Source organism: Melospiza georgiana, chromosome 14, assembly GCF_028018845.1.
Source record: "Melospiza georgiana isolate bMelGeo1 chromosome 14, bMelGeo1.pri, whole genome shotgun sequence".
Classification (NCBI taxonomy): domain Eukaryota; kingdom Metazoa; phylum Chordata; class Aves; order Passeriformes; family Passerellidae; genus Melospiza; species Melospiza georgiana.
In genome coordinates, this window is record NC_080443.1 from 1,757,521 (window position 1) to 1,897,263 (window position 139,743).

At 48.6% G+C, this 139,743-nt stretch overlaps 5 protein-coding genes and 1 long non-coding RNA gene across 6 annotated transcripts; 3 read left to right on the forward strand and 3 right to left on the reverse strand.

Moving 5' to 3' along the window:
- The first annotated feature begins 40 nt into the window (after positions 1-40).
- LOC131089610 (telomere repeats-binding bouquet formation protein 1-like) lies at positions 41-11,385 on the forward strand. The gene is given in 12 exon segments (XM_058034436.1): positions 41-726; positions 4,839-4,949; positions 5,126-5,254; positions 5,692-5,784; positions 5,787-5,819; positions 6,265-6,325; positions 6,421-6,536; positions 6,680-6,802; positions 7,325-7,477; positions 8,522-8,653; positions 10,047-10,172; positions 11,150-11,385. Coding segments are annotated over 12 exon segments (1,368 nt in total). The 5' UTR covers positions 41-671.
- A 5,204-nt stretch (positions 11,386-16,589) lies between these two features.
- On the forward strand, positions 16,590-21,796 carry LOC131089283 (uncharacterized). The gene is made up of 4 exons (XR_009115229.1): positions 16,590-16,748; positions 18,427-18,541; positions 19,612-19,731; positions 21,742-21,796. It is a non-coding gene; the product is annotated as an uncharacterized LOC131089283 (long non-coding RNA).
- A 35-nt stretch (positions 21,797-21,831) lies between these two features.
- On the forward strand, positions 21,832-86,843 carry LOC131089612 (hydrocephalus-inducing protein-like). Its single transcript, XM_058034437.1, has 63 exons — positions 21,832-21,861; positions 23,653-23,787; positions 25,192-25,391; positions 28,849-28,967; positions 30,273-30,477; positions 33,262-33,448; positions 34,454-34,553; positions 35,699-35,817; positions 36,937-37,160; positions 38,998-39,125; positions 40,947-41,179; positions 41,875-42,153; positions 42,473-42,507; positions 43,338-43,473; positions 43,922-44,086; positions 44,960-45,112; positions 46,821-47,059; positions 48,213-48,465; positions 49,091-49,234; positions 50,445-50,585; positions 51,075-51,391; positions 53,673-53,706; positions 54,410-54,619; positions 55,475-55,603; positions 58,392-58,569; positions 59,078-59,283; positions 60,001-60,134; positions 61,083-61,219; positions 61,855-61,976; positions 62,064-62,246; positions 62,609-62,761; positions 63,818-64,054; positions 64,305-64,416; positions 64,875-65,042; positions 66,591-66,700; positions 67,128-67,256; positions 67,553-67,757; positions 68,244-68,334; positions 69,278-69,935; positions 70,426-70,506; positions 71,004-71,200; positions 71,366-71,548; positions 71,768-71,887; positions 73,114-73,273; positions 73,378-73,550; positions 73,707-73,905; positions 74,603-74,702; positions 75,262-75,361; positions 75,831-75,999; positions 76,210-76,448; positions 76,767-76,868; positions 77,094-77,662; positions 78,067-78,293; positions 78,880-79,031; positions 79,978-80,170; positions 80,725-80,833; positions 81,423-81,671; positions 82,016-82,158; positions 82,512-82,733; positions 83,885-84,045; positions 84,544-84,635; positions 85,218-85,569; positions 86,317-86,843. The coding sequence occupies exons 1-63, from the start codon at positions 21,832-21,834 to the stop codon at positions 86,453-86,455; spliced, it is 11,169 nt and encodes a 3,722-aa protein (XP_057890420.1). The 3' UTR covers positions 86,456-86,843.
- Positions 86,844-90,394: 3,551 nt separating this feature from the next.
- Positions 90,395-99,735, reverse strand: LOC131089613 (hydrocephalus-inducing protein-like). Its single transcript, XM_058034438.1, has 7 exons — positions 99,658-99,735; positions 98,553-98,652; positions 97,288-97,406; positions 95,905-96,128; positions 93,942-94,009; positions 91,891-92,123; positions 90,395-91,072 (listed from the first exon to the last, which is right to left on the reverse strand). Exons 1-7 carry the CDS (start codon positions 99,733-99,735, stop codon positions 90,791-90,793), a joined length of 1,104 nt encoding a protein of 367 aa, XP_057890421.1. The 3' UTR covers positions 90,395-90,790.
- A 2,947-nt stretch (positions 99,736-102,682) lies between these two features.
- On the reverse strand, positions 102,683-116,605 carry LOC131089614 (hydrocephalus-inducing protein homolog). The gene is made up of 8 exons (XM_058034439.1): positions 116,447-116,605; positions 114,656-114,770; positions 113,475-113,594; positions 111,346-111,465; positions 109,421-109,555; positions 107,794-107,993; positions 104,201-104,319; positions 102,683-102,897 (listed from the first exon to the last, which is right to left on the reverse strand). Exons 2-8 carry the CDS (start codon positions 114,725-114,727, stop codon positions 102,683-102,685), a joined length of 981 nt encoding a protein of 326 aa, XP_057890422.1. The 5' UTR covers positions 114,728-114,770; positions 116,447-116,605.
- Positions 116,606-124,469: 7,864 nt separating this feature from the next.
- Positions 124,470-138,168, reverse strand: NAE1 (NEDD8 activating enzyme E1 subunit 1). The gene is made up of 20 exons (XM_058033911.1): positions 137,983-138,168; positions 136,052-136,155; positions 135,900-135,960; positions 134,982-135,012; positions 134,293-134,364; positions 133,916-133,995; positions 133,282-133,391; positions 132,855-132,964; positions 132,205-132,267; positions 131,908-131,971; positions 130,775-130,866; positions 129,483-129,542; positions 129,262-129,395; positions 129,020-129,095; positions 128,729-128,768; positions 127,282-127,368; positions 126,322-126,414; positions 125,793-125,907; positions 125,668-125,717; positions 124,470-124,706 (listed from the first exon to the last, which is right to left on the reverse strand). The coding sequence occupies exons 1-20, from the start codon at positions 138,036-138,038 to the stop codon at positions 124,597-124,599; spliced, it is 1,608 nt and encodes a 535-aa protein (XP_057889894.1). The 5' UTR covers positions 138,039-138,168; the 3' UTR covers positions 124,470-124,596.
- Between the last annotated feature and the right edge of the window lie 1,575 nt (positions 138,169-139,743).

Below are 139,743 nucleotides of genomic sequence, written 5' to 3' on the forward strand. Positions count from 1 at the left end.
CAATTAATTGTTAATAAACAATTGCTAATACATGGTTAACCGTCAGCTTCTCTTGGTTGGAAAGACAGGTGTCTGTGGGACCTCTCTGGAATGGAAAATGTGACCTCCTCCTCTCCAAATTATTATCACTTTGAAATTAAGGGGCTTTCAGGCAAAGATATGGGAGAAGTTCTTTGCCAGTATGTACAACAAGGCAAACAAACAACAACGCTGGCAGCAACAACAAACAGAAGCAGATACCCAAGCACAGCCTTCCTTCGGCTGCAGGCACTTTCCCTTTGGTGTAGTTCCAGTCACAGCTGGCAGGAAAGGGAGGCAAATAATGAATAAAGCAATTGCTACAGTAATTGAAATTAAGCTACACCAAGGAATGCACTGGAGAGCTCAAGCACTGTATGATCAATTCTGAAGAACTTATTGCTGTGAGGGAGTCTCTGCAGTAGCCAAATAGTGACTGGACAATGTTGAAGTTGTTCAAAGATAAAGAAGTGATGAGAAAACACCCTAGTGAGGGAAGAGCCCTAGCCCTTAAGACCCTTTCAAAATATGCAAATATATTAGACTGAGTTCCCCAAAATACAGAGATGGAAATATCTTCTTGGAACAGTTGATCACCTCACCCACTGGGAGCCTTTGCTATCTCAACTGCAACTACCTCCAAAGTGGCTAAGATGCTATTAGAACAAATCATTCCCAGATATGCAAGAACTGAAAGAATGGACTCAGGTAAGGGAACACACTTGAATTCAAAAATTTTACGTTCTGTGTGGTATTAGACATAAATTGCAAATTCCATACCCCGTGGCACCCTCAAAGCTCTGGATGTGTGGAGAGAATGAATGCTATCCTTAAGAACCATATTACCAAATTAATGATTGAAACCAGATCAGCATTATTATGGATCAGAACTGCTCCAAGAAAGGACATAGGAATTTCTCCCAATGAAATATTACTTGGGTTACCTAATCTGGGAAGGTAGAGCAGAAACTAATGACTTCCATCTCAGAAATTATTGCAGGCAATTACAGCTGGTGCTTTGAAGAGTTGTTTTTTCATATGAGGTTTACCAAAGGGTCTCTTCTTCATTAGCAGATGGTGTGACAAGGTGTTGATTAAAAGACCAATCAGGTCCACCTCTATCAGAATGGTGTATAAAAGAATGCATTTCCAATAAACTCAGATATTAGCTATGCACTAAGAACCAGAGGAAGTAGCCTCACATGGAGAGGAAATTCAGGTTAGATTTTAGAAAAAAAAATTTCACTGTTCAGGAGTTCAGGCCTGGGAACAGGTTGGCCAGAGAGGGGGTGGAGTTGCCATCCCTTGAGCTGTTAAAGAGGCCTCTGGATCTGACCCTGGGAAATGGTTTAGTGGTTTAGTGTTTGCAGTGTCAGTGCTGGCCTGACGTTGAACTGATGGTCTTAAAGATCTCTTTCACCCCTGCCGCTTCTACAACTGCAAGCGCTCCCCGCCCGGCTGAGGGGAAGGCTCAGGGCTGTCCCGAGTCCAGGGGCGGCCGCGCCTGAGGGGCTCGGGCGGCGCTGCGGCTGCGGCGGCTCCTGAGGGGCCGGGCCGGGCTCTGCCCTCAGCTCCGCCAGATCGCAGCCCTCAGGCCGGCGGGGCCTCCGCTGTCCTTCAGCCCGACGATCCCAGCCCATCCCATCCCTCAGTCCGGCGATCCTAGCCCGCAGATCCCATCCTCAGCCGGGCCGCGCTCGGCAGCGGGCACCCGCCTCGCCTCGGGGCTTGCCCGGAGCCACCCGCGCCACTGGACCACAGGTACTCGAGCCGTGCCCCATATTCCCCCTCGAGACTCCCTAACCTTCCCACACAAGAATGCAGCTGCTGTTTCATCAGTAGACTGTTGCCTTTCATCCCCCTCCCCTCTTTCTTATGTTCTTTCCCTTTTATATTTGGGCTGATCTGGAGTGCTTGCTAAGGCTTCAGAGTGGAGCTGTGATAATGAGCTGTAAATCACGCAGGGCTCATCTGAGGGAGGAGGGAGCTGAAATGGGCCAGGACAGCCCCAAGTCCTGTTCCACAGCGCAGCGTCCTCACGGCCTTTAGCTGCTCCTCTGGGCTTTGGTTTCCACAGGAGGCCAGCAAGGCGCACTTGTCCCCTCTGGGTTTGGTCCCTGGTTTCGAAGGAGAAGTCCTGCCCAGGCTGGCTGCTCTGCTGGCCATGCCAGCCGTGTGCTCTAGTGCTGCTGAGCACACGCCCTGACAGATCTGCGCTTCTCCAGGAGTGGTTTCTGAGGTTTGAAGCAATGTTACTGGGTTGTTTGCCATAACTGATGGAGAAGTTTCATATGCAACACTTGCCAGCTGTCTGTTGAGATAAATCTAGTTGCTTGTCTTTCCACCTTGCTCTGTGATGCAACAACTGAGGTGAGCTCTTTGCATCTAATTAATGCAGGCTGGCTTATAAACACTATTTTGTGTACCTTCTGTAGGTTGCAAAAGATCCAGGAAAAAGTCAAGATGTGTCCTTGTATACATACAGTTTTAAACCCCTTGTGCTTCCTACATCGTATAATTGTATAAACACGTATTAAATTAAACTCTTCTGAAAAGCAGTTAGCTCCAGAGTGAACTCATTTTTGCAGCCTTCCTTTTGTTTGGGTGGGTTTTGTTTTTTCTTAGGCTGGCAGGGTGGTGGCAGTAGGACAGAAAGAGATGAGGAAGGCTGGCAAGCTTTTCCTTGTTGTGGCAGGGTTGGATTTGTAGGAAAATGAAATGCGTGTCTGTTATCGCTTCTGAAAGGCTGCAGGGAATTGAAGTCTCTCAATTCTCACTCTCTAAGGGAAGCAGCAAAGGAATGGGGGCAATCAGTAACTCCCAAGAGAAAGCAGGGCTGACTGTCTTCATTAAGATGACAATGATTCTGCTTTGAGCCTTTGTCCACTCTCAAAAGCTGACAACCTGGTAGTTACAAAGGCAGGGCTATTATAAAATACTGTATTTTTCGCGAACGCGTGTGCGGCTCCCAGTCCGGCGAGCCAGAGGGGAACTGCCGGCGCCTCCGCTGCATCCGAGATCAGCCGCCCTTGGCGTCGCGGCCTCGGGCTGGGCCGGATCGCGGACCGGATTGTATGCGCTGGACGGGACCAGGAAAGGGAGTGAGCACTTGCTGGGGTTTAACGTCGGTTCATTGAAGGATGGCAGGTACCAACAGAGGAAGGCCACCGACCAGCAAAGAGGCCTGGAGCACGGGGAGAGGCGAGGTTTTAAAGGCAAGGGGCGGAGAAAGGAGGGAAACCCCGCTAGCAAATAGGAAAACATATAGGGAGATGCACAACATAACTGACATGCAAACATATCCAATAAACACAAGGTTAGAGAGGAGCCCCGGGACCCCAGCCAATTACATCCCCCAAAGGAAGAAGGTTCTCGAAAGCTCGGAGGAGTGGGGGGTGATTGACTGAGGCCAGGGAGGAGGAAAAGCTTACTTATATGGTAAAATAAGGGAGGGGAAGTTACATAACTTGAACGATTGACAACTGAAGGGGACAGGGGTAACCACAGTAACAGAACTGTCCGGAGAGCTGTGGCGGGAAAACTGGGGAGGGAAGAACCATCGTACAAGGACAAAAGGAGAATGACACATAGAATGGGGGAACGCAAGAGAAACTTAAAAACGCACTACAACATCATTTCCAAAGGAAAACTTTGCCATACAGGAATACATTAAACTGTGTGTGAGAGATGACAGAGTAAAAGCAGAAAATTGGGAAAAGTGCATTTTAGAAAAATGATGTAATTTATACTGCATATATTATAAACACTGCTAATCTGAACAGAACTGAAAACACTTTTTCCTTGCTGTTGTAGGACAAGAACAGAGATAAAACAAAAATGAACACTCAAAAGGTGCAGATAAGTCACTGTGGTAAGATATCGAATATAATTTGTCATTATAATCTGCATCAGTTTTACAAAGTTTTAGCAGACTTTAGTGATAGGCCTGTTGGGGGGTGGTGAGCAGTTGTGAAAATGTGCTTTTTCCTCGTTGCCAAATTTTGGATACTGTATTGGATATGCAAAGGGTACATCCAATGCCAAACCTACACACAGAGTAAAACACACCACCACAAAGTCACTTTTTTTTTTTTAATTTGCTAATATTATACACATTTTTATTTATTTTAACTTCTTTAAGAACCTTCAAACCTTGTAAGGGTTTACAGTAAACAATACCTTCTGTCACTGTTAGAAATAATTACCAAGTCAGTCTTTTAATGATAGCCCAAAGACTAAGAAGCAGATTTTCCAAGTCCGTTTTACCCACCCAGGGTTGTATGTAGGAGGCAGAGAATATTTTCTGTTACATCTCCAAGCACCTGACTGAGGGCTGTGCTGCTGTGCTGCATGGTTTCTGTCTCCTGTAACTCAGTACCACGCAGCAGCCTTGTGCTCTTGGGCTCTTTCCTTACTACTCCAGAGATTTTCAACTGCACTCTGAATTTTATTTGCCCTCTGAATACTTTAAGGGCTCTGTATTATTTACACTTAACGCACCTTGCAGTTGTGAATTTAATATTTAGTAGTTTACATCAGACTTACTAAGAATTACTAGTAATTAAAGGCCAGAAATATTACAAGGAGGCTGTTACTCTGCAAAGGAAATCATGCTCAGAGAACAAACTATGGACAGAAATATTTCTAGGTTTGTTGTTTGTGGCTGAATAGAAGTGGTGTGGCTCCATTTTGGCTCACTTTTCCCCCCTCTTTAAAATGCATGTACATACTACATTTTGGACAGGTTTATTCTAATACTGATTAGATTAATATCTAGAAAATATAACAATTTTACTGAAGTTTTTTGTGTTTGCTCCTAGATATGAAAACAGATCTGAACTTACTGCTTGAATGCCTTAAATATCAGATGGACTGCCCTCTGTCTCAGAAGGAGGCTTTGATCACTATCTATTCCATTTGCCAGCAAAACAGTAAGAAAGGCTTTTCCTTAGAACCAGTCATTTATGGTCACCAAATATGCCAAGAACTGGTGGGCACTGTAAAAATGTCTAGAGGACATAAGGCTTGAGGTGTTGGAGAACCTTAGAAGCCTTTCATTTTGCAGAGAAACAAAAGCAAAAGTTTCTGCTCTTTTTTCCTCTTGTAGGTGAAGCGAGCGAATACTTGCGAGAAATTGGTGGTTTGATGTTTATAAATGACCTTGCCAAGTCCAGTGCTCATTGCATCGTGAAGGAAGCAGCTTTATTTACACTGGGGATTATTATAGAGAGTAATGGTAATAAAAATAATCTTGTTTGTATTTCTGAGTGTGCTGTGGCTCCCTGTCATTACCTGTGCTCCTGCTTTGTCTCCATTTCCTTTTGGTCTCACAAAATGAAGCTAGAAGCTTGTCAGCTGGAGCAGGGGCAGTGAGGGTGCCCCAGTTGCCCTGTCCACGCCTGGGTTTGATCAGTGCCTTGCTCCCCTGTGCACACACAGTGTCTTTGAGTTTCCAGACACCTGCACTCCCCTCTCCCTCAGCAGCAAGTGTTCAATGGCTCCTGGATTGTTCCAAAGCTTGGTGTAGAACTCACTGCCAGGGGGAAGCCCTCGGGCACTTCACAGTCCTGCCCTGTCTCTGCTCCCCAAGTACTGGCCACAACTGAGACTTAACAATTTAGGATGATGAGTGGCTTACTTTAGCACTTAATGGTTTTCACTTTCTCTTTCCAGTGTATTGTCAACAGACTTTGTGTACTTCTGCCCTGTTTGAAGACCTCATTTTATTTTTAATTAAAAAGGATTCTGGTGTGAACTTGAAAAGAATGTCTATGTCATCTTAGCTCTGGTGTCAAATAATAGTAAGTAAAAAAATGGGTTTTTTTCCTCTGTGTTACAACAACACTCCTTTTCTATTTGCCAATCTGCAGTCCAAAATTTGGCACAGTCAATAAGCAATGTTTTGGTGAAGTTAATTTATAAAGATGAATGTTTACATGTAACTGAACCTGAATTGTCAAAGTATGTCATTGTTCACTGGGATTTTCTTAAACAGCAGAAGGTGGTTTAGTTCTAAAAATACAGTTTGCAAATGGAAAGCCATAGTTTCTGAGAGTGTCTAGAAAGAGAGACTAGAATAGAAGGAATAGAAAGGTTATTTACCAACATGTTGATATGATTTTGTATTTCCTTCTGGGGAGGATATGTGCTTGGGAAAGGGAATGTATGTATGTAAATTAAACTTGCTGTTAAGATTTTGTCTGCAATTGCATTTGTCTCTGGAGTCTTGTGTGTGTTCTCTTTTAGAAAATGGGCAAAGCTGTGTCAGAGACACAGGCTGCATCAGCCTGCTGCTGCAGTTGTTCAGGTAAACAGGGTTGCAATTCAAACAGACAGATAATGGACTGGTTAGCAGCTGTGTTTCCTTGACTATTTGGGACTTGCTTGCATTGTCTTGAACAGAACAACTCTCTGCATGTCTGAGAAGAATGTGTCAGATGAAAACTCTGATCCCTGCTATCAGCTCTGGTGCTCAGTGTGCAGCACTCTCTGTGCCTGTGTCAACAACCCCCAGAACGGTACGTGTTGCTCTGAAAATTGTGGAGCAAGTTCAGAGAGATTCTCCAAATCGGTAACTCTTTGGTTTCATTTTTACTGTTCAGCTGAAGTTGATTTCAATGATTGTGTTTTGATTGGGGGTAATTTGTTTTTACTTTTGCAGAAGATAATCAAAACATTTGCTGTTCAGTTTTTCCCCATGCCAAAGAGTGGCTGGAGAGTTGCACAGAGCCTGAGATAGTTCGTCCCATTTGTTCATTTCTTGGTCTCACAGTTGCAAATAACTGTAAGTGCAGCTCAAGCTTTACACAGTTTTGCATTTGATGAAAGGAAGTTTAATTAGAGAGCTAAATGATTTTTTCTTTCTTGTCAATTTATCTCTAACAAAGTCATTTGCTGTTTTTCCGACTTTGACCACTGTATTCCACATCTTTACTTACACTATGCTGTGCTCATGTCCACAGCTAGCCACAGTCTGGTGACATTTCCTAGGGTCAGTAAAACTGTTTGGAGCTGTTCTGATTAAAAGTGTGTCTAAATTAAAGTCCTTATTACATGACTGATTGGTAGAAGTCGGGCATGATGTCTGCCATTTGTGTGCACATACTAGGGTCATGTTTTCCTGTAACTATTTTATATGCAGTCACTGCATTTCTTTATGAGATTAATGTATATCCAGCTTCTGTTGTATAAGAAATGTAATGACTAACACATGCACAGAAAAACTCTAATGGACTTACTCAGTGAAATGCTAAAATAATTTGCAAACTCTGTCGCTTAAATCACATTTTTTGTTTTTTCCACCAAGCATATGTGCAGAAGTATTTTGCTTCTATTGGAGGATTGGATACATTAGCCAAAGTTCTCCTTGAGCTTATGCATGATTCTTGTTTGAGTCACTCCAGCGTGAAACTTGCCGTGGTAGTAGCAAAGACCCTGGATGCCTGTATTGCTAATAACTGTGAGTGGAAAGACATTTGTTATCTATGGTAATTTTAAAATGCAATTTTTAAAGTCTTGTGCTGGTGGTAAAGTTGCAGAAATGAATGCTTAAAGGCAGTTAAGTTATACACATCCCAGTGGATGTTGCAGTGTTTTTTAAAACTCAGAGGTGTAAGTGGGGAGTGATTCAGTTCATCTGAGGTGGATTACTGTCCCATTGTTGCTAAAATAAATACAGTGAAATTTAAACTCAACTGAAAATGAAAAATTGAAAATAAGATGCTACAGCCTGTGCTGGGTAAGTAAAGCTGAGCTCTGGGCCTGGGTTTGACCAGTCATGGATCCTGGAGTTAGGCCTGTGCCTGAATAATAAATTGTGTAGCTTAAGGAAGCTTTAATCATTCAGAGTTGGAGCTGAACCAATGTGGTGTTTCTGCACAGCACACTCTGCTCTGGTTTGCTGGCTGGGTACTGCTCTGCTGATGAGGTTTGGTGTTTTCCACAGAAGGTTTGCAGAAACCTGTGATGCTGATCAACCTGTGCTGTGGCCATGGTTGGTGTATCTCCCACTTCTGCCATAAGAGCTTCAAATGGAAGTTCCCAAAAGTTTAAAAGCATCATCCTGCACGAGTTGTGAGGGTAGTTTCAGCTCAGTTGGGTGTGACAGCACCAGGCCTCAGCGTGCATGGACCAGCAGGGGTGTTGCCAGTGCCAGGAAGGGCTTGCCCCCCTGCTCTTTTATGGCAGATACTCTGTTGTTTGATTCAACTCTCTCTGGCTCCATGCTGGAGCTGATAAAGGAGAAACTCAGCAGGGATCTGCAAAAGCTGCACAGTGCAAAGGCCTCATCCATCAGATCTTCTGCCTCACCTCCATGGAGCACAGGCTGGGAGGACGGGCAGGGCTGCATTTGGGAGCAGCACAGGAGGCATGGGGCAATCTGAGCAGTTCCAGGTGGAGCAGGGCAGGGCTGAGCAGCCCAAGGCTTTGAGGGGTTTGTAGAGTTCAATTCCTGCACACTCATGATCTCGTTTATTTTCCTTCCAATTGTTTTAACAAACAGCTGCCATGGGTGTTGTCTTGGCAAAGTATCACACTGTGTCAGAGCTGCTGAAGCTGCTGTCCAATGAGACACTGAGCACAGGAGAACAAATCAGTATTATTCTAACAATTGGACACTGCACTGAAGTTTGTGGTAAGATTTGCTTTTTTATTTCCCTCTCAGCTTCTCCTAAATTCTCATCCCCTGACTCCCCCACTGGTGTCACTTCATCAAGGCTGGGGCACGAGAGAGAGTTCTGTTAAATAATACAATGTCAGTATTTGGACAAAAAGTTTTCTATATCATTCCATTGTTAAATTTTAAAGCTTGTAAGCAGCAAGTGTCTTTAGTAGCTTTAAAAAAGTAGACTAAATATGCAAGAATTCAGAGCTGGGCTTAGGTGTCACAGGGAATAATTAATCCAGAGCTGGAAGCTACTACAATGCAGACACAGCAAATGAGTTCTCTTGAGCTCTCTTTTGCATGGTCCTTGGCACATACAGCTTCTGTCCACTGCTTACAAGGCCAGTGCTATTTGTAAAAGCCATGGAAGTGCATTGGTTTCAGGACACAGAAGCAGCAGGTAGCCCTGAAATGTTTTTGTCATGTTCCTCAGGGCTTGTCCAAGCATATCTGGTACAAATACAGCACTTCAGTTGGTGTTTTGTGGTAGTGCAAGCAAAGAGAAAGGGAAATTCATTTGTACTTCTTTTTTTTCTCATGGATGTTTAGATAAACAAGATGAAGGCCTTATGTTCAAAAATCCTAGTTGATTTTCATCCTCTGAGTGCCAATGACATGTTCAATAATTAGCTCAATCGGTCATAAATTTGTTTTAACAGACATTTTTTCATTAAGAATTAGTGAAACAAGACTTAATGGAAAATGTCTTTTGAATCGAAAAATTATTTAAAAATTATTGAACAATTGTTTTAACTGAAAGAAGGTTTTTCTTAAAATGTCAACACTGTCAAAATAAAAATGTTAAATTTTTTAATTTCTTTTTTTAATTGAGTTTAAAGAAGAAAGAACTATGTTTAGCAAGTTATCAATTACATGAATACATATGCGAATGAGATCACAATAAAACTTCAGCTAATTATATAATAAATGAGGAGGAACAGATTGGCTAGACCAGGATTAAACTACTAATTTGATTTTGCTCATTATAAATCTTGAGATTTTGATATTTCCTCATCTCAGGCCTCAAAAATGCTACATATGTACTCCAAGAGCAGGTAATGGAAGAGAAGAAATACAAGAGTCATTATTCAAATGTTTTAGGCCACAATTAAATGAGCTTGGAACTCCATGGTATAATTTGTCTCAGTCATCCTTCAGTTTTCTTACAGCAATCTGAGTTCTGGTCAAACATCCTGTGGGATGTTAACTCCTGCTGTCCCTGCAGCAGGCTCGGGTCTGGCATGCAAATCTCTCTTTCTACAGAAACTGGCAGAGAGCTGCCAGTATTGGCCCCTAAAATTATTGTAAGGTTAAGGTGTGTGGGGCTGAAACCAAAGCTTTCCTTTACCATGTCCTGTTCTAGAAGAGAACCAGTGTGAGCTGCTTCAGAACAATGGTCTGCCACTTATGATTCAGGTATTGACAGAATCTCAGGACGAGGAACTCATCAAAGCTGCTACTTTTGTGCTGCAGAACTGCAAACAAATGAGTAAGCTTGCTGTTACTGCTTTAAAAATGAGAGTGATTGTTTCCATCTCTGTGTTCTGCTGATTCCCCAAGTGATTTTAACTGCAGCAGCTTTGTAATTCTGTGTACTCCAAAAGATGTTTGTTTTCTGCACAGAAAGTTGCTTTTTTGTCATCAAGAACTGACTTAGGCAGAAAAAAGAGAAGTAAAAATTCCAACAGTGTTGCAAAAATGCATTTGTGAAACCTCTCCATGTAGGGCCAGTTCTTAAAGTTTTCCCATCTATAAATTGTGTGGAAAATACAAACATTGTCATTTAACACCCAGTGGATGCTCTCTTCCTGGGGACATACCACTAGAGGGAGAGAATAAACCAGGAGATAATCAAGCCCAAAATCACTGTGTCTACATTAATTTCTAATATTAAGAAAAATCTTGATTTTTTTTTTCTAAAATAGGATGTATTTTTAGGTCCCCCCTCTCAGTTTTTTTATTACTTATCTGTACAATCCCTCCCATGAAACAGGGAGACCTTGCCCTCTAATCTCCTGAGTGTGGAAGGTGTGCAGTTGCTAATTAGGAAAAAACAAACAGATATCTACATTTCTGTGCTGCAAGCACAACTGAGAGGTTTGTGTAAGATTGAGGAGGTGTGGAGATTTGTAGTGTCCATTAATATGGAATTGTTTTTTTTATAAAAGCAGAGACTCATACTGGTGAAGAAGCCAGAGTTAATTCAATGAAAAAGCTTTTTTTCTTTTTTTTCACAGCATCATTGTGAAAACTGTTTATAGGAGCTATAATTGCAAGTTCACCTCTTGTAACTGCAGTGTATATTTCAAGTGTGTTAACATTTATGTATAAATTTAAGTTTTATAAAAATTGTTATTTTGCATTAAATTATTGGGGCTGTCCCTCAGTGTACTAAATACAATAAATACTTTTAAAATGTTACTTGATAAAATTTTAAATATTAATCTTGCTTTATATTTTATAAAGCTGAACAGTTGTCTCTGAAATTATATGATAACTCATTAAATGTGAACAATGCAGAAGAATTGGATGTGCAAGTCAGAAATAGATGTCTGCAAGACTACTGGAAGAAAGCAAAAGAAATTTTACACAGAATAAACTCAATTGAAAAACAGCACAATGAGGTTGGTCTGTTTACCAAAATGTATAAAACTAATCACACCTTTCCAGAGTTTAAGGAGAAAGTGAAAGTAAATCCTTGAGATAATTTCCATGTGAGCAAAAAACCCAGGAAAAAACATTGGATTTGTGTGAAACTACAACCTGCAGCTTTTATCAGTATTGTAGATCAGACTGAGTTACAGGTGTGCAGAGAATGGAGGCATCTGTATTGTATGAAGTGCTCTTGTTTATTGTAACCCCAGATTTTCTATGAGATAGAAAAAGAAGTTGAATTAATTTTTAATTGCTGGACATTCAAACCTATAATTTTAATATTTGCATGCATTAAATGCTCAGGGTTGTATGGCTGTAGGAACTGATTGACAGATCTGCCCCAAAGGGTGGATATGATACATTCACTGGAATAACAGCATGACAAAGCCAGGGGCAGGGCTCAAACTCCCTCCTCTTGCAAAAAGCAAGAGCAGCACACCTTTCAGCTAAATACAGGATAACCCTTTTGGCCATGCTTCACATGGCTTCCATCTCTTCTTTCTCGTTCTGGAATGAGTCTTCTGAAAAAAAAAAAATCAGGGTTTTTTTGGAGAGGACCTGTCTGCACTAAATGGGAAGGCATGAATTAGCATCTTCAGCTTTTAAAGGGAAACAACTGTTCTTGTGTATTTTCCAGGAAATCCATCTTTATTAAGATTTTGATACTGCAGCCACTTAACACTGATTTAAATTGCTGGGCTTTGAAACAGTGAATAATTGCCACTGATCTCAATGGAAACTTGAAGTTATCAGTGATGACTGCTCCCAAAGATCCTATTCCCCATTTTATCCCAGAAATGAACCATATTAAACTGACTTATTCAGTGTGGCTCTAGAATACTAATGCTATACATAGAGAAATATGTGGACCTGACATAGGTGCCTTTATCACCATATTTTAAGCATTCATAAATATTTACAGAAAGACTCTTCAGAAAGCACCAAAGTCAGTAGTTCAAGCAACAATCTCCTTTGTAAATCTGCAATTTCCTTTAACTGAGGGTTTTAGTGTGCTTTTCTTGCCTGTGTAATTTGCTGCAAATTGCCATTTAAGTATTTTCCCTTTCCTTCAGAATGCTTTAGTAGTAGAGGTAGGTAATGACTGAAGGAGGTGTGGAATGACACAGATTTTTTTTTCTCCCTTCTCTTCAAAATAATAAATATTACATATAATAATTAAGGATGTTACTGTGCTGCCAGGTTGCTATGCTCTAATTTTATCCACTGGCAGTCTGGATTTCCTTTCAAACTTGAAGGATAATTTATTTTTTTATCTCTTTCAGGACATTATTGAGACTGGTAGAACAATGAAAGCTCTGCTTTCACAAATAAAAGACAAGAAACCAAGGATGGTAAAAGGTATATTCTTGTAAGGTGTAAGGATAAAGCCCCTAACTAACATACTCAAAACATTTGGGTGAATAGTCAGTGTATGCTGACAGGTGCTTGTTTTGCTTGAAGTTTGGAGTGGGAGGAAGCAAATGCAGGAAGTAATCCTTATCCAGCTGCTGAAAAATTAAGTGTTAAACTGGGAAATTTACCTGTGCACTACCATCTTCACTGCTCACATTATTAAAAAAATGTTTTATGGCTCTTTCCATGTAGTCCATAAAGTCTGATGCATTCCCTGTTTCTTACTTGATGTTTGAAGGAAATTCATCTCTTTCCATAGTTTTTCTAACACCACCTCAGTTGCCTCAATACTAGAATGACAACACTCTGAAGATTTCTTAATACCCCCAACCGTAGAGGTTTCCAGAATCTAAGAGTCTGTCAGCACTGGGAAGATGACTTCAAGTAGCATTCTAGATCTGCTTTTAGTAGATCTCTAAAGAAATTTTGTGGAATATCCCTGTGTGTGTCAGGTAATCACAATGCTTTACAATTACAGTTGCTTTAAGCATCGGTTATTCAGACAGTCCTTCTAGTGACTGTCCAGGAGGTTCTCAGTTTCTTCTGAAGTGCTCAGGCAAAGCAAGAATAGATGTAATTTTGCAGAAGAAATTTTCCTTTTCTCCCTCCCTCCCCACTCAAATCATTACCAGCCACTTGGACATGCTTTCCCCTCTGTGCTGTTTTATGTCCATTGCTGCATGGAAGGGCAAAGAGCTGAGACACAGGACTGAAAGGAACTGAATACAAAGTTGAGCCACTCAGACAGAAAGACCAGAGCCTTTGCTTCTCCCTGCACTACAAGGCTGAACACCACTTCTTTCTGTGCAATAATCTCACTGTTTTAATTTAAGTGCACAATTTGAGACGCTTATGGGAAGGTGTGGCAGAATGGGAATCTAGAGCTTAGAGCAAGGCATTTTAAAAACCAACCTTCCCTGCTCTGCCTTACAGCCTGCTCCTTCAAAGGACATGTCAGAGTCCAGGTAACAGACCAGACTGTAAGTATCATGTTTTTCTCGGGGTTTCTTTTCCTATATTTTCCAAAACAGTCCTGCAATTTCTCTTCAGGCAGCACATCTGACAACTGGCCCACAAGTTTCATGAAGGCCAAGAGAAATGGAGAGAAACTACATAAAAAGCTAATGACCAGCTATCCTGAGACCTCATGACCACCTTGTTCTTTTCCCCTGGTTGGCCTGAGTGCAGGTTTAGCTATTAGATATACAAATTTAACTATTTAGATAGCAAAACCAGATCAAACCTTAACAGTGTTTTGCTTTGCTTTGACCCTAGAGGACATTTGTTTTGACTCCACATTATTAAGCTTGTCTTGTTTCCAAACTGAAAAGTCCTGCTGAATCACAGTTCATCTACTTTCACTCAAGTAAAATCTCACTCCGTGTCTCCTCTCCCAGGACTAACTCATCACTAGGTTTTAAACAATTATTATGTTAATAAAAGTCATTCTCTTAACTCCTTAATTACATTACAGACATGGGAATGGTTTAGATTCTAACCTCTGTCATCAATTTACAGCTCAGATTCTTAAGAAAGCTCCCTGAAGGAGATGATGCCTATTCCTCTCAGCTCAAGTATGTGTTGAATCCCAACTGTGCATTTAAAAGCTACTTACACCACTGAAGTATGAAAAGAACTGTATTTTCTTACTGACCCAGGCTTTGAAACTCCAGGTAAATTTGTGGTTGGATATGTTCTTGACACTAAGGACTACTTCAGAGATTTAAATTGAGTTGGTAATGCAATATAGGTGCATAAGAAATGTTTGTGCTTCACTGTTTCATAATTCATAATTCCACTCCACAAGTCTCATGGCTCAGCCTTGCTGCAGGACATTCTGAACCCCCAGGATTGTTGAGCAGCATACAATCTGCGGCCCCATCTGAAAATAAAATAACTTGTAATTTGACTTTAATTGGATATTTGTCTGTCTTAGCTCAATCCTATGTTGCTCTTCTGTCACCAAGTCCTTAAAGTGGCCGTGCAGGCACTCTGTGGGAAGGTTTTCCACACACTTCTGGATAACGTGGCTGTAAGATCTCTCTTCCCTTATTCCATGACAGCTTCCTTAGGCTGCACAGAGTAGTTGACTTAGAAACATCATAAATTAATAGGGTTGGTCTTTTTTCCTGCCTTTGTTTTCAAAAGTACTTACTTAATTCTGGTTAACTCAGAAAGTTTTTCATTTCTAAGTCTTTATACTAAGACAAACCAGTTCTGCTGAAGACACAATCAATCTGTGCTATTGCTCAGTAGCATGAAGGTGTCTGCAGTAATTTAACAAACCTAAGTTCTTTAGAATATATAAACCTATATATTACAGATAAACTTGGAAAGAATATTAAAATCTCGAATTTACTGCAAGGAAACTTGCAACAGTTATGGTTCTAGTGGTTTTTTATTACAATGCTGGGGATATAACTGAAAATCAGTCTTGCATTTCATTTGAAGATAGAGGTTCATAAATATTGTAGGTTGTTTTTTTTTCCTTTTAGCACATCTGTGTTCTGAATGTTATGAATAAGAAGCTTGACTAGGCCAATATTCAAGCAGCAATCAATTTATTATTTAATATGGTAAGGTATGAGCAATACAGCGCTGGGCACAGTGGGGGAAGTTTTCCCTCCAACTGCACACCGATAATTGATGGTTACAGGTATTTATAGGGGTACCCATCAGCTTTTTCAGCAGTTTCTATTTCCAATTTTTACTCATCAGCAATTTTTATTCCAAATTATTACATCACAATTCTATACACTATTGTGATTTTAATTTCTCAGGATGTATCTCAAAGGATTATCCCCAGATGGTGACGGTCCAGCTTCCGAAAGAAGAAAGATGAATCCCATTTGGTGGGGTCCAGCTCCCCAGATGTGTGTCCACCTTTTAATTGCAGAGACTATAAATCTCATAACAGTGACGTCCAGCTTCCCTTTGGTCGAAACCATAAACCCTTGAGGTGATGTTCGTCTTCCTTTTTCAAGCTGTTTTTCTCTGCTTCAATAAGGCATGAGATAAGCATATTTCCTTTATATATATTCCAAAGCTATAGTTTCAAGGATACAAGTAATATTCTAAAATTATACTTCAAAAGGTTATTATTGCAGAGCTTTTTATGGATTAAATGCAAAAAGCAACATCTTTAACACTTTAATTTCAATGCTCCTAAATCATCTAGGGTTAATTTGCAAACTGAAGATAGGTTCAAAGGCTTTTTTCCATGCTTTAGTCTCCTCAGTAATTATTAGAATTCACAGCTCTCCCATTGTCGGGGTCCACACATTTCGCATTCACAACCACACACATCGCCTGTTTGTACCTGACACGAAACACAGCTTTGTATTTCACGTGAAAGAGAATGCCAAAGAGAAATACAGGATGTGATCATGTCAATCTTCCGGAGCACTAATTCCTGGCTGCTGATTAGGTGATAAACCATGACACCAGGGAATTAATTCTGCTCCTTGTGTATCCCTAAGAACCAGAAGCTCCATCTTACTGCCCAGGACCTGCAGCTCGCCCATTCCCGCTTGCGCTATGCGCTGAGCACCAGCTGTTGAGCCCCCGGCTTTTTCCCGTTGCGGAGGAGCAGCCCGGCGCTGGGGGCAGGGGTCCGGCGACACCGAGCGCTGCCCCCGCACGGCCACACTCGGGCCCGGAGCGGGTTCCAGGCCTGGAACGCGGGGCTGAGGCCCGGCCGGCGTCACCGCCCCGGCCCGGCCCCGACAATGGCGCCGCCGTTGCCGGGGAACCGCGCCGCGGCCGCCGCGGCCGTGACGGCGCTGCCGCCTCAGTTGCCGCCGAGCGCGCTCTGGGCTGCTCGTTCGCAGCCTGGGGCTCGTGGGACGGCTTCATTAGCGATCCGCCAAGGGGCTTGTTCACAGAGATTGTCTCTGAGAGCGAGTCCTGACCGCGCAGAGCGTTGGTCTCTGCGAGCAAGGAGTCCTGGCCGCGCAGAGCGTTGGTCTCTGCAGCGTGTGCTGAATGTCGTTTGAAGGTAAAGATTGACTGAAGTTGTACTTTTTGGTTTTGTCACATCTGTGCTCTGAAAGAGAATGCCAAAGGGAAATACAGGATGTGATAATGCCAGTCCTCTGGCGCAGCAGTTCAGTGGCGTGTACAGCTAAATGGATGCACTATATGGTCGACTGATTGTGCTTTTTTTTCCACTGAAGAAGTGCAGAATTTCCTATATATACTAGTTTATACCTTTTTTTCCTATAGTGATTACTTAAACTGCTTAAAGGTGAATGAGTTCTGTTCAAGTTTCAGTGGGTTGTAATGATCTAGTCATTAAAATTATTAGGGAGATGCCCCTGAATTAAGGTGCAAACGAGACCATATGCCAAAGTTAGTAGTCTGGACTTTATGTAACAGTAAATGTGAGGAAGAGAGAGAGAGAAATAGAAAGAAATAGAGAAGGGCATTGGGGAGGGGGAGAGAAATAGAGAGTGACAGATTAGGTAGAAAGTAGAAAGTATCACCATTGCATGGATCTCCCTGGCATACCATTAAATCCTCTTCTGGTCTTCTCTGTGGTGAGGTCTGGCAAAACATAGGACTCCAATGGATTCATGCAGATTTGGGCAAGTTGGGACTGCCCAGGTACCTTCCTGGGCTGGGGCAAGTTGGACTCTATCTCTTGCTACTTTCAAATAATGTAAAATTTTTAGCACCAGTATATCCTTTTGAGTCTGCCGTGAATTGGGTTTTCAGCTCTGCTGTGTTTCTCTGCATGCCATGCAGTCATTTGGTGCAAGGCCTCAGGAATGGCTCTGGGGGCACTCTGGAGGTCTCTGCTGGGTTGTGACACCCCCTCAGCTGCCCCTCATGGGAATGTCCCCTGGATGTGGCCTTCTGGGGCTGGGGGGTTTTAGAGCTGAGCCAGTTTGTCTGAGGGAGGATGGGTGTCCTCTGCCCCTAACCAGAGGTTGTGCCTCACCCCCAAAATTTCCTCCTCCCCCTCTGTTGATGGGAGGTTTGTGAGCCACCCTGGCCTCAGCAGACCAGTCTGTGGTATGACTTCCCCAGCCTGAAGGCAGACACAGCTGATTTTCAGAACAGCTGCTGGGTTTGGCTTTGTTGTGGATACATTTTTCTCCTGTAGCCTTGTTTACTTCTCCCCAGACCTGAGACAATAGTGACCTTGATCTTGCCTCAAGTTCCCTTAGGTGGCTTACCTCACAGTCCCAAGTTCAGTCAGGAGGCATTTTCAGGGAAGGGTTGGCTTCATTGGTCACAGCTTCTTTATTCAGTTTTGTCAGAATGGGCAAAAAGTCCTTCCTAACAATATTTAAGCCATTAGCCATAACATTCCAGTCTCTCACGAGTCCTGTGAGGAACAGCTGAGAGAGCAGAGGTGGTTTAGCCTATAGAAGAGGAGGCCCACTCTAGCTATTTTTAAGTAATATTTAAGCTATAGCTTTCTCTGTTCAAACTATTATTAATGTTCAGATTTTTAGCTCCAGGTTTCAGTATGATCCATCTTTGAATTGCACAAGGTAGCCATATAGTTCAAATAAAGCCCAACTAGAGGCCTAACAATACTAGCTACTTATGCCAAACAAGCACTCAACTACTTTCAAATAATATAGCATTTTTAGCACCAGTATATGCCTTGAATCTGCCATGAATTGGGTTGTGGATTTTCAGAGTTCCATTCTTGCTCCTTCCAGTTTTGATGAGGCATTGTCTCATCTGTGACATCATCCATTCAAAATGGCGGCAGAATTGCCGAAGAAGACATCAACACCTCGTCTTTTGTCCAGGGAAATGCTGAAGTCTTTTACTGTAAGTATCCACTGGAAACTCTCCTGGTGTCCCTGCTCTCCCTGCCCCTGCTGTCCAGCAGTGCTGTGAAGCTGCAGAGCCCCTCCCCAGCCCTTTGTGCCGTGCTGCTGTTGCTGGGGCTGTCCTGGTGCAGTAGGGAACACTGTGGGATGGGTCAGGGACAGCCCAGCGCCCTGCCTGGCTGTGCCAGCAGAACCCAGTGAAACCAATGTACAGCTGAAGGCCTGAGCCTGTGTTCTGTCCCTTTCCCTTTGCCACAGGAATTCCTTCTGTCAGGCTGGGCACTCACCTGTGCTGCTCTGACCATCCTGCCCTTGGGCACCTGGGCATGTGGGGGGGGTGGAAGCTCAAACTCTGCCCAAAGCCTTGAGAGCCACGGCTGGTCCCAGCTGGAAGAGCTCCCAAAGCAGCTGTTCTCTCCCAGCTCCTGTGTGGGCACAGATGCAGCCCTGCAGGCAGCACTGGATGGAGCCAGGGCCACAAAGGTCCCTTGCTGTCTGCAGCTCACTTGGCTGAAGATGCCCCACTGCTGAGGCTCTGCCAAGGAGATGCCTCTGTTTTCTTCTGTCCAGGGCTCTGTCAGCCCACACAGAGAAAACAACAGGGACAACTAAAACCTGGACACATTCCTGTGCACCTCACTCTTGGTACGGCTTTGTTTTCTTGCATCTCTTGGACTCATCCAGCAGCGATATCTCCTTGCTGTGAGTTCTGAGCGTTGTGCAGGGATGGAGTTCAGGCAGTTCTGAGAGCTCCTCCCCATTCTCTGGAAAGGTCACTGCCTCAATCCAATGAAATGTAAGAGGAAACAAATGCCCAAAGAGCAGAAACCCCCAACCATGTCCCATCCAGTCATGGAGAAGCCAATGGGACACAGCCACATGGCTGGAGTATGTGTATTGCATGTCTTATTGACTGATGCTAAGTATTTCAGCAGGAGACTTCCAGGGCTTCCAGGACTGTCCTAGTGGCTGTGATCACAAGTTATTCACCAGTGCCACTTGTTCAAGAAAAGCCTTTCTGAACAAGCACATCTCTGAGGCTCTAGCTGGTGTATTTTTGCCTTTCAGCTGCTTCCCTCTAAGTTCCTGAGGGAGAAGTTTCTCAGCACAAAGAAGGAGGCCAGTCCTGAGAAGAGTATTCTGCCCAGAATTGGCCCATTTATAGACAGGAGTGAGACTCGTCGAAAGGTAGCCTTTTACTGCTCTTGTCCTTTCTGTTTCACATGAAGTTTGAAGAGGGTGTGTGTTTGTGACAGGCTTGCCTCCAGCAAAATGCCTCAGTGTCCAGGTCCTGCTGTCTTTGCAAGGTGCTGGGAGTGGTGGGCTGGGAGTCCTGGTCTGCACTAAGCCAACACAAATACCCTCTGCTGAAGCTGCTGGGCTGTGCTGGAGTGCAGCTGCCATTGCTAAAACAATGGGAGGAAGGCTGGGGACACAGAGGCACAACATTGCCATTTGCCATTCTCCTGCTGAAGGAGCCACCTCTTGCTTTGGTGTGGTCACCATCAAATGCTCGGGGTCACAGAATTCCCTCCAGAGTGGCAGTGTTGGCCTTTGAAGGCTGAGGACCTGCAGGAATTACTTCAGATTGAACAAAACAAATTAATTGCTTTAATGCTTTGGGCTGGAACAATGTGTTGGACCCTGACGGGGTGTTAGATTTTGCAGGCTGCCAGATGTACAGGGGACTGGCCCTGGGCAGAGGGGAATGGATGTGCTTTGTCTGGATCAGTGCCTACTCAGAGGTGTGTTTAAAGCTGCTTTTCTGGCAGGATTAGCTCGGTATAAAGCACAGTCCAAACGGGTAGGTGACTGAGGTGGGCTGTTGAGCAGGAAATTGGCAGCAAGAGACACGGAACACAATCCAGGTTAAGGATTGTCCTGGAGAGGAGCCTTGGGAACACCTCAGGGAAGGGCACAGCTCAGGGACAGTGTGCTGCAGCCACTCCCTTCAGCGGAATGTGTCTGCTGTGAAGTCACACAGGAGACCTGCTGGTGTCTCTGCAGTGACAGCAGTGTGGCTGGAGAAGGCAGACAAAGCAGGGCAGAGTTTTCTCCAAGCAATGTCTCTGCTCCAGAAGCATTTGCTGTTGTTGCCTCATCATTCCAGATGTGCCTCTACAATGGTATTAAATAAGATAGCAATAAATACAAGAAAGCACCCATTTAAAACACATGGAAAAAGGAGATAACAACTCTACTTTTGCCCAAGTCACTGAGAAAACAACTGAACCTTATCCTCATACAGCATTCACCTCATTTGTCTTTTTATTTTTGCCTTTCCCTCTGTTTGAAACACACTAATTTTTAAGTACAATCAAAGGGGACAAAATCATTGACGCAAAAGAAAATGGTTTATTAGTAACGATTCAGCTGAGCCAGGCGTGTCATCCTCCCCGTTAGCCAAGCACACACACCCCCTCTGAGAAAATGGCAATCTTTGTATCCCCTTTGTACCCGGCTGGGGCGGTCCCTGTGCCCTTTGCCATTGGATGGGCACTCAGGAGCTTCCATTCTCTACTGAGCACCAACTTTTCTGTCCCCTCCCCTCTCATCCTACTTCCTTTCGGTCGGGTCTTAATCCCCGTCCCTCTCACTGCGACACCCAACAAACCAACCTGAACAAATCCAAACCACAAACAACACAGAACCAGCAAATTCCATTCTTTTGCTTAATAACCTTTTGTCTTCAGCAAAATATCACCTGATCTCTCACACCTGCTCTGGTACTGTTCTCTTCTTACTGATGTCTATGTTCTAGAGTAAAAAAGGTATTTGCAGTTGTGTGGGCCTGGGTTTTCCTCTCTCAGAGTAAAGGACATCCCAAAATTGTTTCCCATAGAGTCTCCTGTAAATTCATGGGTTTTACTGACTCCATGAGTGCTCAGTCAGTGCCCCAGAGCTCTGTGACCGCATGGGCACAGGGCTGTGTTTTAGGAAAGTGCTGCCTGGCATTCTGGAGAAAGAAACCTGGAGAAATCCATGCCGAAAGAGCAGCTTGGCTTGAGCCTGCTCTGTGTGGCCCAGCAGCTGTGGATCAGCTCAGAGCAGAGGTGGGTGAGCCACTGTTTGCCCAGTGTGGGCTGGGCAGACGTGCTCCCCCAGAGTCTGTACTTCACTGGGGATCAGTGGAAGGGATCCTTGATGAACCTTCCTCCCAGCAGCTGAAGCTCTCCCTGCTCTCTCTCGCCTCTCCAGTCGTCAACAGGTGCCCTGAAACCGAGCTCGTTTGAGGTTTCCCCACCAGAGATGGTATTTGAGAACATTGTTGCTCATGAGGTTTATGAGATGGCGCTGTCTCTCATGAATAAGGACAAGGTAAGTGCTGGCACCCAGAGCTTTAACACTGTGCTGGAAGAGGAGAGTGCTGTCATTCCCTCAGTGTACAGCAAAGCAAGTTATCTGCTGCAGCACATGCAGAAGAAAATGTCTCAGCACCTTTGTTCTGCAAGATGGTGGAAATCTTCCTGTGCTGGGAATTGTGCCCAGATTTTGGCCATGTGTTGATGGTATCTATGCCAAAGGAGTTTCCTTCTCTGGAAAGCTCTGCACTGATAGGAATGTTGAGGCCTGTACAGTTCTTACCTGCTCTCATGCTTTGCCTCGAGTCTATACCACATCCTGTACCTTCTTGGTTAATCTTGGCTCCTGGTAGGAATCTCTGCCTCTCTCAGCCAGTTTGGCTCCCTCTGTGCAGCTCACAGCCAAAGCTCAGGGGCTGAGCCTTCTGCACTTTAGGCTGGAATCACTTCTCATTAATGGCATTGGCACTGCAGGAACCGTGTTCTGCAAGAGCCCTGCAATCAGACTGATGGAGCAGAAGCAGTGGGAGGCCTTTAGGTGCCACTTGAGGCTCCTGCTCAGCTTCATCCAGCTCTGCTCAGCTTTTCCAAAAGCAACACGGTGCTCTGCTTTCCCTTTGCAGAAGCACAGCACATCCAAAGCCATGTGCTCCTGGAGGTTTCCACCTTCATGTGAAGTAATTGTGATTGTTTTGCGGTTTCCCAAGAGAGCTGAGAGGGGAAAAGTTGTAAAAGGTCAGCAGTTGTGTTCCACTGTAAAGAGGACAACTCTTTACATTCTGAATTTCAGTCAGAGAAACATTTTCTCAAGTGAGGCTTGTGCCAAGAGTGGGGTGGTGGGAGGAGACAGGAGGGAGTCCAAATCACCTGGTTTAGACTTTTGGAGAGCATTTTGGTGCTCAGGGATTGACGATATCAGTGTGCTAGAAAATGCATGTGCGCTGTGCATGTAGTACCCCAGAGGGCAGAACCTGGCCTGCTGGCTGCAGGCAGGAATGCCCAGCAGCCCAGCTTGCCTGCACAGGCAGCAGGAAGCCCTGGAGAGCCAAGACTGGCTTTGCGTACTGGAACCACACTGTCAGTCAGTGCTGGTCCTGTTTCTCCAGGCAGAAAATGCCTTTGAAGCCCAGAGTCAATAGGCACAGCCTGTCTGTGTTTCTGTCACTTTTGGCAAGCTGATTGCTTTCATGGTTTTATGATTCTTCCTTGCTGCTTTACTGCCCATTTAAATTCTCTTTGTCATCTCCTTGTTTTAGGGATTGTCTTGCTGTGTTCCTTTTTTTGCTTTTCAGGTTTGCTTTTATTCCCAATAAGGCCACAGTGTTTGGTCTCCTGTCTTGCTGGTCTGCCTGCCTGACTCTGTCCCCAGAAGGTCCTTACCCAACCCTGATCTGCTAGAAGGGAATTTCTTCCTTCCCCCACAGAAATGGGCTGGTTTGCTTTTAGGTAGCACCTTCCCCCTCTGGAACATGACCACTTCATGGCTGTGTGCAGGCAGAAGCCAGCAGGTTTTTTGGCCTTGTTGAATATGCAGGTGACTTGGTTCAGGTGCTGTGTCTCCATGCTGCTGGTGCTGACCTGCTCGGCCCTTCCTTCCCAGCAGGCACTGCCCTACTGCCCCTGGCCAAAATGCTGGAGCCAGAGAGAAGGGATTCAAGTTCAGCCTTGTGAATGATGTGCCTGTGCCTGCTCAGCTGGAAGTGCTTTGGGAAAGGGGCCAAGGAGGGATGTCACCAGGGCACGGACAGGGCTCCTCTCGTCCTGTTTCCACAAGTGGCCAAGTCATCATTTCCTGTCTTTGCTGCAGTTTCCTCAAGTGGTGAAGGTCTCCATGGAGAGCTCACCTTACTTCCAGCTCATGAGCTCCAACAACGCGTACCGTGTCGTGCTGCCGGGCGCCTCTGTCCCTGTGCGCGTCCGCTTCACCCCTGACGAGAGCAAGGTGAGGCTGGAGGAGCCAAAGCACACAGTGATCTCCACAGCCATTGTTTTCCCTGCACTCTGGCTCCAGCCCATTGCATGCTGTGAGCTGGGCTCCAGGCGTGGGCAGGCAGCCTGCAGCCAGTCACACCTTGGCACTGCTGGCAGGCTCTGCTTCCCCTCCCTGCACATTGCTGAGCATTGCCAAGGGAAGATGCACAGGGAACAGGATGAAAATGACAGAGGGCTGTTGATGGATGTTGGGCCATCTCTAGGTCCAGTGGAAGGGGTTTCATTCTGATGGAAAACACCAGAGGAACAAAGAGGTCAGAGAGCTTTCCTCCTTCCTGGACTGCCAACAGCTTCCCTGCCTGCCCCTGGGCTGGAGCAAAGCCAGTGCTTTGTCACCCCCTCTGTTGTGCAGCCTTGCAGCTGTGCTGTCCCAGAGCACAAGTGAGCATGGCACAGCTGCAGGGCCAGGGCAGAGGATGTGCTGTGCCCGTGAGCCCGACCTGGCACAGGCACGCTGGGCCCTGGGTGCCCTTGGTCAGCAGGAGGTTGCTGAGCTGCAGGGCACTTGGACACCTGCCTGAAGGAGCTGGTGTAGGGCAGGTACAAGCTGCAGGCAGAGCTGTGAGCCCAGAGCCCGTGGCAGTGACACTGCTGGGGCTCTGTCTTCATGCCTGTCCCTGTGCTTGCTCTGTCAGCTGGCACCCACTCCGTGCCAAAGGTGCTTTTGCGGGGAGGTTTGAACAGCAGTGCTGAGGCCCTGGCAAGTCTGATCTCAGTGCTGGGATCTGGAGGGTTCATGTTCTGATCTGGAGGCTTGTTCATACAGAAGGGTTGAGGGCATGGCATGGAAGGGAGGAAGCCTTGCAGGCAAACAAAGAGAGGCCCTTTCCAACAGCATCCCTCTACCTCTTAGCACTGTTCTTCTCCTGACTTGGTTGGACAGGCAAAGTTAGAGGGGAGTTGTGAGCCAACTGATGTTTCTGCACCAGGCCAGAGGTGCAGGATGTCTTTGGGTGCAGCTGTTTTCTCATCTTCCTTTTGCTGCTTGAACACTTTGTCCTATTCTCAGACAGTGGGAATATAGAAACCTAAAGAGCAATGTCCTGTGTTCCCTAGCTCCATGTTCCTTAGAAGGGACTTAGGAACTATTTAACATTATTAAAATTTAGAGTAAAAATTATGGTGACCTAGGGTAGTTCTCCGTATGACCCAAGTGACAGAAGAGCGTAATGCCACAGAGACAGGCTTTGCAAAGTGCACTTGTGTCTTTAAAATGTGACATATTAGTAGAACTTAGTGTTCATTTTAGAGTGGGATAGGTAAATTGATGCCCTTGAAGGGTTATAGAAATGGTTTTTCTGCCGTGGGGATGGCACTAAATGTCCTGTGCTGAGCCAGTTTTCTCTTTCTGCAGGATTATTCCCACGAGTTCGTCTGCGTCACTGCAAGGGAAAGGATCGTTGTGCCAATTGTGGCCATTGGTGCCCGAGCTGTGCTGGACTTCCCTGCCCAGCTGGACTTCTCCAAGTGTCCAGTCAAGCACAGCACCCAGCAGACTCTGCTGGTGCGCAATGTCGGTAACCTGAAAGCTCGGTACCAGCTGAGCACCCAGAGGTGAGGCAGCTCATCTGTCCCTGTGCAAACTCCTTTGGGTGAGAGCGGAGTTGGGAAAGAGCATTGCAGCTGCTGCCCTGCAGCCTGGCTGGAAGGGAGCAGCATGGATGGCATCTGCTCTTACTTTCAGTAGCCTTTGGGCTTTCTCTGTCCCAAATTTCCTGGAGGGTGCTGGAACGTGTTAGTAGCTGGCTTGCACCCTCCTGAGCACAAGCAGCTTCTGAAATGCCTACTCACTACTGTCAGCCAAATAGACCCATTCTCTGGGAGGCCACAAGCACGTGGCTTTCCAGTGGTCCTCTCATGAGATGCCCAACATGAGCTGTGCTGCAGGCAGCCAGTGCAGTTCCTGTTACTTAAAGCTGATCTGATTACCCTTGTCAGCTGAGGGCATCAGTCACCTCTTCTGTTCCATGATGAACCTTTCAAAGACAGTTTAAAATTTCAAAAGATGATTTAAATCTCTGAATAAGGTTGTGCTCCTTCCATTGAGATTTCTTTTTAAATACTCTGAAGTTCCTGTGTTTCTGCTGTTTTTTCATTTTGTTTTGTGTTAAATGTTTGCCAAAAGATCATGCATTCTTCATTGGGAACTTTGATGAAGGTTGAGCTCCTGTAATGCCTCTCCATATACCACATGCCCATAGGGACATGCACAGGTCTATAGGAAATAGGAGACATTTAGTGAATATGTGAAAAGCAATTGGGCTCATTTAGAAGGTAAAAGTATAGAATAACTTTTGCTGGAGGGGACCTCTGGAAATCATCTGAGCAAACACACTGCTCAAAGCAAGAGCAGTGTCTGGGGGTTGCAAGGTGCCCTTGGGAGATGTGGACCTGTCTTTAGATGCCACACAAGTAAACAAAGATACCAATGGACCTAGTTAAAAAGCAGGTGAAAACAACCTATTAAAACCCCCTCCATACCTTATCTTTTCTGCCTGTCAGGTGCAGTAGTGATTCAATGAGAGGATGGATCTAGGAGGATAAGTGTCTTAAGGAACAGCTCACAATTAACAGATAAAAGGCCAAAATTTAGCTTGCCAGCCCCATCTCTCAGCAGTGGTTTTCATTTGGTTAATACAGTGTCAGGGATGTCTCCTTCACAGCTCTTCTAGCTGTGGGCTCAGGGAACAGCTTAGTGATGCTGGCTGAAATTCAGAGGAGTAGAGCTTGTGTCCTTGGGTCTTGGGGAGCCAGGTCTGTGTGAGAGATGAGTGCTCCAGCAGGAACAGAGGAGTCTGGTGGGTACAGCCCAGGGATGGAGGCAATGCGGGGGCTGATTTGGAGTCAGTTTTTCAATCCTGACAACTGAGTCCTGGACTTGGCTGGATCCTCTTCTCCTGATAATTTGAAAAGAAGAAGACACCTTCTTTCTCATCCCTGGAATGTTATTCCCATCCTGCCATCTGAGGGCAGGAGCATGGGAGCATGTAACATGGGGCAGGAGTGGGAAGGGAATGGAATGGAAGGTAGTGCTGCAGCCTGGCCAGGGATTCCCTAACTGGCAGCTTCTCTGTTCTGATGAAATTTCTGGCCAAAGACTAAGAACAGAATGCTGTGCCTTGCCCCCAGCAGGCCCTGATCCCCCAGCCCCAGCAGAGCTGCAGCAGTGCTGGCATCAGCCCCGGGGCAGATGCAGGAGCACAAGCACTGATCTGGCTCTGGGGCTGCTGGGGCCTTGTCTTTCCTCCCCTCCCTCCAAAGTCTCACGTCCAGCACATGAACATTGCTGGCCCCAGGCTTCTCCATCAGCCAGCAGTGATGTTCTCACCAGTGGCAATGGGAACAGGTCAGCCCATAATTACAGCAAGAGGTCCTTAAGGAGCAGAACCTGAAGCAAGTTCATCAGCTGTCACTACTGACATGAATAAAGTTCAGCTTGCCAGATGTTCTCTTTGTTTTTGGGTGTGATGCATTCATCACCAAAGTCCCCAGAACACACTTTTAAGTGACAGATTGACCAGTAGCAAAGCACCAAGGCCATGGCTGTAGAAGTGCACAAAGCCCAGCAGCTGCTGGGCAGAAGCACATTTCCCCTGAGCTGTCCCTGAGCATCAAAGCACAGAGTCTTGTGCTTGTCAGGCAAGAGCTCTTTACCTGGTGACCAATCCTGATTGCTCCTGTTAAATCCAAAGTGCACCAACACATCTGCATCATTATTTCCAACACATTGTACAGAGTTTGCCTGCTGGGCCAAGCAAACAGTTACCAGCCTGCATGACAACCCAGAATCCCAGACTGCATAGCTGGTAAATACAAAGAAACCTCCTGTTCTGCTTCCTTGATGTGCTCCTGCTATTGGTGCTTCATTTAGCTGGGATTGGACCCTTCAGACTGTAAATGGCATCCTCCTTTTGGGTCTTGTTTCCATGCCACTGTCTTGCTCTAATCTGCTGGTGGTGTTGGTGCTTGGCACCAGTGGACGGTGGATGGGAGCTGACTCTCACTGTCAGTTTATCATCCCACTGCAGAACTTTCCTGCCTTCTCTCTGGGAGTTCTCACAGGCAGCTCCTCGCAACACTGACTCCTTTCCTCTTTCCTCCTCCTTCCTGTCCCTCACAGCACATACTGACCCTTGCTGTCCCTAGCACGACCACCTGACCCTTACTCTTCACAGCCCAGCTAAAAAACTCCAACTCTCTCTGCACCAGCTAATCCGCTCTTTTATAACACCCATCCTTATTGCACCATCCTTACTGGACACAGCGGTGACCTATTGAGGGCAAGGCTCTTCCTACTCTTTGGTAATTAGTACAGCTGCAAATCCTCAGGGGTGAGATTGCCTCCTGCACTATCTCTATTCTCTTACAATCCATCCTCCCACAATCTGCACTCTATTTGCACTCTTTTAGAGTTTTGACTGCTCCTTTTCTTAGAGCAGCTTTCATTGAAATGCTGATAAAATGTGCCCATTTTAGGCTAAATCAGCATGTTTTCAAGGTAAAATAAACCAAAGAACTACACTACAAATTCAACAGTAATTATTCCTCGGTCTTCAAGGAAAAGTTCCTTCTCCCTGTCTGATTCCTAGGCTGTAATCTCACAGGATAGGTAGTGCCCTAACATTTGCATCTCTTGAGATGTGGTTTATAGGCAGCAGGAAAAGAGGAATTCCTTAGGCAGTCAGTGTCAAGTTGTGCATGCAGATAGCTCTGAACCCTCTCTGTGCTCTTCACAAACCATTCTCTGATGGGATGGCTGGCAGTGGAAGCCTTGAGGCTCATTGCAGAGAGCTGGATGCAGAGTATGGGGAGCTGAGGTCATTTTACCCCCAGGATCTTGTGAGGGCTGGATCTCCTCAGCAGTGGCTCAGTGGCTGTTTGTGATCCTGTCTGTTCTGTCTCTTGTGCTGCCTGTGCTTGGTTTGCTCCCTGCTTGCCCGAGGGAGCTGCAGTGCAGCAGGAATCTCATGGCCAGGCGTCCCCAGGCCTGACCCCTCTCTCTGTGTTGCAGTCCTTTCTCCGTGGTGCCGGCCACAGGAACTCTGGGCGCTGGTGAAACCCTGCAGGTGACAGTGACATTTCACCCGCTGACCAAGGGTGACCATTGCAGCCTCCTGAGCTGCAGCACAGGTGAGTGCTGGGCCCTGCAGGGCACAGGACAGTTGTCCACCATGGCTGCCTGCTGTCCATCCCCTGCATTCCCTCCAGAGGTGCCTCCCTGTTCCAGATTTACCCCCCAAAAACCTGAGAACTCCTTGGTGTTTGGGGACTTGATAAAACCCCCTCTAACAGGGGATTTTTGGACTCCTGTTTTGCTGGGAGTTGCTGAGTGGAGGGAGGAGGAACCCTAATTCTCCACTACCATGGGGCTGTGCCCGGGTCAAGTTTTATTTTATTCCTGGGCAGTGCTGTATGAGAGGTGTGAGGTTTCCATCAGACTCTCCAATGCAATGGAATTCTTGCACACCTCTGTCCTATATGCAGCTTCTCCATTGGCTTGTCACAGACCCTTTTTCTATGTTGCCCTCTACATATAAATGTAGTTTCTGCCTAATAACATTTTCAGGCCCTTGAGTTCCTGGTTGGTGACAAGTCAAGACAAAGTTTTCCTCATCCCCATTTCCCAGGTTGTTCATGCTGTTGCAGACCTCTCACATCTATCTCCCATTTGATTTCTAGACTGAGGAATCCCATTCAGTCTTCATAAAGAAGCTGCTCTGTACTTATTAATCATTCCTTTGTCCCTTTTTTATTTAATTTGAAATGCTCCAGCTTGGTTTTTGAAATCACAGCAATATAAAATATTTCAAGACTGATGTGGCTGTGGGTTTGGACAGGAAATGATGATAATTTTCATGGTGTTCAGTTTGTAGTGGTTTGTCACATTGCAGAGCCAGGCTGGCTGTGTTTCCTCACCTGTGTCCCCTCCTGCTGTGGGCTGTCACTTCACTTGTTCCTCTGGGCCTCCTTTTGCTGCCCACCTGCCCCCAGGCATATTTGCTGGTCAGCAAGAAGGGATCCAAGGGGTCAGGAGAGACAGGAGTCTCCTGGGATGCCCGGGGAGAGCCTGGGCAAGGCAGGACTGAGCAGGGCTCCTCAGCCCTGTCACCTGGAGGACTTGGATGCAGAAATCAGAAATCCTGGTGATCTGAGTGGGTCACCAGAGCACATGGACCAATCTCCCTGTCCATCCTGTCACCTTGGGGCCAAATCTCTACAAACACCCTCAGAAATAAGGTGTTTAAGGAGCTGCCCAGGACATCCCCACGCCCTACACACACAGAGCTGCCAGGATGTGATAAACAGACTGATGCACAGAACTGCTAATGCAACTAAAAGCTGGGACACCTTCTTCTGTGCCCTGTGGTTTGCTCTGTTCCTTGTGCTTCCATCAGCCAGTGAGCTGAGCAAAGACTCTCCTTTGCTTTGTTCCAGGTGAAGAAAGAATCCACACAAAGCTCTATGGAGAAGCTGTAGATGTCAACGTTGGGCTGAGCACAAATATCGTGCACGTTGACACCACCTACATCACCACATCTACCCACAGAACCGTGTTCATTGAAAACAGGAGTAACATCACAGCCCACTTCCAGTGGAAGGCTTTTCCTACTGAGGAACGTGAGAATGAAGTGAAGAGGAGGTTGGTTTGAAAGATACATTTCAGTGAGATATATGGCCCAGGACTGAAACTGATGTGTGGCCTCAGGGGGTGTTGGTGCTTTTGAATGGTTTAGGCCAAGTAAACCATGCCTGGCAGTGGGGTGTGTCACCCTGTGCTTCAGGAGCTCAGCACTCAGCATTCCAGTTCATTTATACTCCAACCAAGGATGGCATTTTGGGAAGGAAAGGTTGGCTGCAATGACTGGATTTCCTCAAGTTCTAATTGGGCTTTTGCCTCTCTAATCTTCTTCCTACATGACCAACAGTCCTTAAACAGTTCCTGAGTTGCTAGCCCCTCTTTCCAAAGGTGATACACCCTCTTTTTTTTCCCCTTAGTTCCTTCAAGAGCTCCTTGCCCATGCAGGCTGGTTGTCTTCTCCATCAGCTTGTCTTTCAGCACACAGAGACAGTTTGTTCCTGTGTCTTGAAGACTTCTTTCTTGAAGTATCTCCATTCTTCCTGGACCCCTTTGTATTTAAGGGCTGTTTGCCAAGGCACTCTCCAAATCAGTCTCTTGAACAGGCCAAAGTCTGCCCTCCAGGAGTCCACAGTGGAAGTTTTGTTGATGCCCCTCCTCATTTCACCAAATATTGAGAACTCGATTATTTCACGGTCACTGTACCCCAGACAGTGGTGAACAAATCAAGTTCATTTAGGGAACTAAATTCCCTAATTTATCATTAGGGGTTCTCCTGGTGATATCCAGTACCTGGACTCCAGGGAGGTAGCTTCCCTGTGGAATGGATCTGGTCAATGTACAGGGCCCTCAGTTCCCCTTAGAAGGGAGTCACCTACTACCACCACCCTTCTTGTTAATACTTGAGGCTGTGATCTGTCTGACAGCCCAAGTGCAACTGGGAGACTCTCCAGACAGAATTTGTTCCTTAGTGTCATCTGCCTGACCCTCTGGAGCCAGGGCCTCATAGCTGTTCTGTCAGGGCACCTGGGTGGGTGATGGGGGTCAGGACAGAATTTTATTACCTCTCCTGTAGAGACCCATTTCCATTCCCCACTGTCTCTTAGGTCTCCTCCTTCTGCCTGCTCACAAGATGGGCAGGGCTCCTCTGGTTCCTGCTGAGCTTCTCTCAGGGTTGGACGGGTGTAACTCCACCAGTTTATTTATTTTTTACTCTCCCTTATGCTCCTCAGCCTTTCCACTTCTTCCTTAAGCTCTGCCACGGGACAGAGCAGATCATTCACCTGCTGACTCCACACACAGGTGTCTTTTGCACTGACCTCTGATCTTAGCACCAGGCCAGACCCTCCCTGCAGCCAGGGGCCTGGGCAGCTTCGTCCTTTCTAAGGGTTCTGTTTGAGTTAGTGCACTCCTGCTGGCAGCAGCAGCAGCAAGGGCTTTTCATCATTTGTAAACCATTGCTAGGGAAATAAAAAAAGCAGAAACAAGAAAGAAAGAAAAAAAAAGGCTTGCACCTCACAACCAGCAAATAGATACAACCCACTACACAAGGAGAGTGAGTCACTGCACCCTTTCTGCTCAGCCAAGCAAAAACTGAAAAACTGCTGGGCCAAAAGTGCCGTGGCAAGCCCCTGTGTGCTGCGGGCCAGGTCACTCACACTCCCCAGAGCCATTTTAAATTGCCTGCAAAGGACCAGGAGATCGACCCTTGCCCGTTTGAATGGCTGGTGAGAGGGTCCTTTAGTGCCCTGGGCTTCTTGGTTTGCCACTGTTCTCTATCTCCTTACACTGTGTTTGACTTCCATACAAGCTCTGTGTGGTAAAAGAAAATCCCATGACCTTCTCTGGCTACTTCCCTGGGCTGTTTATTTCCATGTTTTCCCACTTGCCTGCCTCAGTGGACCCCAGATGATCCACTTTCCCCTCAGAAGCAACTACGTTTCCCCAAAGTAAACTTCAACTTGGTTTTGCTTTTGTGGGGTTTCTTCCAATTACATCTGGTTTTATGCCACTTTGTGTCCTAGACTGTCACCAGGACATGTTGTTCTTCCTTACTTCCAGTCACAGGAATAGTTTTAGCTCCAAGGCCACTGTCCTGCTGCCAGAGAAGCTTTTGAGATCTCAGAGCAAAGAGGACTTTTTATGAGAGGAGACAGTGCAGGATCCTTTCCCTTTCAGGACATTCTACTACCATGCACTGGGATGGGACCCAAAAAGCTGTGGATCATGAAACTCCAGGAGTTTGCTGTCTCCCTCCTGCACAACAAAGTCCCTTCTCCTCTCAGAGCCTCTGTTTTCATGCATATAAAGCCTTGAATGTCACTGAAGGGATGTGGTGCCTGAATTCATCAATTTCCTGTGGAAGTGCTCTGGGATGCTCTTGGGAAAGGCAGAGTAGGGAACGGGGCAGGTCCAAAATGGAAGAAACAAAGAGTGATGCTGGTAACACGTAGCTGCAAGCCAGCTTCATCTCCCCTTCCCAGGGAAGTCCTGCTCCATGATCTTTTATCTGCTTTCCCCAAGTAGCTCAGTGGTAGGAAAAGCCAGCTGAGGTTGTCGGTGGATTCTCCCTCAGTTTTGGCAGAGGCTTTGAGCCAGGAGGTTCTCTTGAGGGCTTCTGGCTTTGGAAAGCTCTCCTGAGCTTGCAAGTGTGGAGTAAAACTACCTTGTGCCAGTGAACAAGTTATCCTCTGATCCATCTGGGACTCCCATGGCTTGGGGTCAGCCCTTGCTGGGGAGCTGCTGCTGCTCCTCCCCAAGTGCTTTCTCTCCTGCACTCCCACTTCTCTCTGCAAATCTGTGGCTCATGAAACCATCTGCTGGCCTTGTCTCTCCCTGGGGCTGCAGGCGGCGCAGTTTGCTGCACTCACCGAGCCAGGTGAGGCTGGAAAAATTCACGGAGGAGAAAAAATCAGAGGAGGAGAAAGATGAAGATGGCGCTGCTCTCCTGACCAGCATGGCCCAGGAGAAGATGGCAGAGGTGCAAGAAGACTCCATGATGTTCTCCGATGACATTTTTTTCATTGAGCCAATGGTAAGTGATAGCTGAGAACCCCATTTTCCTCCTCCTCCCTGCTCCTCCTCCTCCTCTCTGGAGCGGCTGCAGAGCTCCCTGCTCAAAGCATTTGTGCCCTGCAGGCTCCGGGCAGGGCTGGGAGCCTGACAAAGCCCAGCTCTGCTGCCAGGCTGGAGCTCAAGGCCCTGCCTGCGTGTCCTGTCAGTGTCCCGGGGAGCAGTTCCTGTAGGCAGGGGCTCCCCCCACACGTGGGGCTCAGCAGAGGCTGTTGGAGCACTGCCAGCTCACACACTGACCTGAAGCTTGCAATGGTTCCCTGGCAAAAGGAGGCCAAATTCAGCCCAAGTTAATGACAGAAATGCCAATCCCCTCCTGTAACCATGCCTTGCACTGTTTCTGAGTGTCCCTTCCAGCATCATCTGTGAGCCTGGACACCAGGGTGGAAGGCTGAAATGGGCCTTTGGAGTTGTCCTGCACACAGGGACAGAAAACCTTTTCCTTTTCTGGTGATGCAAGCAAAGTGCCACATGCTCCCATCAACCAGAGCCCTGAGTCTGAGTACTGGCATTGTGAGAGATGATGAATGCCTGCTGTCTGCACAGTGCAAAATCTCTTCTCATCTTGGAATAAACCCTAGAATAATGCCAACCTCTGCTTTCTTTCAAAACAGATTAAACTAATATTTTTATTTCCAAGGAAGGGGATCACCATCTCTTCTTGGTTACTCCTATGGCCCATCTGAGGCCAAGTGCACAGTGGCAGTTGCATCCCACTGTAGCTGACAGCAGCATGATGGGACCAAGAGCTTGTGTCAGAGCAGCAGGAATATTGTGGGGAGAGGGAGCTGATCAGCTGAGCATTGAGAGCTTCCAGCACTATGTTAAGCTGGGTTTGGAGTGTTTCCTTGGGCTCCTTGTGTTGTTCACTCATCATTGATGCTCTGAATCAAGGCTTACAGGACTGTGGTTGAGAACAAGAAACACGAAGTTTGAAGAGAAATGTTTTGCTGTCTTTCTGTTGTAGGAGGGAGAAATCGGGCCGAATAGTTCGGCCGGAATCAGAGTGACCTTTAAACCCCTGGACGTACTGGGGTACCAAAGTATGGCTTACCTCAGCATCTCAGGTACAGCTCCTTCCCTCTGCTTCTCTCCCCCTCAGTGAAGCCATGGTGCCAGCCTGGGCTCCCATGGAACTGCTGGGAAGAGTCCCTGGTCAGCAGGGCAGTGCTGGCACATCCCCCCTGGCCCTGCAGCTCCCAGGGAGTCTCCCGTGCTGGGCCAGGGCTCAGAACAGCCGTGTCTGGGTTACCAATCCCAGAGCAACCCAGGCAGTGCAGGGAGAAGTTTTCATGCCATGGCTTTGCCAGCATTTCCTCAAAGGCCAAAGAGCTACAGAGCAGAGCAGCTTTAGTGAACAAGCACTAAGCCCCTCTAGACACCTCCAGGATGGCTCCATTTGACATGGATTCATCATCAGGCGGCAGGAGCTGAATTATAAATGTGCTCCCTGAGCCTGGATCCCTCCCAGTGCCCAGACATGGCTGAGCCCCACTGAGCCCTGGGTGGTTGTAGAAGGAGCACCCTTGGCCAGCACCTGCTTCTGTCCCTGTGTGGGAATTGTCACCTTGCAGCTCACAGTCTGTGGAAATAGAACACAGTGCTGAGGGTCAGAAATTGAGGACTTTGGCAATGAAGTTGTGTGCTACTGGGCCAGGTAGTTTGGCAATTGCTGCCTGGCAATTTGCTCTTAATGAGCTTTGTGCCTTCCCTGAATGGATTTCAGAGCTCCTCTAAGTGCATGGGAAAGAAACCACAGAATTCTAGCATGTTCAGGATGGAATGGGCCTTAAAGATCATCTAGTCCCTTCCCACTAGATCAGGTAGCTCCAAGCCCCATCCAGCGTGGCTTTGAACACTTTCAGGGTTGGAGCCTCACCCTTGGGGAATCTGCCCCAGTGCCTCACCACCCCCATAGTAAAAAATTTCTTCCCTAATATCTAACCTAAATTTCTTTCAATTTCTACCCATTACTCCTTGGCCTGTCACTACAGGACATCAGAGATGTTTTAAACTCAGCAGACTGCTGGTTTAAATTGGAAAGCAGCCCGAGGAATGGGTTAGAAATTAGAAGTCAGCCCCAAGGGATATCTCCTGAGGGAAGAGAAGGGTGCATATCTTCTCCTGCAGCATCAGGAGCTGGTTGCATCCAGCCTGGAAAATGCAGTGGAGCAGAGGGAATGATTGTACTGCAATGGACATCTCTCCCCAGGCCGTGAGAGCAGGCTGCCCCTGCGCCTCAGAGGGGAAGGCCAAGGACCCTTGGTCGAGTTCAGTTCTCATACACTGAACATTGGGGATGTTTTTGTCAACTCTTCCCACATCCATGAGGTGAGCAGCAAGCCTGGTGGAGCTGTGGAATTCCTGGCAACCTGGGCACTTGTGAGCAGGGAATATTTGTTGTACTGCTCAAACCTGGGGGGTCCCAAAGGTGTGTCTGTTGTTCCTGAAGCCCCAGTCCCTGCTTTTGGGCAGCCTTCCTTAGGGATCAGCTGGGAAGCTTCCTGCAAAACAACCCCTTGGCACATGAAACCAACACTGCCTCCAAAAGCTGCATGTTCAGAGGCTTTTGTGGCAGTGCCAGACACAAGGCCCCTTTGCACTGGGCTCTGCAGAAGCAGCTGCAACAAACTGGCTGCCTTGGGCTTCAGCCCACTGCAAACAGCTTCCACTCAAGTGTCCCTGCCTATTCCTGGAAGTCACAGGAAAGCCATCCAGCCTCCTGGCTCAGTGCTGGCCCTTGCTGAAGGCTTGGGAGTTCTTTCCCTTGCTGACCAGTCCCTCACCACACTTTGGCCTCGGTGCATCTCTGACCCAAGAAAGAGAAAAGTGCTCCTGGGAATAAAGCAAAGGAGTTTTCTACCTATTTGCCTCTCCCTCCAGAAAAAAAAAAAAAAATCAAGGGAGAGCAACTGAAAGATGTAGAAAATGAGGCTCTACATCATGCCAGACACTTTCCAAAGTGTGGCTGTGGAAGGGAAAGACAGGCTGAGTTTTCTCACCAAAAGATGGTGCTGTCTCTATGTTTTGATGCTGATGCCTCATTCTCAATGTATTGTTTTCATGGTCTGGGAAAAGGTGACGGAGCAGATGGTGCTGTTGGAGCTGTGCTCACTGGGGCAGCAGCAGCTCTGGGGTGATTCCCTAGGCAGCTGCAATCAGCCCACGTTGCTCTCAGGGCCAGCTCTCCATGAGCTTGGTGCTGCTGAGCAGAGGGGCACTGCTCTGTGCCCATGGGATAAGCCAGGGTGACTGCAGTTCTGTAGAGTTGCCACTGCTCTGCATGAAAACCCAAAGGCAGAAGTTGTCCTGTTGAATCTTTGGACTTCTGCCATTCAGCAGCACAAAGCATCTTCTGCCTTTGCTGGGTGCTCATTGCATCATTGGACAATAACTCACAAGAAAGGAAGGTTCCACATGGATTTCCATTTTGCTTTCTTGCTCCTGCAGGTGGAACTGATTAACGAAGGAGCTCTTGATGCTCCCTTCAGCTATATCCCTTCAACCACCAACATGGGCTCCTGCTTCAAGTTTGAGCCCGAGGAGGGGATCATTGCAGCAGGTGGGAACCAGACTATTCAGATCTCCTTCAGTGCCACCGTGCTGGGGAGCCTTGAGGAGGAGTTCCAGTTCAGTGTGGCTGGATCTCCTATGCCTGCCATCCTGAACATCAAGTAAGGACCCTGGGAGCTGGGTGGGCACATCTGTGGCTGTCTCTGGGACATCCCCCACCTGCCTCCTTTTGGGGTGTAGCAGAGGAAAAAGGTGTTTCCTGAGGTCTGAATCTCTGCTTTGATGCTGGCATTACCTTAGTTTGAGGCTGCCTGCTGCCCTGTGTGGTGGCTGGGAGCTGGAATGACTCCTCCCTGCAGGGATCTCCCTGTGCCTTGGGCCATGGCAGGCAGTGGGATGGATCAGCTTTGGGCGGCAGCTGCTCTGGGATGTCCCACCTGAACACCCAGCAAGGCCCCCAGGGCTTTGCAGATGGGCCAGCCTGGCTGATTCTGCAGCTGCAGCAGTGTTTGTAAAACCTTGTGTGAATAATCCCTGCCAGATGGGCAGCAGCAGCCTCAGCTCCCCTCTCCCAGCCATGCTGTGGGGCACAAGCTGTGCCCCCAGCTCCTGTGCACAGAGGGCTCTGGTGCCTCCTTTGCACAGCCAGCAAAGGGCTGATGTGGGAGTCAGGAACTGTGCCAAGGACTTGGGCACCCTCCCGTGGGCTGGTGCCATGGCAAGAGACAATCCTGGCCCAGGCACAGGGAGAAGGGCGGATCATAGGGGAGGCAGAGCTCAGGGCTCAGCACCACAGCAGCGTGAGGCCTTGTCCCTGCCAGCCTGAGCCATGTGCTGCAGGATAATGGAGTGGAAGCAGGAGAGCTGATGCTGGCTGCTCTGCAGCTTTGGAGCTGGGCTGCTGCTCTTGGGAGGCACTGGCTCAAGGCAGTAAAGAAATGAAAACTGGATTATACCAATGAGATAAGGGAAATGGATTAAAAAGAACAAGAAAGTTATTACTTAGCAAGAGAAAAGTGGTGAGTAGGTCTGCCCATAGTGGAGAAACAATGATGCTGGCTTTGCTTTTGGAGGAAAGGTGCTGCTTTTTTAGTTTGGAAATCAAGAGGGAACCTTTCACCATCAAATAATTGATTCTTCTCTGTCCCTCCCCCAAAGTGGTCATGGGATGTTTCTGCATAAGCAGCTTTCTCCTTGAGCAGGGGCAGGTGTCTCTTGTTGAGATGTGCAGAGCAGAGCCAGGGGCAGTCCTGTGAGTACCACACAAGGCACAGTTCACTGCTCCTTGATTTTGAACCAAAAGGCAGAGTGGGCATTGATTGGCATCAATACATGAAATAAACTCATGAGTGTTGTGCAGCTTCAAGTGCTGATTTCAGTGGATGTTGGTGGCTTTTGGAGTGTGTCTGCTGAGTTCAAGGACAGGTGAGGTGCTGTGCTAGATTCAGGACAGCCTTGTTTGGTTGTTGAAGCTCTTGCTCTTGGCTGTGCCAGCTGGTGCACTGCTGACAAGCTGGTCCTTGCCTCTAGGATTGATCTGTCCATTGTGTAGAACTGTTGCTGCTCTTTTCAGAGGATGTTTGGGGCTCCCCTGGCTTCATGTCTCAAAACTGTCTGTAATGACTGTGTGGGTCAAACTCTCTTGAGAAAGCTCCTCCATGGGAACAGCAGTTGCAGCTCAGAAGGAGCAAAGCAGGGAAGCTGTGGCTGGAAGGGCTGCTTTCAGAAGTTAGTGGGGACACCTTGATGTCCATGCCATTGCAGATGGGGAAACTGAGGCACGGAGCCATGTGTGGGTGTGTGTTCAGGGTCCTTCATGGGACCCGCAGCAACCCGGGGGCTTCTCCTGCCTGCCCTGTGCCCAGAGCCCATCAGGGGCTGTTGGCTGCTGCCCCTTGGCTGGAGCTGCCTCCTGTGCCCAGGGCCCTGTGCTGAGCACACGGGGCTGTGTTGGTTGGGAACCCAGGGTGCCCTGAGCCCGGGTTTTGTGCCCCCGAGCCACGACAGCCGGACCTGTGCAATGCCTTTAACCGAGCCATTGCCTGCTCTGTCCTCCAGGGGCAGCGTCACCGTGCCAAGCTTAGAGTTCGATGTCGATGAGATCAACTTCGGCGAGATCCCCTTTGGTGAGTGTTCCCTGGGCTGGACACAGCGTCAGGGATCTGTGCCTTCCAAAATGGAGCCCTTGGACATAAAAGCATCTGTCACAATTGTTCTGCCACAGCAGCCTCTTCAGGCTGTGACCTCCAGGGCTGCTGGTGCCTCAGGTAGCCTTTTGCCATTGTGAGATCCAGTAGAAGCAAGGAATGGAAAGTCAGTATTTTCTGGTGTCTCTGTCCTGCTTTAAAAGACAGATGTCTGCCAAGGAAGGGGAATCTTCCTAGAATGGAAAGAGAACCCCCTCCCTTTCAAACTATTATACTTTTGAAACTACAGAGCTTCCAGGCAAAAAAATATGGGAAAAGGAATAACAGTTCTTTACTGGAATATATCAAGACAGCACAAACAAGAACACAATAACAGAAGTTTCCAACCCACCAAGTAGTGTTTTTCCCCTTTGGCGTAGCTGTGTTCAAAGGCAGGAGGAGCTGCGGGGATCTCAGAAAAGCCCACCCCAAAACTCCTGTCCCTCTTCCCAGACCAAGGGGAATATTCACTGTGAAACCTAAACCCATATTAATGAAATTCATGAACTTTTAAAGAAAACTCATTGACTTTCCTGAGCTGCTCCTTCCCCACCCTGCATCACCACTGAGGCACTTGTTAGGTTGCCTTTTCAATAAATGGAAGAAGAAAAGCAACAGATGGAAATATGGTTCTGAAACAGGAGATTCGCCCTACTTAATCTGATTTCATTCCTGAAGTCTCTTCAGTTGAAGGCAGCTATTTTGTCTTTGCTTCTTTTCAACTGTTGATTGTTGTCTGCATGTGCTGGCCTCAGTCTCATTGGAGGTTTTGACATCTGTGTTTGTCCTTTTTGTGCCTCCCTTGCCTCCCTGCTGGAGTCCCTGCTGGAGCTGGCAGTGGTCACTTGGATGGGCACAGAGAAGCTCTGGGCTGCAGCTGCAGTTGTTTTTCCTCCCCATCTGTGTCCCAGATGCTCCTGGTGAGCAGGCCTGGGGAGAAGTCTCCTCCCCACAGAGCTGGCCAGCCCAGCCAGATGTGCAGTGCAGAGCAGGCTGTGGCTGCTCTGTGGGCTCTGCAGGACATGCCCTCCATGAGTGGCTGTATCTCTGGCTTTGCAGGATGGAAAGCAAATCTCAGAGCCAAAGTGGGGTAAACCCTTGCAGGCAGCACTCCCAGTGCGCAGCACGGCTGTGATGTCCCTGTGTGTGGGCTGATGTGGGACCTGGTTCCTGATTGCTAATCTCAAAGCAAGGCTGGGCTGTGCCCCCAGTTGAGTGGGCTCTGAGCTGTCACGTGCTCAGTCTGTTTGGCCCAAAGCAAGAGATGCCTTAAGGGTCCTGCAGAGACAAGCTGCATTAAATGCATCATGTTCTAGTTCCTGATTCCATCCTCAATTTTTTTTGCTGTAGCTTCTTCTCAAGGACAACTCACTGTTTATATATCTTGAAAACTGAGAGTGTTGGCAGATTGACAGGGAATTTTACAGCTTGAATTCTCAGAGTAAATGCTGGCTCTGGGTGCACACTCATCACTGAGAGAGAACTGGTGCTGGTTTGGGGCAGGTGAGGGAGCTCGTCCCCATCCCAAAGAGAGAAGCTTGCAGTGTTCAGCGGGGCTAGGAGTGGGCATTTTCAAGGCTGCAGTCTGGAATCTGTGTCAAAGGGAACTAAGTGACGATTAATTCCTCACGCAGCTTCTGGGTGAGCTGTAGTTCAGATCATAAAGAGCTCAACTCCAATCCCACTTTGATCCTGCCAGGATCTTGCCCCCAGGATCATGCCCTGCTGGGTGCCTGAATGGCTGTTTGTGTCCTTGCCCAGGCTTTCCCCACACGCAGCGCTGCCGCCTCACCAACAGCTCCCCGGTGCCCCTGACGTTCCAGCTCCGCATGTCGGACGATGGCACGCAGCCGGCTGTGGACAGCCTGGATCAGATCCGCAGAGAAGGTGACCCATCCTGGAGGAACGGAATTCATTTCTATCTGGAGCCCAAGGAGTTCACCATCAATCCCAGCCAGGGCACCATCCTCCCCCAGGGACACCAGGACATCGAGGTACGGCAAGAGCCCGGCCACAGCCGCTGCAGCCCCAGGGCTGGAGCTGCACTGCAGGGTGGGAGGGCTTTAGCTCTGGTGCCAGCTTGGAGCATCCTGGCACTGAGAGATCTGCACTGCTGGGAGGCCTCTGCTGGCTGGCTCACTCGGGATGTTCCTCAAGGAGCACTGTTTGCTTTCCAGAATCATATGCTGAGCTCACAGACCTTATGGTCAAGGCTTGAAGCCATTCTTGTGTTTTTGAGAGCAATTTATTTGATTACAAGTGGGCAGAGCAAGGATGAGGGCAGAAGGTGGCTGTTAGAGAGATGTCATTGTATAAAGCAGTTAGCTTTTTTTCTTGGTCTCATTTCCCCCCTCCTGGGGAGCAGATGATTTGTGTTCACTGCAGGAATCTCCAGTGGAGACAAAAAAACTGCAGCCATGAACTGCCCAGCACCTGCTGGGCCACACTTTACCCTCAGCTTCCTACTGTAAAGCTGAACTCATTCTGTTCAAGTCAGCAGATTTCCTCTGTGTTTATGTCATCCTAGTCAGATGAAAAATTGGCCCCTTAATTTGAATACAGCGGTGCATAAAGCTTTAGTCTAATGTTTTAATGTAGCTTAATGTAGACTTATGCCCTGATAGTAAGGTGTGTTTACCAGATCTGATCTTGCCAGAAGGCTTTTGTTACTCTGAGACTGCTTTAACATGGACCAGCAGAAGAATTAAGGCAAAATCTGCCCTTTCTTTACCATGAAACAAGAACTGGAGGATATTACACGTGGGTAATGAGCTTTTGTAAGGAAGAATTGACTACTTTTCTCTTGCACCAGGTGACCCTGTGTTCCAACAGCGTGGTGGATTTCTACCGGAGAATGCTGGTGGACCTGGAGGGTTTTGGCAAGGGAGTGACAGCACTGGTCATCACAGCCAGGTACCAGCCCTTGCCTGGCCTCCCCCAGGCACTGCCTTGCCCAGGCTGTGCTGGCTGCAGCTGCCAAGGAGAAGTGCTGCTGAATGCCCTCATGTTGTGCCAGCTGGACACGAGAACAGCAGTGCCTGGGCAGCAGCCTGTGGTGAAAAGCACCCCTGCTCATAGCCCAGCACAGTCCTGAGCCTTTTTCTAAAGGGATCAGGAATGATATTTTTACTGGCCTGGGGTTTGTTCCTTGGGGTAGAACAAATTTCCCAAGGGCCTTCTCTCCTTCCTGCAAGAGGTGGAGTTGTGCTGGTTGTGAGCACTGTGCACTGGTTTGGGCCACACCAGGCAGCCTGCTGAGAGTCAGGGTCTGGTTCTGTTAATGACAGCACGTGACAAGGGAAAGTGGCTCACAGAAACAGTGGTGAGTGCAAGATCTTATGAGGGGACAGCAGCCCTTGATGGGGCAGGTCAGTTCCAGTTTTTCTCCTTCCCTGTGCTTCCTATTTTGAACTTTAATGTTCTCAGACTTAAACCAAAAGTCGTTGTTGCTGCAGCAGAATTCCATGCTGCTGTGCTGCTGTGGGTGTCAGTGTGATGCCCAGAGGGATGCAGCTCCCTGGTGCTGTTCCCTGTGCCAGGCAGAGCCATGCAGGCAGTGCCTGGGCTGCCACTGTGTACAGCAGGTGGAGCTGGGGCCAGGCAGTGCCTGGAGCTGTGCAGTGAAGGAGCCAGGGAGCTGCAGGGCCTGGCAGGGGCTGATCAGCCCCTCTGTGGGGCAGCTGCTGTCTCGTGCCCTCCAGGGCTGGGGCAAAGAGCTGAGTTCTCAGGCAGGGCAACAGCACCATGGCAGAGAAGGGAGTCATTTTTACTGAGACCCTGGAGCTGTGTGTTCCTTGAGCCTTAGGGAGCACTGATCCTTGTTGGGAAGGCTTCCCCAGAGCTCGTGGGTCACTGGCACTGTTGCAGGAGTCCTTGCAAGCCTTCTTGGGCAAAGGAGGGGCTGAGGCAGCTGTGGGGCAAAGTGCTCTGCCTGGGGCCCTTGGCAGCCTCTGGGTGCTGCCTCTCAGGGTTTGCCCCTCCTTGACAAGACATGTTGGAGTGGGAAGAGGTAGAAGGCAATTTATCCCTGTAGGGCTGTTAAATATCTATTTGATAGTGACAAGTGTTATGCTCCATTTCACAATCTTTGGGGGTAAACCTTCTCCCTTCTCTCAGTATCTCTGATTCCCCTGGGGTCATCTCTTTGCCCAGGTGTCTCGTTCCTGAGCTGAGAGTGTACCCTGAAATCCTGCTGTACGATGAGTGCCACCTGAATGTGCCATACGAGAGGAAGTTCCTCATTGCAAATGACACCGACTTTCCTGGCTGCTACGGGCTTATTCCCCAGGTTTGGCATCACATCCACTTCCTCCTCTCAAATATTATTGAGGAGATTATTAGGGGAAAAAAGGGTTTGGATAAAGCCTTGCTGGTTTCTATTCAGTCTTAAAGATCTGCTGAGAACAGGATCCTGAATGTAAACTTTAGGATGCAGTTCAACCTCCTGAGGAAACAGTTGATGTTCTGGTCTAGTCTTCAGGGTGTTTTCTTGTGAGAGATCTTAGAGAGTTGTTGAAAGCTGCTGCATCCACAGACACCAACGCCTGTGCTGGCACCCTCCTTGCAGGACCCCCTGAGAATGCTAAGCCTGCAATTCTTGCATCTTGTTTCTGTCTTTGACCTTTGTTCTGGGGATTTTTAAACATGTGTGTAAGTTGCTGTTGCAGTGGATGTTCAGGAGTTTAAGGTTTCTTCAGAGGTCCCTCTGAAGCTGCATTTCATTCTGTCCCTTCCAGGAACACAATGAGGACTCTCCTGTGCTCTACAGCAGCCCCAAGCCCTGTGGGATTGTGCAGCCTCACAGCTTTGCCGAGGTCCCAGTTATAATCAAAGTCCAAACACTGGACAAGCATCGCACCGACGTTCTCATCGGCGTGTTCGGGGATGAGAGAAACCCCCTGGTGAGGGCAAGGGGAGCTGTGAGCCTGTGTGCAGCTGCTCCTGGCAGGGTGCACGGGGACAGGGATTCTGCTGGGGAAAACAGGCACAGGCTGCTGGGGAGAAGGACAGGAGGGATGGGGGCACAAACAGCCCGTGCCTCACAGGTGGTGACCTCAGTGTCTGACACAGAAGGTAGTTCATCTAAGCTGGAATCAAAGATTATTTTAGTTAATTAATCTTTAATGCTATTAACTTTGGAAACATCTGTTTTAAAATGTCATCTCTCTGAGCACAAAAGAGGATGTCAGAAGACTTCTGGGAACCTTGAGCCTTCTCTTAAAGAAAGTAAAGCTGGCATTTGAGGAGCAGTTGGAGAGGGATGTAAATTTATAGTAAAACAGATCGAAATGATGATGCCAAATTCCCTGGGTGGCACCAAACATCTGAACCTGGGCCATTGTGGCACTGCATGTAAATCAGTGAACAGGAGGGACAGGCAGTGCAAGCTGTGCCAGGACAGGCAGTGCAAGCTGAAGTCTGACAAAACAGCTGCTTTCTCCTATCAGGCTGCTTCCCTTAAAGAGGAGGGTTTCTCTCCGCCAGAATAACTAATTGTTTAAGCCTCAGCCTGGTCTTAACTAGAAATTCCTTGCAAAGCTTTTACCTTTGGGCCAATAATTTGTGGTTGGAAAGTTTCTCATACCTTAATCCTTTTTAATTTGGAGGTGAATATTTTTTTTTTCTAAAAGCCCAGCATTTCAGCTGGAAAGTGGAAGCATTCCCTAAAGAAACAACTCGAGTGCAGTTGAGCTGTTTAAGCTTTTTTAGGTTTCCCTGTTAAGGTTTGTTTTGGTTTTTTTTTTTAAATCCTTCTTGCCTGCTTCCTGGAACAGAGACCAGAATTACGGAGCACTGGACAGCTGGCACAAATCTACCCAAGTCCCAGGCTGATAGAGTTTGGCAAGATCCCAGCACTACAGCCTACTTCACGAAGTCTTACCCTCTTCAACAAAGGTCATGTCCCTACAGACTTCAGGATGGAGGTTGTAAGTATCTGTGGGGCTGTTTTCCAGGGAAATGGACTGGTCAGTAGCAGCCATGACTTGGTTTTTAAATGCAAGATTTCCATATTGCCCTGTGTGAGAGGAGGCAAGATACTCCAATATTCCCTCTGAGCAAGGCAAGAGGAACCTGGCTCTGGAGTGGTTTTAGCTGGGGCACCCCTCCGTGAAATCAGGTGCAGAGATGTTGGAGCAGAAATTAATCTGGATTGTGTTGACAAGTTCTCCCTTAATTTTATGGAAGGTCTTTAGCTTTGCCTCATCACATTTTTGGAGCTCTGCGCTCAAGAGAAACCTGTGGGCCTTTGCTCCCCAGAGCATGGATTTCCCAACGGTTTCCTTGTCCACCTACAGTTGCTTTGTGCCAAACTGCTCATGTGGAGGCTCCTGTGGGTCAAGCCATCTGGGCTGTCCACACAAAGACAAGTGTGGGGGTTGTGAACCCCCCCAGCCTGTGATCTCTGTGCTATTGAAGAGCATCTTTGGGGAGCAGCTGCAGAGAAGGGCTGCCTAATACATGGGGGGCTGCATAGGGCAGAAGGAGCTGGGGCTGCTCCCCTGGCAGGGGGAGCAGGGCTGGTGCAGCCAGGAAGGGCTTGTAGGCTGGGCCTGGGGCTGGCTGGGATGTCTGCTGGAGGGGGAGATCTGTGAGGGGCTTGAGGTTTGTTCTTCTTCATGCTGGGTGTGTTGAACTTGTGGAGCTCGATAAAACCTGATGCTATGGACTTGTTTGGTCTGTGGATAAAGCATCAGGCCATGTGGGAGAGTCCAGCCACAGCCTCCTGGGCCAAGAAGGAGAGGTGTGAATTTTCCTCTTGATGCTTTTCCAGCTGTTTCCACAATGGAGTTCTGCTTTCAGTCTCTGCAGGGAGCAGTGCACCTTGGCTGGGTGCTCATGGTGTGTAAAGGTTGGGTTTCACATGCTCCTGCCAGGGCCAGACCTGCAGAGCTGTGTCTGTACAGCTGTGCTGGTGCAAGGCCTTTCCCCCTCCTTTGGGCAGCTTCCAGCTCTCTTGCCCAGTCCGTGAAGTCCATGAGAAACAAGATGACAAGAGTTCTTGGGAAGAGTGGGCCATGCCCACAGAGCACATGCATCCAGTTTTCTTTCTGCTTCCTACTTTCCTGCTCTGCTAGAAGCATTTAGAGGTGACTTTTCCAAAGCAGAGGGCACTGGGGCACCTCTCTACAGCTGATGATCAGTGGGAAGTGAGGGCTTCAGTCCTTCAGGGGGTGTTGAGAAGCACTGATGGCTCCTTGGGGAAGAATAGTTTGGTGTTGGCGTTTCGCACGACTGGTTTTGCAGAGATACTCTTCAGGCTCTCAGCAGTGTCCTCCAGCCATGTGGTTCCTGCAGTGGGATTTGAGCAGTCCTGGCTTCCTGTGGCCTTGAGCCTTTGTGAGAGGCCAGGAGAGAGAAAGCAGCTTTCCTTGGCCCACACTGCAGAGAAAGACTGGGGAAGGAACACTCTCCTGAGGATAAGCGTCCCTTGGGTTGGGCAAAACTGGGTTAATTAGGTGAGTCCATTGAAGGAGGGGAAAATACAGGTTGTATGAACTCTGCTGTTGCCCAATACTGTATTTTAGGGATTTTAAACCTTTATGATTTTTATCATCCTCTCTTTAGTCTTTCATCTCTTGTGGCCCACAAGAGACCAGGGTGGTTTCCTAAATGCATACTGTGCTTGTCTTTCAGGTTCGCAAACGCCACTGCTGTACCGTTGAACCCAGCGAAGGAGTGATCCCTGCTGGGGGTGAGGTGCCTGTGACTGTCACAGCAACCCTGGATGACAGGGGGCTTTTTTCTGTCCCTGTCCGGGTGTTCATCGGGAGCAACCTTAGCACTGCCTTCGGGCTGGTGGCTTTGGGCACTGGCACCACAATTGTCATAGACAAGCCATTCAGCCCAGAGCTCAACCTGGGATACCAATTCAGGTAGGAGATCTCTCCACTCCCACCTCTCCTCCTCCTGTCTCAACAAGGAGCAGTTTTGCTGTAGTCCTTCAGGCAAGGTCTTCTTCAGTGTTGAAAGCCCTGACTCCTTCCCTGAAGGCAGAGATTCTTTTAGAAGCATGTGATGGCCAGTTGAGAGTTGTTAGACACCCTCAAAAGCCACTGACAGGGAAACCAGTTGCTAAATTGCCATTGAATTGTCTTTAGCTCTGATACATTGATGTCCTCACTTGACCAAGTAATGATCTCACAGGCTCCCCCAGAACAAAAGGTTCCTGAAATGGTGTCCAGATGAGGCAGTCCCTCCATGTGGCTGAGGGACCAAGGGAAGATGGCGTCACACCCTTCCCTTCCAAAATGGCAAGCAGGGGCCCTGGGAACAAAGAGACAGGAGGGTGACAACGCCCACGGGCAAGGCAGGAGCGCACAGAGCAGTTCCAGGGGCAGATGGAAACTCTCTGGTTTGTGCGGGGTCCGCACGGCCGCTGCCGCCGCTTCCTCGTGCTGTTCGTGGGCTCTGCTGCTGCCCTGCTCTGCCCAGGACCTCGCTCGATTTTTCACTGCCAGCAGAGTTTGCAAAGTTCACTTCCAAACAGTTTCTAATGCAAAATGAAGTTTCTACAAATGGCTAGCCGTGCAAAACCAAAGCTACTACGAACGAGAGAGGCTCTGCACCCCTGGTGTCCTCTCCTGGAGCAGGCAGACACTTTTTACCAGCTTGCTGGAATCATCCAGAAACTGCCTCTGAGCTGGCTTTTAGAAATGTCTGCAATCATACCCCCTCACACAATGTCCCCCAGTGCAGGATCTCAAAGATTCAGTAACAGTTTCAGGCACAGATTAATACAAAAGACAGTAACAGTATGAATCAACCCAGAACAAACATCTTGGAGGAAAACACCACCTCCTGTTAGCCTCACCTGGCAAATGTTACATTACCTTTATAAACATATTTCCCTTTGAAATAACGATGTCAAAAGGGCACCTTATCAGACACTATTTCTGGTCCACATTAGGAACTGGAAATGTAGACAGTCTCCAACCAACTAACAACTCAAGTTGCTCACTGGGAGCAATCTGATGACCAGCGAAAAAGCAACTCCCGTACTATTTTCCATCCTGCCTTCTATTCCAGCCTGGTGCCCTGTATTCGTCAGTTCAGAGTAACAAACAGGGGCCACCATTTCCATCGGCTCTTCTGGAGTGTGGAATGCTACAGCCCATCTGAGCAGGAGGGCCAGAGTGTCTCAGCCCTCAGCAGCCCCAAGGATGATTCCCAGAGCCCCAAACGTACCGAGCCTTTGTTTGGGCTGGAGCCGCTGTCGATGGACCTGCAGCCAGGCCGGTCTGAGGACATGGTGCTGCGAGGCTTCTCCAGCATCGCACAGGTGAGGTCCCCACCGTGGGCTGAGCCTGGGCCACCATCAGATCCCCTCCCCTGGGCTTGTTCCCTTGACATTGCCCTGGGGAACTGAGCAGAGGCCTTTAAGAAGCTGATGTAAGACCACACGTTTCTGTGGCAGCACCAGTTGCTTTCCTTGCTGGCCACCATCAGACCAGCTGAGACTTTATTGTGATTCCACAGCTACCAAAACCCAGTGCTGATCCCAAAGCAGGGGTGGAAGGAAATATTGCTCTTTTTGGGCAAACAGTGCTGCATGCTGAGTCAGCAAAGCAGGGCAGAGAAATAAGTTACACTTAGTCTAAAAGCCCAAAAAGAAAGTGAATTAAACAAGTGCCAAGTGATTTATCTGGGGTAAGCATGGAGTAAAACAAAAGCCTTGTGAAGGGAGGGAGTTATCTCACAAGTGCCTTTTGTGGGTATTGGGGTGCAGTGTTACCGACAATTGAGCACAAAATAAATAAGCTGCATCACTGGAAGAAAAGGGGGCAGTGACCATAACTCTGTGGCAATTATGGACCCTGTGGTGGGTGGCGGGTGCTGAGCCAGTGGAGGGCATTTGCTGGATGCTCTGCCACCACCCACTGGTGACAAGTGACTCTTGCACGCAGGAGGTGCAGGATTATGTGATGTGTGAAGCTGTCAGTATGGCAACCAGCAGGACTGAGAAGATAATGGAGACAGTCATTACCTGCAAGTTTATTCACCCTTCTATAGAATTGTCAGCCAGACACTTGTCTTTCCAGGTGACCAAGGTAAGTCTGGATTGCATGCTGGCATTTAACAGCATGGCTGAGGGGGGTGTGTGCTTGTGTTAAAGCCCCTCTTTACCCTTCCTGAGGCACTCTGTAAAGTGAGTGAAGATGCTTTTAGGGATGAGACTGGTATTTAATTTCCCCAAAGTAAAACTGCAGTTACAGCTGCACTGCCAAGGGGGATCATGGCCACTTCCAGAGAAATGCCAATTTCTCTGCTCACTGTAAAGAGAGGTTTTGGAGGATGCTCCAAGGCATGGTGATGTCTGTACACCGATACTGTAGGGAAGCTGGGAAAAATGGAGATTCCTGTGAATTCCTCAGGCTGACAAGGAAAAACCCATCACCTTCTATGTCTCTTTGCCTTCTCTGCTATTGGCATGAATGCTTTATGGTATAGTTATATAGTACAGCTCTGTGCATTTCCCTAAGTCTTCAAAGGACCCCCAGGCATCCTGCAACTGCAGTGATGACACTGAGGCAGAGCAGGTGCCCTTTAGTCTCTGGACCCCAACTCCAGCATCACCTTTCCCTCTCCTGCAAGTTGTCTAAAAAAGAGAAGATCTTTCATCCTTTGGTTTCTGTAGTTTCAGGCCTCTCCTCTGGTTTCCCAGGCTTCAACTGAAGTACAGAATCCCCCCTGGAACAGGCAGTTCAGATGTAATTTAGGAGCTTTTCAGCTCTCCCTGATTCTGCCTGGGTTCTGCTCAATGCCACACACACAAACTGATTTATGGCATACTATGGCACAGCACCTGTTTGATACCAGTACCTCCAGAACCAGCTTCCCAAAGCCTCTGGTTTAGAGCCCGGGCTTTTGTGAGGCTGCTAGAGCCAATAAGGTTGTGAGAAATGACTGCATGTGAGTGAAGATCCTCTAGTGCTGTTTTGCCCAACAGAAAGACAAAACTGAAGACAAATGGTCTGGATTCACTTTCTGCTTTAGATCTTGTTCAAGCAGCCACCTCCTCTCAGGAGCCTATTCCCTCATCTGTACATGGGTGTGTTTCCCTGTTCCCCAGATGATGCTGTGGTTTCTAAACATGAAAAGCATCTGCTGTCAGGAAAAACCTCCTGGAAGGGTAGAAACAAATAGAAAGGGTAAATAGAGATGTATGCACTTCTGGGCTGAAGAATGTGAGCTGCAGCAGAAGGAGAAGGACGTCTATGGCTAGTTGAGGCTGGTTTTCCTTCTCTCCTGTTTCTATAGAAACCCAGTGATGTCCTGAGGCTGCAGTACCAGCCTTTGGCTATAAAAAACACCTGCCTGCTGCCACTGGACCTTATGCTGGGCTTGGAGCAGCCATTCCTGGTCTGTGATAAGGAGAAGCAGCCCCTCCCAGATGGCCAGGTGAGCAGCCCTGGACTCCTCCAGTGGGATCTGAAGAGGAGGGATGTTGTGGTGCCTTTCTCTTGGGAGCTCCTTGAGTCAAGAAGTTTATTTTGTAGCATCAGCAGTGGGCTGGCCTGAGCTGCATCAGCAGAGCTGCTGAAAGAATCAAAATAGTATCTGAATTGAGAAGATCCATCCTGGCTTTAATAAGGCACAGGGAGAAGGGAGCAGGCAGCTGGGTCTGGGCAAGGCATGCAGTAAAGGTGTCTCCTGGAAAGCATGCCAGCTCTCCAGCAGCCACCCCTTTGGATTGGGGCTGAGCACAGCAACGGGAGCCTGAGGGATCCTGGGCTGGACTGTGGTGCCTGCAGTCAGACCCCTGCTTAGAGAGATGAACCATGAACTGAGGAGCCCATGCTGGGCTCACTTGGAGCATTTACTGTTTGCTGCTGTCAGGCCTTGGGACATCATCCCACAGGTGATTAATTACTGCTCATCTCCTTGCAGCCTGTGAGAGTGGGTGTAGGGGAGACCTGCCATCTCTACATCGCATTCGACCCAGCTTATAAACTGGATTTTAAGAGCTGGAAAACAGAGAAGCTTCTGAAGATAGACATGGTCAGGGGCCATCCTCTTGTGGAGCGTATCATCCTTCGGGGAGAAGTGCACTTCCCAAATCTCCAAATGCAGTCCAGATCCCTGGAGTTTGGCTGCATTGTGGCTGGCACTGAAGAAGTGCGTTCTCTGAAGATAACCAACTGCAGCCCACTGCCCGTCCAGTACCACTGGTCATTCCATTCCAAGAGCCAGGTTTACAGGTTGAGGTATGTGCACCTTTGCCCTCTCCTTGAAGCTCTTCTTGCTGGTGTCCTGTTTGTACTTGGCAAAGAACAAAGCTGTTTGCCTGGGATCTGACAGACTGCTTCTGACTTTTTCTGGTGCAAATAACACCGACCAGCTGTGCTCAGGCTGGATGCTCAGGGAATAGGTTTTCCACCAGTTTGATGCTGCATAGCCCCCAGAGTGGTTTCCCCTGGGAAGGAAAGCTGGGGTGAAAGCTGCTTTCTCAGACCTCTGTGGCCTGAGGCCATGTCCACCTTGATGAAGGGCTCCCAGTCCCAGCTCCCAGTGCTGCTGGAGGCCTTTCTGGCCCCTCTGCTTTGGGATGGGTCCTCTCTGCAGGAGCTGCTCTCTGCTCCTTGCCTTCCTCCTTTGCACTGTGCTGGAGGATGCCCAGAAAGTCCCAACACCAGCCAAAGAGCTACTTAGTGCCTGGGCTGATGCTCAACAGCCAGCTGAACAGCCTTCCCTTTCCTTCTTTTCTGAGACAACTCCTTTACTGCCAGGATGATTTCTTTCCCAGGGGTCAGCTTTCAGTGGACATCTTGGATTCTTCACTCTCTTTTTTTGTGACACTTGTTACTCATTTTGATTTCTCCTCGCTGCAACATTTCCCTTATGGCTTCTGTAGTGCTTGGCAGCAGGACTCGTTCGTCACATCATCTCCTATCCCTGCCTTCCAGAGAGTTTATACTTTAGAGTGAAAAGTGTCATTCTCTGGGCACCATGGTCCTGGGAAGTTGCCTCAAACCATTCATTAAAACTAAAGACAGTGGAATAGATGATTAGGGATCTCTTGAGGGTTATAATGAGAGAGCACCTCATCCAGAAATTAAACCTAGCCTTAGATAACAAGCTACAAAGCTGAAGGCAGTGATTCTTTGGGGAGCAGCTCATTACAGGCCTGTCTGGGAATGGAGCATCCAGGTGGTTGACTGTGGGGAGCACTTGCAGCTCAGCAGGGTGACAGGCAGGCACGATTTGACTGTGTCCCTCACGTGGCATAGAAACACAAGCAGAGGTACCCTGAGCACCTGCTTCAATTAAAAGTGGGGGATGTGACCTGAGTCACCTGGGAGTGTTGGAAAATGTCAACCAAGTCCCCCAACACTGTTAGGGAAACATTCCTGATAAATCCCTGGTAGAGCTGCAGTTTCTGGTGTTGGGCACTGGGGGTGGGGGCTGTGCTGGCTCATCAGTGGCCAGCTCTACCCCTTGGTGCCTCAAATCTCACCTTTTTGCTGCCTTTTCTGTCTTTTCCTCTCCCACTGTGCTTTTTGCATCCCCACCAGGTGTTGATGCCTGTCCTCTGTAATTGCTCAATGCGAGCAGTTGCAGCTGCTGCAGCACCTCAGTGCCATCCCTGGGCTGCCTTTAGAACAGACCTGCCCCAGCCTGGATTGGGAAGGGCTGGATCAAACCATTTCTCAGTTCAACGAGCCAGCACCCAGCCAGGGGCTGCATCCTGGCCAGGAGCTGCTGGTGCAGCTGTCCCTCCCTCCCTCCCTCCCTCCCTCCCACTGCAGCTCCCTGTTCATAGTTATGTTATATTCCAGATACGAGCTTAGCTCAGCTAAATTCAAGCCCCGACCACCCAAGGAGAGGAGAACCAGTTTGCCTTCCGCATCATCTCTCAGGAGACGCCTCAGGTTTAGAAGTGTGCAGGAGCCAGCCACAGCCCTGAAAGAATTGCAGGATTCTGCCCACTCTTCAGTAACAGAGGTAGATTTTCTTGTACACACAGTGCTTGTGTTGCCTCCCCAGCCTGCCAGCACCAGGTCATGCTTGTGCTGCTGACCTCTCTTTTTGCTGCCCTGCTGTGCTGTGCCCTGACAGTGGGCTGGGCAGCAGGGCCAGTGGCTGGACATGGGCTGAGGGGGAGGGAGAAATAGGAGAGTTTTCCTTGGAGAAGCTGACTCAGATCCTACAGATCTGTGTTGAGTGTGGGATTTTTTGCCTTGTTTCCTTCCCAATGTAAGATGAGGCTTTTCTCTGCATCATCATGGTAACACCTCCAGCTTCCCTCCCAGACAAGTTGGGATGATCCTGATCTCCATGGAGCCTCTTCCCAAAGCAGCCAGACTCCCTGTTTCCAGGTCCCTGCTTTCACTAGAGAGCTGCTATTGCACTGCTGGCCCTGAAGCTGTCTTACAAAGTGGGACTTTGCAAAGTGGCTGTCTCTTCCTCCCAGCATAGAAAATGGCTTGTTTTTCAGGTGCCACGGTATTACAGCCCACTAGAGTTGGTGGGAACCATGCCCCCCAGGGATGTACTGCACACTCCCGTGGCCACGGAGGAGGTAAGAGGGAATCTGTCTCACTTGCACACTGTCAGTGTGGCAAGCAGGGCTGCAGCTCCCAGTGCCACTGGGGGCCCTCAGCATTGGCCACAGAGGGGCCTCCCATCCCTGCAGGCCCATCACAAAGTGCTGCTGGAGCAACTGGTAGCTGGAGAGGCTGTGCAGGACACCTTGTAGGGCTGCCCAAGGATGCTGTGCAGCGCCTATGGAGGGCACTGCTCCCCCTGGACCTCATCTCATAGGAAATTTTTGCAGGAGCTTTTGCTGAGGCACCTTGAGAACGCACCATATATATCAGAGAGAAAGGGGAAAGGCCTCAGGAGTCAGATGAGCTGGGCTGGAGTTCTTCTCTGAGCTCCCTGAGCTCCAAGAGCTCTCACTCTGAGAGCTCCAAGAGCTCTGACTCTGCTTTGCTAAAAGCAGTAAGAAATGCTTTTTAAAGGCAAGTTGTGCATCAGAGAGAATTTCTACTGCCAGGAGACATTTACTTTCATGTAGTGTATTAATTAATGCATTGATCCGTGAGTATGGGAGATTTTCCCCATGGTCCCTGCAATGGTCAGTGGCATGGATGCAGGATGAGATGAGGGTGATTCTGGCAGTGTTTGTGGAATAGGCCCCTCCAGGTACAGCTGCACTTTGCTCCAAGATGCTCTTTGCATCCATTTCCATGCGCAACACCTCAATCTCTCCTGTCCTTCAGGTTTTCAGTATCCTGCCACTGTCAGGTGTGCTGCAGCCAGGAGAGAGCCAGCAGGTCTCCTTCACCTTCTGTAGCCATTTCAACACCATCTCCTTCGTCACGGCGCTGTGCCACGTGGAGGGAGGCCCCACCTACGAGCTGATGCTGACTGGGGAGGCCTCATGCATCAGCTACTCCGTGAGCCCCCGGGAGACCTACTGTGGCTCTCAGGTACCACACACATCCCTGCCACAGCTCCTTGCCTTGGTGGCTTCCTGCCCACCTCGCTCCAGGGCTCCCTGCCCTTCCCAGCCCCTTTGTTGGCTCTGGGGCTTGGAAGTCCAACCTTTGAGGGACACATCTGGCATCCAAGCTGCTTTAAAATGGCCATCTCCCACCCTCTCCACAATGCTGGGAATGCCTCTTTTTCAGGGTACCTAACACTGCCTCCTGGGGCAGGCAGGGGCCCAGTGGGGATGCTCTAGGGGTGTGTCCCTGAGACATCCCTCTGCTGGTCCACTCCTAAAGCCTGACCTCCAAGGAGATGCTCTTGTCTAAAGCTCTTGCTTAATCCACACAATGATCAAGGAAAGAAGTTGGGCTTCCAGTCACTACAGTTGGAGAGACTGTCCCAGAATAATCCCCACTTCACTCTCTTCCAGTCAAAAGCCCACAGATATTCCCAGCTGCTGGCTCTGTCTGTGTTGCCCTGGGTGACTCCCTTGTTGCATCCATGTTGCTTGCCAATACTTGCATGCAGGTGCCTTTTCTTCTGGAATGCCTCAGTGCTGTCTCTGTTTCTCCTGGCTGTTGGTGACCCCTCAGAGAGCAGAGGAGGGCCTGTGTCCCCTGGTTCATTCATTGCTGGCCCTCACGTGGTTGTCACCACAGCTCTGTGTGCTGCCAGAGCTCCCTGGTGCTGTGCAGGTGCCCTGTGCCTGGGGGTTCCCCGGTTCCCAAGTGCCCCTATCACCTCCCTGGTCCCTGCTCCCATGATGTGTCTGCTTTCAAACCCAGGAGGGAGAAAGGAGATTCTCAGCAGCAGGCCCAGGTCTGTAACTTCCCTCTCTTGTGCCTTCTCTCCAGCTGTTTAATGAAATTCATCACAGCAATGTCACCCTGGAGAACACTGGCAAGATGGAATTCAACTGGGTGCTAAACCCTAGCCCTGCAGACCAGCGTCTGCCTGGTGTGTTTCTGGTCAACCCCACCACTGTAAGTAGCACAAGTGACTGAGCCCAGCCCTGTGTCAGGTGGCCCAGGAGAGTGTGAAAGGAAAAAAGCTGGGGCGGGGGAAGTCGGAGGGGAAAACCCCAAACCCAGCCATGAGAGAGACAGAGCTGTAATCCATTTCTGCCGGGGGCAGAGAAGGTCAAACAAGTGCTCACCTGATAGACTTCCCAATGGCCTTGGCTGGTGGGTGGCTCTGCTGTCAGAGGCGACACCGGCGGGAGGCACAGGTGTGTTGGTCGCTGTCTGTCCTGCTGTAAGGGGAGTAGAGGAGAATTCTTTTTGATAGATTTCTCAGATGAAAATAAGGCACAAACGCAGCCTTATATCTGAAAACTGTTTCTTGATAAAGAAAGGGTATGGTCCCGACCAGAAGGGGACAGAAAAGAGTGAGAGAGAAAATAAGAACCGGACAGAGAAAAGAGAGGACGGGGACAGAGCGTCACTGCTAGAGCCCTGAGGCGCTGTGTCGGGTCCTGCTCAGCAGATGGAGCAAGTGCTGCCAACCGTACCAGCGTGCGTGCCCGCCGCGGCGTGAGGGGCTGGATCGGGCGGCAGCGTGGCCGGGCTGGATCGGGCGGCAGCAGGGCCCGGCTCCATCGGCCGGCAGCGGGGCCCGGCTCTATCGAGCGGCAGCGGGGCCCGGCTCCATCGGCCGGCAGCGGGGCCGGGCTGGATCGGCCGGCAGCGGGGCCGGGCTCCATGGGCGGGCAGCGGGGCCCGGCTCCATCGGCCGGCACCGGGCCCGGCTCCATGGGCCGGCAGCAGGCCTGGCTGTCCCGCGGGCTGCGGCCGGGCCGGGCCGGGCTCAGCAGCCGCGGTTTGTCCCGGTCGGGACACGGCGGCTGCTCCCTCGGGGAAGCAGAGGAGCACTGGGTTGCCGTGGCGAGCGGGGAAGAGGCAACAGCAGCGTAGACAGACAGGGAAGAAGTGGCTCTGCAGGGAGCCGGACCCTCCGGGTGCTCTAAGCCCAACAAAAAGCAAAAATGGCGGGGAAAACCTGGCAGTGTTAACTGCTTGTATATGCTAAGATTCCTCCCTTAACTCAGCCCTTTTAGGAAGACTGTTGGTCAGACGGGCAAAATTTTCCCGGGCTTCGGGATCTGCCTGCCTCCAAGGGGGAAATCTCTTGCAGCCCCCCAGACACAGAGCCTGTCTGCATTTCCTCCTAACGATCTCCTTTACGCGTGCGATGTGTTAAGGCTCCCAGCACGTCTACAGCCTCTATAGTAATTTTTCACCCCATGTCAGAAAGTGGATTTATAACATGTTGTGGCATAACTTAAAATTTAATTGGTTGCTCACAGTCACTCACCCCGATGGCTGAGATCTCAGGCTGTGCTGGCACTGGAGCGTTTCTGAGGGTCACCTTACCCAGGCTGTGTGATCACATATCCTGTCGCAGTCGAGGCGGTCACGACATTAAAGCAGAGACCACAAGCACACTCAGTCTCAGTTGTCAGCCGTTAGCACCGTCTGCAACCGTCAGCAACCGCTGGCAACAGCTGGCAACACTTTATTGGTGAAAATGGCTGATACGCTTTCCAGTTGTTTCCCCTCCAGTCGCAGAAGGCTCCCATCTTTCCTCTCTCGATCTCCTTGGTTCAGCTTCTTCCTCTTACTTCTTGCTCCTTTAGCCAACAGGCCCGCTGCTAGCCCCTTCTAGATATCCCTTAGTAGGCTTGCTGCTCCCTGCCTCTTCCAGCTTTGTTGCTGTGCAGCGCCTTTGTGGGGCAGTGAGGGAGCCAGGGAGCAGCGGGGCTGGAGGAGCTGGAGAAAAATCAGCAGCATCCCACCACTGTCCAAGCTTCTCAGTCCTGTCTGGAAGTCTTTGAGGCGAAGCAGCGCTCCTGCCTTTGTCCCTCCTTGCAGTGGGAAGAGGAAGCCGATTGGCTTTCCATTTCTTCATGCCTGCCTCCTGCAAGGGATGAGAGGAGCTGCTGGCCCTGCTCAGTGCAGGGATTTCCCTTCCACAGCGGCAACACAAGAGCCTTTTTTTTGATGAGGCGGGCTCTTGCTGGCAGAGGGCAAACCCCATCAGCAGCAGAGCTGTGCTCACATCAGGCTGTGCTGGGGCTGCAGCCTTATGAGCCCTGGGGAGGACACACAGCACCCCAGGGTCAGAGGCTCGACTCTTTGGGCACAAGGAAGGTAAAAGGTGTGAAAAATGAAGGCCACTCCTCAGTTAAAATTTAAAGAAAATTTAATAAGAGACCAAGGGGACAAAGTCAACAAAGCAGAAGTAACAGCACTGGGTGCTTGGCTTGGGTGCTTAGCCAGAGGCACAGACCAGTCAGCACAGCAACAGCCCTGATATACCCTGGGTATTGCATCAGCCATATCTACAAATGCTTATACATATTGAGATATTTTAACATAGTTCCTCCTCCTCTCACCTTTTTGGAGTATGTGCAGTTGTCCTAGTCCTGGTAATTTGTTAACTTTTTTACACATTCAACAGGTTTCCATTCCTTCATTGGTTAAGTGTTAATACTACAACAACTCTTCACCAACATTGGTATCACAACACAACATTTGCATTAAAAGAACTCTAAACTTTAGCAAAACTTCTTTTACAAAAGTCAACATTATAAAACACATAGTATTTACTCTAACAGTTGTGAAAGCCAACACTGTAATATGTTTATCACTAAGGTGATGTGGTCTGATGGTTTCTTCTAGATGAGAACCTGTCTGCTCAGCCTGTCTGTCCCCTGAGCCATCCCCATCAAACACTCTGATGCATTCCCTCCCTCCTCTCCTGTCCATGCAGGGCTCCATTGCACCTGGTGAGAAGCAAGTGCTGGAATTCTCTTACATGCCAGGATTACCAGGAGCCTTCAGCAGGACTTACCATCTTAAAGTGGGTGACCTGGAACCAGAAAAGATCTGCCTGAAAGGAGAAGCATCCTTTCCCATGATCACTTTGAACCTGCCCTGGAACATCAAAGGTGGGCACTGCCTGTCTGCCCCCAGGAAGGGCCCCTCTGGTTTTGTTCCCTACCATAGGCCCATAGGGCAGCTCATGCCAACGCCACCGAGCCTGGAGGGTTGCAGGACTCCCAGACCAACTCAAGCCCCCTGGTTGCTTCATGAGTCTTGAGCAGAGGATCCCATGTGGACTTTGTCCCAGGAACCAACCTGCAGAGCCTGCCAGCTCATCTGGCAGGGTCCTGAAGGATGATGGCTAGAGTGAAAGGCTTGGGAAAGCTCTAAGAGAGGCTTGTGGCAGGGTTGGGTTTGTGTGACATTGCAGGGGATGAGCTGCTCCTCAGTGGCAAGGGAGGTGGGTGGGAGCGAACATGAGAATTCAGAGAGGAGCAGCAGCATCCACTTTCCATAGATGGCTTGAGGGATTTCTTTCTGGAAGAAACCAGTGTTGGGAGGTAGGGACTTCCCAGCTTCAGTGGGACTAGCACTTTGCTCACACTTCTCTTTGTGGATGTTTTCTTCCTTCAGGAGATGAAACACACGAGAAGCCTCTGACACAGCCCGTAAAACCGCTGCAACAACACAGTCAGAGGAGTAAATCAGGTGCTCGGAAGAAGACTCAGAGCCTGAAGACTGAGACCTTGAAGTCTCAGACCGCAGAAGCTCAGACTCCAAAGAGTCTGATTCCGAAGACTCAGGACCTGCAGCCCAGCGTGCTTGCCTCTGGCACTGCAGTAAGAACAGCTGCAGCCCCGTTTGGCACAGGCCACCCTCCCCATGTCACCTGAGACCCTTGCAGCCCACAGCAGCTCCTGCTGCCCTGATGGCACCTGGGACCTCCCTGCCCACTGACAACCTTGTGTCACCTCAGCATTGGCCCTAGGGCTGCTATGCTGGTCATGGTCTCCTCTGGGGCTGCAGCAGCTTCCTGGCTACCCCAGGGAGTGATCCTGAAGGCCATGCTCCAGGGATGGAGTTGATGGTGCTTTGAAGGAGATGCAGGTCATTGCTGGGGAGTTTGTTGGTCCCAGCCCAAGCCCTGCCAGATTTACAGATCTTAACAGCAGCTGCCTGGTTGTGCCCAGGGGCTGTGCTGGCAGGGCTCATCTCCAATAGGCACCAGCTTGGTCCCCCTTTCAAGACAGCTTCTGTCCAAGCTGCCTTGGTACAGGCTGGGGTCAGGCAAGTATCTGGAGCTCTGGAAGGTTCCTGGCTTGTCTGTCTGTCTGGCCAGATCAGCTTTGCTAACAGTGTCTGGGCAGGCAAAGATGCTGGAGTTACTTCCCTGGAGATGAGGTCCTGGCTAAGAGAGCAGGAGGTGTCACAGGCACTGAGCAGCCAGACAGGAGGACCCCACACCCCCTCCCAACAAGAGTGGGCTGGGATCCTTTTTCAGGTGTAAACCCTGGGAAGGACCTTTGCTAAACAGCCCCTGTCTTCCCTTTCCTCAGACAAACACTCAGTTGCAGTTAAACATGGTGAGGAACCTGGTAGTGAAGGCTGCTGTGGAGCTGCAGGAACAGTTCATGTCCCAGCCCCCGACGAGCAGCTTCCCTGACAAGGAGCTGTGCCAGAGCCTTGTCAAGTGAGTAGGGACTCCCATCCCCATCTCCAGGTGCCCCTGGGTGGGAACACCCAGCCATGTCCCCTTCTCCTGAGAGCTCCCTGTGTCTGCAGAGCTGGGAACAGCCTGGACTCCAGATGGGCTCTGGTCCTGGTGGCTGTGACACGCTGCATGTGAGCAGCGGAGTGTCCTCCCTTCCCCAGCACCACGCTGAGCTTTGCACTGCTCAGCTCCCCACAGGTGTGGGGTTCTGTCCCTAGAGCTGGGGGACCCAGTGCAGACCTTCTAGCCCTTCCAGACAGCATAGATTCTGTCCCTGCTGCCTAGCTCTGAAAGAGACAACTCCCAGCTGAGGTCTTGCTTCCAACCAACAGAGCCACTAAACAAAAGGAGAAGGGAGCTGCACGTGTCAGCAAACCCTTTAAAACCCAACATCAGATGGCTTGAACCCTGGTGGGGTGGCAGGGCTTATCTAGGTGACTTGGTCCATCCCTTTGCACCATCATGATGCAGCACAAGCACGGGAGCTTCAATTCAGGAAGAAGATGCTCTGCAGAACAGATCGTGTGGTCTGGTTGCAGAGCAATGAAGATTTCCTGTGCAGGCAAATCTTGTTACTAGGCCCCAAAGCAATTTCAGGCTCAGGCTGTACACCAGGCTAAGCAGTTTCATTGAGACTGGTGGAGACCTAATATACTCACTTACACTGGGTTTTCATGGCAGAGGAGCTGTGGCCAGTGTCCATTTTAAACTTATTTTCAGGTACCATTAGTAGCTGAAAAAACCTAGGAGCTGCACTCCTCCTGACTTCCCAAAGTCATTGCCAGGTGGTTAGGCCATGGGTTTCATGGGCTTGAGCTGAGTTTTTACAGCAGTGAATAAAGAAATAGCCACTTTATTTGTATCCTCCATCCACTTGGATGTGTAGCCAGGCTGTGGTTTAAGGACTGTCCTTAATCTTCCTTGCAGAGTTGAGCTGCCCGAGTATGTCCTGGACATGGGCACTGTCCGTAAGGGTTTCACTGAGAGAAGCACTCTGGAGATCACCAACCATGGGCAGATCCCAGTGTCCTTCCAGATCCATGTATCTGTCCTGGAGAACACAGGTAAGCAGTGCTGGAGACACTTCCTATGGGCTTGAAGGAGGTGTCAGACAGATTAGCTTAAGCCATTGAACCTGGGGAGGTTTCTGAGCTTTTTCTTCTCAGTGCCTCTGCTGAGAGCTTTAGAGGCAGAACTCTCCTGGCCAGCCATGCCCAGGGACCTGGCCTGCCTGTGACTGCCCTAACGCTTCAGTGCAGGGGCCAATGGTGACCATCACCCTGGTCACCTCTCAGCATCCTCCACCCTTGGCTCCCATGGGCATCGAGTTTCTTTGGGCACTCTATGGGCTTACTTTGCCAACCAGTGGGGTCTGCTGTGTTTTTGAAGTGCTTTGTTTGAAGTTCACACTATCACAGGACTTGTATTCAGCCTTTATTGAGGAAGCAGCCTGTGAGATCCTCTGGTGGATCAAAAGAGGTTTCCAAAAGAGGCCTTGAGGCAAGGCTGCCCTTCCATCACACAGTGGCTCGCTGTGTCTGAAGGGTGTTAGGTGCACTCTGAAGTTTTTGTCCAGGTCACAGCAGGGCATGGGGCTTTTGCCAGACCTCTCAGCCAGGACACCTGTAAGGCCTAAGTGTGCTTATGACACGTTTTGTATTTCTGGTTCTCTCAGCTGCTTTGTGTTCATCTCTTCAAGGTTTCAGCGTGGACCTGGACACGGTGGAGGGCCTGCCCCACAGCTACATCAAGACATTTGACGTGCGCTTTGAAAGTGCCCGGCGGCCACGGGGTGACGTGGATGTGGTGCTGCCCATAGAGGTACCACAGCTCTTGGGGCAGGCAGCAGGCTGGGCACAGCAGCAGATGTCACCTGCACCCTCCGCTGAATTCTCTGTCCTTCTCCAGGTGACAAAAGGCCCCACATATAACATCCGTCTTCATGCCACTGTGTCTGAGCTGTCAATCGAACTGTCCAAGAACATTGTGCACTACTCTGCCGTCGTTGTTGGGCAGTACAAGGTTGAGACAGTCCACCTCTACAACTGGTTCCGAGTACCCTGCAAATGGTCCATCAAGCCTGTTCAGAAGGTAAAGCCCAGGCAACATTGAACACGAAACTTCTTGGTTGGGTTTTCTTAGTGACTCTTGCCCTTTCTGCTCCTGTGGCTGCCTGAGCACTTGGGTCTACAGCGTGTTTGAGGAAGCTTCTGAGGGTCTAGATCAAGGCTGGTTTGCCTGGACCTGTTCCATTAGCAGATGCTTTGCTTTTCTGCCATCTTCACCCATTCCTCCTCTGAGGACAGTAGTTCCCTATCTGCCCGCCCTGGGTGAGGTTTTCCCTCCTGCTGTAGGCTATGGGGTCCACACTTGGTTTGGCTGTGGGTGCTCTCAGCACCATGTCAGTGTCTCAGAGCATGAGGAGACCTCACATAATTGGTTTCTGTGCCCAGACCAATCACTGCAAATACATGACACCAGCCGTTCGTCAGAAGCAGCAGGCGCTGGAGTATGAGCCCTGTCCCTTTGAAGTGAAGCCCTCCAAAGGAACGCTTGATCCAGGAAGGTGCCAGAATCTGAAAATCAAATTTACACCCAAGGAGGAGGTGAGATTGGCGGGTGTCGGCCCAGGAGGCCTGTCAGGGCTATCTGGAAATGAGGGCCTGGTGCAGAGAGTGTGGTAGGAGCTCTGCCTTCACAGGGAGCTTTCTGCAAACCCCGTACTCAGCGTGGCTCAGTTCACCCCACAGAGCACTCCCGTGAGATATGCTTTGAAATGCTCACAGGGAGCTTGCACAGAGAGCCCCAGGGCTCTGCCTCTTGGCACATGGGGGGATGTGCCCAACTCCCCTCAGCCTGCCCCTTGCCTGGCTGTATTTGCAGCTGTGACACTCAGTGCAGAGCAGCTGCCCACTCACAGAGGATAATCCTGGAATGGCTCATCCTGCTGCAGGACTGAGAGAGCAAACAGCCACCACCCACCTTCCTGGGCACGGCAGGACAGTCACCTGTAGTAGGGTGCTGCCAGCAGTTCCTGGGGCTCTGGCCTGCCTGCACATTCCCATGCAGCTGGGGAGTCAACTTTTAAAGGATGGAGCATTCCAAAAGTGGTTTGCCTGTGGCTGCTGGGTCTTGGAAAGTGGCAGTGTGTACCAGCATGGACACAAGTGCTTGTGTGCCCACACACACTCCCAGGGATCTTTTAATTGCTCAAGAAATGAAACCATCTTGTGTCTGGCTTGGACCAGAGCCACACACTAAGCAGAGAAGATGACCCTTATTTCTGGCCAGCAAGAGCTCATTTGCCTCTCCTGGAGCTGGTGTTTGCCTGATGCAGCAGTGCCAGGACTGTGTCTGGACACTGTAACCCTGAGGGCCCTTCCCATAAGTATTGCACTCCTGCATGACTAGGTGAAAATGTCTGACAGTCCACTGTACATCCATCTGATTCCCAAATACCCAGTTACAGTGCACACCAGCATTCATCCCAGTTACTCAGACCCAGACTACTACAGATGCTGTACTCCCTAGCATAAGTAAATATCTGGTTTCCATTTCCCTTGGAGACACTGATAACACCCCAGCCTTGGGGCAAGCATTGTATTTGGGGTCCTGTCATCTGAGACTTCATGGATGAGTTTCCTGCACTTTTCTCTTTACAGAGGTCTTACAGTAATGAGCTAGAGCTTAACATTTTTGGGAGCAGCAATCACTTCAAGCTGTACCTCTCAGGACAAGGTCTGGAGCCACGGTTGGAGTTCAGCCCCCCAGAACTAGAGATGGGATGGATGATGGTGGACAGTGATGGGATGGAGGCCACAGTGGTGGTGAAGAACCCATGCAACTTCCCCATTGAGTTTTACGCCCTGAATTTTGATGAGCAGTACCTTGAGAAGAAGGTGAGAAGGCAGGTCCATGTACATGCTGCCCAAGCTCCACAGCACTCCAGCATTCCCAGGCTTGTGCCAGGGAGATGGAGACAATCCCCAGGGCAAAGCCAGGTGTGCTGACATGCTGTGGGAGGACCTAAACTAAATAGTTTGTGTTGTTGGGAGGAAGGGAGGAGACAGACAATAGGTTTGTTGAGTCTGTGTGATGAAAGGCAAGAAAAGGAATCTTGTGGATGGTTTCTCTTCCCTACGTGCACAGATCCTGCGGATGGCAGAGGAGTCTGAGGATCATGAAGCACAGAAGTGGCTGAAGGCAGAGCTCAAGGCCAGGGCTGAGGCTGAGGCCAAGGCCATGGGCAAGGCAGCGGCAGGTCAGAAAAACAGGGAGGGTTTGCCAGTGTCTGTTTGGACTGTGGTCACAGCAGAGAGTCCAGCCCATACACCCTGAACTCTCTGTCACCTTGCTCTCCAGGGAAAGCCCATGCTTTTAGCAGCTGCCTGTTCCCCAGCTTGGTGGAGGAGCTCTTGGCTGAAGGGCTGTGGCATCCTCTTCCAATCCTGGGTTTAGCCAAAGCAAGCACCTGCCATAGACTGGGGAAATAATCAGGATATTCCCTTGTGTCCCTTAGCCACAAAGACTAGGATTGGATGAGTTCTTCAGACAGGTCTAATATCACTGGCTCTTTCTATTTGCGCCATCCTAGCAACAAAAGAACAAGCTCATGTTGCTTTCACCAAGTCTTCTTTCCTGGGATCTGAGGAGATGGGGAGGATGGTGATGATCAAAGGTAGGCAGGAGGCTGACTTTTCCCCCTGGTTTGCACTGCAGCACGTCACAGAGCTATCACATTCCATCCCGAGTCCGTGGCGAAGGTGGCTGGGATTCCTTTCTCTCGGGCCGTCCTGCGCCCCCCGGGCACTGCCCCGTCCTCGTGGCGGCGCGAGGCGCAGCCCCACCGAGGGATTGTTGTCATCGTCCATGGGCCGCCCCGGGCAGGTACGTGAGCTGCAGCCCGGGGCTGCAGGGACAGGGACGAGCAGGGGGAACACATCCTGGTGGGCCACGGTGCTTAAGGCAAGTCCTCAGCTGAACGGGAGGTGGAGATGATCCTCTTGGCTCTAGAATTCAGAGTTTGTATCCACGCTGCAGCTGCCTCCCTCATGGCCTCCCCTGGAGGGACACTTGCTTTCCCACTGTCCTTTTAACCTTTAAATCTTGTTGGAGATTTTTCCAGGGCCTGTCCCTGTAGTGCCTCCTGTGCCAGTGTCACCAAGCAGTCCTCCTCTCTCTCTCAGGAAAGACAGAGGTAGCAGCAGGCCTGTGTCAGTATTATGGTGCTGCCCACATGTCCATTGACACCGTGGTGAAAGAGGCCATGGCCAACAACCAGAGCCCAGCGGGGCTCCGTGCCCGGCTGCTCTGCACCCAGGCTGCCCTGGAGCAAAAAGGTAAACACAAAGGTGATGCTGGTAAGGAAAAATGCTAGAGACAGTGCTTGAGAAACCCACCACGACTGTCCACTAATGCTTACTCAGAGCAGCAGTTTTTCAGTCCTTGTGTCTCTTAGGGAATGTGGCTGAAGTGCGTCTCTGGCTTCTTTGAAAAAAAAATCAATTTTAAGGGCTCAGTCAGGGGTTCTTTTATAGCCCCTTTTTCTGCTATTCTTGGAACATGTTCATTTTTCTGGGGGTGTTGAAGCATGCCTGTCTCTTTCCAAAATATTTTATATTTCCTCAAAGCTGAATTGAGCTTGCTCCTCATGGGCAGCAGGCAGAACTGCTGCCCACCTGAACAAGGAAAACGCCTTCTGAAGTGGCTCATTGAGCACAAGAGAACTGACTATGCGTGTAACCTGGCAAACAAGAGGAAGGGAAGGACAGCCTCCCAGAGGAATTTCCAATGAGAGACGTGCTCCAGATGAGCTCTTTTCTCCAGAGAGTTACCTATGGCCACTGTCAGGTTACACAGCTTGTTGGGCTGTTCTGAGACTGGAGACATTTATGGAACTTCCTGGGCAGTTGGTGCCCTGAGCTCTGCAGGGTGAGGCCAGACCTGGCTCGGTGCAGGGGGAAGTTTTGCATTGTTCAGTTTTGAACCTGGCTGGGTTGGGAGCTGGTGGAAGGAAGAAGAGTCTGGGTCCCAGCTGGGCTTTTCCCACAAGGAGGATTTAGCTTCAGTGGAGACAAATGATGCAAGTGGGGCAGGCTGCAGGTCTCCACATGGGAATGCAGGATGGGTGCAGTGTATGGAAACAATGCTCCTGGAGGTAAATCTCTGGCTTGATCTGCAGGGGAACTGCTGTGTGAGCAGCGTCACCTGCATGCACAGTTGTTAGGAGGGACATAGTGCTGGCTTTAAAATCAAGTATGGCATGCTGGTAAGAGAAGCAGGGAAGGAGCTGCTTCTGGGAAATAGTGCTGCCAGTGCCCAGCAGACTGGGGAACAAGTGCCATGTTCCTTCCAGGGCCCAAGGTTGTGCCCATTGCAGTGAAAGGTGCCTACTTGCTTTCCAAAGCCCCCCTGAACCGTCTGTCCCCTGTGCAGGTAAAAAGCTCACTGCTCAGAGCAAGAATAAAGAAGCCGCTGAGGAAAACATCTACAAGAAGTATGCCAAAGGCAAGAACCTTCCAGCACAAAAGAAGGAGCCAGCCAAGGTAAAGGGCAGTAAGGTAAACATGGTCTGCCCTGGTTGATGCCTGGGATCTTTACATTGTCTTTGAGAAGAGCAGGGAGTGCTTACAGTGGAGGCTCTGTGCCAGCCAGGGCCTGGCACGTGGCTCCATTGTGCCATACTTGGGCTGGGAATGTGCTCTGGCAGACAGCTCCACTGGCTCTCAGTGGTTTGCTGGCAAAGTGCAGTCCTGGCTAGTGTGGCTGCAGGCAGTGAGCAAAGTGCTGGGAGGCTGCACTGGGGCTTGCAAGCTCAGGTCTCTGCTGGCCAAGGCATGGGCCCTCCAGGACCTTCCCCTGAGCCCCCAGCCTGCACTGCTAGTCTGTTCTAGTCTCCACTAGTGAGGAAGCCCAGCTCCAAGCCCAGCAGTGGGAGCTGTTCAGGGCTGTTGGTTTCTGTTCCCATTGCAGTTCACAGTTTCCACTGCTCCTGCGCCCCAGCAGCTGAGCATTGTCAGCAGTCGTGGGGAAGAGCTGAACTGCTTGAGCTGCGTGCTGCCCGAGGAGCTGCTGGTGGACATCCTCAGTGAGAGGCTGCAGGTGTGTGGGGTGGGGCAAAAGGAGACATTCCTGCTCCGGAGAGAAGGCACTGAGGTACGACTCAGAGAGGAGGAGGAGCAGCTCTGTACATGCTGCTCGAGGATCCTGGACTGTGTGCAGGGAACCCTGGGGGAAGCTGCAGCTGCCCTTAGTTGGCAGAGCCTAAGGACAGGTCCCAGCTGCTCTTAGCTACTGCACTTGGAACAAGGATAGCTGGTGCCCTGGGACATCTGGGATCACTGTCCAGCTGTGAGGCCCCTGCGTGCAATCTGACTTACTCTTCCCTTTATTTGCAGCAGAAAGACTGCTACAAGGGAGTGGTCTTTGATGGCTTGGAGAGCCTCTTTGCAAGCAGCCTGGAATCTTCTCTGCTCTGTGTACTCAGAGCTGTCAAGAACTGTCATCATATCTATGTGGTGAACCTGCAGCAGGATTATGCTTCTTGGAAAGCCAAGAACAAAGCTGAAAGAAAGAAGAAGGAAGCTCAAAGAGAGAAGGAAGGTGAGATATCTTCTCTCAAATCATCTCTCTCAACCTTATCTCAAGCCTCAACCTTATCCCTGTGTATCTGGATTTTCATCAGAGCTTGTAAGAAATGTTTTTATTAATCTTTTTACCTTCTGCCTTAGTGTAACTAGCACTCATCTCAGAGTTGCAGGAGGTCTGAGGTTTCATGACCTCAGATGTTAGAGATGTTAGATTTAATGTTAATCTCTACATTAAATCTTGGGCACAAGAGCCAGCTGCTTGTAGCTCAGTGACAAACGACTGTCCACAGCCTTGGTGCACTTAAGCCAGGCAAAGCCCAGGAACTCTCTGCTCAGCCATAGTTTGGGGGATTGTCTGAATTTTGGAGCAGGATATGAGCTGCCCAATATCTCCTGGGATGATAGGCTGGGTGGGGAAAAGCTGTGAATCCTTGCAGCTGACATAGAGCACCCAGCTGTGCTTGCAGTCACTCATTGTTTCTCGTGCACATCTTGCAAGTGGATGAGGATGAGCATGATGCCCTCCCTGAGGAGAAGAAAGCAAAAGTGGATAAAATATTACAGGAAAGGAAGAGAACACAGACACAGGGGTGAGTAAGCCCTCATGGGTTACTGCTCAGGGTTTTGTCCCTGCAGGGTTTCCCTGCTCCAAGGACTTTGAGCTCAGAAGTATTTGATATCAAAGGCCAGAAGGGTGGCCAGTCTCTTAGCTCCTGGTTCTCCCTATGGTGGGACAGCACCCAGAAAAGCTCCTGTCCTTCAGGCTCCCCTTCAGCTGCAGCAGGAGGCAAGCACAGGAGAAGCTCTGCTCCAGCAAGGCAGCCCAGCTCAGGACTCACAGGAAAAGTGTGGAGCTGGGTGTGGAGGCTGCTTAAAGCAAGCTCAGGACTCCTTTCAGCCCAGGCTGAAGTTGTTCCATGGAGAGGAGACAGATGAAGCTGCTTCAAATTGTTTCTATGGCAGATAGCACTTGGTCAGACAGTTTGCTTGGTCACAGCTGGGTTCCAGCAGGAAACCTGGCTGACAAGAGCCTGTCTTGCAGGAGAGGAGTTCCTGCAGACTCTGCTTTCTGACTGATAGGATTATTGTCATGAAGGAGCAGGCTGTGCCCACAGAGAAGGGGGCTGAATGAGCTGAGTGAGAATTGTAGAAGAGATAAGCAGATGTCAGCAATCTGTGCTCTGCTTTAAACTGGGAAGTCAAGAGACAAAGAGCTTTTTCAGGCATCAGCACAAAGAGCTGGTGGATGAGCCTTTGGCAGGGGCTGGAGGTGTCTGGCTGTGCCTTAAGAGGGAGGTGCTACAGTTGAGGCCTTACAATGGCAAGGCTTAGGTTTGGCTGGTCCTGGAGGTGCCCTTCCACCAATGCCCTCACTTGGGATGTTCCCAGCCTCTGTGGGTTGAGGAAAATCCACAGAAATGAATTCTGCCATGGCCTCAGGGTCAAGGAATGAAGTGCAGGGCCAGCCAGGACTGGTGAGCCCAAGTTTCTGGTGGGGACTCTCAGTGATGTTTTCTATTTTGTTTGCTGAAGGGAGCTGAAGCAGCCAGCTCAAAAGCTTGAGGAGGAGGCAAAAGCCTTAGAGCAGGAAGAGAGGCAGAAGGAGGAAGAGAAGCCGAAGAAGGAAAAGAAAGTCTCCTTCGGGAAGCAGCCTGCAAAACCAGAGAAGGAAATCAAAGCTCCAGAGAAGAAGGAAACCAAAGCCCCAGAGAAGGGGGCACCCAAAGCCCCACAGAAGAGGGGAACCAAAGCCTCACAGAAGAGGGGAACTAAAGCCTCTGGGAAGGGGAGAACCAAAGTCCCCAAGGACCCAGCTGAGATCTTGATCCTGAGGTTTCAGATCTATGAGTCATCACAGCAGGACATGGCACAGGTTTTCTCCTACTGGGACAGGGTTCAGGGTACCGTGAAGTTACCCATGATCCAAAAGGGAAACAAGTCCCAGCCTGCAGCTGGAAACAAAGGCTGGAAGACCAGTAAGCCTCAGGAGAAGGTGAAGAAGCAGCCTAAACCAAAACATGAAGGCCAAAGGAGTCTTCAGTCATCTCAGCTGAGGACACAAAGCAAAGTTGCAGAAGGGGCAGTCAGAGACAAGCATGTCGGGGTGCCGTGCTTGGACATCCAGGTCACAGATCCAAAGGCCATGATTGGGGAGATCCTGAGGGATGGGAAGCTGCCAACAGAAGACCAGGTAAAACCCTGCAAGGCCCAGATCTTGGGCTTGCTGTGGTTGTGGGCCCTGGAGCATTGTGTCCTCCCCAGGTGGTAATGTCACAGAGCCTTGTCCAGACCCCTGATGATGTTCCACAATGCCTCTGTAGCATCTGTATGAATGGGGGAGTTATCACCATCCCTCAGATGGGCAGAAAGCAGGAGTGCTCTGTGTACAAGTGTCCCATCTGTTCAGTCTCCCAGCCCAGAAATCATTATAAAGGGCCCCAGGACAGGGCAGCTCATGGCCATTGTTTTCTTCAGCTGAGTCACTCAGGAGAGGTTTCTCTCCCGCTCCGGCTTGTAGCTCTTGCATCTGTTCTGGAGCCTGCTCACCCCACTGGGCATAGCAAAGCACTCGTACTTCCTATAAGTCAAAAACCCCATTGCCAGAAGCTCAGTGCCTTTAGAGAAGGAGTTGTGAGGATGAAGGTGACAGAGGTATCAACAGGATTTTCTCTTCTGTTTAGCTGCTGAAACATCTGGGACTGCATCCTGACGGCCCTCCCCTTGCCCCTGGTGCTGCGCTCTCCATAGCCAAGTACCCAGAGGTGAGGCTGGGCTCTGCAGGGTGTGTGGAGCCCTTCAGCACCGTGGCACCAGGAGGTGCTGCCGTGGGAGACAATCTGGTCGGTGCTCCAGAGGTGCTGGCACTGAAGGTGCCAGGGTAGGGACCAGGCTGGATGGGGCATGGGGGACAGGTTGGATGGAAAGGAATCATTGTGGAGAGGTTGTGAAGATGTGATGGGAGGCCCCATGTCTGCAGGTCTCCTTTCTGCCAGGGATGGGACTCTGCTGGAAACAGAGCAGTTCTGTAAGACAAGAAGGAAAAAAATAACTTAAAACCATCAACTTCCTTTGAGGAGAGGGTCTTGCATAAGAAGGGGCATCCTAGGCAAAACAAGCACCAATAAGGAAAACCAAGCCCTTGGGCAGGTGGACTTATGTATTTATTCTCTCTTCCATTGGTGAACAAACCCTCATTTTACTCTCCAGGACGGGGATGTCTCAGGCCTCACCTCTCCCTCCCTTTCCTCTCTCCCCTTAGGCCAAGGCCCCAGATGCAAAGGGCAGTTCTGCTGAGAGGCAGCCAAAGAGGGGTAAAGTGGTCAGCAGTGTCAGGTCTGCAAAGGAGAACCAGATCTCCACACAGAGAACAGAAAGCTCCCAGGATTCCTCTGTAACAAGATCCCAAAGTCCTTCGGAAGTGCTGGAAAGAGCCTCAACCCCAGCAGCATTCCTCAGGTGAGCCACAAAGGAGGAGGTGATGCCTCTGCTTCTTGGTCCTCTTGCCAAACAAAGTCCATTGTCCCCAGCTCCACAGCAACCCAGTGCTGGGGGATGGTGAGTGCACCCTCCTTGCTTCATTTGCTCCTCAGCAATGTCTGAAGCCTCCTCTTTAATTGCCAGGCTGAAACGGTACCGGTGGAAAGTGCCTGCCCAAGGTCAGGTGGAACTGAAGGTCAACTTCTTCACCAAAAAGCCAGGGAAGTTTGAGCAGACAATGAAGTTTGAGATCGTGCTGTCCAAGCGCCAGTACGAGCTGCCCTGCAGTGTCACCGGCCTGTACCCCAGCATCATCCAGAACCCACGGTAAGGCTGGGCCCCAGCAGCCTCCCACAGCACAGCTGCCCTGAACTCACAGCCAGGGCCGGGGAGATTGCGCTGCCTGAGGCTGCCCAGCCCCTCTTCCTGTGCTGGGAGCTGGGAAGGCAGATGGTGCCTCAGCCACCAGGAAGGGTTATGGCTTTCTGGTGACATTTCCTACTTGGAGCATCTCATAGCTCCTCCTTCCCCACTTTCTCTGCCCAGGCTGGTGTTTCCACACTGGAGGGAGACCATGGAGGAGGATGAAGTCATCTTCAAGGAATACGTTGAGAGCACAAAGCAATTCCACTTTGGCCCGCTGCTGTGTGGGAAGTCAAGAGAGTGGTATGTGCTCCCTGCCGGGCCTTGTACTTTTCTGGACATGCCTGGAGAGACATGCTCTCCTGGTTGCACAATCCAGGGCAGTCCCTGGCAGAGTCCTGGGAGAGACATGGGCTTGAAGGACCACAGATGGGAACTTGAACAGATAAGAGGCAGATGAGCCTTGGAGAGGAGCTGCTCTGCCTACCCAGTGGCCGCCTTGGTGGCCAGAGCCGCGTGCTGCCGCCAGTCCAAGGGTGTCGGACGGCAACTTCTGTCCCCCCCCACATGTCAGCTTCACCCCTTAAGAAATGAACTTTATGGTGGTTTTTGAAGTGCTTTGAGCTCTGCAGGTAGCCTGATCAAGCAATTCTTCTGTAGATGGTTTTGTAAAACTTTCGTTCATCTGCAATTCTAACAAAATTTTATTATTGACCTGCAAATGGATGTTGAGGGGAACATACAGCAGGAATTACATTTTCCTGTAATGACATGGCATGCTCACTGCTGGATAAAATCTGCCTAAGCACATGGTCATTGAAGCTATTGTGTATTTCTACTTTTACTGTCACTAGTTTTTTTAATCGCATTTAAGTTCTTGTCCCCATAGGAACTCTGGAGGGTTTGGTCTATTTAGACAACCCAAGGAAATGAAATTAAAATAGTTTAAAAAACCAGACGATCTTTAGCCAGGTTGATGGATGGTTTGGGATTTCTGTTTGCCTCTTTAACCCTTTCATTCCAAAGTCATTTCCACACACAAGAGGAGGGTCATTTGTTATCTCTTTGCATTACTCTTGGGAATTGATGCTTCATATTTCTTTCTCAGACTTTGAGCTACCCATGAAATCCAAAGCAGTTGCATGACTTTTATGAAAAAGATTAGCTAAACTTTTTCCAAAAGCCTTTCTTTATATGCTGCAGGGAAGGCACCCCAAGAAAGAAGGGGAAGGAACCCACGTGCCTGGTGTACTGTTATTTTTCTAGGCACCCTTGAATTTATGTTGTATTAAAAACTCTCAAAGTGGCCTGAGCATCATCAGGCTTCTGTGGTGGAGGCACCAAGTCCAGGGGTTAGGCATAAACTACGGCAAGGATCCTTGCCATGCCCCTGACTGGGATCCATTTCCCTCACTTGTCTGTTAGAGCAGGGTCTCCCAGCAGTGCTTCCTTGGGTGCACACGGTGCTCTCCTCGGTGTGTGGCAAGGGCAACAGTCTCCTCTGCAGCCTTTTCCCCTTTTGTGGACAGGTATGAGGTCCAGAACTGTCCCGGCAACTCAGAGAAGCTAACCATCCTCAACAACTCCCCCATGGTCATAGAGGTCCACTTCTCTTTTGAGAAAGATTGGAAAACAAGGACCTTTGTTGCGGACCCTCGCCGCATGACCCTGAAACCAAAGGAGGGGAAGGTAGGAGAAGGGCAGGTAGAGCAGGCACTGCTGAAGTGCCCAGGGGCTGCTCCTCCTGCTCACACTCAGAGCTCCTTTGATTTCTTCTGTGGGGCCATGTCCAGGAGCTGACCATTTGGGCATACCCCACCTCCCCTGGCTTCCTGGAAGACAAGCTCATCTGCAGCATTAGGAAGAACCCGGAGCCAGTGGTCTTCAGCCTGTGCTGCCATGGGGTGGACATGAAGCTGGAGGTCAGCCCCCTGCAGCTGTCTTTTGACAAGCTGCTTCTGCACAGGTCAGTCATCCCACAAGCACTCCAAGACTTGTGACAAAGAGAAAACGTTTGACTCTGGTTTCCGGGGCATGGATGGAGCTGCCCCAAGTTGCGTTCAGTGGCGAGGCTGGTGTGACCATCCAGCAGCTGATGCCAAGTGCCTTCCTGTCTCTGCAGGGCTGACAGCAGGACCTTGGTCCTGAAAAACAACACCCTGCTGCCCATGGCCTGGCAGCTCCGTGGGCTGGGTGGCCTTTTTGAGGACTTCTCCCTGTCACAAGATAATGGCATCCTTGATCCCCACTCAGAGTTTCAAGTGACAGTGCATTTCAAGGCTGAGCACATTGGCAGCATTGAGAAGATCCTGCAACTAGAGGTGAGAGGGACTGTGCTCTGCCTGGCAGAGCAGGGCACAGTGAGCAGCCATGTGCTCCTAGGGACAGAGTCACGAAGAGCTGCACCTGCCAGACACAAGGGTGCTGTGACCCCAACTTCTGCCTCTGCACCGCATTTGCCAGACCATGCAGTGCATCCACATCCCCCCAGATAAGCAGACACTGCATCCTGAGCCTGTACCACAACCATCCTGTCCCTGTGAATGGTTGAAGGTTGTTGTTTGGTGGTACGGACTGCAGCGTGATCTCTACGTTCCTCCTGGGCTTTGTCTGAAGCCCTTGCATAGTGCAACAAACTCTCCCCCTGGGATTTTGTTCCCCATGGTTTAGGGGCTGCATTTCAGACAGGGTGCTAGGTGATTGGAGAGGGTTGTCAATGCCACCTGCTCTGAGACACCTCACACTTTTTGTGGTTGTTCTTACACCCCTGTGCCTCTCAAGGATGCTTTGGCAGCAGCATTCCCTGCTGCAGGAGTGCAGAGTTGGGCTGATAGGGTTTTTACTGCAGCAGAATCCTACTGAGGCAGCCCATGAGAGGAACAGGTGAGCAAAGCTTGGGAGTCCACCAACGTTTGTGAAGCCAGGAAGGTCATAGGGGAAGCAGCCAGCAGAGACAAGGACTTTCAGGCTGTCTACCAAAAGAATAATCTGAACAGTGTTTGTTTCTTGCTGCCTCAGGTTTCAGATACAGAAAACATCCTGGGGAATTTTCAGGCTGAAAACATCAAAATCTCTGCAGAGGTCTATGAAGTTTCTCTGAGCATTGACATGCCTGAAGGTCAGTGGATGCCTCCCTAACAAAGCAGTCCAGGTGCACTGCATTACCTTGGGAGGTGGGCAGCCAAAGCACTTGATGGGATGGGATGGGATGGGATGGGATGGGATGGGATGGGACAGCATGCAAGGAAGGCATGGATACCTAAAGCACATACTCTGCAAGCTGCGTGGAATAAAGCATTGTCAGGACTCTGACAGCCTTAAGTCTCTCCCCTCTGAACTGAAGTGTGCAGTTTCATGTGCAGATTGGATTTGGGGGCTTTGAAACAGCAGTGACGTGAACAGGCAGTTGGCAATGCCCACAGACTCAGCACAGCATTTAAAGTAATTGGATTTGTGCTTGGGAGTGAGGAAATGGAAGGCAAACTCTTTAGCTGTTAAGCCTGCAGATATTTTGAGTAAGAAGAGAAAGGGCAGACAAGTAGCAGGAAAACACTTTCAAGAATGGGATCTTGCTGAAAAGGGTTTTGTGCCGAGACCTCCATGTTTCTTGTGACTTGGTGTATTCTGCAGCAGCTCACAAATACCGTGTTTGACCTCACTCTGTGGGTTTTCTGCAGGTGCAGATGGAAGCTTGGAATTTGGAACCATTAATGTCCTGGATAAAGTGAAGAAAGTCCTGAGTCTACAGAACAAAGGGGTATACAACATTGAGTACAGGTGAGTCCAGCTGCCTGGTAGTGAGCATTTCCCAGACCTTCATTCTCCCTCTGTCAATGGCTAGAGCCTGTTTCCATGCTGGCTACCTCATGGTAAATACAAAACTTGGGCTCTCTGATCTCAATTGTTTTACCAGAGAATTCAGCCACAAACCAGCAGTTCTTCACAGCTCAGCTGGAGCCCAAAGGAGAGCCCCAGAAATTTCAGCCACTGAAATGCTGAGATTCATTGCCTTGTTTTGGTGGTCACCTCCTTTCTCTTTCTGAGACTCTGTAAAGGAGTGAATGAAAAATTTCAGTCTCGAGGTTTCTTGCAGTAATCTTGTGATTGTCTGCACTCTCTGTCAAGATCCAGGATTCCCAGAACTGGACTCTCCCTTTTTTTTCTGGTCCTATGCAAAGTCCTGGCTGTGCTGGTGGCACCTGTACTTTTAACTGCAGAGATCTCCATTCCTTTCCTTTCTCCCCAGTTTCACGCTGAAGGGTGCAGGTCCCAAGATGCAAGACTTGGCATCCCACTTCACTGTTGAGCCTCAGTCAGGCGTGCTGATTGCATCCCGGCCTGGTGAGAAGGTTGAGATGCTCTTCCACCCCACCAGTGAAATGGTCCTCAAGAACAATCCCATCCTGTACTGCCAGGTGAGCCTCCTGGGCCAGGCTGTGTTATCACACGGTGTTTTGGGAGCGTAAACAAGCTAGATGTCTAATGGAAGGAGGCCTTTAACTGGAGAATCCTCTCTCCTACATACACAAACAAAGTCTTTCCACACCATTTGTGAGGCTTCTTAAGTGGAGCTGAGAATCTGGCTGGCCTGTTTATTGTTTACCAAGCCCTTCCTGTGGACACAGGTGGCAGATGCCAGCCCAGGTCGAGGACGCCCGGCTGTTGCCAACATCCCAGTGAGGGTGTCGGCCGAAGCGGAGTACAGCAAGTACAGCATTGTGCCCGCCTCGCCCACCGACTTCGGAGCCATGATCGTGGGCACCAGGAAGACCCGGAGCGTTGTGCTGAAGAACATAGGCATGGCCAATTTCACATTCTGCATCCGCCAAACACCCAAGCTTGCATGTGCGTTGGAAAGCAAAAGGTATGAGAAGCCCTGCACCACCCTTCCTGTCTGAAGAGGCAGCACTCCACAGCTGGTATGTGGCAGGCAGCCAGGAGACCTGGGCTCTCGTCCATTTGCATCCCTGGCTTGGGGAGAGGGAGCAAAAACACACCTCAATATCCCCATGTGTAGCACAAAGCTGGTGATAGAGCTGCTCAGTCCAGCAATGGGAGCTGCTGGCTGCTCTCTGCGAGCCATAAGGAGCAGGAAGGCTTTCCTCTGTGAGGAGGAAGGCCAGCTTTGGCCTTTGAGGCACAGGAGCTCAGCATGACAGATACCTCTGCTTTCTCCCCTCAGTTCAAAGCAAAGGAAATCTGCTCCATCAGCTACAAAGCGCTCGACAGGAAAGGAATCAAGCTTGTCAACACCGGTGGGTGACTCCTGCTGCCCAGCAGTGCTGCTGCAGGGGGTGTGAGAAGATGCTGCTGTGCCCAGGCTGGGGCTCATCGCCACAGGGTGGGACGTGGTCTGCAAGACCAGTATCTGCTCAGTCCCACTGACAGTCCTGTAGTCTGGCTCTGACCTGGAGTTGTGGGGTCAACAGAGGGGAGCAGGTCCTGTGTTTGGTAGCTGCAAGCCAGCATAGGTCTGTGAACACCTCAGAAGCAAAAACATCCCCCACTGAACTCCCAGTCCACAGAGCTCAGACAACATCACTTTTTCTTCTTCCCAGTCTCCTACCTCTCTCCTATCGTTTCTCAGAGCTATTTCGGCCCTCTGGTGTTACCTCTGGAGGTTGAAGGATCAAAGCGACCACCTTCATTCTTTAGATTCAAACTCCTTTCTCTCTGCCACTTGGGACAGGCTTGCAGCTCCTCTTGGCTTGTTGCTCCCAGCCTGGGGCTGCCATTGGGCCATGAAGTCATCCTTCCCTGCCCTGTGCCTGGGTGCTTGGGCCCAGCTGGAGGCCACGGCAGGACATACTCTTTGCTGGGGGGCTCAAGGCACAGCTGTTAGCCATCAGCCTCCTCTGGAACTTTTTCTGCAGAGTCACCTCAATCTGGGCGCGTTCACGGTGTCCCCCTGCTGTGGCTGCATCCGCCCGTGTGGCCTGCAGGTGATCAAAGTGGAGTGCCTCGCAGGGCAGGAGGGCACATGTGAGCAGCAGCTCTACATCGACATCATGGGCAGAGACCCCAAGGACAACCCCCTGGGCATTCCCTTCACCCTGATTGTCGAGTCCTGCCTCCCAGGTACCTACTGCCCACAGTGCCCTTGGTCACACCTGCTGCTGAGCAGCACCTAAACTTGCTGCTTGGATAGAGAAGCATGCTAGCCCTGGTGTCCCACCTTAAAATCCTCAGAGGTTCCAGCCCTCTTCAAGTCCACCACTTCACTCATCCCTCCCAGGCTGAGAGGGATGCATGGAAGGATAAAAGGAAAGCAATGCTCTCTAAGACTGAGGTTGACCGAGTTCCATCCTCACAGCCAACTCCCCCACCCAAGGCTGGGTTTAGCAATCACCCAGGCAGAAAGGGCTTATCAAGGCTTCTGAGAGGCCAGCAGGGTCTAGACAAATTCATAAGGGAGGCCCCTCCGTGCTCATCCCTCTGCTCAGGGAGGCTTCTCTGTGCTCATCCCTCTGGTCTGTCCACAGCACTCGTTCAGGATGTCACGTCAGTCTTCAAGGACTACCCGATCTGCAGCAGCGCCGACCTTGAGTACAAGCTGCAGTCGCTGGAAGGCATGGGCCTGTTCGTCAGAGATGAGAACAGATTCATTTTCAACAAGGTTCTGGTTGGGCAGGAGGCAGAAGCTCATTTCAGAATTTGCAATGCAGGCCGTCTGCCATGTGACGTGGCCCTCTCCATCCTGCCTGGAGAGGTAAGAGCAGGAGGCCAAGGTGGTGGTTGCCCTCTAAGGGCCGGCTGAGAGCCTGTTTTGTTCTCCAGATGCATTGCTTCCTGTGGCCCAGACTAGTGTGGCTCAGTGCAGGTCAAACTGCAGGGGAGAGCAGCAGAGCCAGGGAACAGTTGTGTGGAATTCTGCGTGTCTTGGGCAAGGTTTTGGCTGACACCTCTGGGTCTTCAGTGGGAGAAGTGAATCCTTCTGAACCTCTCCTGGAAGCACACGCAGAGAGGGGCTGTCATGAGCTGACATGCCAGGGCTCAAAGCAGAGCATTTCCTCAGGCTCCCTGGCTTTTCCTTCTCTTTGAAGGCCAGTTCTAAGTTGTTTACAGGGGCTTTCATGCAGTGCCCACCTCCCATGTAGGCTGGGGCAGCTGCCAGCGCTCCAAACACACAATGCTTTAGCACAAGGTCAGCATTCCCTGGGAGGGAGGGAGCCTGCCCAGGGAAGGAGGAAGGAAGACACAATGTCTGGGGCTGTTCTCAGTAATGCATTTATGACTAAAACTGTGTGATGTTGAAAGGTGTTTTCTCCTAACACTGCTCTCTGGGTTCCCCCAAGGAACAAATCCCTATCAACAATATTTTCAATCTGGATCCTGTCAAGATGTCCATTCGTGGCTCATCCTCTGCCATTGCTACGGTGACCTTCACCCCGCCAGACAAGCAGAGCTATGACTGCACCTTCAAGGCTTCCCTTGTCATCCCCAAAGGGTAACTGACCCTGTGAAATACTGGGGGAGGCCTCACTGACAGCTGCCTCTCCACTGGGAAGGAACAGGCCTCTTGTTAGCTCTAATGCTTTCAGTAGCCTTAGGCAGAGTACTTGGCATGAGATGATCTGGGAGTAACTCTTAGAGTAGAAAAATGAGGTTGATAGTTGATTCTGTATGAAGAAATATCAAGACAAGGAAATATTAGGTAGTCAATTTGAAGTTACTGAGATGTGCTGCAGCTAACCTGGGCGTTTCCATGGACAAAGTTTTAGATGAAGCAGTTTCTGTGCCAGTAAGTCAGTAGTCACATTTTCCTCTTTGTTTCTGTAAAATTAAGTGATCCTCTGTGACTCACTTGCATTCATTAAGCTTTTTTATGTGATTGATTGGAGCTGGTATGAAAGAGGAACGCAGTTCCTCTGCCCTGGGACCTGTGAACTGGGGCTTTGACCTGTCCTTCCTCAGCAATTTAGTGGCTGAATCACAACAAGACAAGCCTAACTGCTAATAAGGAATTGCTTTTTTACTGTTCTTGGAAACGATCTTTGCTGATGGTGACGATGATTTATTTTTGCCTTGTTGCTTTTGTACTGCTTTTGTGCTGTGCTTTTGCTTGTTGCGTAAGTCTCATCTCACTGCAGCCAGGGGATTTGCCATATCTCATCTGGTGCCTCCTTATTTACCTGCTGCACTGCATGATTCAATTAAGTGAAATTATTTTTAACTGCTATTGTGGAGGGCTCTGGCTCTTTGGAGCAGATTCCTCTGGTGAATGGCCCTGAGTGGATTGGGAAGACGCTGCTGGGGGGCTGTGTTGTGGAAGCCCCCCAGCAGCACCAGGACCACCAGGCAGGGAAAACACTGTGGGTGGCCCTTGGTGCTTCACTTGCCCAGTGAGAAATGGGTTAGTGCCAGCTGAAATTGTTTCTGCACCTCTCCTGCAGCTCTGTGGAAGTTCAACCCCAAATCCTGACCTTCACCATCAGCGGGAAGGGGCAGGAGCTGCCGGTGACAGTCGTGCGCCCCAATGCTCGCAGCAAGAGGGGAACGGCCGTGCTGCGCTTCAAGAGGCTCCAGCTGGAGCATTCAGAGATGCTCCCCCTGGTCCTCCGTAACAGTGGCACCAAACCTGTCAAGGTGAGGAGGACCTGCTCAAGGACGGTTTGGGAACAAGTGCTTGTGGCACAGGTGAAGGGTCCCAGAAAACATGGCAGACCTGGGAAGAGGTGTCAGAAATTCTTTTTAAGCAAGTGACTGACATCTCTTCTCCAAAAAGAGAGTTTTTGAAAATTTTCCATCCAGTCTTTTTTCTTTAAGTTGAACACAAGAAAGGTGGTGGAGTATTTTCCCCCATCTCTCAGGTCACCTTTTGTTCTCATGGACATGTGTGGTTTCCCAGTTCCATTAGATTGTATTTGATCCCAGTTTACTACATTTGAGGGAAACTTAGTTGGGGTTTAATTACATTCTGCCCCTTACTTTCTGTCCTGTTTGGTTCTGTGTCGGCTCTATCCAGATGCCTCTGAACGCCCTTTCTTCTCAGCTGGTTTGACTTCACTTTTGTGCTCAGTGCTGTTTGTAGTGGGAGAGGTGCTGGGCTGCCATGTGGGACCAGCAGCACTGTGGTGTCAGTCCCTGTGCCATTCTGTACTCACACCAGCATCATTGTGCTCTGGCTTCTCTTTTCTCAGTTTATGTTACAGCTGGAGGATGAGCACGGAGCGTTCTCCTTGAAAGGCAGGGCCTTCACATTCAAGACAGTCCTCACTGGAGATATGGAAGAGGACTCCGTCAGAAACGGTAAATTCATTAACCATGCAGTGTGACCATGCACAGAGGGAAAAGGGAAAAAGAGCCCTGCTCTTGGCTTCTCTGAGCAGCAGCCAGATGTAGTTTCATTCTTTGGGCTCTCTGTCCCCCAGGCTTTTCCTGGGGACGTTTTGCAGGGTCTCCTCCTGGGAAGTTGTAGGAAGTTGTTCAGTTCTTCTAGACAGGCTGGGTTGAGTTGTGGGAGACTGTCACTACCTCAGTGGGCCCTCTGAGGTATTTGCTGCATGTGGAAAGGTACCAGCCTGAAGAGACACAGCCCTTGAGCACACAACCAGCCAGCAGAAGCCAAAAGCACTCTTTGGCTGAGCTTTGCATATGGCTGGAGCTGGCTGGAAGCAGGTGGAATGAGGGCTGGGCATCAGCCTGAGGTTAAGCTGCTTAAGTGGTGCTGTGTCTGGAGGTGGCAGGCTTGTGAACATAGCAAGAGGGTCTGGAACCACTGTGGGTAGAACCTGTGCTTAGAAGGCAGCTGGTTTCAAACTCTTATTCCTCATTTATCCTATGGAAATATTTCCTCTGTACAGCTGTATCACTTAACTCTGATTTCATTGCTGTGCAGAGACCAAGCCCCCAAAGCAGACTTTCATCCTTCTGCGTCATGGGCAATCGGCACAGTTTAAGGTCATTTTCAAACCCACCCTGGCTCAACGTGTGGAAGGGAAGATTGCTCTGGTAGTGGGGGACATCTGCATGACCCTGGTTGAGCTGGTGGGTGAAGGCCACAACGACGAATTCACCCTCGATGGATTAAAGGAAGACACCCAGGAGAGGAATGCCAAGAGCAGTCTGAGGAAAGACATCATTGATGGTAAGAGAGGAGAGGCTGCCATGGTGGAGCAAGGAGGAGGACAATGTCTGATCACGTGTGTCCTCCCTCTAGCCAGGCCTGGGCTGTCACCCGCGGGACTTGGTGGCTTGTGGGCGTGGCAGCCATGCACGCAGAGCAGTGTGTGCTGTGCTGCACGTCGCTGGCTCAAGGATGTGTCAGGGTGTTTGCCTGGAAGTGGTGGGATGGGGAAGTGCCTGGGGAACTGCCTCCAGAGGGAGGAAGGCTTGGAGCAAGGAAGCATTGAACGTGCAGGTGTCTGTGCAGCTGAGGGGGACAGGTGGAGCTCCCTGCATGCTGACATGCCTTGCTCTCCTCCTCAACAGCTGTCAGAGTGAACCACATCGAGTTTGGGCACTGTCCTGTCGGGAAGCGCTGCCGCAGGACCTTCACCATCACCAACCGCACCCTTACGCAGGCCATGCGCTTTGAGTGGGATGCAGACGCCCCGTTCCAGTTCTCCCCCAAGGTGAGCATGCACTGCTCTGCCTCTCCCCATTGCTCAGGCCCTGCCCTGGTGCTCCCAAGAGCAGGCAGGGCAGGGAGTCCTCACATGCCACTGATATCCCGTTCCAGTGCCATGTAGGAGATGCAGTCCCTGGCTTGGCTGGGCCAAGGCTGCCAGCCTTGCAGACAAGGCTTCATATTTTGGGAGGTGGCACCTTTTGGTCTTACTTTTGTCTGTCAAATTTCACATAAATCCACTCGGAGATGCAGATTTCTGGCACAGCTGTTCACCACATCAGTTGCTTTTGCTGTCAGTCCTGCCCTTGGCAGTGCTTCCAGTTTGGAAGTCTTGACTGTTTCCCTGATTCTCCCTAGGTGGGACACCTCCATCCTGGCTGTGCCAAGAACATCGCAGTGATCTTGAGATCAGATGTCCCAGTCACCTTCAGAAGGCACCTTGTGAAATGTAAGGTGACCAAGATCAACTTTGAGCTGCCACGAAGGAAGGTTCTAGACTGGGACGACCAAATGCGCACTGTGACGGTGAAGGATACCACGTGGAAAGACCCAGCAGGCAGGTGGCCTAAAAAAGAGAAGGTGAGAAGCAAAAGGGCAAAAAAAGGCAACCCAGCTTTTACTAAAAGAACCACCATAACAGCATCACTGCTGGCTGTGCAGCTCCTGCTTCCTCTGGACACTGCACAGCCACGAGGCTCAGCAGCAGTGCATTCCAGGGGAGAGGGGGATGCACAGTGACTGGATATACTCACACAAGAGGGGGAAGCCTTTGGACAAGAGACCTTTAGCCACACACAAACTATCAGTCTGTGCCACAAGCACAAGTGTTGCAGCCCATGTTGAATGGGAGACAATGTTTTATAATTTTATCCCATTTTATGGTGTTAGAAATCTCTTCATCTCATTTGGTGCCTTTTCACCAACAAGGAGTTAAGTCTGCTGCACTCTGTCTCTTCTTTTAAAGTGGAGAGAAATATACTTCTCCTGCATATGCTGGTGAGCTCCAAGTTTTGTCTGCATGGATACCAGAGAGTTTGGTTATAGTCTCTGTATTGTGTGGGGTATCTCATCACGAAGTAACCCAGGCACTGCATGACTCTATGGAGGAGTCCAGAGAAGGATCATCTCCAGAGACTCTTGCTTTTATTGTCATTATTGCCAAACACACTCATCTTGGGCGAAGGTTCTTTCTGAGTTTCTGCACCATTTTAAGGCCTCTAAAAAACATCCTCTTTTCTATCAGAACATCTGCAGTTGGAGACTTTTCCAATGAGATCTTTCACATCCCAAAATGCCCATGCTCAGCTCCGGACATGACATCTGGAGAGCACTTTCTCCTAAGACAAGAAGGAAAAGGTGCTTTCTAGAACTCTTCAGTCTCGAGGTTCTCCATCCACAAAGCTCCAGCAGGAGAACTTAATCCTAATTTTGAGACCTGCTGGATTTACAGGGGACAGGAAAAAAGCCAGTCCCTCTACAAGGTTGAAGGACAGGGACTGGAACACAGCTATCCATGGGGATATTAACAGCTGTGGTAGTGACTGCTTGGATCAGTGGGCAGAAACAACTACCGTAGCAGAGCAGTCCTAATTTTGTCATCTTTCCAGGGAAGTAAAAGTCAATGGTCCTTTCTAGTCCCGCTATGAGGCTGATCTTGGAGGCCAGAAGATTCCCTTCCAGGCCTGACCTTCTGGGCTCTGCTCAGTGATTTCTGCCTCCTCTGTTTGCAGGTGGTTGAGCCAGTCCTGGAACCAGCTCACACTGTGGTGGAGGAGAGCAGCCAGGAGGCTGAGGTGTACCTCAGTGCTGTTGTTGCCCACGCCCAGTTCAAACTGAGCACAACCGTGGTTGAGTTCAAGGACACCTTGCCCTTCCAGACAAGGACAGCCTTGTGAGTGCTGGAGGCCAGCAGGGCCCTGTGAGCGGGAGCTGCCTTTGCCCAGGGCTGGCCCAGTGCCTGCTTGCCAGAACTCTGCCCCAGCCCCAACCAGCACAGGCCCCTTTCCGTGCACACAAGGCCAAGCAGGAGATGGTGCCAGGAGAGCCTCAGGGCTGCCAGACCTTTCTGCTGAGAGCAGCCATGGGTTTGCTCTCACTGCATGTCACCTGTCCTCATCTGCTCAAGAATAAGTTTGCAGTCAAACCAAGACCTAAAGTCCCTTGGCTTCAATGTCCTGGGCACCATGTTGGCCCTTTCCTCTTAAACATCCACACTTGGAAATACTGTTTTGGGCCACCCAGGACAGCAGTCTGAGCATGGCAGGGCTGCCTGGGGAAGAAGGTTCTCTTCAGCAGAAAGTGGTACCAGGAGGCCATCAGACAATGTTACTGTACTATTTGCTTTATATTTATTGGAAATTTTTTGTTATTCCTCCTTCTTGCTTTTCAGTTTCAGGCTATGCAACACAGGGAAGATAGCCCTGGAATACTCCTGGGAGGAAGCTGGAGATAGTGAAGCAGCGATGAGGACTGCTCTGGCACGTAAGGGCATTTCACTTGGTAGCTGAGAGCCTGGGGAGAAGACCCTGCCACTTCACCCCAAAACATGAATTGCTTTTTCATCCTTCTCCACACATCCACTTTCATCAGCATCTTGCCAGCTGCAGCTGGAGAGTTTTTGCCCCTATCTGCCATTCATCCCCTTCTGTTCTTGCTCTGCCACTTGCAGTCTGCAAAGGGGCTGAGCCAGCCTCTGGGGAGAGCCACGTGCTGGGTCAGGACTGGGAAGGGGGACATCAGGGACATCTCAGACTCTTTGAGAAGTCTGAGACTGGGAAACACAATGGTGTTACAAGTGAGCTGACCTGTAGCCACTGTCTGTGTGCAGTTCCTCACTCCAGGGCAAATGCAAAGTCACTGTCTAAAAGCAACTCTCCTGCTTTGGCACAGGAGTGTGTGCTTCAGGCAGAGACCCTGTCCCAGACACCCCATTTCCTGCTAAAAGTACTTGGCCAGAGATGCTCCAAGTGCATCCCAGCTCTTTTCCACCTACCTGCATCAGGAGGCAGAGCTGCTGGCAGCACAGGATTTTGTCTTTGAAAGGTGTCCTCCTCCTCTCTGCAGGTAATTTCCTCTCCTCTGAAACTTTAAGGCGCTGCAGAAACCTGCTGCATCAATTTGGGTGGCAGCAGGACCAGGAAACTCAGGCTTTTGAGCTGCGGCTGCTGCAGCGGCTGGCCAAGCACCTGCAGGATTCCAAGAGGCAGCAGTTTGAGGAGCAGGACTATCCCAAGAAGCTGCGCAACTCAAAGCGCGTTGGTTCCGCCCTGGAAATCTTCCCAGACGCCATCTATGACCTGCCACTGTTCTCCATCAAGCCCTACCACGGCATCATCACTCCTGGCCAGAAGCAGGCCTTCCAAGTGCAGTTCTCCCCAAAGTGCGCGGGGATGTTCCAGACCACCCTGCTGTGCAGGTGAGAAACAACCAGCCCTTGCCAACTCATGTTTCTGATGGCTATCACTGGGTGATCCCAGGGTGGAAAGGACCCCAGTAGGTCATCTGGTCCCACATGGCACAGGGTTGTGTCCAGAGGGCTCTGCAATAATTCCAGTGAGGGACACTCCACACCCTCTCTGGGCAACCTGGCACCTGCACAGGAAAGAAGTTCTTCCTCAGGTTCAGGTGGGATTCCCTGTTCAGGTTCTGCCCATTGCCTCTTGTCCTAATGCTGGGCACCACCAAGCACAGCCTGGTTCATCCCCCAACACCCTGCTTTCAGTCCCTCTGACTGGGATGGGGAGGTGGGCATGGAGTCAGGCAGCCCTAGAGAGGCGGCACAAACACCCACAGGAGCACAGAAAGATCATCATCCTGCCTTGGGAGGGAGACACTGGGAAAAGACACTGTATGGAACATCACACTGCTGGAAGGTTGCAAACTCTGGGAGATCCAGGAACCAGCAAGTGCCTAGCTCTGCTTCCTTTGGAGACAAGCAAGGCCTGCTTCTCTGCCTGGAACCCTGTGTGCTGGAGCTGGTCCCCAGGCACTTAACAGGTCATGGTCCTGCCCTTGCACCTCTGCAGCCTCCACGCAGCTTGTTTAATTTGCTGCATGCTGCTTGCACAGACAGAGGATGCAACACTGTGCAACTTGCTGTGCGAGTTGCAGAGCAACTGGCTGGGAAAGTTTGTCTGGCTAATACCAGTCCCCTTCTTCCTAGAATTTCTAACCTGAATCCAGCTGAGAAGATGAGGCAGGTGACTGTGAAAGGCAGAGCCTTGGAGCAGAAGATTCTTGGTAGGGCAGATGGAGAAAGGCCAGGGAGCCAAGGATCAGGTGCCCTGGAAAGCAGCACCTGAGGGACAGCATTTGTGCCAGCTGGAGCTCCTGCAGGAGGCAGCAACATCGTGCCTTCTGCTGCTGCTGGTCTCCCAGCCTTCACCAGAGACCTCTGCAGCTACCCTTCCGAGCTCCAGTGAAGACCTCTAGCCAACCTTTAATCACCTACATAACTGTTAATTAGATTGATAATAATTCATTTTCAACAATTAATTGTTAATAAACAATTGCTAATACATGGTTAACCGTCAGCTTGTCTTGGTTGGAAAGACAGGTGTCTGCGGGACCTCTCTGGAATGGAAAATGTGACCTCCTCCTCTCCAAATTATTATCACTTTGAAATTAAGGGGCTTTCAGGCAAAGATATGGGAGAAGTTCTTTGCCAGTATGTACAACAAGGCAAACAAACAACAAACAGAAGCAGATACCCAAGCACAGCCTTCCTTCGGCTGCAGGCACTTTCCCTTTGGTGTAGTTCCAGTCACAGCTGGCAGGAAAGGGAGGCAAATAATGAATAAAGCAATTGCTACAGTAATTGAAATTAAGCTACACCAAGGAATGCACTGGAGAACTCAAGCACTGTATGATCAATTCTGAAGAACTTATTGCTGCGAAGGATTCTCTGCAGTAGCCAAATAGTGACTGGACAATGTTGAAGTTGTTCAAAGATAAAGAAGTGATGAGAAAACACCCTAGTGCGGGAAGAGCCCTAGCCCTTAGACCCTTTCAAAATATGCAAATATATTAGACTGAGTTCCCCAAAATACAGAGATGGAAATATCTTCTTGGAACAGTTGATCACCTCACCCACTGGGAGCCTTTGCTATCTCAACTGCAGCTACCTCCAAAGTAGCTAAGATGCTGTTAGAACAAATCATTCCCAGATATGCAAGAACTGAAAGAATGGACTCAGGTAAGGGAACACACTTGACTTCAAAAATTTTACGTTCTATGTGTTGTATTAGACATAAATTGGAAATTCCATACCCCGTGGCACCCTCAAAGCTCTGGATGTGTGGAGAGAATGAATGCTATCTTTAAGAACCATATTACCAAATTAATGATTGAAACCAGATCAGCATTATTACGGATCAGAACTGCTCCAAGAAAGGACATAGGAATTTCTCCCAATGAAATATTACTTGGGTTACCTAATCTGGGAAGGTAGAGCTGAAACTAATGACTTCCATCTCAGAAATTATTGCAGGCAATTACAGCTGGTGCTTTGAAGAGTTGTTTTTTCATATGAGGTTTACCAAAGGGTGTCTTCTTCATTAGCAGATAGTGTGACAAGGTGTTGATTAAAAGACCAATCAGGTCCACCTCTATCAGAATGGTGTATAAAAGAATGCATTTCTAATAAACTCAGATATTAGCTATGCACTAAGAACCAGAGGAAGTAGCCTCACATGGAGAGGAAATTCAGGTTAGATTTTAGAAATAAAAATTTCACTGTTCAGGAGTTCAGGCCTGGGAACAGGTTGGCCAGAGAGGGTGTGGAGTTGCCATCCCTGGAGCTGTCAAAGAGGTCTCTGGATCTGACCCTGGGAAATGGTTTAGTGGTTTAGTGTTTGCAGTGTCAGTGCTGGCCTGGCGTTGAACTGATGGTCTTAGAGATCTCTTTCACCCCTGCCGGTTCTACAACTGCAAGCGCTTCCCGCCCGGCTGAGGGGAAGGCTCAGGGCTGTCCCGAGTCCAGGGGCGGCTGCGCCTGAGGGGCTCGGGCGGCGCTGCGGCTGCGGCGGCTCCTGAGGGGCCGGGCCGGGCTCTGCCCTCGGCTCCGCCAGATCGCAGCCCTCAGGCCGGCGGGGCCTCCGCTGTCCTTCAGCCCGACGATCCCAGCCCATCCCATCCCTCAGGCCGGCGATCCCAGCCCTCAGCCCGCAGCTCCCATCCTCAGCCGGGCCGCGCTCGGCAGCGGGCACCCGCCTCGCCTCGGGGCTTGCCCGGAGCCACCCGCGCCACTGGACCACAGGTACTCGAGCCGTGCCCCATTTCCCCCCTCGAGACTCCCTAACCTTCCCACACAAGAATGCAGCTGCTGTTTCATCAGTAGACTGTTGCCTTTCATCCCCCTCCCCCCTTTCTTATTTCTTTCCCTTTTATATTTGGGCTGATCTGGAGTGCTTGCTAAGGCTTCAGAGTGGAGCTGTGATAATGAGCTGTAAATCACGCAGGGCTCATCTGAGGGAGGAGGGAGCTGAAATAGGCCAGGACAGCCCCAAGTCCTGTTGCACAGCGCAGCGTCCTCACGGCCCCAGCTGCTGCTCTGGGCTTTGGTTTCCACAGGAGGCCAGCAAGGCGCACTTGTCCCCTCTGGGTTTGGTCCCTGGTTTCGAAGGAGAAGTCCTGCCCAGGCTGGCTGCTCTGCTGGCCATGCCAGCCGTGTGCTCTAGTGCTGCTGAGCACACGCCCTGACAGATCTGCGCTTCTCCAGGAGTGGTTTCTGAGGTTTGAAGCAATGTTACTGGGTTGTTTGCCATAACTGATGGAGAAGTTTCATATGCAACACTTGCCAGCTGTCTGTTGAGATAAATCTAGTTGCTTGTCTTTCCACCTTGCTCTGTGATGCAACAACTGAGGTGAGCTCTTTGCATCTAATTAATGCAGGCTGGCTTATAAACACTATTTTGTGTACCTTCTGTAGGTTGCAAAAGATCCAGGAAAAAGTCAAGATGTGTCCTTGTATACATACAGTTTTAAACCCCTTGTCCTTCCTACATCGTATAATTGTATAAACATGTATTAAATTAAACTCTTCTGAAAAGCAGTTAGCTCCAGAGTGAACTCATTTTTGCAGCCTTCCTTTTGTTTGGGTCGGTTTTGTTTTTTCTTAGGCTGGCAGGGTGGTGGCAGTAGGACAAGAAGAGGTGAGGAAGGCTGGCAAGCTTTTCCTTGTTGTGGCAGGGTTGGATTTGTAGGAAAATGAAATGCGTGTCTGTTATCACTTCTGAAAGGCTGCAGGGAATGGAAGTCTCTCAACTCTCTAAGGGAAGCAGCAAAGGAATGGGGGCAATCAGTAACTCCCAAGACAAAGCAGGGCTGGCTGTCTTCATTAAGATGACAATGATTCTGCTTTGAGCCTTTGTCCACTCTCAAAAGCTGACAACCTGGTAGTTACAAATGCAGGGCTATTATAAAATACTGTATTTTTCGCGAACGCGTGTGCGGCTCACAGTCCGGCGAGCCAGAGGGGAACTGCCGGCGCCTCCGCTGCATCCGAGATCAGCCGCCCTTGGCGTCGCGGCCTCGGGCTGGGCCGGATCGCGGGCTGGATTGTATGCGCTGGACGGGACGAGGAAAGGGAGTGAGCACTTACTGGGGGCTAATGTCGGTTTACTGAAGGATGGCAGGTACCAACACAAGGAGGGCACCGACCTGCAAAATGGCCGGGTGCTAGCGGAGAGGCGAGGTTTTAAAGGCAAGGGGCGGAGAAAGGAGGGAAACCCCGCTAGCAAATAGGAAAACATATAGGGAGATGCACAACACAACTGACATGCAAACATATCCAATAAACACAAGGGTAGAGAGGAGCCCCGGGACCCCAGCCAATTACATCCCCCAAAGCGAAGAAGGTTCTCGAAAGCTGGGAGGAGTGGGGGGTGATTGAGGCCAGGGAGGAGGAAAAGCTTACTTACATGGTAAAATAAGGGAGGGGAAGTTACATAACTTGAGCGATTGACAACTGAAGGGGGCAGGGGTAACCACAGTAACAGAACTGTCCGGAGAGCTGTGGCGGGAAAACTGGGGAGGGAAGAACCATTGTACAAGGACAAAAGGAGAATGATACATAAAATGGGGGAACACAAGAGAAACTTAAAAACGCACTACAACATCATTTCCGAAGGAAAACAAGTTAGATTAGATTAATATCTAGAAAATATAACAATTTTAATGAAGTTTTTTGTGTTTGCTCCTAGATATGAAAACAGATCTGAACTTACTGCTTGAATGCCTTAAATATCAGATGGACTGCCCTCTGCATGGAATTCTGCTGCAGCAACAACGACTTTTGGTTTAAGTCTGAGAACATTAAAGTTCAAAATAGGAAGCACAGGGAAGGAGAAAAACTGGATCTGACCTGCCCCATCAAGGGCTGCTGTCCCCTCATAAGATCTTGCACTCACCACTGTTTCTGTGAGCCACTTTCCCTTGTCACGTGCTGTCATTAACAGAACCAGACCCTGACTCTCAGCAGGCTGCCTGGTGTGGCCCAAACCAGTGCACGGTGCTCACAACCAGCACAACTCCTCCTCTTGCAGGAAGGAGAGAAGGCCCTTGGGAAATTTGTTCTACCCCAAGGAACAAACCCCAGGCCAATAAAAATATCATTCCTGATCCCTTTAGAAAAAGGCTCAGGACTGTGCTGGGCTATGAGCAGGGGTGCTTTTCACCACAGGCTGCTGCCCAAGCACTGCTGTTCTCGTGTCCAGCTGGCACAACATGAGGGCATTCAGCAGCACTTCTCCTTGGCAGCTGCAGCCAGCCCAGCCTGGGCAAGGCAGTGCCCGGGGGAGGCCAGGCAAGGGCTGGTACCTGGCTGTGATGACCAGGGCTGTCACTCCCTTGCCAAAACCCTCCAGGTCCACCAGCATTCTCCGGTAGAAATCCACCACGCTGTTGGAACACAGGGTCACCTGGTGCAAGAGAAAAGTAGTCAATTCTTCCTTACAAAAGCTCATTACCCACGTGTAATATCCTCCAGTTCTTGTTTCATGGTAAAGAAAGGGCAGATTTTGCCTTAATTCTTCTGCTGGTCCATGTTAAAGCAGTCTCAAAGTAACAAAAGCCTTCTGGGAAGATCAGATCTGGTAAACACACCTTGCTATCAGGGCATAAGTCTACATTAAGCTACATTAAAACATTAGACTAAAGCTTTATGCACCGCTGTATTCAAATTAAGGGGCCAATTTTTCATCTGACTAGGATGACATAAACACAGAGGAAATCTGCTGACTTGAACAGAATGAGTTCAGCTTTACAGTAGGAAGCTGAGGGTAAAGTGTGGCCCAGCAGGTGCTGGGCAGTTCATGGCTGCAGTTTTTTTGTCTCCACTGGAGCTTCCTGCAGTGAACACAAATCATCTGCTCCCCAGGAGGGGGGAAATGAGACCAAGGAAAAAAGCTCACTGCTTGATACAATGACATCTCTCTAACAGCCACCTTCTGCCCTCATCCTTGCTCTGCCCACTTGTAATCAAATAAATTGCTCTCAAAAACACAAGAATGGCTTCAAGCCTTGGCCATAAGGTCTGTGAGCTCAGCATATGATTCTGGAAAGCAAACAGTGCTCCCTGAGGAACATCCCGAGTGAGCCAGCCAGCAGAGGCCTCCCAGCAGTGCAGATCTCTCAGTGCCAGGATGCTCCAAGCTGGCACCAGAGCTAAAGCCCTCCCACCCTGCAGTGCAGCTCCAGCCCTGGGGCTGCAGCGGCTGTGGCCGGGCTCTTGCCGTACCTCGATGTCCTGGTGTCCCTGGGGGAGGATGGTGCCCTGGCTGGGATTGATGGTGAACTCCTTGGGCTCCAGATAGAAATGAATTCCGTTCCTCCAGGATGGGTCACCTTCTCTGCGGATCTGATCCAGGCTGTCCACAGCCGGCTGCGTGCCATCGTCCGACATGCGGAGCTGGAACGTCAGGGGCACCGGGGAGCTGTTGGTGAGGCGGCAGCGCTGCGTGTAGGGAAAGCCTGGGCAAGGACACAAACAGCCATTCAGGCCCCCAGCAGGGCATCATCCTGGGGGAATATCATGGCAGGATCAAAGTGGGATTGGAGTTGAGCTCTTTATGATCTGAACTACAGCTCACCCAGAAGCTGCGTGAGGAATTAATCGTCACTTAGTTCCCTTTGACACAGATTCCAGACTGCAGCCTTGAAAATGCCCACTCCTAGCCCTGCTGAACACTGCAAGCTTCTCTCTTTGGGATGGGGACGAGCTCCCTCACCTGCCCCAAACCAGCACCAGTTCTCTCTCAGTGATGAGTGTGCACCCAGAGCCAGCATTTACTCTGAGAATTCAAGCTGTAAAATTCCCTGTCAATCTGCCAACACTCTCAGTTTTCAAGATATATAAACAGTGAGTTGTCCTTGAGAAGAAGCTACAGCAAAAAAAAGTGAGGATGGAATCAGGAACTAGAACATGATGAATTTAATGCAGCTTGTCTCTGCAGGACCCTTAAGGCATCTCTTGCTTTGGGCCAAACAGACTGAGCACGTGACAGCTCAGAGCCCACTCAACTGGGGGCACAGCCCAGCCTTGCTCTGAGATTAGCAATCAGGAACCAGGTCCCACCTCACCCACACACAGGGACATCACAGCCGTGCTGCGCACTGAGAGTGCTGCCTGCAAGGGTTTACCCCACTTTGGCTCTGAGATTTGCTTTCCATCCTGCAAAGCCAGAGATACAGCCACTCATGGAGGGCATGTCCTGCAGAGCCCACAGAGCAGCCACAGCCTGCTCTGCACTGCACATCTGGCTGGGCTGGCCAGCTCTGTGGGGAGGAGACTTCTCCCCAGGCCTGCTCACCAAGAGTCACTGGGACACAGATGGGGAGAAAAAACAACTGCAGCTGCAGCCCAGAGCTTCTCTGTGCCCATCCAAGTGACCACTGCCAGCTCCAGCAGGGACTCCGGCAGGGAGGCAAGGGAGGCACAAAAAGGACAAACCCAGATGTCAAAACCTCCAATGAGACTGAGGCCAGCACATGCAGACAACAATCAACAGTTGAAAAGAAGCAAAGACAAAACAGCTGCCTTCAGCTGAAGGGACTTCAGGAATGAAATCAGATTAAGTAGGGTGAATCTCCTGTTTCAGAACCATATTTCCATCTGTTGCCTTTCTTCTTCCATTTATTCAAAAGGCAACCTAACAAGTGCCTCAGTGGTGATGCAGGGTGGGGAAGAAGCAGCTCAGGAAAGTCAATGAGTTTTTTTAAAAGTTCATGAACTTCATTAATATGGGTTTAGGCTTCATAGTGAATATTCCCCTTGGTCTGGGAAGAGGGACAGGAGTTTTGGGGTGGGCTTTTCTGAGATCCCCGCAGCTCCTCCTGCCTTTGAACACAGCTACGCCAAAGGGGAAAAACACTACTTGGTGGGTTGGAAACTTCTGTTATTGTGTTCTTGTTTGTGCTGTCTTGATATATTCCAGTAAAGAACTGTTATTCCTTTTCCCATATTTTTTTGCCTGGAAGCTCTGTAGTTTCAAAAGTATAATAGTTTGAAAGGGAGGGGGTTCTCTTTCCATTCTAGGAAGATTCCCCTTCCTTGGCAGACATCTGTCTTTTAAAGCAGGACAGAGACACCAGAAAATACTGACTTTCCATTCCTTGCTTCTACTGGATCTCACAATGGCAAAAGGCTACCTGAGGCAGCAGCAGCCCTGGAGGTCACAGCCTGAAGAGGCTGCTGTGGCAGAACATGAGTGACAGATGCTTTTATGTCCAAGGGCTCCATTTTGGAAGGCACAGATCCCTGACGCTGTGTCCAGCCCAGGGAACACTCACCAAAGGGGATCTCGCCGAAGTTGATCTCATCGACATCGAACTCTAAGCTTGGCACGGTGACGCTGCCCCTGGAGGACAGAGCAGGCAATGGCTCGGTTAAAGGCATTGCACAGGTCCGGCTGTCGTGGCTCGGGGGCACAAAACCCGGGCTCAGGGCACCCTGGGTTCCCAACCAACACAGCCCCGTGTGCTCAGCACAGGGCCCTGGGCACAGGAGGCAGCTCCAGCCAAGGGGCAGCAGCCAACAGCCCCTGATGGGCTCTGGGCACAGGGCAGGCAGGAGAAGCCCCCGGGTTGCTGCGGGTCCCATGAAGGACCCCGAACACACACCCAGACATGGCTCCGTGCCTCAGTTTCCCCATCTGCAATGGCATGGACATCAAGGTGTCCCCACAAACTTCTGAAAGCAGCCCTTCCAGCCACAGCTTCCCTGCTTTGCTCCTTCTGAGCTGCAACTGCTGTTCCCATGGAGGAGCTTTCTCAGGAGAGTTTGACCCACACAATCATTACAGACAGTTTTGAGACATGAAGCCAGGGGAGCCCCAAACATCCTCTGAAAAGAGCAGCAACAGTTCTACACAATGGACAGATCAATCCTAGAGGCAAGGACCAGCTTGTCAGCAGTGCACCAGCTGGCACAGCCAAGAGCAAGAGCTTCAACAACCAAACAAGGCTGTCCTGAATCTAGCACAGCACCTCACCTGTCCTTGAACTCAGCAGACACACTCCAAAAGCCACCAACATCCACTGAAATCAGCACTTGAAGCTGCACAACACTCATGAGTTTATTTCATGTATTGATGCCAATCAATGCCCACTCTGCCTTTTGGTTCAAAATCAAGGAGCAGTGAACTGTGCCTTGTGTGGTACTCACAGGACTGCCCCTGGCTCTGCTCTGCACATCTCAACAAGAGACACCTGCCCCTGCTCAAGGAGAAAGCTGCTTATGCACAAACACCCCATGACCACTTTGGGGGAGGGACAGAGGAAAATCAATTATTTGATGGTGAAAGGTTCCCTCTTGATTTCCAAACTAAAAAAGCAGCACGTTTCCTCCAAAAGCAAAGCCAGCATCATTGTTTCTCCACTATGGGCAGACTACTCACCACTTTTCTCTTGCTAAGTAATAACTTTCTTGTTCTTTTTAATCCATTTCCCTTATCTCATTGGTATAATCCAGTATTCATTTCTTCACTGCCTTGAGCCAGTGCCTCCCAAGAGCAGCAGCCCAGCTCCAAAGCTGCAGAGCAGCCAGCATCAGCTCTCCTGCTTCCACTCCATTATCCTGCAGCACATGGCTCAGGCTGGCAGGGACAAGGCCTTGTGCTGCTGTGGTGCTGAGCCCTGAGCTCTGCCTCCCCTATGATCAGCCCTTCTCCCTGTGCCTGGGCCAGGATTGTCTCTTGCCATGGCACCAGCCCACGGGAGGGTGCCCAAGTCCTTGGCACAGTTCCTGACTCCCACATCAGCCCTTTGCTGGCTGTGCAAAGGAGGCACCAGAGCCCTCTGGGCACAGGAGCTGGGGGCACAGCTTGTCCCCACAGCATGGCTGGGAGAGGGGAGCTGAGGCTGCTGCTGCCCATCTGGCACGGATTATTCACACAAGGTTTTACAAACACTGCTGCAGCTGCAGAATCAGCCAGGCTGGCCCATCTGCAAAGCCCTGAGGGCCTTGCTGGGTGTTCAGGTGGGACATCCCAGAGCAGCTGCTGCCCAAAGCTGATCCATGCCACTGCCTGCCATGGCCCAAGGCACAGGGAGATCCCTGCAGGGAGGAGTCATTCCAGCTCCCAGCCACCACACAGGGCAGGAGGCAGCCTCAAACTAAGGTAATGCCAGCATCAAAGCAGAGATTCAGACCTCAGGAAACACCTTTTTCCTCTGCTCCACCCCAAAAGGAGGCAGGTGGGGGATGTCCCAGAGACAGCCACAGATGTGCCCACCCAGCTCCCAGGGTCCTTACTTGATGGTCAGGATGGCAGGCATAGGAGATCCAGCCACACTGAACTGGAACTCCTCCTCAAGGCTCCCCAGCACGGTGGCACTGAAGGAGATCTGAATAGTCTGGTTCCCACCTGCTGCAATGATCCCCTCCTCGGGCTCAAACTTGAAGCAGGAGCCCATGTTGGTGGTTGAAGGGATATAGATGAAGGGAGCATCAAGAGCTCCTTCGTTAATCAGTTCCACCTGCAGGAGCAAGAAAGCAAAATGGAAATCCATGTGGAACCTTCCTTTCTTGTGAGTTATTGTCCAATGATGCAATGAGCACCCAGCAAAGGCAGAAGATGCTTTGTGCTGCTGAATGGCAGAAGTCCAAAGATTCAACAGGACAAGTTCTGCCTTTGGGTTTTCATGCAGAGCAGTGGCAATTCCACAGAACTGCAGTCACCCTGGCTTATCCCATGGGCACAGAGCAGTGCCCCTCTGCTCAGCAGCACCAAGGTCATGGAGAGCTGGCCCTGAGAGCAACGTGGGCTGATTGCAGCTGCCTAGGGAATCACCCCAGAGCTGCTGCTGCCCCAGTGAGCACAGCTCCAACAGCACCATCTGCTCCGTCACCTTTTCCCAGACCATGAAAACAATACATTGAGAATGAGGCATCAGCATCAAAACATAGAGACAGCACCATCTTTTGGTGAGAAAACTCAGCCTGTCTTTCCCTTCCACAGCCACACTTTGGAAAGTGTCTGGCATGATGTAGAGCCTCATTTTCTACATCTTTCAGTTGCTCTCCCTTGATTTATTTTTTTTTTCTGGAGGGAGAGGCAAATAGGTAGAAAACTCCTTTGCTTTATTCCCAGGAGCACTTTTCTCTTTCTCGGGTCAGAGATGCACCGAGGCCAAAGTGTGGTGAGGGACTGGTCAGCAAGGGAAAGAACTCCCAAGCCTTCAGCAAGGGCCAGCACTGAGCCAGGAGGCTGGATGGCTTTCCTGTGACTTCCAGGAATAGGCAGGGACACTTGGCTGGAAGCTGTTTGCAGTGGGCTGAAGCCCAAGGCAGCCAGTTTGTTGCAGCTGCTTCTGCAGAGCCCAGTGCAAAGGGGCCTTGTGTCTGGCACTGCCACAAAAGCCTCTGAACATGCAGCTTTGGGAGGCAGTGTTGGTTTCATGTGCCAAGGGGTTGTTTTGCAGGAAGCCTCCCAGCTGATCCCTAAGGAAGGCTGCCCAAAAGCAGGGACTGGGGCTTCAGGAACAACAGACACACCTTTGGGACCCCCCCAGGTTTGGGCAGTCCATCAAATATTCCCTGCTCACAAGTGCCCAGGTTGGCAGGAATTCCACAGCTCCACCAGGCTTACTGCTGCCTCAGGAGCCATCAGGATCCATCCCAAGCCCTGCTGCTCACCTCATGGATGTGGGAAGAGTTGACAAAAACATTCCCAATGTTCAGTGTATGAGAGCTGAACTCGACCAAGGGTCCTTGGCCTTCCCCTCTGAGGCGCAGGGGCAGCCTGCTCTCACGGCCTGGGGAGAGATGTCCATTGCAGTACAATCATTCCCTCTGCTCCACTGCATTTTCCAGGCTGCATGCAACCAGCTCCTGATGCTGCAGGAGAAGATATGCACCCTTCTCTTCCCTCAGGAGATATCCCTTGGGGCTGACTTCTAATTTCTAACCCATTCCTCGGGCTGCTTTCCAATTTAAACCAGCAGTCTGCTGAGTTTAAAACATCTCTGATGTCCTGTAGTGACAGGCCAAGGAGTAATGGGTAGAAATTGAAAGAAATTTAGGTTAGATATTAGGGAAGAAATTTTTTACTATGGGGGTGGTGAGGCACTGGGGCAGATTCCCCAAGGGTGAGGCTCCAACCCTGAAAGTGTTCAAAGCCACGCTGGATGGGGCTTGGAGCTACCTGATCTAGTGGGAAGGGACTAGATGATCTTTCAGGCCCATTCCATCCTGAACATGCTAGAATTCTGTGGTTTCTTTCCCATGCACTTAGAGGAGCTCTGAAATCCATTCAGGGAAGGCACAAAGCTCATTAAGAGCAAATTGCCAGGCAGCAATTGCCAAACTACCTGGCCCAGTAGCACACAACTTCATTGCCAAAGTCCTCAATTTCTGACCCTCAGCACTGTGTTCTATTTCCACAGACTGTGAGCTGCAAGGTGACAATTCCCACACAGGGACAGAAGCAGGTGCTGGCCAAGGGTGCTCCTTCTACAACCACCCTGGGCTCAGTGGGGCTCAGCCATGTCTGGGCACTGGGAGGGGATCCAGGCTCAGGGAGCACATTTATAATTCAGCTCCTGCTGCCTGATGATGAATCCATGTCAAATGGAGCCATCCTGGAGGTGTCTAGAGGGGCTTAGTGCTTGTTCACTAAAGCTGCTCTGCTCTGTAGCTCTTTGGCCTTTGAGGAAATGCTGGCAAAGCCATGGCATGAAAACTTCTCCCTGCACTGCCTGGGTTGCTCTGGGATTGGTAACCCAGACACGGCTGTTCTGAGCCCTGGCCCAGCACGGGAGACTCCCTGGGAGCTGCAGGGCCAGGGGGGATGTGCCAGCACTGCCCTGCTGACCAGGGACTCTTCCCAGCAGTTCCATGGGAGCCCAGGCTGGCACCATGGCTTCACTGAGGGGGAGAGAAGCAGAGGGAAGGAGCTGTACCTGAGATGCTGAGGTAAGCCATACTTTGGTACCCCAGTACGTCCAGGGGTTTAAAGGTCACTCTGATTCCGGCCGAACTATTCGGCCCGATTTCTCCCTCCTACAACAGAAAGACAGCAAAACATTTCTCTTCAAACTTCGTGTTTCTTGTTCTCAACCACAGTCCTGTAAGCCTTGATTTAGAGCATCAGTGATGAGTGAACAACACAAGGAGCCCAAGGAAACACTCCAAACCCAGCTTAACATAGTGCTGGAAGCTCTCAATGCTCAGCTGATCAGCTCCCTCTCCCCACAATATTCCTGCTGCTCTGACACAAGCTCTTGGTCCCATCATGCTGCTGTCAGCTACAGTGGGATGCAACTGCCACTGTGCACTTGGCCTCAGATGGGCCATAGGAGTAACCAAGAAGAGATGATGATCCCCTTCCTTGGAAATAAAAATATTAGTTTAATCTGTTTTGAAAGAAAGCAGAGGTTGGCATTATTCTAGGGTTTACTCCAAGATAAGAAGAGATTTTGCACTGTTCAGACAGCAGGCATTCATCATCTCTCCCAATGCCAGTACTCAGAATCAGGGCTCTGGTTGATGGGAGCATGTGGCACTTTGCTTGCATCACCAGAAAAGGAAAAGGTTTTCTGTCCCTGTGTGCAGGACAACTCCAAAGGCCCATTTCAGCCTTCCACCCTTGTGTCCAGGCTCACAGATGATGCTGGAAGGGACACTCAGAAACAGTGCAAGGCATGGTTACAGGAGGGGATTGGCATTTCTGTCATTAACTTGGGCTGAATTTGGCCTCCTTTTGCCAGGGAACCATTGCAAGCTTCAGGTCAGTGTGTGAGCTGGCAGTGCTCCAACAGCCTCTGCTGAGCCCCACGAGTGGGGGGAGCCCCTGCCTACAGGAACTGCTCCCTGGGACACTGACAGGACACGCAGGCAGGGCCTTGAGCTCCAGCCTGGCAGCAGAGCTGGGCTTTGTCAGGCTCCCAGCCCTGCCTGGAGCCTGCAGGGCACAAATGCTTTCAGCAGGGAGCTCTGCAGCCGCTCCAGAGAGGAGGAGGAGGAGCAGGGAGGAGGAGGAAAATGGGGTTCTCAGCTATCACTTACCATTGGCTCAATGAAAAAAATGTCATCAGAGAACATCATGGAGTCTTCTTGCACCTCTGCCATCTTCTCCTGGGCCATGCTGGTCAGGAGAGCAGCGCCATCTTCATCTTTCTCCTCCTCTGATTTTTTCTCCTCTGTGAGTTTTTCCAGCCTCACCTGGCTCGGTGAGTGCAGCAAACTGCGCCGCCTGCAGCCGCAGGGAGAGACAAGGCCAGCAGATGGTTTCATGAGCCACAGATTTGCAGAGAGAAGTGGGAGTGCAGGAGAGAAAGCACTTGGGGAGGAGCAGCAGCAGCTCCCCAGCAAGGGCTGACCCCAAGCCATGGGAGTCCCAGATGGATCAGAGGATAACTTGTTCACTGGCACAAGGTAGTTTTACTCCACACTTGCAAGCTCAGGAGAGCTTTCCAAAGCCAGAAGCCCTCTAGAGAACCTCCTGGCTCAAAGCCTCTGCCAAAACTGAAGGAGAATCCACCGACCACCTCAGCTGGCTTTTCCTACCACTGAGCTACTTGGGGAAAGCAGATAAAAGATCATGGAGCAGGACTTCCCTGGGAAGGGGAGATGAAGCTGGCTTGCAGCTACGTGTTACCAGCATCACTCTTTGTTTCTTTCATTTTGGACCTGCCCCGTTCCCTACTCTGCCTTTCCCAAGAGCATCCCAGAGCACTGCCACAGGAAATTGATGAATTCAGGCACCACATCCCTTCAGTGACATTCAAGGCTTTATATGCATGAAAACAGAGGCTCTGAGAGGGGAAGGGACTTTGTTGTGCAGGAGGGAGACAGCAAACTCCTGGAGTTTCATGATCCACAGCTTTTTGGGTCCCATCCCAGTGCATGGTAGTAGAATGTCCTGAAAGGGAAAGGATCCTGCATTATCTCCTCTCATAAAAAGTCCTCTTTGCTCTGAGATCTCAAAAGCTTCTCTGGCAGCAGGACAGTGGCCTTGGAGCTAAAACTATTCCTGTGACTGGAAGTAAGGAAGAACAACATGTCCTGGTGACAGTCTAGGACACAAAGTGGCATAAAACCAGATGCAATTGGAAGAAACCCCACAAAAGCAAAACCAAGTTGAAGTTTACTTTGGGGAAACGTAGTTGCTTCTGAGGGGAAAGTGGATCACCTGGGGTACAGGCTGAGGCAGGGAAGTGGGAAAAAATGGAAATAAACAGCCCAGGGAAGTAGCCAGAGAAGGTCATGGGATTTTCTTTTACCACACAGAGCTTGTATGGAAGTCAAACACAGTGTAAGGAGAACAGTGACAGTGAGAATAGAGAACAGTGGCAAACCAAGAAGCCCAGGGCACTAAAGGACCCTCTCACCAGCCATTCAAGCGGGCAAGGGTTGATCTCCTGGTTCTTTGCAGGCAATTTAAAATGGCTCTGGGGAGTGCAAGTGACCTGGCCCGCAGCACACAGGGGCTTGCCACGGCACTTTTGGCCCAGAAGTTTTGGCCCAGCAGTTTTGGCCCAGCAGTTTTTCAGTTTTTGCTTGGCTGAGCAGAAAGGGTGCAGTGACTCACTCTCCTTGTGTAGTGGGTTGTGTCTGTTTGCTGGTTGTGAGATGCAAGCCTTTTTTTTTCTTTCTTTCTTGTTTCTGCTTTTTTATTTCCCTAGCAATAGTTTACAAATGATGAAAAGCCCTTGCTGCTGCTGCTGCCAGCAGGAGTGCACTAACTCAAACAGAACCCTTAGAAAGGACGAAGCTGCCCAGGCCCCTGGCTGCAGGGAGGGTCTGGCCTGGTGCTAAGATCAGAGGTTAGTGCAAAAGACACCTGTGTGTGGAGTCAGCAGGTGAATGATCTGCTCTGTCCCGTGGCAGAGCTTAAGGAAGAAGTGGAAAGGCTGAGGAGCATTAGGGAGAGTGAAAAATAAATAAACTGGTGGAGTTACACCCGTCCAACCCTGAGAGAAGCTCAGCAGGAACCAGAGGAGCCCTGCCCATCTTGTGAGCAGGCAGAAGGAGGAGACCTAAGAGACAGTGGGGAATGGAAATGGGTCTCTACAGGAGAGGTAATAAAATTCTGTCCTGACCCCCATCACCCACCCAGGTGCCCTGACAGAACAGCTATGAGGCCCTGGCTCCAGAGGGTCAGGCAGATGACACTAAGGAACAAATTCTGTCTGGAGAGTCTCCCAGTTGCACTTGGGCTGTCAGACAGATCACAGCCTCAAGTATTAACAAGAAGGGTGGTGGTAGTAGGTGACTCCCTTCTAAGGGGAACTGAGGGCCCTGTACATTGACCAGATCCATTCCACAGGGAAGCTACCTCCCTGGAGGTAGGTGCTACCTCCCTGGAGTCCAGGTACTGGATATCACCAGGAGATCCCCTAATGATAAATTAGGGAATTTAGTTCCCTAAATGAACTTGATCTGTTCACCACTGTCTGGGGTACAGTGACCGTGAAATAATCGAGTTCTCAATATTTGGTGAAATGAGGAGGGGCATCAACAAAACTTCCACTGTGGACTCCTGGAAGGCAGACTTTGGCCTGTTCAAGAGACTGATTTGGAGAGTGCCTTGGCAAACAGCCCTTAAATACAAAGGGGTCCAGGAAGAATGGAGATACTTCAAGAAAGAAGTCTTCAAGACACAGGAACAAACTGTCTCTGTGTGCTGAAAGACAAGCTGATGGAGAAGACAACCAGCCTGGATGGGCAAGGAGCTCTTGAAGGAACTAAGGGAAAAAAAAGAGGGTGTATCACCTTTGGAAAGAGGGGCTAGCAACTCAGGAACTGTTTAAGGATGTTGGTCATGTAGGAAGAAGATTAGAGAGGCAAAAGCCCAATTAGAACTTGAGGAAATCTAGTCATTGCAGCCAACCTTTCCTTCCCAAAATGCCATCCTTGGTTGGAGTATAAATGAACTGGAATGCTGAGTGCTGAGCTCCTGAAGCACAGGGTGACACACCCCATTGCCAGGCATGGTTTACTTGGCCTAAACCATTCAAAAGCACCAACACCCCCTGAGGCCACACATCAGTTTCAGTCCTGGGCCATATATCTCACTGAAATGCATCTTTCAAACCAACCTCCTCTTCACTTCATTCTCACGTTCCTCAGTAGGAAAAGCCTTCCACTGGAAGTGGGCTGTGATGTTACTCCTGTTTTCAATGAACACGGTTCTGTGGGTAGATGTGGTGATGTAGGTGGTGTCAACGTGCACGATATTTGTGCTCAGCCCAACGTTGACATCTACAGCTTCTCCATAGAGCTTTGTGTGGATTCTTTCTTCACCTGGAACAAAGCAAAGGAGAGTCTTTGCTCAGCTCACTGGCCGATGGAAGCACAAGGAACAGAGCAAACCACAGGGCACAGAAGAAGGTGTCCCAGCTTATAGTTGCATTAGCAGTTCTGTGCATCAGTCTGTTTATCACATCCTGGCAGCTCTGTGTGTGTAGGGCGTGGGGATGTCCTGGGCAGCTCCTTAAACACCTTATTTCTGAGAGTGTTTGTGGAGATTTGGCCCCAAGGGGACAGGATGGACAGGGAGATTGGTCCATGTGCTCTGGTGACCCACTCAGATCACCAGGATTTCTGATTTCTGCATCCAAGTCCTCCAGGTGACAGGGCTGAGGAGCCCTGCTCAGTCCTGCCTTGCCCAGGCTCTCCCCGGGCATCCCAGGAGACTCCTGTCTCTCCTGAGCCCTTGGATCCCTTCTTGCTGACCAGCAAATATGCCTGGGGGCAGGTGGGCAGCAAAAGGAGGCCCAGAGGAACAAGTGAAGTGACAGCCCACAGCAGGAGGGGACACAGGTGAGGAAACACAGCCAGCCTGGCTCTGCAATGTGACAAACCACTACAAACTGAACACCATGAAAATTATCATCATCTCCCTGTCCAAACCCACAGCCACATCAGTCTTGAAATATTTTATATTGCTGTGATTTCAAAAAGCTGGAGTATTTCAAATTAAATAAAAAAGGGACAAAGGAATGATTAATAAGTACAGAGCAGCTTCTTTATGAAGACTGAATGGGATTCCTCAGTCTAGAAATCAAATGGGAGATAGATGTGAGAGGTCTGCAACTGCATGAACGACCTGGGAAATGGGGATGAGGAAAACTTTGTCTTGACTTGTCATCAACCAGGAACTCAAGGGCCTGAAAATGTTATTAGGCAGAAATTACATTTATGTGTAGAGGGCAACATAGAAAAAGGGTCTGTGACAAGCCAATGGAGAAGCAGCATATGGGACAGAGGTGTGCAAGAATTCCATTGCATTGGAGAGTCTGATGGAAACATCACACCTCTCATACAGCACTGCCCAGGAATAAAATAAAACTTCACCCAGGCACAGCCCCATGGTAGTGGAGAATTAGGGTTCCTCCTCCCTCCACTCAGCAACTCCCAGCAAAACAGAAGTCCAAAAATCTCCTGTTAGAGGGGGTTTTATCAAGTCCCCAAACACCAAGGAGTTCTCAGGTTTTTTTGGGGTAAATCTGGAACAGGGGAGGCACCTCTGGAGGGAATGCAGGGGATGGACAGCAGGGAGCCATGGGGGACAACTGTCCTGTGCCCTGCAGGGCCCAGCACTCACCTGTGCTGCAGCTCAGGAGGCTGCAGTGGTCACCCTTGGTCAGCGGGTGAAATGTCACTGTCACCTGCAGGGTTTCACCAGCGCCCAGAGTTCCTGTGGCCGGCACCACGGAGAAAGGACTGCAACACAGAGAGAGGGGTCAGGCCTGGGGACGCCTGGCCATGAGATTCCTGCTGCACTGCAGCTCCCTTGGGCAAGCAGGGAGCAAACCAAGCACAGGCAGCAGAAGGCAGAACAGACAGGGTCACAAACAGCCACTGAGCCACTGCTGAGGAGATCCAGCCCTCACAAGATCCTGGGGCTAAAATGGCCTCAGCTCCCCATACTCTGCATCCAGCTCTCTGCAATGAGCCTCAAGGCTCCCAGTGCCAGCCATCCCATCAGAGAATGGTTTGTGAAGAGCACAGAGAGGGTTCAGAGCTATCTGCATGCACAACTTGACACTGACTGCCTCAGGAAATCCTCTTTTCCTGCTGCCTATAAACCACATCTCAAGAGATGCAAATGTTAGGGCACTACCTATCCTGTGAGATTACAGCCTAGGAATCAGACAGGGAGAAGGAACTTTTCCTTGAAGACCGAGGAATAATTACTGTTGAATTTGTAGTGTAGTTCTTTGGTTTATTTTACCTTGAAAACATGCTGATTTAGCCTAAAATGGGCACATTTTATCAGCATTTCAATGAAAGCTGCTCTAAGAAAAGGAGCAGTCAAAACTCTAAAAGAGTGCAAATAGAGTGCAGATTGTGGGAGGATGGATTGTAAGAGAATAGAGATAGTGCAGGAGGCAATCTCACCCCTGAGGATTTGCAGCTGTACTAATTACCAAAGAGTAGGAACAGCCTTGCCCTCAATAGGTCACCGCTGTGTCCAGTAAGGATGGTGCAATAAGGATGGGTGTTATAAAAGAGCGGATTAGCTGGTGCAGAGAGAGTTGGAGTTTTTTAGCTGGGCTGTGAAGAGTAAGGGTCAGGTGGTCGTGCTAGGGACAGCAAGGGTCAGTATGTGCTGTGAGGGACAGGAAGCAGGAGGAAAGAGGAAAGGAGTCAGTGTTGCGAGGAGCTGCCTGTGAGAACTCCCAGAGAGAAGGCAGGAAAGTTCTGCAGTGGGATGATAAACTGACAGTGAGAGTCAGCTCCCATCCACGTCCACTGGTGCCAAGCACCAACACCACCAGCAGATCAGAGCAAGACAGTGGCATGGAAACAAGACCCAAAAGGAGGATGCCATTTACAGTCTGAAGGGTCCAATCCCAGCTAAATGAAGCACCAATAGCAGGAGCACATCAAGGAAGCAGAACAGGAGGTTTCTTTGTATTTACCAGCTATGCAGTCTGGGATTCTGGGCTGTCATGCAGGCTGGTAACTGTTTGCTTGGCCCAGCAGGCAAACTCTGTACAATGTGTTGGAAATAATGATGCAGATGTGTTGGTGCACTTTGGATTTAACAGGAGCAATCAGGATTGGTCACCAGGTAAAGAGCTCTTGCCTGACAAGCACAAGACACTGTGCTTTGATGCTCAGGGACAGCTCAGGGGAAATGTGCTTCTGCCCAGCAGCTGCTGGGCTTTGTGCACTTCTACAGCCATGGCCTTGGTGCTTTGCTGCTGGTCAATCTGTCACTTAAAAGTGTGTTCTGGGGACTTTGGTGATGAATGCATCACACCCAAAACCAAAGAGAACATCTGGCAAGCTGAACTTTATTCATGTCAGTAGTGACAGCTGATGAACTTGCTTCAGGTTCTGCTCCTTAAGGACCTCTTGCTGTAATTATGGGCTGACCTGTTCCCATTGCCACTGGTGAGAACATCACTGCTGGCTGATGGAGAAGCCTGGGGCCAGCAATGTTCATGTGCTGGACGTGAGACTTTGGAGGGAGGGGAGGAAAGACAAGGCCCCAGCAGCCCCAGAGCCAGATCAGTGCTCGTGCTCCTGCATCTGCCCCGGGGCTGATGCCAGCACTGCTGCAGCTCTGCTGGGGCTGGGGGATCAGGGCCTGCTGGGGGCAAGGCACAGCATTCTGTTCTTAGTCTTTGGCCAGAAATTTCACCAGAACAGAGAAGCTGCCAGTTAGGGAATCCCTGGCCAGGCTTCAGCACTACCTTCCATTCCATTCCCTTCCCACTCCTGCCCCATGTTACATGCTCCCATGCTCCTGCCCTCAGATGGCAGGATGGGAATAACATTCCAGGGATGACTTCAGGGCTTGCCTGAGAAAGAAGGTGTCTTCTTCTTTTCAAATTATCAGGAGAAGAGGATCCAGCCAAGTCCAGGACTCAGTTGTCAGGATTGAAAAACTGACTCCAATTCAGCCCCTGCATCTCCTCCATCCCTGGGCTGTACCCACCAGACTCCTCTGTTCCTGCTGGAGCACTCATCTCTCACACACACCTGGCTCCCCAAGACCCAAGGACACAAGCTCTACTCCTCTGAATTTCAGCCAGCATCACTAAGCTGTTCCCTGAGCCCACAGCTAGAAGAGCTGTGAAGGAGACATCTCTGACACTGTAATAACCAAATGAAAACCACTGCTGAGAGATGGGGCTGGCAAGCTAAATTTTGGCCTTTTATCTGTTAATTGTGAGCTGTTCCTTAAGATAGTTCTCATCCTCTTAGATCCATCCTCTCAATGAATCACTACTGCACCTGACAGGCAGAAAAGATAAGGTATGGAGGGGGTTTTAATAGGTTGTTTTCACCTGCTTTTTAACTAGGTCCATTGGTATGTTTGTTTAGTTGTGTGGCATCTAAAGACAGGTCCAGATCTCCCAAGGGCACCTTGCAACCCCCAGACACTGCTCTTGCTTTGAGCAGTGTGTTTGCTCAGATGATTTCCAGAGGTCCCCTCCAGCAAAAGTTATTCTATACTTTTACCTTCTAAATGAGCCCAATTGCTTTTCACATATTCACTAAATGTCTCCTATTTCCTATAGACCTGTGCATGTCCCTATGGGCATGTGGTATATGGAGAGGCATTACAGGAGCTCAACCTTCATCAAAGTTCCCAATGAAGAATGCATGATCTTTTGGCAAACATTTAACACAAAACAAAAAGAAAAAACAGCAGAAACAGAGGAACTTCGGAGTATTTTAAAAGAAATCTCAATGGAAGGGGCACAACCTTATTCAGAGATTTAAATCATCTTTTGAAATTTTAAACTGTCTTTGAAAGGTTCATCATGGAACAGAAGAGGTGACTGATGCCCTCAGCTGACAAGGGTAATCAGATCAGCTTTAAGTAACAGGAACTGCACTGGCTGCCTGCAGCACAGCTCATGTTGGGCATCTCATGAGAGGACCACTGGAAAGCCACGTGCTTGTGTCCTCCCAGAGAATGGGTCTGTTTGGCTGACAGTAGTGAGTAGGCATTTCAGAAACTGCTTGTGCTCAGGAGGGTGCAAGCCAGCTACTAACACGTTCCAGCACCCTCCAGGAAATTTGGGACAGAGAAAGCCCAAAGGCCACTGAAAGCAAGAGCAGATGCCATCCATGCTGCTCCCTTCCAGCCAGGCTGCAGGGCAGCAGCTGCAATGCTCTTTCCCAACTCTGCTCTCACCCAAAGGTGTTTGCACAGGGACAGATGAGCTGCCTCACCTCTGGGTGCTCAGCTGGTACCGAGCTTTCAGGTTACCGACATTGCGCACCAGCAGAGTCTGCTGGGTGCTGTGCTTGACTGGACACTTGGAGAAGTCCAGCTGGGCAGGGAAGTCCAGCACAGCTCGGGCACCAATGGCCACAATTGGCACAACGATCCTTTCCCTTGCAGTGACGCAGACGAACTCGTGGGAATAATCCTGCAGGAAAAGAAAACTGGCTCAGCACAGGGCATTTAGTGCCATCCCCATGGCAGAAGAAAAACCATTTCTATAACCCTTCAAGGGCATCAATTTACCTATCCCACTCTAAAATGAACACTAAGTTCTACTAATATGTCACATTTTAAAGACACAAGTGCACTTTGCAAAGCCTGTCTCTGTGGCATTACGCTCTTCTGTCACTTGGGTCATACGGAGAACTACCCTAGGTCGCCAAAATTTTTACTCTAAATTTTAATAATGTTAAATAGTTCCTAAGTCCCTTCTAAGGAACATGGAGCTAGGGAACACAGGACATTGCTCTTTAGGTTTCTATATTCCCACTGTCTGAGAATAGGACAAAGTGTTCAAGCAGCAAAAGGAAGAGGAGAAAACAGCTGCACCCAAAGACATCCTGCACTTCTGGCCTGGTGCAGAAACATCAGTTGGCTCACAACTCCCCTCTAACTTTGCCTGTCCAACCAAGTCAGGAGAAGAACAGTGCTAAGAGGTAGCAGGATGCTGTTGGAAAGGGCCTCTCTTTGTTTGCCTGCAAGGCTTCCTCCCTTCCATGCCATGCCCTCAACCCTTCTGTATGAACAAGCCTCCAGATCAGAACATGAACCCTCCAGATCCCAGCACTGAGATCAGACTTGCCAGGGCCTCAGCACTGCTGTTCAAACCTCCCCGCAAAAGCACCTTTGGCACGGAATGGGTGCCAGCTGACAGAGCAAGCACAGGGACAGGCATGAAGACAGAGCCCCAGCAGTGTCACTGCCACGGGCTCTGGGCTCACAGCTCTGCCTGCAGCTTGTACCTGCCCTACACCAGCTCCTTCAGGCAGGTGTCCAAGTGCCCTGCAGCTCAGCAACCTCCTGCTGACCAAGGGCACCCAGGGCCCAGTGTGCCTGTGCCAGGCCGGGCTCACGGGCACAGCACATCCTCTGCCCTGGCCCTGCAGCTGTGCCATGCTCACTTGTGCTCTGGGACAGCACAGCTGCAAGGCTGCACAACAGAGGGGGTGAAAAAGCACCGGCTTTGCTCCAGCCCAGGGGCAGGCAGGGAAGCTGTTGGCAGTCAGGAAGGAGGAAAGCTCTCTGACCTCTTTGTTCCTCTGGTGTTTTCCATCAGAATGAAACCCCTTCCACTGGACCTAGAGATGGCCCAACATCTATCAACAGCCCTCTGTCATTTTCATCCTGTTCCCTGTGCATCTTCCCTTGGCAATGCTCAGGGATGTGCAGGGAGGGGAAGCAGAGCCTGTCAGGCCTGGCTGCAGTGCCTGCCAGCAGTGCCAAGGTGTGACTGGCTGCAGGCTGCCTGCCCACACTGGAGCCCAGCTCACAGCATGCAATGGGCCACAGCCAGAGTGCAGGGAAAACAATGGCTGTGGAGATCATTGTGTGCTTTGGCTCCTCCAGCCTCACCTTGCTCTCGTCAGGGGTGAAGCGGACGCGAACAGGGACAGAGGCGCCCGGCAGCACGACACGGTACGCGTTGTTGGAGCTCATGAGCTGGAAGTAAGGTGAGCTCTCCATGGAGACCTTCACCACCTGAGGAAACTGCAGCAAAGACAGGAAATGATGACTTGGCCACTTGTGGAAACAGGACGAGAGGAGCCCTGTCCATGCCCTGCTAACATCCCTCCCCTGCCCCTTTTCCAAAGCACTTTCAGCTGAGCAGGCACAGGCACATCATTCACAAGGCTGAACTTGAATCCCTTCTCTCTGGCTCCAGCATTTTGGCCAGGGGCAGTAGGGCAGTGCCTGCTGGGAAGGAAGGGCCGAGCAGGTCAGCACCAGCAGCATGGAGACACAGCACCTGAACCAAGTCACCTGCATATTCAACAAGGCCAAAAAACCTGCTGGCTTCTGCCTGCACACAGCCATGAAGTGGTCATGTTCCAGAGGGGGAATGTGCTACCTAAAAGCAAACCAGCCCATTTCTGTGGGGGAAGGAAGAAATTCCCTTCTAGCAGATCAGCTTTGGGTAGGGACCTTCTGGGGACAGAGTCAGGCAGGCAGACCAGCAAGACAGGAGACCAAACACTGTGGCCTTACTGGGAATAAAAGCAAACCTGAAAAGCAAAAGAAGGAACACAGCAAGACAATCCCTAAAACAAGGAGATGACAAAGAGAATTTAAATGGGCAGTAAAGCAGCAAGGAAGAATCATAAAACCATGAAAGCAATCAGCTTGCCAGAAGTGACAGAAACACAGACAGGCTGTGCCTATTGACTCTGGGCTTCAAAGGCATTTTCTGCCTGGAGAAACAGGACCAGCACTGACTGACAGTGTGGTTCCAGTACCCAAAGCCAATCTTGGCTCTCCAGGGCTTCCTGCTGCCTGTGCAGGCAAGCTGGGCTGCTGGGCATTCCTGCCTGCAGCCAGCAGGCCAGGTTCTGCCCTCTGGGGTTCACAGACACAGCACACATGCATTTTCTAGCACACTGACATCGTCAACCCCTGAGCACCAAAATGCTCTCCAAAAGTCTAAACCAGATGATTTGGACTCCCTCCTGTCTCCTCCCACCAGCCCACTCTTGGCACAAGCCTCACTTGAGAAAATGTTTCTCTGACTGAAATTCAGAATGTAAAGAGTTGTCCTCTTTACAGTGGAACACAACTGCTGACCTTTTACAACTTTTTCCCTCTCAGCTCTCTTGGGAAACCGCAAAACAATCACAATTACTTCACATGAAGGTGCAAACCTCCAGGAGTACATGGCTTTGGATGTGCTGTGCTTCTGCAAAGGGAAAGCAGAGCACCGTGTTGCTTTTGGAAAAGCTGAGCAGAGCTGGATGAAGCTGAGCAGGAGCCTCAAGTGGCACCTAAAGGCCTCTCACTGCTTCTATTCCATCAGTCTGATTGCAAGGCTCTTGCAGAACACGGCTCCTGCAGGGCCAATGCCATTAATGAGAAGGGATTCCAGCATAAAGTGCAGAAGGCTCAGCCCCTGAGCTTTGCCTGTGAGCTGCACAGAGGGAGCCAAACTGGCTGAGAGAGGCAGAGATTCCTACCAGGAGCCAAGATTAACCAAGAAGGTACAGGATGTGGTATAGACTCGAGGCAAAGCATGAGAACAGGTAAGAACTGTACAGGCCTCAACATTCCTATCAATGCAGAGCTTTCCAGAGAAGGAAACTCCTTTGGCATAGATACCATCAACACATGGCCAAAATCTGGGGACAATTCCCAGCACAGGAAGATTTCCACCATCTTGCAGAACAAAGGTGCTGAGACATTTTCTTCTGCATGTGCTGCAGCAGATAACTTGCTTTGCTGTACACTGGGGGAATGAGAGCACTCTCCTCTTCCAGCACAGTGTTAAAGCTTCGTGTGCCAGCACTTACCTTGTCCTTATTCATGAGAGACAGCGCCATCTCATAAACCTCATGAGCGACAATGTTCTCAAATACCATCTCTGGTGGGGAAACCTCAAACGAGCTCGGTTTCAGGGCACCTGTTGACGACTGGAGAGGCGAGAGAGAGGAGGGAGAGCTTCAGCTGCTGGGAGGAAGGTTCATCAAGGATCCCTTCCACTGATCCCCAGTGAAGTACAGACTCTGGGGGAGCACGTCTGCCCAGCCCACACTGGGCAAACAGTGGCTCACCCACCTCTGCTCTGAGCTCATCCACAGCTGCTGGGCCACACAGAGCAGGCTCAAGCCAAGCTGCTCTTTTGGCATGGATTTCTCCAGGTTTCTTTCTCCAGAATGCCAGGCAGCACTTTCCTAAAACACAGCCCTGTGCCCATGCGGTCACAGAGCTCTGGGGCACTGACTGAGCACTCATGGAGTAAGTAAAACCCATGAATATACAGGAGACTCTATGGGAAACAATTTTGGGATGTCCTTTACTCTGAGAGAGGAAAACCCAGGCCCACACAACTGCAAATACCTTTTTTGCTCTAGAACTTAGACATCAGTAAGAAGAGAACAGTACCAGAGGAGGTGTGAGAGATGAGGTGATATTTTGCTGAAGACAAAAGGTTATTAAGCAAAAGAATGGAATTTGCTGGTTCTGTGTTGTTTGTGGTTTGGATTTGTTCAGGTTGGTTTGTTGGGTGTCGCAGTGAGAGGGACGGGGATTAAGACCCGACCGAAAGGAAGTAGGATGAGAGGGGAGGGGACAGAAAAGTTGGGGCTCAGCAGAGAATGGAAGCTCCTGAGTGCCCATCCAGTGGCAAAGGGCACAGGGACCGCCCCAGCCGGGTACAAAGGGGATACAAAGATTGCCATTTTCTCAGAGGGGGTGTGTGTGCTTGGCTCTCGGGGAGGATGACACGCCTGGCTCAGCTGAATCGTTACTAATAAACCATTTTCTTTTGCATCAATGATTTTGTCCCCTTTGATTGTACTTAAAAATTAGTGTGTTTCAAACAGAGGGAAAGGCAAAAATAAAAAGACAAATGAGGTGAATGCTGTATGAGGATAAGGTTCAGTTGTTTTCTCAGTGACTTGGGTAAAAGTAGAGTTGTTATCTCCTTTTTCCATGTGTTTTAAATGGGTGCTTTCTTGTATTTATTGCTATCTTATTTAATACCATTGTAGAGGCACATCTGGAATGATGAGGCAACAACAGCAAATGCTTCTGGAGCAGAGACATTGCTTGGAGAAAACTCTGCCCTGCTTTGTCTGCCTTCTCCAGCCACACTGCTGTCACTGCAGAGACACAAGCAGGTCTCCTCTGTGACTTCACAACAGACACATTCTGCTGAAGGGAGTGGCTGCAGCACACTGTCCCTTAGCTGTGCCCTTCCCTGAGGTGTTCCCAAGGCTCCTCTCCAGGACAATCCTTAACCTGGATTGTGTTCCGTGTCTCTTGCTGCCAATTTCCTGCTCAACAGCCCACCTCAGTCACCTACCCGTTTGGACTGTGCTTTATACCCAGCTAACCCTGCCAGAAAAGCAGCTTTAAACACACCTCTGAGTAGGCACTGATCCAGACAAAGCACATCCATTCCCCTCTGCCCAGGGCCAGTCCCCTGTACATCTGGCAGCCTGCAAAATCTAACACCCCGTCAGGGTCCAACACATTGTTCCAGCCCAAAGCAGTAATGCAATTAATTTGTTTTGTTCAATCTGAAGTAATTCCTGCAGGTCCTCAGCCTTCAAAGGCCAACGCTGCCACTCTGCAGGGAATTCTGTGACCCACAGCATTTGATGGTGACCACACCAAAGCAAGAGGTGGCTCCTTCAGCAGGAGAATGGCAAATGGCAATGTTGTGCCTTTGTGTCCCCAGCCTTCCTCCCATTGTTTTAGCAATGGCAGCTGCACTCCAGCACAGCCCAGCAGCTTCAGCAGAGGGTATTTGTGTTGGCTTAGTGCAGACCAGGACTCCCAGCCCACACTCCCAGCACCTTGCAATGACAGCAGGACCTGGACACTGAGGCATTTTGCTGGAGGCAAGCCTGTCACAAACACACACCCTCTTCAAACTTCATATGAAACAGAAAGGACAAGAGCAGTAAAAGGCTACCTTTCGACGAGTCTCACTCCTGTCTATAAATGGGCCAATTCTGGGCAGAATACTCTTCTCAGGACTGGCCTCCTTCTTTGTGCTGAGAAACTTCTCCCTCAGGAACTTAGAGGGAAGCAGCTGAAAGGCAAAAATACACCAGCTAGAGCCTCAGAGATGTGCTTGTTCAGAAAGGCTTTTCTTGAACAAGTGGCACTGGTGAATAACTTGTGATCACAGCCACTAGGACAGTCCTGGAAGCCCTGGAAGTCTCCTGCTGAAATACTTAGCATCAGTCAATAAGACATGCAGTACACATACTCCAGCCATATGGCTCTGTCCCATCACCTTCTCCGTGACTGGATGGGACATGGTTGGGGGTTTCTGCTCTTTGGGCATTTGTTTCCTCTTACATTTCATTGGATTGAGGCAGTGACCTTTTCAGAGAATGGGGAGGAGCTCTCAGAACTGCCTGAACTCCATCCCTGCACAACGCTCAGAACTCACAGCAAGGAGATATCGCTGCTGGATGAGTCCAAGAGATGCAAGAAAACAAAGCTGTACCAAGAGTGAGGTGCACAGGAATGTGTCCAGGTTTTAGTTGTCCCTGTTGTTTTCTCTGTGTGGGCTGACAGAGCCCTGGACAGAAGAAAACAGAGGCATCTCCTTGGCAGAGCCTCAGCAGTGGGGCATCTTCAGCCAAGTGAGCTGCAGACAGCAAGGGACCTTTGTGGCCCTGGCTCCAGCGCTGCCTGCAGGGCTGCATCTGTGCCCACCCAGGAGCTGGGAGAGAACAGCTGCCTTGGGAGCTCTTCCAGCAGGGACCAGCCGTGGCTCTCAAGGCTTTGGGCAGAGTTTGAGCTTTCCCCTCACGTGCCCGGGTGCCCAAGGGCAGGATGGTCAGAGCAGCACAGGTGAGTGCCCAGCCTGACAGAAGGAATTCCTGTGGCAAAGGGAAAGGGACAGAACACATGCTCAGGCCTTCAGCTGTACATTGGTTTCACTGGGCTCTGCTGGCACAGCCAGGCAAGGCGCTGGGCTGTCCCTGACACATCCCACAGTGTTCCCTACTGCACCAGGACAGCCCCAGCAACAGCAGCACGGCACAAAGGGCTGGGGAGGGGCTCTGCAGCTTCACAGCACTGCTGGACAGCAGGGCAGGGAGAGCAGGGACACCAGGAGAGTTTCCAGTGGATACTTACAGTAAAAGACTTCAGCATTTCCCTGGACAAAAGACGAGGTGTTGATGTCTTCTTCGGCAATTCTGCCGCCATTTTGAATGGATGATGTCACAGATGAGACAATGCCTCATCAAAACTGGAAGGAGCAAGAATGGAACTCTGAAAATCCAGAACCCAATTCATGGCAGATTCAAGGCATATACTGGTGCTAAAAATGCTATATTATTTGAAAGTAGTTGAGTGCTTGTTTGGCATAAGTAGCTAGTATTGTTAGGCCTCTAGTTGGGCTTTATTTGAACTATATGGCTACCTTGTGCAATTCAAAGATGGATCATACTGAAACCTGGAGCTAAAAATCTGAACATTAATAATAGTTTGAACAGAGAAAGCTATAGCTTAAATATTACTTAAAAATAGCTAGAGTGGGCCTCCTCTTCTATAGGCTAAACCACCTCTGCTCTCTCAGCTGTTCCTCACAGGACTCGTGAGAGACTGGAATGTTATGGCTAATGGCTTAAATATTGTTAGGAAGGACTTTTTGCCCATTCTGACAAAACTGAATAAAGAAGCTGTGAAGCCAACCCTTCCCTGAAAATGCCTCCTGACTGAACTTGGGACCGTGAGGTAAGCCACCTAAGGGAACTTGAGGCAAGATCAAGGTCACTATTGTCTCAGGTCTGGGGAGAAGTAAACAAGGCTACAGGAGAAAAATGTATCCACAACAAAGCCAAACCCAGCAGCTGTTCTGAAAATCAGCTGTGTCTGCCTTCAGGCTGGGGAAGTCATACCACAGACTGGTCTGCTGAGGCCAGGGTGGCTCACAAACCTCCCATCCACAGAGGGGGAGGAGGAAATTCTGGGTGTGTAGCACAACCTCTGGTAAGGGGCAGAGGACACCCATCCTCCCTCAGACAAACTGGCTCAGCTCTAAAACCCCCCAGGCCCAGAAGGCCACATCCAGGGGACATTCCCATGAGGGGCAGCTGAGGGGGTGTCATAACCCAGCAAAGACCTCCAGAGTGCCCCCAGAGCCATTCCTGAGGCCTTGCACCAGATGACTGCATGGCATGCAGAGAAACACAGCAGAGCTGAAAATCCACAACCCAATTCATGGCAGACTCAAAAGGATATACTGGTGCTAACAATTTTATATTATTTGAAAGTAGCAAGAGATAGAGTCCAACTTGCCCCAGCCCAGGAAGGTACCTGGGCAGTCCCACCTTGCCCAAATCTGCATGAATCCATTGGAGTCCTGTTTTGCCAGACCTCACCACAGAGAAGACCAGAAGAGGATTTAATGGTATGCCAGTGAGATCCGTGCAATGGTGATACTTTCTATTTTCTACCTAATCTGTCACTCTCTATTTCTCTCCCCCTCCCCAACGCCCTTCTCTATTTCTCTCTATTTCTCTCTCTCTCTTCCTCACATTTACTGTTACATAAAATCCAGACTACTAACTTTGGCATATGGTCTCGTTTGCACCTTAATTCAGGGGCATCTCCCTAATAATTTTAATGACTAGATCATTACAACCCACTGATACTTGAACAGAACTCATTCACCTTTAAGCAGTTTAAGTAATCACTATAGGGAAAAAAGGTATAAACTAGTATATATAGGAAATTCTGCACTTCTTCAGTGGAAAAAAAAGCACAATCAGTCGACCATATAGTGCATCCATTTAGCTGTACACGCCACTGAACTGCTGTGCCAGAGGACTGGCATTATCACATCCTGTATTTCCCTTTGGCATTCTCTTTCAGAGCACAGATGTGACAAAACCAAAAAGTACAACTTCAGTCAATCTTTACCTTCAAACGACATTCAGCACACGCTGCAGAGACCAACGCTCTGCGCGGCCAGGACTCCTTGCTCGCAGAGACCAACGCTCTGCGCGGTCAGGACTCGCTCTCAGAGACAATCTCTGTGAACAAGCCCCTTGGCGGATCGCTAATGAAGCCGTCCCACGAGCCCCAGGCTGCGAACGAGCAGCCCAGAGCGCGCTCGGCGGCAACTGAGGCGGCAGCGCCGTCACGGCCGCGGCGGCCGCGGCGCGGTTCCCCGGCAACGGCGGCGCCATTGTCGGGGCCGGGCCGGGGCGGTGACGCCGGCCGGGCCTCAGCCCCGCGTTCCAGCCCTGGAACCCGCTCCGGGGCCGAGTGTGCCGCTGCGCGGGGGCAGCGCTCGATGTCGCCGGACCCCTGCCCCCAGCGCCGGGCTGCTCCTCCGCGACGGGAAAAAGCCAGAGCCTCAACAGCTGGTGCTCAGCGCATAGCGCAAGCGGGAATCGGCGAGCTGCAGGTCCTGGGCAGTAAGATGGAGCTTCTGGTTCTTAGGGACACACAAGGAGCAGAATTAATTCCCTGGTGTCATGGTTTATCGCCTAATCAGCAGCCAGGAATTAGTGCTCCGGAAGATTGACATGATCACATCCTGTATTTCTCGCTGGCATTCTCTTTCACGTGAAATACAAAGCTGTGTTTCGTGTCAGGTACAAACAGGCGATGTGTGTAGTTGTGAATGCGAAATGTGTGGACCCCGACAATGGGAGAGCTGTGAATTCTAATAATTACTGAAGAGACTAAAGCATGGAAAAAAGCCTTTGAACCTATCTTTAGTTTGCAAATTAACCCTAGATGATTTAGGAGCATTGGAATTAAAGTGTTAAAGATGTTGCTTTTTGCCTGCATTTAATCCATAAAAAGCTCTGCAATAATAACCTTTTGAAGTATAATTTTAGAATATTACTTGTATCCTTGAAACTATAGCTTTGGAATATATATAAAAGAAATATGCTTATCTCATGCCTTATTGAAGCAGAGAAAAACAGCTTGAAAAAGGAAGATGAACATCACCTCAAGGGTTTATGGTTTCGACCAAAGGGAAGCTGGACGTCACTGTTATGAGATTTAGAGTCTCTGCAATTAAAAGGTGGACACACATCTGGGGAGCTGGACCCCACCAGATGGGATTCATCTTTCTTCTTTTGGAAACTGGCCCATCACCATCTGGGGATAATCCTTTGAGATACATCCTGAGAAATTAAAATCACAATAGTGTATAGAATTGTGATGTAATAATTTGGAATAAAAATTGCTAATGAGTAAAAATTGGAAATAGAAACTGCTGAAAAAACTGATGAGTACCCCTATAAATACCTGTAACCATCAATTATCGGTGTGCAGTTGGAGGGAAAACTTCCCCCACTGTGCCCAGTGCTGTATTGCTCATACCTTACCATATTAAACAATAAATTGATTGCTGCTTGAATATTGGCCTAGTCAAGCTTCTTATTCATAACATTCAGAACACAGATGTGCTAAAAGGAAAAATAAACAACCTACAATATTTATGAACCTCTATCTTCAAATGAAATGCAAGACTGATTTTCAGTTATATCCCCAGCATTGTAATAAAAAACCACTAGAACCATAACTGTTGCAAGTTTCCTTGCAGTAAATTCGAGATTTTAATATTCTTTCCAAGTTTATCTGTAATATATAGGTTTATATATCCTAAAGAACTTAGGTTTGTTAAATTACTGCAGACACCTTCATGCTACTGAGCAATAGCACAGATTGATTGTGTCTTCAGCAGAACTGGTTTGTCTTAGTATAAAGACTTAGAAATGAAAAACTTTCTGAGTTAACCAGAATTAAGTAAGTACTTTTGAAAACAAAGGCAGGAAAAAAGACCAACCCTATTAATTTATGATGTTTCTAAGTCAACTACTCTGTGCAGCCTAAGGAAGCTGTCATGGAATAAGGGAAGAGAGATCTTACAGCCACGTTATCCAGAAGTGTGTGGAAAACCTTCCCACAGAGTGCCTGCACGGCCACTTTAAGGACTTGGTGACAGAAGAGCAACATAGGATTGAGCTAAGACAGACAAATATCCAATCAAAGTCAAATTACAAGTTATTTTATTTTCAGATGGGGCCACAGATTGTATGCTGCTCAACAATCCTGGGGGTTCAGAATGTCCTGCAGCAAGGCTGAGCCATGAGACTTGTGGAGTGGAATTATGAATTATGAAACAGTGAAGCACAAACATTTCTAATGCACCTATATTGCATTACCAACTCAATTTAAATCTCTGAAGTAGTCATTAGTGTCAAGAACCTACCCAACCACAAATTTACCTGGAGTTTCAAAGCCTGGGTAAGTAAGAAAATACAGTTCTTTTCATACTTCAGTGGTGTAAGTAGCTTTTAAATGCACAGTTGGGATTCAACACATACTTGAGCTGAGAGGAATAGGCATCATCTCCTTCAGGGTGCTTTCTTAAGAATCTGAGCTGTAAATTGATGACAGAGGTTAGAATCTAAACCATTCCCATGTCTGTAATGTAATTAAGGAGTTAAGAGAATGACTTTTATTAACATAATAATTGTTTAAAACCTAGTGATGAGTTAGTCCTGGGAGAGGAGACACGGAGTGAGATTTTACTTGAGTGAAAGTAGATGAACTGTGATTCAGCAGGACTTTTCAGTTTGGAAACAAGACAAGCTTAATAATGTGGAGTCAAAACAAATGTCCTCTAGGGTCAAAGCAAAGCAAAACACCGTTAAGGTTTGATCTGGTTTTGCTATCTAAATAGTTAAATTTGTATATCTAATAGCTAAACCTGCACTCAGGCCAACCAGGGGAAAAGAACAAGGTGGTCATGAGGTCTCAGGATAGCTGGTCATTAGCTTTTTATGTAGTTTCTCTCCATTTCTCTTGGCCTTCATGAAACTTGTGGGCCAGTTGTCAGATGTGCTGCCTGAAGTGAAATTGCAAGACTGTTTTGGAAAATATAGGAAAAGAAACCCCCAGAAAAACATGATACTTACAGTCTGGTCTGTTACCTGGACTCTGACATGTCCTTTGAAGGAGCAGGCTGTAAGGCAGAGCAGAGAAGGTTGGTTTTTAAAATGCCTTGCTCTAAGCTCTAGATTCCCATTCTGCCACACCTTCCCATAGGCGTCTCAAATTGTGCACTTAAATTGAAACAGTGAGATTATTGCACAGAAAGAAGTGGTGTTCAGCCTTGTAGTGCAGGGAGAAGCAAAGGCTCTGGTCTTTATGTCTGAGTGGCTCAACTTTGTATTCAGTTCCCTTCAGTCCTGTGTCTCAGCTCTTTGCCCTCCCATGCAGCAATGGACATAAAACAGCACAGAGGGGAAAGCATGTCCAAGTGGCTGGTAATGATTTGAGTGGGGAGGGAGGGAGAAAAGGAAAATTTCTTCTGCAAAATTACATCTATTCTTGCTTTGCCTGAGCACTTCAGAAGAAACTGAGAACCTCCTGGACAGTCACTAGAAGGACTGTCTGAATAACTGATGCTTAAAGCAACTGTAATTGTAAAGCATTGTGGTTACCTGACACACACAGGGATATTCCACAAAATTTCTTTAGAGATCTACTAAAAGCAGATCTAGAATGCTACTTGAAGTCATCTTCCCAGTGCTGACAGACTCTTAGATTCTGGAAACCTCTACGGTTGGGGGTATTGAGAAATCTTCAGAGTGTTGTCATTCTAGTATTGAGGCAACTGAGGTGGTGTTAGAAAACCTATGGAAAGAGATGAATTTCCTTCAAACATCAAGTAAGAAACAGGGAATGCATCAGACTTTATGGACTACATGGAAAGAGCCATAAAACCTTTTTTTTTAATAATTTGAGCAGTGAAGATGGTAGTGCACAGGTAAATTTCCCAGTTTAACACCTAATTTTTCAGCAGCTGGATAAGGATTACTTCCTGCATTTGCTTCCAAACTTCAAGCAAAACAAGCACCTGTCAGCATACACTGACTATTCACCCAAATGTTTTGAGTATGTTAGTTAGGGGCTTTATCCTTACACCTTACAAGAATATACCTTTTACCATCCTTGGTTTCTTGTCTTTTATTTGTGAAAGCAGAGCTTTCATTGTTCTACCAGTCTCAATAATGTCCTGAAAGAGATAAAAAAATAAATTATCCTTCAAGTTTGAAAGGAAATCCAGACTGCCAGTGGATAAAATTACAGCATAGCAACCTGGCAGCACAGTAACATCCTTAATTATTATATGTAATATGTATTATTTTGAAAAGAAGGGAGAAAAAAAAATCTGTGTCATTCCACACCTCCTTCAGTCATTACCTACCTCTACTACTAAAGCATTCTGAAGGAAAGGAAAGGAAAGGGAAAATACTTAAATGGCAATTTGCAGCAAATTACACAGGCAAGAAAAGCACACTAAAACCCTCGGTTAAAGGAAATTGCAGATTTACAAAGGAGATTGTACTTGAAGTACTGACTTTGGTGCTTTCTGAAGAGTCTTTCTGTAAATATTTATGAATGCTTAAAATATGTGATAAAGGCACCTATGTCAGGTCCACATATTTCTCTGTGTATAGCACTAGTATTCTAGAGCCACACTGAATAAGTCAGTTTAATATGGTTCATTTCTGGGCTAAAATGGGGAATAGGATCTTTGGGAGCAGTCATCACTGATAACTTCAAGTTTCCATTGAGATCAGTGGGAATTATTCACTGTTTCAAAGCCCAGCAATTTAAATCAGTGTTAAGTGGCTGCAGTATCAAAATCTTAATAAAGATGGATTTCCTGGAAAATACACAACAACAGTTGTTTCCCTTTAAAAGCTGAAGATGCTAATTCATGCCTTCCCATTTAGTGCAGACAGGTCCTCTCCAAAAAAAACCTGATTTTTTTTTTTCAGAAGAATCATTCCAGAACGAGAAAGAAGAGATGGAAGCCATGTGAAGCATGGCCAAAAGGGTTATCCTGTATTTAGCTGAAAGGTGTGCTGCTCTTGCTTTTTGCAAGAGGAGGGAGTTTGAGCCCTGCCCCTGGCTTTGTCATGCTGTTATTCCAGTGAATGTATAATATCCACCCTTTGGGGCAGATCTGTCAATCAGTTCCTACAGCCATACAACCCTGAGCATTTCATGCATGCAAATATTAAAATTATAGGTTTGAATGTCCAGCAATTAAAAATTAATTCAACTTCTTTTTCTATCTCATAGAAAATCTGGGGTTACAATAAACAAGAGCACTTCATACAATACAGATGCCTCCATTCTCTGCACACCTGTAACTCAGTCTGATCTACAATACTGATAAAAGCTGCAGGTTGTAGTTTCACACAAATCCAATGTTTTTTCCTGGGTTTTTTGCTCACATGGAAATTATCTTAAGGATTTACTTTCGCTTTCTCCTTAAACTCTGGAAAGGTGTGATTAGTTTTATACTATTTTGGTAAACAGACCAACCTCATTGTGCTGTTTTTCAACTGAGTTTATTCTGTGTAAAATTTCTTTTGCTTTCTTCCAGTAGTCTTGCAGACATCTATTTCTGACTTGCACATCCAATTCTTCTGCATTGTTCACATTTAAGGAGTTATCATATAATTTCAGAGACAACTGTTCAGCTTTATAAAATATAAAACATTAAAATTTTACCAATTAACATTTTAAAATATTTATTATATTTATTACGCTGAGGGACAGCTCCAATATTTAATGCAAAATAATATTTTCTATAAAACTTAAATTTATACATAAATGTTAACACACTTGAAATATACGCTGCAGTTACAAGAGGTGAACTTGCACTTATAGCTCCTATAAACAGTTTTCACAATGATGCTGTGAAAAAAAAAAAAAAGCTTTTTCATTGAATTAACTCTGGCTTCTTCACCAGTATGAGTCTCTGCTTTTATAAAAAACAACTCCATATTAATGGACACTACAAAGCCCCATAACCCTGACAGAGAACCCAAGACTAACACCATGAATGCCTTCGAGCATCAGCACTTTATTATTCCCCAGTACAGCCTTTTATACCCTTTTGCCTTATGCTAACACCTGTGTGCCCTTTTACCCCTCGGCATTGGTCAGTGCATTTCAGCATTCCTGCTCCTTTTTCCCTCAAGGATGGTCACTTGTTTTACACAGCTGCACTTTATCAGGGCTGAGATTGCCTGCAGCACTACCTCTATTCTCTTACAATCCATTCTCCCACACACCCTCAATCTTACACAAACCTCTCAGTTGTGCTTGCAGCACAGAAATATAGATACCTGTTTGTTTTTTCCTAATTAGCCACTGCATACCCTCCACGCTCTAGAGATTACAGGACAAGGTCTCTGTTTCATGGGAGGGATCTCGCGGAGCTGAGCGGTGGGATTGTCCGGCTGAAGGACAGCGGAGGCCCCGCCGGTTTAAATTTCACTGTATTTATTTTATTTATCCTGAGGGCTGGGATCCCGCGGAGCTGAGCGGTGGGATTGTCCGGCTGAAGGACAGCGGAGACCCCGCCGGTTTAAATTTCACTGTATTTATTTTATTTATCCTGAGGGCTGCGATCCGGCGGAGCTGAGGGCAGAGCCCGGCCCGGCCCCTCAGGAGCCGCCGCAGCCGCAGCGCCGCCCGAGCCCCTCAGGCGCGGCCGCCCCTGGACTCGGGACAGCCCTGAGCCTTCCCCTCAGCCGGGCGGGAAGCGCTTGCAGTTGTAGAACCGGCGGGGGTGAAAGAGATCTCTAAGACCATCAGTTCAACGTCAGGCCAGCACTGACACTGCAAACACTAAACCACTAAACCATTTCCCAGGGTCAGATCCAGAGGCCTCTTTAACAGCTCCAGGGATGGCAGCTCCACCCCCTCTCTGGCCAACCTATTCCCAGACCTGAACACCTGAGCAGTGAAAAGTTTTTTCTAAAATCTAACCTGAATTTCCTCTCAATGTGAGGCCACTTCCTCTGGTTCTCAGTGCAGGTCCAGCAGCAGAGAGCAGCCCCCCCTCAGTGCACGCTCCTGTCAGGGAGCTGGAGAGAGCAGTGAGGTCCCTCCTGAGCCTCCTCTCCAGCCTGAACCAACCCAGCTCCCTCAGCTACTCCTCATGGGGCACCTTTTCTAGAGCCTTCGTGAGCCTTGCTGCCCTTCCCTGGACACACTCAGCCCCTCAATGTCCTTTTTCCCGAGGGGCCCAGAGCTGGGCACAGCACTGAGGTGTGGCCTCAGCAGTGCCCAGCACAGAGGGGCAGGCGCTGCCCTGCTCCTGCTGATCCAGCCCAGGTGCCATGGGCCTCTTGCCCCCTTGGGCACACTTTGGCTCACACTGAGGTGGCTGCTGAGCTGCAGGATGTGGCACCAGGCCTTGTGGAACCTCACGCCCTTGTCCTTGGCCCATTGATCGAGTCTGTCCAAGTCTCACTGCAGAGCCTTCCCATCCTCCAGCAGATCCACGGTCCCACCCAACTGAGCATCTGCAAATTTATTGAGGGTGCTCTCAATCCAGATCATCAAAAAAGATGTTAACCAGGACCAGCCCCTAAACTGAGCCCTGGAGAACACATTTCAATGCAGCTCACTTTGCATACTCTGCAGTTGGAGGCCACAACAGAAAGAGCTGCCATCCCTTGGCACCGGCCACGCACACAGGTGCAGGAAAAGAAACCTTTTACTAGGTGAATACAGCTGACAGAACTGAGCTTTCAGGCACACACTCCCTTTCCCTAATGACCCTGAACTCAATAAAAGGTATTTCATCTTCCAGCTCTTTGCACTATTGGATGCATGAACCATCAGAGCTCCACCAGCCTCTCTCATCCTTTTGTGTCCTCTCCCCACTCGAGCTGATGAGCAGCTTTGATGAGAAAAAATGCAGTTAGTTCTGCTGCCAACAAGGTGAGCCAATTTGCAAAATGCAACTTACCCTGCCAAAAACAGCTACTGCCTTTTTCTTTCAGAGGTGAGTCAAAAAATTCTAGATTTTAAAGAATTGTCAAGATATAGTATAATGTATTTTATTTGTCCTCAGGAAACAACAACAACAAAAAGAAGATAATTACAAATAAAGAAACTTTAATTGGCATGTCATACAGAACAGTCCAGTCAGTGGTAGAACATCACAGTATTTACAGTTCTGTAAATACAGCAGCAGCATCTGGAGGCATTGAAGTCAAGAGCTTATCCTACAGCTGGAAAGTTGCTGAAGTCTGTGACATTCCACTGTAAATAAAGGTGTTATTAAAAATTACAAACTGCCCTGTAATGACTTTGATAACTTCCTGTGCAGCAGCTCCTGCAAAAGAGAAGAAAAAACAGAAGGCAGTTAGCAGGTCATATTTAAACAAGAGTAAAATAATGTTACTTATCTAGAAGTCTCTACACTGGAATTATTTTAGAAGTGCCTGATAAATGTCCTAGGAGGCAAAAATGCTCTTCAGTACTTCCCACTATAAAAGAAGATCAGAAAGCTACTACTTCAGAAGTTAGCTTTGCATACACTTTCCCTCCATGTACAGACACACAGAATAAAAATGGGTGAGCAGACAGACCCATGCAAGTTGCAACCTCTCTCATCAGAGAAGCTGAATTTAAAAAAAAAATCATGTAAAATTTAACTGCAAAATAAACTGAAGGGTCACTTCAGTGTGTTCCCTCTGAGTTTTCCTGTAGTAAGAAACATTCTGTACCTTCTTCAGAAATTACCTTTATGTATACCGAATTTTGCTTTATCAGAAAAAAATTCCTACATATGCAGAATATAATACAAAATCTTCAGCACTGCATGAAGCCAAATAAAGAAGGTAAGTGAATTGATGTATCAATTTGGGGCATCCATTAAAATACATCTGCAGGTCAAATGAAGGTAAGAATCCAAGGCTGCTGATATTTCATAGATCTCTAACATATGTGTACTATGTTAAAAGAAGATATATATTGCACTAATTTTAAAATTACTATAATTATCACTTTCCTTTTAAAAAAAATCAGCCTCTTTCCAGCATTTCATTTCTTAACAGATTTTTAAGCTTGAAGAGTTGATTGTTTTTGAAGTTTATTTATTTTACTGATTATAACCCTTGGTGCATTCACTTACTCTATATGTACTGCAAGAGGTCTCATCTGGAGAATGAAGGGGAGGATTGTGCCCTACTGCTGTGTGTGGCTGCAGCCTTTGCTCTGGGAGTCCAGAGTCACTAAGGCAGCAGAGTTGTGGCTGAGCAGGCTGTTTGTGTGGCCCTGGATGTCACCCTTACCTCCCATGAAGGCAGCAACAGCGTGAGGCTCGGCAGCTCCGTAGCGACAACTGCACAGGAAAGGAACAGTCACAAACAGCCCAGCAGCTCTACCAACAAAGCCACACCTCAAAAACAACACTTACAACTCCTGCACATAGTCATCTTTCACCACTACAGACAGCCCATGTTCTTGGAGGAAACCAGTAAGGCATGATTTTAGCTTTCCAATATCATCTTCCACCTGGTAGTTGTAGACACCTGGAAAATAAATCAACTCATCAACTGTTTCATCACACAACTCTAACATCACAGTCAAAGCTCATGGTTTTAAATGGCAGCCTGAATATTTTGTTTTCCTAAAGTTTCTAAGCCAATTACTGTGTTATTAGTACTAGACAAATAATAATTGAATATTCTGTTGATGCTTCTTATGATAGACAAATTACTGCATAGCTGAACTGATTCATAGTCCAAACAACCCATTAATGATACCAATTCAGATAAATTTTTTAAGTTCCTGAAGAGAAAAAAACTCTAATTTTCATATTCCTAAAGCTGTATTACTGTGGAAACAAAACCACAACTAATGTTTTTGCAGTTTATAACTTGAACTACAGTAACTATTGGACTTTATATTTTTTTTGATGATGTGAAGAACTGGTATTAACATACCTGGGTATCTGCCATGCTGCTTGTAAAACCTATTGACAGCCCTCAGCATCAAGTACAGCACTATTTCACTGTCAGGGTTATCCATATGGGAAACTGAAAACAGCAAGAGAACTGGTTAGCTGCTGCAGACAGAATGGAAAAAGCAATGTTTTGAATTGCCTGAAAATAGTAAATCTGCAGTAGAAAGAAACCTTAATGAATGCAACCTATGACAGAACCTTAATCAAACAGCTGTCAGATACACAATTTTGCCTCCAAAGTTTCTGACAAAATCATATTTTATGTATTTAATATAAACTATTCAGTGAAGAACCTCACATTTCAATTCTGGCAGGTGCTTTAAATGGGTATTCCTTAGTTATAATTTTAGGATTTGAAATACATGCTTTAAGTATTATCTGTAATGACTGTAATTATAAAACAGGTCTTAAATCCCTTACCACACAGCTCTGTAGTCTTTGTAAATACTAGCTGCTACTTATATCTGGCACAAAAAAAAAGGCAATATAAAAAGCAAAAAGCAATATCAAGTAACTAGTTTGTTAGTTCACATCCTAAAGAGATAAACTGAAAGGAGTCAAGATATTTATTTTATTTGGTCAAGTTAAAGCACCTTTTCAACTCTGTCAGAAATAACTGACATACAGAAAAGAGAAGTTTGAAAAAAACCCATTGTTTTATTTATAGAGTACTACAAGTAAAATCCACAAGAAAACAAAAGCTGAAATACGCATCAATCTCTAAGGTCACTTTTGAAATTTCAAAATCAAATTGAGTTCAACATTCTAAACCTAAATCTCCACAACTGTAGTTGAGAGACATATTCCTTACATTAAGTATTTGAATTCACTGAAGACTTTGTGACATTGCAAATGATAAAACTCCATAATGCAACAGAACATGTAGCTTACATTTTGTTTTCCGCACCAAAGCATTGCAAGTTTGAAATGCAGTACTTACTGATGGCATCCCTGCTGCAGGAGTTGGGGCTGTGCTCCTGGGCCAGCGAGCGGCAGCGCACCACGCGCAGGAAGGCGGCGTTGCTGCCTGCACGGGGACAAGGAGACATGGCCCCGTCAGTGCCACCCTCACCACAGCTCTGTCCCACTGCCACGGGGCACGGCAGAGGCACAACCCAACAGCGTTTCTACACTTCCCTCTTTCTTCTCAGCTTGCAGTAATAAAAGCCTGTTTGACTACCTTTAGGTCTAGGGTCAGAAGAGTTTTAGGGAAATCCTCCCTGCTCATGTGGAATATCTATGTATCCTCTCTGTGGTTAATGTAACAGCTACACACAGCAATTCATCAGTCACAGCCACCATGTTTCCCTCTTCCAGGCTGCAAATCAACATGATAGTGGAGCCCTGGGAAAAGTTAAAGATAGAATCTAAAATGTTAAGCTTTGTGTTTTCCCAGATCAACTGCACCTGTGTAAGCAGTATGATAAATGATATAATTGTTAGATGTGATGATAGTTTAGTAATTAAATATAATTGTTATATAACCATAAGAAGAATAATGAGAAACTGTGTTGGAAATTCAGAGGGGGGCTAAATCTATGTATACAATAGAACAATATAAGTTTAATAATTAACATGAAAGTTATATATTGATAGGATATAAAAACATGATCATCTCAGATGTATGGTCGGAGTCAGATTGGGTTGAATATACCCCTGACACCCAGAGCTCTTAATAAAAAGCACTGCATATAATCCCCCGTGATTATGTGTTTTTGAATGCTAACAAACATGGTTCTTTCCATCTTCCACTAAATCTAACACTGCCTCACATGTTCTCAATTAGTATTTTAACAGCACAGCTATGAGCTGGGAAAGGTCCTTTTCCAGTACCATTGCTATGGATCGACCCAAGGTGCAATTACAACCCAGCACTGAAAAAGGAGCAACTGGGAGGCTCCCAAATGCTTTTACAATGCAGAGCAGCATGCTCTTGGCTCTGTGCCTACAGGGGAGCTTTGCAGCTCTGAGGAGCCTCAGCCAGGCTGCTGCTGGAGACGTGTACCCATCCAGGACAGACACAGCCTGAAGGGCCATCAGCTGAGTTACAGCTTTTCAGACCACCTCAAGTCTGCAGAGCCCACACTGAAACCAGCACCCCAGCATGAGCAAGAGTGCTCAGGTACTCATCACGAAAAGCAGAGGGCAGCTGCTCCCTGTTGTTTGGAGTGAAAAGATACATAATTTTAAAGCCAACCTTTACAGACTCACTCCTGAGAGATGCTGAACATCTGCTACTTCTCCTGAAAATGAGGGATGCAAACCACTTAGTACTTTCTTAAAAAATTCAAATACTGACTTACTGCTTAATAACTACATGATTATTCAAAAGTTTTTGATTATTTGATCATTTGCATAAACCCAGAACAGAATCCAAGCATACTCACAGAACAATTTCAATTCTCTCTCTGAAATAGACTCAGGTGCCTAAAAGAGAGAATATACTCATTCCAGTACACACAATGGCTAGAGAATTCCTGCTTTCACATATATATTAATATATTTATAGTGAAATAACTAGTTACTAATGTACCAAAAAAACCACCCTGTCTTAAATTGTAAAGAGTATATCCCTGTATGCACTTTACTTTTATACGATCAAACCAAATTAATAAATAAAGCAGACACTTCACAGATACTTGATTGCATTAAAAGAACGCCCACAGGTTTGCACTCACCTTGCCCAGGGACTGTAACAATTTAGCAGCATGGCTCCCCACAGCAGCAGTATCCTTCTTTGCTTTTTCACGGTATCTGGTAATAATGAAGAAGTAAATAATTACAACAGAAAGCCATCAACTCCACATTGAAGGCAATCTTTTTTTTTTTTTTTTTTTGCTTGTTTCACATTATAAAGACAAAATACAAGCCACATGAATGGTAGTGAGCTCCCTCAAGGAGTTGTGAGTTGTCTACTTACACATTTTGCAATTTGATGAATTTACTGGAGTCTGCCATCATATCAGGAATGGTGCCCCGGACAGGCAAGCTTCCTTGCCCTTCATTTGCCACAAATTCCTTTAAAGCTCGAACCAAAATCCAGAAGGAAGATGACTACAAAAGCACAAGAGACAGCCATGTACACAGATGTTATATACAATGCTTTTTCTCCATTTAAGTCTTACCCTTAACTACTCATACCTGCTCCGTTAGTTTTAGGCAGCAGTCATCATTAAAAAGCTCTTCAATTCCTCTTGGAATCTATGAAAATAAAAAATTGGGTTGGTAATTCTTTGACTTTTAATTTCTCGAATTGTCTCATCACTCAGTACATAGGTGAGCCAACTCCAAGTGACCTCAGAGTTTCACAGCAAATCTCTGAATCCTACACAGTCAAACAGCAGCCCTGCCCAAGAGCAAGGCAATGCTTCTGAGCAAGATCAATGTCACAAACAAAATCTCATCTGACTTCCATCTTTGACAGAGAAGATGTAAAGAACTGCAGCAGTAACTGCCCAGCCTGCCTGGTGGGGCAGAGCAGCCAAAAGGCCAGGGAAGGGGAATGGGGCTACAAAAGTCACTGTGTTAGTCAGAATCCTTAACTGCTGCAGGTCAGTCTGGCACAAACTCAAATAAATATCAATATCCTGGGCTGTGTCTTGTAGTGGCTTGGATGACAGCACTAAGTTTTACCTGCTGCTTTTTGGGAGACTTAACATGACCATCCAAGCAAGGATCAGCACAGTTCAAAACAAAAGAACATAATCTAAGAAGAATTATAGAATGTGCTTTTGCCCCATGTAGCCTTTGCAGTTTACCCCAGATGAGAAACGAAAGAAATCAGAGCTTAATTTTAAACCACATGTTATGAGGTCAGGATTATTTAAGAAACAATGAAAGCATCACTTCTAATGCTTTTAAGCTTGACCAGTTTATGAAGGGAATTTTGTAGTAAGTTTCTTCAAGAGCAAAGAAGTGAATTTATTGTATCAGGAGTCCCATGAAGCCCTTCAGTTCTACAGAGAGTAACCAGTACAGCCCCTGGCTTCAATACAGCATGATTTCAGTAAGTGCTCTCAGTTTCCCTCACACCAGTGTATTTAAATTGGCATCAGCCACACCTCTCACTGCTAAATCCTTGCAGTTGTACCCAGGACTTCAGAGTTTTTTACAGACTGAACTGTAGAAGTCAGACAAGAACTCACTGATGCACTCTGACTGCTGACTCATTCTAGGCTTGAATTTAAGTCTGCAGGAGGGAAATGCAGTTTTCTTGCAAGAGCAAGGAAGTAAGAGAATTTCCATAAGCTACATTTCCAGCTAGTCTAGGTCTATTTAACTACACAACTGCAGTTCTAACATTGTACTAATCCTGTTTTTAGCTAAATACAAATGTTACAAATGGAATTTCCATCCTAAAACTAAATAATATATTCTGAGAAAATGAGGCAGTTGAAATTGCTTCAGTTTTATCCCAGAAATGTTTATTTTACCTCTGTACGATTTAATGCTGTATTCACATTTTTTATAGCTTCCTCAAAGTTTTCCTCATCTTCTGGGGTGCCATTTTCATTCTTTAAGATACCTTATTGAAAAAAAACAATTAAAACACACAACTGTTTGAATTACATCTCATCATTTATGTCTTACCAACAGAGCAGACTGGCTGTGGATGTATTTGTAATGCATTTGTGGCCTATCAGCTACCAGCAAAAAATGAAAAATAAATCACAAGAAAAAAGATCAGATGTAATTATAAAGCTAACTTCATCTAAATTCTGCATATGATTCATTTTCCTGTAATGCTAAGTAGAAATTCCTCAGCACAAAAGCACTGAGTGTAAGAAGGATATAATGAAGCTTCATAGGCACTAAATTAATAATTCAACTCTCCTTCCCATGCCAGTCATGTTTTGCTGGGGTTTTGGGATCAAATTTGGCAAATACTTATGCATCCACAGATCAAGCCAGCCCAAGAAAGGGCCTCCACTAAAAATCTGACATAACCAAAGGAAATTACTACGGATCAGATCTGCCCCTTATCACAGCTTGGGGATGAGGACCTCTTCAAACTTGCCCACAGGCCATCTTCAAGTAAGGAAATACCAAAAATTCAGTCAATGGTGTTTTTCTACAATAATTTAAGACAATGCATATAGATCTTAAAAATGCCACATGAGCTTTAGCACCCTGCAAAATGAAGCCATTCACACACTGGTCACAGTGCAGTCAGCGCTACAGAACCTGGCCATGCAGAGGTGGATGATTACCAATGTCTGATGGGTCAGTGGACACACCAAATACTTGCAGAATAACAATTCTAGTGTCAAAAGCCATTTGCTTTCCTCTTTATAACATTTTTAACAGAATTTTATCATAAGGCCTTTGCTCCCACCCAAATCACACTCTGGATCTTAGACAGGATAAAACATTAACAACAAACATTTATAAGCAAGTCTGGCATCTTAAGATCCACCTGTACAAAGCAATAATTTAGCAGAAGAATCAGTATATACCAGCATATCTTTCATAAATTAAACTTGAGAGAACTAAGGATTACTTTTCAGGTGCCACATTGTATCTATTTCTGCCAGCAGGAATGAGGGAGCCCTGGGACATGGATTACCTTGCCGAATCAGTTCTTTGAAGGCTTCCTTCTCTTTGTAATTCTTAGGCAACTGTTCACTTTTCTAAATTAAAAAAACATAAAGAGATTTTTGTCTTTAAAATGCCTACTACTAAGCTTACTGTGTTCAGACTGCTGAACTCCAGGAGTCTGTCACTGCTCACAGATTCACTTGTATTTCAGTTAGTAATTTTTTTTATGACTCCACCTTTTTTTTAATGTCACACACAGCAAAAAGAATTAACTGCTTCAGAAAAGACAGACCAATAACAGTAATAATACAGTTTTGCAACATACCTCATTGAACCATTTTGTGAGATACTTGGCTACAATCACAATCCATGGAGTGTGGCTGTGGTCCTGTAATTGAACAGTGGAGAAATCTTTGTCAGATTGAGAAAAGATAAAAAATAGGAAACAAATTAAAAACCTATATTGAATGTAATCTCCAAATATCCTTTCCACTACCCCAAAGACACACGACATGTTCCAGATTTTGATTCAGCCAAAATGTTCTTTAAGTACTATAAAAGAAATTATCAAATTATTATTACTTTATTTTAAAAAAGGGTGAGCCAAGTTCTCCAATATTTTTCTGGAGTGAAACTTATGCCATGCACAACCACCCACGGTGCAAAGCTCTGCAACAGTAGGTTAACTAAAAAAATTAAAAAACAAATTAAAAAGAGGGTGTGAGGGGATAATCTAGCAAAAGATCAAGTTGTCCAAGAATACTCATTGATTCCTAAGACCCCCACCTGCTTAAGATTTAAATAGACTGGAACATTTGGAGCAGAGGCAAAAATAGTTCCTCGTGACTGATTCTAGAGTTGGTTCTGTTCAGATGAGACTTGGCACCAGAGTCATCTGCCAAGAGCCATTTTCACAGGATCCCTGCATTGTATATCTGCATCTGTCCTGGGGAGCACAGTGCAAACCACACCAACCTTTTTGTCCATATGCTCCAAGTCATAATCCTGAACGTGTGCTGTCAGTTCTGGAAATGGTCTGTCCAGTCTCAAATCTTCTAACATATTGTCAGGGTGAGATTCAACAACTGTGAATAAACATCACAATTCATTTCTCAGCATTATGTCTGGCCTTCAAAACAGAGCTACACAAACACAGGATCACCTGTGCTTGATTCTCAAAGTAAGCGTTCTGTGTAACCCATAACGTCAGGATAATCCCAATTTTACTATTTGTTGCAGTCCATAATCCCCATGCATTCTGAAAAGAATGCAAACTACCTAAGACTTAACAAATACTAAATGTGTGACAATATGAAAAAAGACAAACAAAAAACCCCAAAGTGACATAAGTTATTGAAGCTTTAAACCTTCCAGGAAGCCTTTACCTCAACAAACCTCTAACCTGTATGTTCTTTAATCACGACTCTCATGTAACCAACCAGTCCATAGGTCCTGCAGACCAGCAGAGGAACGTTGGAATTCCAGAGAACTTCAGCCAGGCGCAACAATGTACTGGAAGGAAAAACAGGCTTTTTTCAGATCTACAGAATACAACATTTAACTATAAAGTTAACTCCTGCACCAGTTACTCTGTGAAAGAGTCCTCTCAGAAAACTTTTCTAATTTCATCATGATCCTAAACACGTAAGGTGATCAATTTCGTACAGGAATTTACAGTGAGTTGGAAAAATATTCATCCATTATCTTACTTATGTCTCATCCCACCCTCCCAAATGCTCCAAGTATCAAATAAAAAGCTTCAATGAGTTGTTAGTTAGAAATAAAGGATTAGATCCATGTGTTGCAGAGTCCTAACTTCAAGCAGAGGCAATTCCCATCAGAGGAGCAAAAACGTCTCTAGAAAATGCCATCACTGGCTGAAATTTTCCTTCACAATGACAGAGTTCTGTTCTGTTTAAGTTTTTCTGCAAGGAAGTGCCTGTGCATAAATGCACACACACACACACACACACACATATATAAACTTGCTTTTAAACTGAATGAAAACAGGTAATTCAATCTTAGGTGATTCTTACCTTTCTGGCAGTTGTGTTGCAACCACTAAGTTAAACCGATTAAAAAAGGAAGGGTCGTTGTCTAAAAGCTTTTCTGGACTCTAAATAGGGGGGAAATATATGTCAGGGAACACTGACAATTTCTGAGTACAGAGCAAGTCTGCTGAATATGATGTGTTAAGTGAAAGTTATAAAATTAAGATGAAGCTACAAAATAGTGTTTGAAATACATGAAGTGACTTTTTGTTTGAAATACATACAAATGATTTATCTTTCTCAAATGCTGTTTTATCCTGAATCTATTTAAACTGCAACATCACAAAGCAGCACAGAGCTGTTATTTCACATTTTTATCACACTCTATAATACACACATAGTACTAATTTAGGAAGACAAACCTCTTCAACAAAGTTTCCAGAAACATCACTATTCAATTCCTGCAAGAGCTCCATGGCACTCTGGGCACGACTCTGTTTCAGAGCAATCAGAATGAAATGTAGTTTACACAGTGTTTGAGTACTACATAATGCCACACCAAGCAATACCAACAAAACAACCCCAGAAAACACCCCACAACAAAGCTCATTTATAAGCTAAGGCTCCTTACTTCAAGCCTTGCTCATCTGAAGCAAAAATGCATCCCATAATAGCAGACACTTTGTTTGAGAACATTTTCTGTAATATCATTTTAAAAAGACAAATTGTGAGACAGCTATTTCCTAATTTCCAGTTTCATTACAGAATATCCAGGAGTTATCTATGCCTCTTGTACTCTCTGTTTTTGTGATATTTTCTCCCCATTTCCCTCTCTACTCTTAACTTTACTCCTTCAACCACAATGGTCTTATACCTCATCCTTCCATAGATTTTAATCATAAGCTCTTCATTTTTTTCTATTCAATCTCACCACAATTGAGTTTATCTCTCACTCATGAGGAACTAAAATAAACATGGGAATTCTGTTAAAGAATAAACAGACTTTAACCTATACACATATAGCTTTTAGCATTATTCATAATACCACGTTTAAATACTCAACACTTCCATGCTTTCAATACACATAAACTGACATTTATTAACTCCTTACCTGGCCAATATGGCTTTTTTGTAAAAAGAAACTGAAAAAGAGGCAAGAGAAAATGACATGTGAATTTTTATTCTGAAGAAAAAACAACACTGAAGTTACAGTTTGTTCTGCGGAATATGCCGCTCTCATGCACAACAAACCACTTTCCCCTTTAAATCTGCTTTTTCTCACTACTGTTGTATTCTCCTCAAAAACAGTTTCTTAAGAAAGCTTTTCAATTCCCAAGCCATAAATGTGAAATACAGAACAGGCCAAACTTCTCTAGAAGACAGGCTCATGCTGCAGGGTCTTTCTCACCAGGCTAATCAAAGACTCACTAGCACTGATTTCCTCATATAATGGAATTTCCTTCCCCTCACACAACCCCTGCAGGTATCTATGCACACCACAACAGAACTTGATCAAGAATCAGTATTCAAATCATTTTTACAGGATTTGCAAACATTTTCTTACCCTTTCCCCTGCTGCACAGAGCCTTTCAAAGCTATGAAAGCTAATAAATGCCTAGCAGTCACAGTTGCACAATGATTAATGAAAATTAAATCATCTGTATCACCAGACTTAGGGAAAATATACTGAACCACACTGAAACACTAGCACTGTCATAGCTCAAGACTACATCAAACAAGTTAACTTCCAATATTTTTATACTGAGTAAAGCATTGTCTCTATAAACTTGACGTGTGAAGCAAACAGACCTGTAAGGTCCAAACTCAGCAAGTAAAATAATTCAGCAACTAATGTCAAAATGACTGTGCATGCTGTTTGTCACCAACCCCCAAACCCACAGAAGACCTGGAGAAACACAGAGTGGCTTTCAAAACCATCTTACAGGGCTTCTTAGCAAATATAGAGATGGAACTACCTATGAAACTCTGTCACTTGTCAATTTGTAACTGAAATCAATAAAAAACCTACTTATTTCCAACATCTTCTCCAGAGACTCGATTCCCATCGACAATTGTAAACGAACCAATACCTTTGGGGGGAAAAAACCTCCTATGAATAACTTGGCATCATTAAGCTGTCAGATAGATCACAAAGAAGAGACAGAAGAAATATCTACTGACCTGGCAGCACCAAGTTTTTGAGTATTTCAGTTCCTGTTGCTGTTGCATTTATCACACAAACATGGGCAGATTCCAATGCTTCCTGGCCATGGTCACCCCACAGTCTGCATTGGGAGGGAAACCAAAAAGCAATGAAGCTACTGAACTTCAGATTGTACAGCCAATAAAAACAAATAACAACAACAACAACAAAAAAAAAGACAAATGGAGGGCTGGCATGCAACTGTCCATTCACTGCTGAGGACCTAAACAGCACTAACCAAAATAAAGATCCTTAAAGAAACTTACTGTGAAAACTGAGACTTTCCAAAGAGAGTTTCCCTGACATCTCATTTTCTCCAACTTTAAACCAGATGCATGCACACACCTCTTTCTCTTGGAACATACTTTACTGGTTAAAAATCAGCAAGGGTTAAAGCAGTCCTTGCCCAAATTTTGTCCTGTTCAGCTTTTCCTAACTTTTATAATAAATAATAGATTTTTATATGTATTTTTTAAAATTTCTCGTACAAGACACTGAAACACACAGGAGACAGAAATCAGTCTTGCTGAGTCTGGTACTTCAGACCCCTAGAGAACAGCACTGAGGCTGAGATCTGGCTGGGACAGCCCTGGGTCACACATCCTGCTGATTTCACTGGGGTAGTAACTCACAGAATTTTTAGGGTTGGAAGGGAGCTCTGGAGGTCACCCAGTCCAAGCCCTGCCCAGGCAGGGTCACCTAGAGCAGGTGACACAGGAACATGTCCAGGTAGGTTTGGAATGTCCCAGAGACGGAGATTCCACAGCCTCCCTGGGCATCAGCTCCAGGGCTCTGCCCCCTCCAGGAAAACAAATTCTTCCTCATGTTGGGGTGAATTTTTTTGTGGTTTAGCTTATGGCCATTGCTCTTTGTCCTGCTGCTAGGCATCACTCGAAAGTCTTGCCCCACCCTCTTACACCCACTTCTGAGATATTTCTATGCATTGATGAGATTCCCCTCTCAATTTTCTCTCTGGGCCAACCAGGTCCAGCTCCCAGCAGACTCTTCTCCTCACCAGAGGTGCTCCAGACCCCAAATCCTCTCTGTGCCCTCCACAGGACGGCTCCTTGTGGAAACTTAACAGCAGCACTGCAGACAGCCACTCCGGTGCTAACTCCGGCGCCGCTACCCCTCCCTGGTAACTCGGATCTTTTCTGCCCTTTCACAGAACCCAAGAATGGCTCAGCCTGGAGGGGCCCCAGGGGCTGCTGTGGCGGCACCTCCCTGCTCCAGCAGGGCCATCCCAGAGCCCAGGGCACAGCAGTGTGTCCGTGTGGCTCTGCAGTGTCCCCAGGCAGGAGCCTGCACAGCCTCTGTGCCCCATCTGCTCAGGGCTGGGCACTGCCAGGGCAGGAGCTCTGGGCACGGGCAGGGGCAGCTCCTGGGCTCAGGCCCTGCCCGTGGCTCTGGGGCCATGGCTGGGCCCGCAGCAGAGCCTGTCCGTCTTTTCAGCACACCCCTTTATACATTCACATATATACACAGAGATACACATAATATCAGTATTTAGAATATATATTTATATATTATGTACTTACACAACAAACGCTGTACAAATAATTTATATATCTTATATAAAAACGTACATGAGTACCTACGTAGATATATACTTTTATGTATCTCCATCCCCCTTTGTGTATACACTTAAGATTATGTATGCATATATATATATATTCCCCAGATATATCCTGTTAATTTACTGCATATCTACTGTCCGTGTGCCGGTAGAGCCCTCACGGCCCCGGCGGTCGGACACAGCTCCTGTTCCCCGCGGCCCCGGGGGCCTGTCCCCGGCGTGGCGCCGAGCGGGCCCGTGCCCTCCGCGGGCCGCCGGAGGCGCGGCCCCGCTCTCCGCTCGGTCGGAGCCGGTCCGTGCCGCGCGGTGCCGGTCCGTGCCCGCCCGCGGTACCTGAGCTGGCGGTCGTAGCGCTGCTCCTTGAGGCCGGCCCGGCCCGGCCGCGCCATGGCCGCTGCTCCCGCTGCGCACGCGCGGGGCGGGTCCTGCCCTGCCCGGCCCTGCCCTGAGGAGCGGCCGCGGCTGCGGTGCCGAGTCCGGGCCGTGCGCTGGCTCCGGCCGCGTCTCTGCTTCCCTCAGCCCTGCTGGCCGCAGCACCGGCACTGCTGGAGGCTCGAAGCCGGCAATGTCGGTAGCACCTGGGTCTTCCCCTCTCATTCGCACCCACCCCGTGTGCACCAACGCCGCCCCCGCCCTCCGCTGTGCCGCTCCTGGGGACCCCTCCGCGCCGTTTGCCGGCACATGAGGCCTCAGAGAGAACTGTATTAAACACGGCTTTCTCCACATCAAATCATTTCGCCCTAATAATAGTCACAATAGGAGTAAACCTGCCCCCAGCAGCTTTCCTCCTCATCTCAACCCGCCCATTCTTTAAAGCAATGCTACTCCTCTGCTCAAAGTCCCTTATCCACAGCCTGAACAGTAAACAAGAAAACTAGGAGGCCAACAAAAAACACTTCCAACAACCACCCCTTGCCTAACCACTGGCAATCCAGCCCTCATGGGAGCCCCACTGCTGGCAGGATTCCACTCAAAAGATCTCATGGAGAGTTTAATCACATCCTACCTATGCCTTAGCACTACTCCTCATAAAATGTAGAGTATGTAAAATTTTGTTAAGAAAATGTTCTTTGCTGTCTGATCTTTGTAACTTGCAAACGTGATCAACAAGGAGGGAGATTTAATCAGTGAAACAGAGCAGCCAAGAAGCTCTAAGTGATGTCCATCTGTTAGAAACACAAATTCCTGGTCAGCAGCATTGCCTTGTTAAGGTTTGGGGCTGGACATGTTCCGATGACCTCAGCCCCGCAGGAGGTTAATAGAGATCAGGAGAAGGATTTCCACTGATACACGAGAAATGCAGAATTCAGCAGCCACGAGGACAAGGAACAAAGCAAGGCCACTCAGTAACTGTGTGGAATCAGCTCTGAGCGGGTAAAGGGGAATTTCTGCTAACTCTGGTTCCAAGGAACAGCTATGCTGGAAGCCATGTTGTGGCAGTTTTCTGTTCCCCTTGGGATGCTTTTTGCAGCTGCAGTGTGCCTGGAGCTCTGGGCTTTGTGGTTTCAAAAGCCTAACCCTAGGCAGCAAAGAGTGCTTTAGGCTAAGACTGGTTCCGTGGAAAAAGCTGTGGTGGAAGCCGTGTTGTGGCAGTTTTGCAGGGGCAGGTCAGGAGCTCCAACTCCTGGAGCGGCCCACAGGAGAGCAGCGAGCCAAAGGCGGAGAGAGGGAGAGCGTGGCAGGGATTAGCAGGAGATGCGAAACACTCATTAACCAATAGAAGAGAGAATACTAATAAATAAGAGAACTATGTAACCTGTAGCCAATGGACACTCATGTCTTTGTTTGCTAAAATATATAAATAGGGGAAAGTACAGATAGTTGGGACAAGTTGGGCTGCTTGATTTGTGGGACACCACCGAACACGCGGCTTGGCAACTCTGAAATAGACAATCAATGTCTCTCTCAAGTGTGTATTTGCTGGCTGTCACACAGTAATGGATCCAATTTATCTGGACAACAGTGTCATTACCAGAATTTATGATTAAAATGGGCATTTCTCTGCATCTCTTGATGCACTTTCTGTATGGACTTTTGAGGCATTTTCAGGCAGACTGAGGCAGAAGCCCTGAAGGTTCTGCAGTCAGGAAAATC

Bases quoted from the DNA above. Each gene is read 5' to 3' on its own strand.
- LOC131089612 (XM_058034437.1), top strand. From the start codon at position 21,832: ATGGCGCTGTCTCTCATGAATAAGGACAAG. The intron at 25,392-28,848 runs GTGAGGCAGCTC...TCTGTGTTGCAG, and splicing joins TACCAGCTGAGCACCCAGAG to TCCTTTCTCCGTGGTGCCGG. The intron at 59,284-60,000 runs GTAAGAACAGCT...CCCTTTCCTCAG, and splicing joins TGCTTGCCTCTGGCACTGCA to ACAAACACTCAGTTGCAGTT.
- LOC131089613 (XM_058034438.1), bottom strand. From the start codon at position 99,735: ATGGCCCAGGAGAAGATGGCAGAGGTGCAAGAAGACTCCATGATGTTC. The intron at 97,407-98,552 runs GTACAGCTCCTT...ATCTCTCCCCAG, and splicing joins GGCTTACCTCAGCATCTCAG to GCCGTGAGAGCAGGCTGCCC. The intron at 92,124-93,941 runs GTGAGTGTTCCC...GTCCTTGCCCAG, and splicing joins CTTCGGCGAGATCCCCTTTG to GCTTTCCCTACACGCAGCGC.
- LOC131089614 (XM_058034439.1), bottom strand. From the start codon at position 114,727: ATGGCGGCAGAATTGCCGAAGAAGACATCAACACCTCGTCTTTTGTCC. The intron at 111,466-113,474 runs GTAGCCTTTTAC...TCGCCTCTCCAG, and splicing joins GGAGTGAGACTCGTCGAAAG to TCGTCAACAGGTGCCCTGAA. The intron at 107,994-109,420 runs GTGAGGCTGGAG...CTTTTCCTGCAG, and splicing joins TCACCCCTGACGAGAGCAAG to GATTATTCCCACGAGTTCGT.
- NAE1 (XM_058033911.1), bottom strand. From the start codon at position 138,038: ATGGCGCGGCCGGGCCGGGCCGGCCTCAAGGAGCAGCGCTACGACCGC. The intron at 129,396-129,482 runs GTATGAGTAGTT...GTGCTTTTGTAG, and splicing joins GCCTAAAACTAACGGAGCAG to TCATCTTCCTTCTGGATTTT. The intron at 129,096-129,261 runs GTAAGTAGACAA...CATTATTACCAG, and splicing joins TTCATCAAATTGCAAAATGT to ATACCGTGAAAAAGCAAAGA.